This window comes from Aphelocoma coerulescens, chromosome 29, assembly GCF_041296385.1.
Source record: "Aphelocoma coerulescens isolate FSJ_1873_10779 chromosome 29, UR_Acoe_1.0, whole genome shotgun sequence".
NCBI lineage: Eukaryota > Metazoa > Chordata > Aves > Passeriformes > Corvidae > Aphelocoma > Aphelocoma coerulescens.
In genome coordinates, this window is record NC_091042.1 from 1,262,627 (window position 1) to 1,394,060 (window position 131,434).

Consider the following 131,434-nt stretch of genomic DNA (forward strand, 5'->3'; position numbering starts at 1 on the left):
CTCAGAGCTGCTTCGAGACCGCCAGGAATTACTGAGCAAAGAGCAGAGCAACGCTGCCATTAAGCTTCGTCACCAGTCAGCGCTTACAGAGCGTTTAGGTGGCACCCGCGTTCAGGGAGCCCAGGCCACCGGCACTGGGACCCCCGGCAGCCACGGAGGGCTGGAGGACACCCTCGGGACAGCCCCAAAACTCAGTGTCACGGCGTTCGGCTCTGAAGCCGGGACTAAAGGAAGCCAAAGCCTCGTTGCTGCAGGGCAGGAGAAAGTGGAAACGCCACCAGCCCCGGGCCAGCGGTGTCATCGCTCAGCTTCAAAGAGAGGGCAGCAGATGGGGCTCCGATAAGAGGGATCCTTGGAAGCCCCATCTGAAACACCTGCACAGGTGCATCCAAAGCAGCAGCAGCAAATCCTTCCCTGCAGTCCCTGACTGAGGATCAGGAGAGCAAAGTTTGCTGCTTCTGCTCTGTGATATTTCAGGTTTTCCTTATCAATGCCTTGTTGCAAAATCCTGAAGCTGAGCCAGCAAGAAACACCTTTTCTCTTCAAAAACAGAACCAGACTTTCTCCTCTGGTGTAATCCCAGCCAAGGGTTTTGGGTCATCTAATCTCAGCCCATGACTCAAGGTCGTGGGTTGGACTCAAAGATCTCAGAGGCCTTTTCCAGCTCAGTGGATTCTGTGCTTCCGATCCCAGTTCCAGTAGGATTGGTGTCTCCTGCTCGGGACATCCTGTCACTGCTACTGTCCCTGTCCCTGTTACTGGGCCGGTTTTCAGGTCCTTGGCTGAGTACGGAGCCAGGCAGGGAGGAAATCCCAACCCCGCTGGTGCCGGGCTCAGCAGGGTCTGTAACCTGCCTCTGCCAGGCCCCGAGGTGCAGCACGGAGCTGAACTCACCAAAACAGCGAGGAAATGCGAATTAACAACAGCTAATTAACAACAGCCCCGCGCGGGCTCCTGGGCAGAGTGGGGACATCAGGGACCGACAGGGACGGGCACGGGGTGGCCTCAGTGACACACACACCTCCGGCCCCAGGCAAGGATGAGGCAGCGGCTGCCTCCCTCCCACCCCGTCCCCGAGCGGGGACCCTCCGCTGAGGGATTCGGACAGGTTTGGGTTGTGTTGTTTGTCTGCTGATGCCAGCGAGGAGGAGGATGAGGAGGAGCAGGAGGACAAGGACGAGAAGGAGGAGGAAGGAGGAGGAAGGAGGAGGAGGAAGGAGGAGGAGGAAGGAGGAAGGAGGAGGAAGCAGGCAGCCAAACCTGCCCTTGTTGCCAAAAGCCTCCTCGTGCTGTGTCCTGCAGGGCGGGTGAAGCGAGGCGTGTGTGACCCCTCCACGTGGGTGTCCGTCTGTCAGCGCCGCCTGCCCGGGCCCGGCAGCTCCTTGCCCAATTCCATTAAACCTGACACATCAAAGCACTTCGAGTTCAGCCAAGCTCCTCGGAGGGCACGGAGCCAGGGAAAGGACAGGGAGCCTTCCCCACGCCAGGGCTGAGATCAGAGCAGCCAAGCAGGAATGCCCCGGTGAGAAAAGGTTCCCAAACTGCCTCAGGAAAAGAGGCTTCGCGCGGTGTGTTGGGAGAGAAACGCGATATTTCTCTCCTGAAGTTTTCCCTGTCATTCCCAGCCGCATTTGATCACATGCCCTAGTCAGGATTTTGCTTGTTATTATCCACACTTGGGAGGCTGGAAGAGCATTTTTTTGGCTTTTCAGCCAAAGCAAGGAGTGTGCTGGAGGAGCCGACAGCAAAATGCAGCCGCCGCCAAGGGAGATCCAGGATGGGAACACTGAGGAAGGGTTTGGAGGATGGGAACAGGGAGCATTTTATCCAGCTGGAGCCACAGACAGGGCTGAAGGGAAGTGGCAAGTAATTACTGTAGCTGGAATCCGGCCAGGGTGTCTTGAAATACCAGCTTGCAAAACTTTCACCAAAACATGCCAACGGACCAGGTGTTTCGAGGATAACAGATCTGGGCTTTGACTCTGCAATCAGCCCCGGGATCAGCAGATCCAGGAGAAAACCATTATCAGGAATTAAGGCTGTAATAGATCCTCAGTCCCTCGAGGCCCTCCAGGTCTGTTTTGCTCAGGATTTTGGGTATAAAGAGAGAGGAAAGCTCATTTGTTTCCAGTTCTGGACAAGAAGTCCCGTCTCCTTGCTCTGGACAGGAATCCCCCCGGTGTTTGACAGCCTCCTCAGAAGGCAGAAGTGAATCCAGCTTTCTGGATTTAGGGAGGATTTTAGCAATGTCCTGCCTGCAGAGCTGTGCTCCCTCAGTGCTGGAGCGTGGCTGCCCCTCCGGAGGGACCTGGCAGCCAGGGATAAACCCGGCCTGGACATCACTCAAGAAAGGAAACGTGGATCAACCGAGCAAGGAGAGCAGATCTGGCACCCAAACCCATCTAAAAAAAATAATCCTGGCACAAGGCTGCGAGGGCTACGAGAGAACCAAGAATTCTTTGTTAAGTGTCACCTGAGACCTTTTCCGCCCCAAAACCTCAGTCCTCAACAGCTCCGTGTGCACAGCCCTGAGAGCCTCCCCTGCCGCTCCCTGCCAGCCAGGGATCTGCAGATGGATGGGTTTGGGACAGAGGGCAGCGCCCCGGGAACATGAAAGGAGATGTGTAAACACGGCCTGCGTCCATGCAGAGCCTGTGCCTTGGCGCTGGCATTCCCAGGAGCAAAATCACTCCTCGTTGAGCAAGAGCTGGAAAGGCAGAAAGAAAAGGAAAGGGCGCAGGTGTCAGGGGAGGAGACGCCGTCCCCGGCTGGGAGCAGCCCCCAGTTCCAGCACTTGTTCCAGTGCTCTGGAAGGAGCAGCAGAGAGGAAAGGGAGCAGAGGCTCCCAGCCACGCTCTGCACCAGGAGCCTTCTCCATCCCGGTAACGCCATCGCATTTCTCCATCCACGCACCTCAAGGAAGCTCCGGCTCATCTACAGCTCCCCAGAGGGACAAAGCTTCCCCCAAACCCTTCCCTGCTCCCTGGACTACTGCAAACCACTGCTTTCCTGGAGCTGAGCTCTCTTGACAGCCTGGGAGAAGCTCCAGCTGTTGAATTTTCCTTCCCATTTCAAGGTCCCATGGAAGCTGAACGCACCCTGAGCCCAGCCCCAGGAGAACTCCTCCAGCCCAACGAGGGTTTCCAACAGGAGCAGTGCAAGCACAGCGAGGGAGGGATTATTAACTACACCTGTGCTGATGAAACACCCAGGACCTGGCGAGAGGCAGCAAAAGGGAAAAGCAGAGGAGGGAGCTCAGCCTCGTTATGCAACCTCGTTATTTAACGACCACAGAGACACCCTATAGGGGCTCTTTGTTTGCTGAGGGAAAGGAGAGAAATGCCACCAATATCTGAGTCACTGGTTCACCAAGAGGCTGCGAAGACATTTCAGATGGAAACTTTTTCAGGTTCACATGATAATTTGGGAGGACTGGCTAATTCCCTGGCTCCACCCACCACCCTGTAACACAGCTCCTGCTGCTCTTGCATATATAGATAGGTATGGCCCTACACCTGGGTGCACACACCAGAGCCCGGACACAGAGCAACCCTAAACTTTCTTCCTCCCTGGCTGCCCTCCACCTGCTCCCATCATGAAGAAGGAAATACTAACCCTGGCCTTTGCTCGAGCCGTCTTTGTGGAGTTCCTCTCCACGCTCATCTTCGTCTTCATCGGGCTGGGCTCGGCGTTGAAGTGGCCATCGGCCCTGCCCAGCATCCTGCAGATCGCACTGGCCTTCGGGCTGGCCATCGGCACCTTGGTGCAGGCCTTTGGCCACATCAGCGGCGCCCACATCAACCCTGCCGTGACCATCGCCTTCTTCGTGGGCAACCAGATCTCGCTGCTCCGCACGCTGCTCTACATCGTGGCCCAGCTGGTCGGGGCCATCGCCGGCGCCGGGATCCTCTACGGCGTCACCCCCGCCAACACCCGCGGCAACCTGGCCATCAATGTGGTGAGTCCCGGCCAGGGGCGCTCCCCTCTCCCCTGTCCTTCCCTTCAGTGCCGATGTGGGGAGGAGAATCCGTTGGGATGGGTCCTCAGTGCTCTGTCCTGCACGAAGAACGGAGGGCTGGGAATGGGCCGGGAGTGAAGCCGAGCTCTGACATGACGGCTTTATTGTGCCGGTGATGAGTGGGATGTTTTTCCCTCCTTTAATGAGGGCTTCCTCTGTCCTGAGGGCCCCGTGAGTCACCCGCACCACTGAGATGTTCCCGAGTGCAGCCTCTCCACCTGGAGATTAGCGCGGGATAGGAGCCGTGCCAGCAGCAGGGGGGAGGGAGCAGAGCCCAGTCAGACCAGTATGGGCAGGGGGAGCAGAGCCCACTGGAACCAGTGGCTGGGCGAGCTGGGAGCAGAGAGGGATGGGAGAGGTGGTGGGGGAGAGCTGGAGAAGGAGCGAGGAGCAGGATGGAGCCGAGGGGCTGCAAGCAGCAGGGGCTGCTCCCAGGGGAGGAGGGGGCACAGCAGGACCCTCAGAGATAAGCGGGAATGAGGTCCAGCCTGAAACCCTCGGGGCAGTGCTGGGAAAACACCTGGAATGGGAGCGGTGGAGCCGCCGCTCCAACCACAGCCAGGTCTGGACCCCTGGGAGCAGCACAGACGTTGCGGAGAGTTCAGTCACGGGGACGAGGAGCTCCAAAGCCTCTCATTCCACAGGTTCCACAGCCCAAAGGAGCCAGATTTAGCTAAAAAATGAGCTGTGATGGGTTGGGTCACTTTGTCCTTTCCAAGGCCAGTGGGGTCGAGTTCCCCTGGGAGTCCCCAGGGTTTTGTGCAGTCACTGGGACACAACAGCCCCTCCCACCCCCATGGCCTTCATCCCACCCCTCACCCCCCGTCCCATCCCAGCTGCTCCTCGTCCTCCAGGGCAGGTGCTCCACACAGTGCAGGGCAGAAGTCAGGGTGCAACAGCCTGCAAGGATCAGAGGGGAAAGAAATGCGGGAAAAAAGGGAATTGGTGGCAAAGCGCTCGGTGCTGTGGAGACAGGGAAGTGGAGAGAGCTGTGGAGAGCCCAGTGAAGGGACAAGCCCGGGGAAAAGACAGATTTTGGAGACTTGCAAAGAAAGAAAGATCATTTCTTTCCTTTCAGAGAAGGAGCAGGGAGCCTGAGCAGGGGCTGGGCAGGGGCGCCGGGGGGCTTCTCACCCAACTTCACCCTCCCAAATCTACCAGCAAAGCACCCGGAGCCCTCCCGGTGATGCCAAGCCCCAGGGAGGATTAATTATTGTCCCTCTTGTGGTTCCAGCTCAACAACAACATAACCGCAGGCCAGGCCCTCGTGGTGGAGATCATCCTCACCTTCCAGCTGGCCGCCTGCATCTTCGCATCCACGGACAACCGGCGCAACGGCGTCGGCTCCCCCGCGCTGTCCATTGGCCTCTCCGTCACCGTGGGCCACCTGGTGGGGGTGAGTCCGGGCTGAGGGGCCTGTGAGCACAGAGCTCCCCACAACGCCCTCGCGCAGTTGGTCCTGAGGGAGCTGCTCTGGGACAGACAACACGGGAGGTCTTGGGGCTCCTTCGTGGTGGGGGGGCATCTCCAGCCCTCTGGAACAGAGACACCGTCGGGGGCCACTTCAGTCCCAACGAGCAGCTCCGATCTGCTCCTTAACCCAGCGTTCTTCCCACACCTCCAGATTTACTTCACCGGCTGCTCCATGAACCCCGCGCGTTCCTTCGGGCCCGCGGTCATCACCAGGCGGTTCAGCTCTGCGCACTGGGTGAGTGCTGGTGGCACTGGGGACAGGGACAGATGGGAGCCATGTGGGGACAGGGCAGGGACTGCCGTGGGAATGACGGGGTGGGGGTTTCAGAGCCCACCCCAGGCAGGAAGGATTAAAAGGGGCTGGAGAACAAGGGAGGTTTTGCCCCTTGGCGCATCGGGAACAGTTAATCCCCTGGCACAGAGCCAGCGAGGGGACAGAAATGAACCCATCCCAGGGTAGTTTGGGCGGGAACGACCTAAAAGCTCATCCAGTCCCACCCCTTCCACCAGCCCAGGTTACTCCAAGCCCCATCCAACCTGGCCTTGGACACTGCCAGGGATGGAAATCAGCCGTGGTGCCCTCTGAGCACCACTGGTGCCCTCTGAGCCCACAGAGAAGCCCAGCTTGGTCCTTGCTCTCACCCAGCACTTCCTGCAAGCTCAGCCCCAGCCTTGCAGAGCAGGTTGGGCCCTCAGTGAGCACCAGCTGAGGGGGGTCAGCTCAGGAAGCCTCTGGAATGGGTATTCTCCTCTCCACGTGGCAGGAGACGTGGAGCAGGGATGGGTGGTGGTGCTGTGAGCACACCTGGAGCACCAGCCCCAGGAGCTGCTCTCACCGCGTCCCTGTTGCTTTCCAGGTGTTCTGGGTCGGGCCCATCCTCGGGGCGTGCTTGGCCTCCCTGCTCTACTTCTACATCCTGGTCCCCTACTGCATGAACATGTCCGACAGGGTGGCCATCATCAAGGGCACCTACGAGTCCGAGGAGGAGTGGGAGGAGCAGCGGGAGGAGAGGAAGAAGTCCATGGAGCTGACCCCGCCGTAAGAGCAGCTGGAACAGCCGAGCCGAGCGAGGGGAGGAAGCCCCACACAGGGGCTCACGTGTGCCCCAAAGCCTGGCACGACCGCACCCAGCTGCAGCTGCAGCCTCTTGCTCCAGACTTCCCATCCAGGCCCCCGGGGCTGCGGGAAGGCCGGGGGCTCTGTGTGTGTGCGTGTGTAAAGAACCCCTGCATGAGCTCTAGAACCTCGCCAGCTTCCCCGCAGCCACAAAGCCCCTCAGCCAGCCCTGGCACCCTCGGCTCCATCCCTGCCCTGCCGGTGCCGCTCTGCACCACAGCAGGGCCCTGAGCCCCGCCTTGGGGCACCTGCAGGACCGCACCTGGCCCAGGTATGGCAACACCTGGGGGCCCTGGGGGAAGGGGAATGACCGCTTAGGGCAGGGGGGTGCAGCCACCCCCCGGCCCCGGGGCTGCTCGTAGATGCTCTTTCACCTTTCCTGGTGCTGGGAGTCCTTTTCATTCCCAAAGAATGAGACTTTTTGGATTCTGTGTTGAGATCTTTGTATTATACTTTATTATTTATTGCGAATAAAGGAAAGTTAAAAAAAAAAAAATCCTGGGTGCAGATCTGCTCAAGTCTCAGGGTTCAGGAGGGAAAAGGGATTGAGCTGGATGTAAACTCATCCCAAAGGGTCAGGGGAACAGCGAGGGCTCAGACCCTGAATCCTGTGGGAGCTGGTGGGCTGGGAGGGCAAACATCAGTCCTGGGAAGGGTAAGTGGGCGCTCGTGATGGAGTGGGGAAGAGCAGCAGCTCCAGGGCAGCTGGGAGCCCATCCTGGGGCTGGCATGGGCTGGGAGGAGCAGGAGCGATCCTTCCAACCCTTCCAACCCTTCCCACACGGCCGGTTTCACTCCAGCCGTACCAGTTCTCCCAGACGGCTCCACGGGTGCCCTCAAAAAGTGACCCACAACTCCCCAGCCCCTCGCCTGTGCCAAACCCACACCTTCACCTGACCTTCTGCTCCGGCCCTGCTCTTCCAGTTCTACCACAACCCTCTGCCAGAGCAGCTCCCGGCCAAGGCACCGGCACAGGGACACGGGCACGGGGACACCGGGACAGGGGAACCGACACGGGGACACCAACACCGGGCCAGGGACACCGGCCCAGGGACACCGGCCCTGGCCCAGCTCCCTCCCAGCCACTCCTCCCATCCAGCCCCTCCTCCGGCTGCCCAGGGGAGGTTTCCACACGGACCCCCAGGGAGGTGGGAGACTCTTCCCTGGAGCTCCCCGATCCCAGGTTCAGCTCAATCCCAGCCAGGAGGGTCCTGCAGCCTTGGCCAGGGGGGATGGGCAGCGTCACCTGGATTTTGGCACCCCTGGACCTGCAGTCCCGGCTGAGCCGGGGGAGCAGCACCTTCACATCCCCAGGTGTCCCCAGAAGGGGTTGGGGACCAGCAGGAGGGGGAAGGGAGGTAGAAGAGTCCTTTGGAGCTGCAGCAGGGCCAGGAAATTAAACCCTGCAAACCCCCCCCATCCTCAGGGATGGGCTGAGGACCCCTCACGCCTCAGTTTCCCCTTTGGAAGGATATTCAGCCCCTTTCCCATGGGGAGATGGGAAAAACACCAGCCCCAGGGAGATTAAAGCACACCCAGATCCCAGAGACCCCTCTCAGGGGCTGGGGCAGGGCAGCCCCCAAAACCTGCACCCCCCCAGTGTCCTCCCCCTGTGCCCCAGGACCTGAGGGTGCACCCAAGGGTGCATTCAGCCCCCCCAAATTGGGAATCTTGGCCATGCCCCTGATTCTGGAGCTCCAAACCCCATCCATCCCCACACCGGAGCAGGGATGGGGGAGTCCCGGTGGGAACTGGGGACCACCACAGCCTCCCCCAGATGTGCCCAGCCCCCCCAGGTGATGAACGCCAGGGGAAGGAGCCCGGGCTGGGTGTGAGCCCTCCCGGGATGAATCAGAGGCTCTCCAGCTCTGTGTCAGCACAAAAACCACCCAGGGCCCAGCCCCGAGCCCAGCTTGGGTGTCACTGAGGGGATTTGGGGTCAGTGGGACCCTGAAGCAGGGCAGGCCCAGTGGGAACCCTCAGGAACACGGAGCCCACAGCTCCTTCCCCACCCGGCTCCCCTGGCCCTGAGGATTTCATCCAGGCAGGGAGAGGAATTTAATCCAGGCTGGATTTTGGCATCCAGCAAACCCCGTGACCTCACCCGGCCAGGGCAGAGCCCAGGTCAGGGCTGGGAAAGCCTGAGGTCCTCCCACCTGTCCTCACCTGTCCAAGAATGGGAACAGCAGTGCTAAAACCAATGAAGAGTTGGTTTTTGTTATTATTATTACTATTATTATTACTTCTTTACCATTCCAGCTTCTTCAGACCAATTTTTAATGAGCTTGGAAGGCTGGGAGGCAGCAGAGCCCCACTCACTCCTTGAGCAGAAATTGGTTTTTCACAGAAAAATCCACCTTTATTTCAGCAGGAACAGCAAGGCCAGGTGCAAAACCATGGGTTCACTCCTGATTTACCTGCACTGCTGTGCTGGTTTTCCTGCTTCTGCCTCAAAACAGGACTTTCCATTCCAGCAGCAGCATCCCATCCCATCCCAACCCCGCATTCCCCCATCCCATCCCAATCCCACATTCCCCCATCCCATCCCATCCCATCCCATCCCAATCCCATCCCAATCCCATCCCAATCCCACATTCCCCCACCCCATCCCACCCCCCTCCCCAAGCCACACAGCTCCACCACCGTTTGGGGTATAAAAAGGTGAATTACACTTTATTGCCAGGTTTTTTTGCCCTAATTTCAACGTTTCTCACCAGGTGAAGCCACTCCAAAGGTGCCTCATCACCTTTCCTGGGTGGTTTTGCTCTAATTAAGGGTTATTCCCTGAACATGCCACGAGCAGCAGCTCTGCTCTAAGAAGATTTCTCAGACAATTCTCCCTCCCGAGTGCCTTTCCCATCCTCAGCTAATCACTGCTCAGCTTTAAAAATTGGAATTTTTTTTCCTGGAGGGAGGAAAACCCCAAAGATTTTCACAGGTTGCAGCGGTCTGGGGACCTCCTGTTTTTCACACATCAAAGAGCTTTCAGGTCTATTTAAGCCTAGCTAAGACCTCCCCCAGATAATTTAAACTCCCTGAACCCCAAGTTTTCCGCACAGGGCCGGGGCCATGAGAAGAAGCAAAACCCGGTGGAAATGGCCCAGCCGAGGATTTTTCTATGGGATGCAGGAGCCTTTTTGTTTCTGCTCCTCGCAGAGGGTGAGGCCCAGCTCTGTCCAGGGGGAGCAGGGACAGAGCTCCACATCTGGGGCGCATCCCTCCCACCCTGCTTCCAGCTCCAGCTGTTTCACATCCCTGAATGCGTCGCTCGGATCCTCAGGCCCTGGAGAGCCGAGCCCGGTTTCGCCTGGGAGCTCAGCCCAGCTCGCTGGAAAGATGAGGAGAAAACAACCCAGGAAATCCCAGGGAGGGAGAAAAGCGTCACAGATGGGTTTGAATCCCAGCTGGGAAGTCTGAGCAGCCCAGGAAGCACCTCCCCATTGCAGGAGGAATTCCAGGGCTGTTCTGGAGAGCCCCAAGCAGGCAGAGAGCAGCTCCGGAGCACCACGAAGGAGCTCAGCCAGGAGAGAGAACAGAGAACCCAGAACAGAACCCAGAACAGAGAACCCAGAACCGAACAGAGAACCCAGAACAGAGAACCCAGAACCCAGAACCGAACCCAGAACCGAGAACCCAGAACCGAACAGAGAACCCAGAACAGAGAACCGAGAACAGAGAACCCAGAACTGAACCCAGAACCCAGAACTGAACCCAGAACCGAGAACCCAGAACAGAGAACCCAGAACAGAAGAGAGAACAGAGAACCCAGAACCAACCCAGAACAGAGAACCCAGAACAGAGAACCCAGAACCCAGAGCAGAACCCAGAACCCAGAACAGAGCTCGGGCCTCCACACCAGGAAACTTTTCTCCTGCCAATACCGACATTTCCGGAGCGTTTCCAGGGCTGAAATGCCGCCGGAGCTGTGGCCCAGGAGGGAGCCCGGCCTGGGTGTTGGCATTAGTCACGGCATGGGCTGTGCCAGCACCCACCTCCTCCAGAGCCTTCCTCCTCCTACTCAGCCTCTGCCCAGCCTGTTGTGCCATGAAATCCCTCGTTAGGAGCCAGGAAACAGCTCCCAGGCCACCGAGGGCCAACAGCCACCCTTCCTGTTGTCACCCCCCGGCCAGGAACGCGGCCTCCGCCTGAGCAGCAGCGCCTGGAATTTGTGTTTGGCTCCCTGGCTCAGACCGAGGGGATTTGGGGTCAGGTTGGGCACCCCCCGGTGCTGCCCTGCTGCCCAGTGCCACCAGTGCTCTGCCTGGTCCCCACAGCACACCGAGACCCCAGAGTGTGCATGGAAGGGCAGCACCGTAATTCATGGGATTGGTGAGAGTTGCCCAAAAACCATCCAGGACGTTGAGGAGGCGAAGGGCCGGAGATGTCCAGAGAGCAGGGAGGGCAAGAGGAGAGCCAGGGGTGCTTCTGTTCCCGCCTGAACACCTCCTACAGCCTCCAAAATGCCTCTGCAATAACCCCCAAGTCCACTTTAGTAAGTCCCAACTCCTACAGCCCAAAAAATGCCTCTTTAATGAATCCCAACAACTTTAATGAGTCCCAGCTTAGGTTTTAAGAAGTCCCAACTCAACTCTCATAAGTTCCAACTCCTTCAGCCCCAAAAACACCTCTTTCAAGCCAGAACAGTCAGGAATTTTCAGCAGATGTCCCAAGGTGGGGACCAGGAGGGGACAGGCGTCGCCCTGCCCTGGCCCAAGCCATGGGTGCTCTGGAGCAGCCCCCCGGGGAGAGCAGAGGGTGCCCAGGGCATGTCCTGCTGACCTCTGCTGGGATTTTCCATGGGGAAAGGAGGGGCGGCCAGGAAAACCCTCCCCAGAACAGCTCCACCTGAGGGAAAAGCCGCTCTCGCTTCCATCCACCCTTCCCAAAGCTCAGCCTCAGCACTCCATGGACGTGGAGTTCCCTCCCTGCTTCCCTGGCGTGTGGAGACTCCGGCTCAGCGCCGGCGGGATCGGGGCTGTTCCCGCTGCCAAGTTTCCTCTTGCTCAAGGTTTTGCTTCAGCTTTCCAGGATCTGTTTGTTCTTAATCACCTTCCAAACAAAGTCCGACGGCGGCTCCTCTGAGGGCTCCTGGTGGTGGCATCAATAAAAGTCCCGAGTAATAAGGAGGGAAGATAAAGCTGCCCCGCAGGCCTGAGCTCGGCCTGACAAAGGGGCTTTGTTGGGAAAGGTCACCTCTGGAGCCGGGAGGGTTTCCCAGGCTGGAGAAAGCGAGAACTCAGCGGGCAAGGAGGGGATTAAACTCAGCTTTGTTAAACTGCAGCCCTGGGGTGAGGCCGCTGAGCTGCCCCAGCTGGCCCAGCCAGGCTTTGGGCTGGGTTCCTCCTAAACAAGAGCTCCTCAAGCTCGGTGCCTCCATCCAGCCCCAGGACGTGCAGGACAAGACCTCAAGGACCCTCTCCATGCACAGAACCACTCAGGAGAAGTGGGACCTGATCCATGGCAGAAACAACCCCTGAAAAATCGCCACGAACCACCAAACAAACCAAATAAATCCCCTGGCACGAAGCCTCCAGGATCCAGGCCTGGCTCTGCCACTTGACATTAATCCTGCTTGGCAAAGGCCACGGCAGCTCCTGTGCCCACGAGCAAGGTGCAGCTGCAGGTTGGGATAAAGCCCTCTTGTGCAGCCAGGATTAAAAATGGGGATGAAAACAAACTGAAGTGTTCGGCACAATCGGCCTTTTCTAAAAAGTCAGAACGAAAAAAACAAATCAATTCCTCTTCCCCTACCAATCTTTCAGCTTTTACCAGTGGGGATTTTTCCCTCCTTCCCAGGAGCTGGTTTAGCTGGGGACAGGCCAGTTGGTTTCCTGCCAAGCAGCCAAAGAAAGGGAACCATTTCTCCACTCTTTTTTCTAAAAATTCCTTATTTTTTAAGCTACTTATCCCAACAGCCAATTGTTTCCTCACCGGGAGCCCCCCACTCAGAGATCAGAGTCCACAGGAATTCTGAAAGCTGTTATCACCCTCACAGGGAAGGGATATAAAACTCAGCTTGTTTTCTTATCTCTTGGAACAGAAAACCTCCGTGTGTTTCGCAAAGGAGCCCTGTAGGAACAGTTAATCAGTGGATAAAAGCGTGTTGGGTGTGCAAACACGGGCTTATCCCTCCGCTGACATCAGGGCTTGCATCTCCAAGGCTTTGTCCTGGATTTTTGCCACGTTGTGTTTGGATTTTGAGCTCAAATACAGAGCTGGGCTCGGCAGAGCTCGGCTCCCTCTCTGCAGCAGCATCCCCGCAGCAAGCAGAGCTGTGCTGGCGTTTGCTCGTCCTTCCTGCACCATCCAACCCCCAAATCCTCCTTTCTTGCCATGGAAACAGCAGTGCACCTGAGAGCTCCCCTCTGTGCCAGCAGCCACCCCAGCCCCTCAGGCTGTGCAGCACAACCACGTCTCGGTGTCGTGGGTCAGAGCCTTCCCAGGGCAGGGAACGTCCGCCCACCCCGGCCACGACCCCAGGCCAACCACGGATGAGCTGATGCCATCAAGATTTTTGCCTTTTCTTTTATACTCCTGTTATACCTTTTTACAACTTCTGTATTCTCAGTGCTTTTTGCCTCCATTCTTGGACTTGTTTGTCAGGATGAGAGACTCAACATTTTAGAAGCTTCGTAGCCAGAGATCAGTGTGCCCCAGACCCCACGGTCCTCTCCAGAACACATTCTGTAAACCAAGATAGAACCATCCAGGGAAGGTTCCTTGGGGAGGGGGGGCTCACTTGAGCCTCTCATTGGGGAATCTTTGATAGATCTGCTAATTAGTAAAACCTATAATGATATACCCAATGTGGGGGAGGGACACTCTTACACACACACACAGATACTCTCAGCGGGGTGCATCTCGATGCATATGACCTGGACGTGTGCACCTAAGGATCCTTAAAATAAATACCAAGGTAAAACCCCTTTTCCCCTTCTAACCATGTCTGACTTGATTTTAAGACCAGGAAAAGGCATCAGAGCCATCGTGCGGCACCGAGATCATCGGGAGCCAGATCCAGCAGCAGATCCAGCGCTGAGCTTTCAGCTTAGGCCGTTGCTATTTAGGACCAGTTCCAGCCTCAGAACCGGCCCAAAGGGGCCAAATCAGGCACTGCCGGGGATGTCTCAGGTGGAGGCAGCTCCTGCCCCAGCTGGGGGGGCCCAGATCCTCCTGGCCGAGGTCTGAGGGTGGTCAGGATAAATCCTGCTCCCCGTGCTGGGCCGGGGCCGCATCTCAGTTCTGAGCTCAACAAGAGAGACCCCGAGGGGCCGGAGCGAGTCCAGAGCTGGGAACGGAGCTGGGGAAGGGCTGGAGCAGCAGGGAAGGGGCTGGAGAACTCCTGAGAGAGCTGGGAAAGGGCTCAGCCTGGGGAAAAGGAGGCTCAGGGGGGACCTTGTGGCTCTGCACAAGTCCCTGACAGGAGGGGGCAGCCGGGGGGGAGGTCGGGCTGTGCTCCCAGGGAACAGGGACAGGGATAAAGTGCCTGGGGAAGTTTAGGTTGGATATTGGGAAGATTCCTTCATGGAAAAAGCTGTCCAGCCCTGGCACCAGGGCAGTGCTGGAGCTGCCGCCCCTGGAAGTGTCCAAAAGCCACGGGAATGTGGCACGGGGGGACGCGGGTTAATGCTGCCCATGGTGGGGGGCTGATGATCTTGGAGGTTTTTTCCCAGCCTTGATGATCCCAGGATTCTACAGCCTTGGGAAAAGGAGGGCTCAGATAACCCAGGGCGGCCAAAAGGCCGAACTGCCCGGCTCCAGGTGAAGGAGCTGAGGCCAAAGGATCCTCAGGGTGCAGCTGCAGCTCCCGGGGCTCCTCGTTCCCGTCCCAGAGGAAGAGCAAAGCCGCGGCCAAGCCTCGGCGGCTGAGCAAACACGGGCGGCTGCTGTCCAAGCAGGCAAGTGAATCTGGAGGCACAATTTGTCATCTAATTGCAGCCACACCCCCGGGATTAATTGCTGCATTTGAATGCTAAGCAGGGCTGATTTACGGCCCCATCAGGTTTCATCAGCCGTTACAGGTGATGGGTGCCCAGCTGAAAGCCCTGCAAACAGCCAAAAAAGGGCCCGAAGAGGGCTTTTTCCGACTTAGGAGTATTTGGGTTATTTAAACATCCCCAAGCCTGCAAGAGGGGGAAATTAAAACCACATTTGCTCCAGACTCCACTGAAGATTTTTGGCTCGTGCACAAGGGGAAGTTGCCTCGGGAGGGTCTCTAAGATTTCCACAGAATTATGGGCAGGAAAAAGAGTCAGGAAAACAAAAACCTGATGTTTTCCCATATCCAAAGCCAGAGGGATGTTTAGCAGAAATAAACTTTTAATGAGGATAAACCATTAACCACCATCTGCGTCTGTCTCAGATAAAGAGGGGAAATCACCCCCACCCTGCCCTGAAATCAGCACTTGTGAGGCTGCAGGTGCGTAACCACCGAGGTGCTGGGCCAAACCCACCCTGCAGCCTCCCAAACCACCCCACAGCTACCCTAAACCACCCCTCAGCCTCCCAAACCCATCCCTCGGCCACCCTAAACCATCCCTCAGCCTCCCAAAACCACCTCACGGCCTCCCAAACCCACCCCACGGCTTCCCAAACCATCCCACAGCTTCCCAAACCATCCCTTGGCCTCCCAAAACCATCCCACAGCTACCCTAAACCATCCCTCAGCCTCCCAAAACCACCCCACAGCCTCCCAAAACCATCCCACAGCCACCCAAACCCAACCCTCGGCCTCCCAAACCCAACCCTCGGCCTCCCAAACCATCCCTCGGCCTCCCAAAACCATCCCACAGCTGCCCTAAACCATCCCTCGGTCTCCCCAAACCACCCCACAGCCTCCCAAAACCATCCCTCGGCCTCCCAAAACCATCCCTCAGCCTCCCAAAACCATCCCTTGGCCACCCTAAACTACCAAAACCATCCCACAGCTTCCCAAACCATCCCACAGCTACCCTAAACCGTCCCACAGCTACCCAGGTTTACCACCCCTGGGCCTCCCAAACCATCCCTTGGCCTCCCAAAACTATCCCTTAGCCTCCCTAAACCAGTGCTCGCAGCTGGGGATGCCCAGAGCTGCCCCAGTTCAGCTCCTGTGGGTCCCAGTATGAACCAGCAATCACTGGTGCTGGGCCCTGAGGCTGCTCAGAGCACCCAAGGGTTCCCCTAAACCACCTGATAGTGCCCAAAAAAGCCTTTCCTCCAAAAGGAAAGGGAAGCAGGGAACGTGCTGGGAGCACATGGGGAGTGAGGGAGCACCCAGGAGGGGCAGGGAGAAACAGGGATCACCCAGGAGGGCCAGGAGGAACATCAGGCTCCCAGGGCTGGAGCCCATGGAGGGCCTGGAGCCCAGGATTTTTAGGCAGTGGGGGCTCCACTGGGTGTGTCCCATGCCCTGCTCCGCCCAGCGAGGCCAAGGAGTGGGTTCAGCCAGGAGAGGTGAAATGAGTTCACCCAGGTGAGAGGACGGAGCCTCCAGCCTGACCTCCAGGTGACCCCAAAGACCAGCTCCCAGTGACGAGGAGGAGCAGGGACACCTCCGGGGGTGTCACCGCGGCTGGGGACCCAGCGGTGTCCCGATCCCAGGGGTGAGAGCCCCGTGCTCGACCCCAAAGCGTTTCCCCTGCAAATCCCGTTTGCTCACCCATCTCCCAGCCCGGCAATGGGTTCAGACTGGTTTCTGCTCCAACCTCCACCAGTGAAACCATTGCCACTCTCCAGGTGCACGCCCAAGTTTCCCACGGGGAAAGCGCGTCCTGGGCCCCCAATGGCTCCGTGTCCATGTCCCGTGTCCAGGGGTCACGGACATTCAGAGCCCAGAAAAGGTGCTTGGGGACAGAAGAGTGCTGGGAGCCAGGGACAAGAGGGACCTCACCCAGTTTGTCACCAGCCATGTGAGAAGTGTCATCAATCCATCAGAAATGGGGATCCACCACAGGGATCAGCCTGAGCTGGGTTTTGGGAAGGGCCCAGTTTTTGAGTTCTCATGGCTCAACCCAGCAGGTCCCACTCTTGGCACCATCTCAGCTTCCCACCCCTCTCCTCCTCCCTGGCACCGAGCCTGCAGGACATCAACTCCGCGATGTTCCCTGCCTAAAAACCAGGCACAAAGGGGAAAGGAAATAATCCCCAGCCCTTCAGAGCTGCCAAAATACCCGGTGAGAATGCCGAGTTTCGCTCTGCAATGGCCCCTCCCTTGGCTCTTCAACACCTGCAAAGCAAAACAGAAAAACCAGCCCAAAAAATGCTGAGACCAAACCCAGACTCTCGGCGTCACCGGGGAGGTTCCAGGTGGAACCAGTGACCCAAGGAGGATTTTCTTCACCAGTTCTGCCTTGGCCGCTGCGGCACCTCCAGTCGTGATGGGGAGGAGGAGGCCACAAACCCCTTCAGTGCTGATTCCCAGGGCCCCAGGCTTGGCACCACGGCTGGGACACAGACAGGCAGGTTCTCCAGCCCCTGGACCCCGGGCTGGGCTCGGTGGGCAGCAAAGGTCTCTCAGAGGAGCCACGGTGAAGCCAAAGCCTTCATTCCTCCCTGTTTGCCATAAATCCCCTCAAAATGAAGCATCCCCTGGTTTGGCCCCACCCCAGCAGTTTGGGTAGAAATTTAAGAGCAGGTTTAAGCATAAACTTCCCTGCCTGTGGGATGTGGAACTGGATTTAAGGTCCCTTCTAACCCGAACCATCTGGGGTTCCATGACAGACCCATCGTGCTCCCAGCCTGATTTTAGACCATCCCAGCAGCACCATGTCCCACCACCCCCGAGGGAGCAGCCTGGGCTCCTCCTGCCTCTCGCCACTCCTGGAGATCAGTGCGTCCTCGTGAGAGCTCCTGGGGAAAAGTAGGAAAAGGGCTGGATGAGGAACGGATGGGCTCCCCTGGAGGTGATGGACGTGGAGTCTGGACACACTCCAGGAGTTTTCCCTCCTCGGCTTCTTTGGGCCCTGTTCCATCAGCACAGGATGCTCCGGTAGCCTCAAAGCTGCTTCTCCAGGGATGCTCCCAGAGCCAGAGTTTGACCCCAAACCACCCCAATTCGGCTGTGATGTCACTGTGATGTCACCGTGATGTCACCGACAGCACCCCCGGCCCGGGGCCTCCCACCCCCACAGAGGAGGAATCGCCGCGGTCCTTGGAGGGGCAGGACGGGAGTTCGGGGAGCCTCGGAGAAGGGAGGAGGAGGGGGCGAGGGTGATAAAGGGCAGGGGAGGAAAGGTGGGAAGAGGAAGGATGGGCAGGGAAGGACAGACAGACAAACGCTGCCACCTGCTGTCCACAGAACCTCCCAAAGTCCTGAACTGGGATGAATTCAGCTCGGCGGGATCCCGGAGCTCAGGATCCTGCCCGCTGTGCTCCTCCGGCCTGGGAGAGCCACCGGCAACTCCATCCAGCCGGAAAAGGGAGCACGACTGGGAATGCTCGGAGTGGGGAAAGCTCCTCGTCCCACGGGGCTGCAGAAAATCGCCCGGGGACAGTGGAGAAAGGGTCCCATGAGACATTTCCTGAGCCCACCCCAGCAGCGGGAGCCACGATGAGGAAACCGAGGAGCCACAAGAGAAGCACGGGCTGAGCCGAATGTCCCCTCCCTGAGCTGCCACCCCCGCACGCAGCGCCGTGGCCTCCCGGGCCAGGGGGACATTGCAAACAGCGACATGGTGAGCTAATTTGGCGGCATTAATAACAAACATCCCACCCGAGTGATGGGCAGGAGAGCTGGCCCTCTCCTCCCGAGATTCAGCTAATTAACAGCCCCCTCCCTCCGCTGATGTCAGGCTTCCTCGAAAGGCCGTCTGTGGCCCTCATTAGAGGCTCCTCAGGATGAGCGTCCTCTGAACACCGACCTTATTTTGACAGTGGCAGTAATTACAGAACTCTCGGCGGTGCAATGACAATAATTACCCAGCCACGAGCAGAAAGGGCCCGGGGGGAGAGCACAGAAAGCGGCGGAGAAATCCAGACTGGAGCCCTCGTCCCTCCTGGTGGGAGAGACAAGGCCCAGCTCCCCAGGACTGGCTCTTGTCTCCCACTGCCTGTGAGAAAAGGCACATTCAGAGCCCCAAACACTGAATCCTGGGCATTCCTTGGCTGGAAAGTCCCCAGGGATCTCAAAACTGCCCTGGAAACACCTCCTGCCATCCACACTCCGAACGTGGAGCCCTCAGGAGCCCTCCTGACCCCTTCAGGGGGCTGAGGGCTCTGTCCTGGGCCCACCTGGGAGCCCCCACCCTCCCCCGGGCCCAGAGCCGGCTCTTTAGGGCTACCCTCAGTTTTCCTCTTCTCCTTTTTCCTTCGCTGGATTCAAGGATTTGAAACAAGCAAGCCCAGTTCCTATGGGACACCCCTGGAAAACTGTGGGCAGCCCTAAAGATGAGGCCTGATGAATTCCAGGTGTTCCCAGGGCTCCTGGGCTGAGCCGGGATGTCCCACGAGGACCCAGAACTGCAGCCCCTCCTGGGGCCTCGTTTCACCCCCAAATCCCATAAATCACAGGGAACATCCCCAGTTTCAGGTCTGGACTTGGGGAACCACACCAGGCTTGGATCTGTGGGATCCAAGTGGGATCTGCCTGGCTGAGGAGCTGCACCAGGAATTCCACTCGGCAGGAAGCAGCAGGAAGTGTTTGGAGACACAAATCCTCATTTTACGCCTTTGCTCTTTTTCCTTCATGTTTCTTAGCACCAGTGCAGGTGCTGGAAAGGGCAGCCCGTGGGCAGAGGGATCCATGCAGGACACGCTGTGCCAGCAAGAGGCCACCTCACCTGAGAGGAGGAAACCCACAGGTCACTGCTTTGGTCCAAAAAGTGGGGGGGAAAAACGAGATATAAGAGAAACAGCAACAACAATTAAAAAAAAAAAAACCTCATTGAAGGCGTCATTTGGAAAATCCGCCAGTAAGGATATTTTGTGCAGCAGCCCCGCTCCCGAAAAGCTGTAATGATTCACAGTGACCCATCCAGGAAAAGCAGGATACCCGTGACCCACCTGTCAGCTCTGGGCATCCTCCGGACGTGTTTAAAAGCACCAGGAAGGAGAAGAGTTCAGCCAGAAGTGGCTCAAAGGAGGAAAATCAGAACTGGCGTGGAGAGAGCGGCTCTTTGCCCAAGGTAGGTGCCTCTTCCTCCCTTCCTTCTCCCAGTCTCCCAAGGAATTAAACCAGGTAAGGAAAGCATTTGGTGATGGGCAACAGAAGTCTGATTTTTGGCAAATAAAGGGTTTGGGGAGTGGCGTTTTATTCCTGCAGAATCTCTAAGGAATCCAGCGAAAATAAGGAATGTAAGATACGAATAAAGCTGCTCACCTGGAAGGAGCTTTTCCAAGCAGTGGGAAAGTTCTCCAGCACAGTGATGATAATTCCGGGATAGAAATGGCACCCCCAGATAGAAAACAGGAGGTCAGGGATAAAGTTCATTGCAAATAATTTTCTCTTTCGGTACCGCTGTGTGTGCCCACGCCAAAGCACAGGGAATGCATCGACAGGGAACAGGGAATGCACTGAGAGGGAGCAGGGAATGCATCGACCGGGAACAGGGAATGCACTGATCGGGAATAGGGAATGCACTGAGAGGGAACAGGGAATGCACGGGCAGGGAATAGGGAATGCACTGAGTGAGAATAGGGAATGCACTGGTCAGGAATAGGGAATGCATCGACAGGGAACAGGGAATGCACTGAGGGAATAGGGAATGCCCTGAGAGGGAATAGGGAATGCACGGGCAGGGAATAGGGAATGCACTGACAGGGAATAGGGAATGCACTGATTGGGAACAGGGAATGCACCGACAGGGAACAGGGAATGCACTGATCGGGAATAGGGAATGCCCTGACAGGGAATAGGGAATGCACGGGCAGGGAATAGGGAATGCACTGACAGGGAACTGGGAATGCACCGACAGGGAATAGGGAATGCACTGATCGGGAACAGGGAATGCACCGACAGGGAATAGGGAATGCACTGAGGGAACAGGGAATGCACTGATCGGGAACAGGGAATGCACTGATCGGGAACAGGGAATGCACTGAGAGGGAATAGGGAATGCACTGAGGGAACAGGGAATGCACCGACAGGGAACAGGGAATGCACCGACAGGGAATAGGGAATGCACTGAGAGGGAATAGGGAATGCACTGAGGGAACAGGGAATGCACTGATCGGGAATAGGGAATGCGCTGAGAGGGAATAGGGAATGCACCGACAGGGAACAGCGAGGATGGGATTTTTCACCCATCCCAGTCCTGTCCACACCCCTGGGCCGGGGTTGTCCCGGTGGATCCGTCCCGGGCGGTGCTGCCGGGGCTTCCCGCAGGGAGCGGGGGCTCATTGGGAATTGCAGCCAGGAATTTCCCCTGGATTTCTGCCTCCCCAGGAGCACAGATGGTGCGGTGGCTGTACCTGTCCGGGCTGGTGTTCGCCGTGCTCATCCCGCCGGGATGGCAGGTGGCTCCCAAGGACCTGGAGGAGCTGTCCAGGTACGGGGCTGGGTGGAGCCGGGGCTGTGGGAGCAGCTGATCCCTCTCCATTCCCGTCGCTGTCCCAGCTCTCCCTATTCCCGTGCTCCTGTTTATTTCGTACTGATCCAAACCAACTCCCTCCGGCCCTCCCCCCAGCCCAGGCAGGGACATTCCCGTGTGGGGAATCCCGGGATTTCCCGGCTCGGTCAGAGCAGGGACACCCTGCCCGGGGCGGGGCAGGCCAGGCTGGGCCGGTGTTCCCATGGCTCAAATTCCTTTGGGAACCCTCTGTGGGGAATCCCAGCATCGCCGCGGAGCTGCGGAAGGATGATCCGAACCTCGGAGCAGCCCCACGTTCCTGCTCTGATGTGGGAAGCAGGGACCAAGGGTGGAGCTTGGGACCCTCCGGCAGGACAGAGGGGAATCATTTGGGACAGGACACCGGAGGTATGGGATGCCAGGAAAACCCAGGCCAGGCTTGGCAAATCTCCGGAAATGGAAACAGGAATTGTGTGTTTGATTTGTGGGAATTCTACTCAATATTCCAGAGTTCTTCCTGTGCACTGTTCCATCTTTCCTGGCGGATGCTCCCACAGGGACAGGGTTTGGAGGGCACAGCCCTGTCCTGGGCATCTCCCGTGGGAGGATCCTGCTGGGGTGTCCTTAAACCCCGTTGTCCTCCCTTCCCCTCCCACCCCGAGCAGGTGGAAGTTGTTCGGATCCCAGAACTCCCAGAGCTTCCCACCCCACGTCAAGCGGCACTCGGAGGGGACCTTCACGAGCGACTTCACGCGGTACCTGGACAGGATGAAGGCCAAGGACTTCGTGCATTGGCTCATCAACACCAAGAGGTGCCGGGAGCAGGGAGAGGGGCGGGACCGTCCTGGGACACAACCTCCCCCCACTCCAATCCCGATCCAGAACGGAGCCCACAGGAGAGCTGGAGAGGGACCTGGAACAGTGCCAGGACAGAGGGAATGGCTTCCCGCTGCCAGAGGGCAGGGTTTGATGGGACATGGGGAAGGAATTCCTCCCTGTCAGTGTGGGGAGGGCCTGGAAGGGATTTCCCAGAGCAGCTGTGGCTGCCCCTGGATCCCTGGCAGTGCCCAAGGCCAGGCTGGAGCAGCCTGGGACAGTGGGAGGTGTCCTCCCATGGCAGGGGTGGAAGGAGATGGGCGTTGAGGTCCCTCCCAACCCGAACCATTCCGTGATTCCATGAAACCGCTGGGTCTGGTGCCAAGGCAGGGTGGGAATCCCTTTTCCTGATGCCAGATGGCTCCTGGGGATTCTCTGGTGTCTCGTAACAGGGTCAGGAAAGTGCAGGTGTTTGGGATGGGATTGGAACTCTGGGATGGGAAGGGGCTGCTCCATCCTCTCCGGGATTTGTCCTCACATTTCCCTCCTCATTCCAGCATTGCCTTGCTGGGATCGTTGGCATTTCTGGGGGTTTTTCCTGGTTCAGCCATTCCAAAGGGGCAGCTCCCTCTGAGCAAGGGAATCCTCACTGCCCTTTCCCAGCTCCTGATTTTAGCTGGAGTTCCCATCCCCTGAAGCTCTTTGGGGTTTGTTTTCAAGGTACAATTAACGGCGAATCCGGGCAGCAGCTTTCCAGCCCGCTCCACTTGGGAATGTCGGACCAGTCCCTCGCCAGCCAGGAGCGGGAGCTCCGCAGGGAGGATTTGTCCCTCGCACTCAGCTCCCTGCCCCATCCCGTGTTCCCCAGGCAGCTCCTCCTGAAATCCCCCCACGGACCAGCCTTCCCTCAAACCTGCCTTCCTCTGGCTTCCTTTTCCCCGCAGTTTTCCCCAAATTCCAATAAAACTTTTGCTCAATCCCGCCGCTGGTTCCCAACGTCTCCAACCTTCCCGAGCATCCCAGTGGGATCCCACGCGGTCCCAGGGGGTTTCAAGCCTCTGACTCCCCACTTGGTGCCTCATTTTTCCCTCAATTCCTCAAGTTTCAGATAAAAGGAAAACCAGGATGCGCCCACCTGACCCCACAGACCAGGGCCAAAAGAAATTGGAGAGAAGTTTCAGGAAAACCCTGCAGGAACTCCCTTTTTGGTGTTAAATTATTCCAATACAACCTGGAAGCAAAGAACCTCTTTGGAGTTCATTTAGTTCTAATTAATTACAGGGCAAATGGGCCCAAAGAAAGCCCAGAAAGGCAGCAGAGGGAGCAGCCCTGGGTGGGGAATTTCACCTCTCCAGGGCATTCCTGGAATCCCAGCACAGCTGGGCTGGCACAGGGGACACGTGTGACACAGCTGCCCCCACTGAGAACTAAATGAAATGAAATGAAATTCAAATTTAAAATATATAATTTAAAAATATTTTTTTTTAAATAGAATAATTTTAAGGTAAAGCAATTCAGAAAAAAAATAGAATAATTAGAAAATACTTTTTAAATGGAGTAGTTTAAAAACGAAATAAATTGAAAATAAAATAATGTAGAAGTTTAATAATTAGAAAATAAATTAAAAATAGGTTAATTTAGAAATAATATAATTCTAAAAATAAAATAATTTAAGTTAAAATATTTTTTTAAAATTAAAAGTTTCCCCCCTTGATTTTATTTCCCAGAGCATTCCCAGACTCCCTTGGGATAAAATAAATGAAATTATTTCAGCCTCTCAGAAAGCGAAACAACGCCAGAATTTTCACAGAGAGCACAAAAACAACACAAAGGAAGTGTCAGCACCTCGTTTATTCCCTGCTCGAGTTATTCCCTGGTTACAGCCTTTGTCGTCCCCATTCCCATGGATTTCCTTTTGGGAATACTCTGGAAGGGGCCCAGGGGGGAAGTGGGAGGGGATTGATGCCAAATTTCACTTTCTGGGTCATTCTGAAGATATTTTGGGTTTATCCCTAAAGCAGCTCCAGGAACCATTTGTGGAAGGTTTTTGCTCTGCACGAGGAAATATCAAATCTTCCCAGAACAAGGAGCTGTCCATGGCTGCCTTCCGAATTCATTCCTTCCTTCCTTCCTTCCTTCCTTCCTGAATTCCTGAATTCCTGAATTCCTTCCTGAATTCCTGAATTCCTGAATTCCTGAATTCCTGAATTCCTTCCTGAATTCCTTCCTGAATTCCTTCCTTCCTTCCGAATTCATTCCTTCCTTCCTTCCTTCGTTCCTTCCTTCCTTCCTTCCTTCCTTCCTTCCTTCCTTCCTTCCTTCCTTCCTTCCTTCCTTCCTTCCGAATTCCTTCCTTCCGAATTCCTTCCTTCCTTCCTTCCTCCCTCCCTCTCTCCCTCCCTCCCTCCCTTCCTCCTATCCATCCATCCATCCATCCATCCATCCATCCATCCATCCCTTCCCTCCCTCCCTCCCCCAGCCCCTGCCCCTGGAAGTTGACTCCAGCCCTGCCTCTCCTCTTCCAGAGAGGAAAAGAAAACAGGAAAACCAAAGTTGTCCGAAAGTAGGATCCCGCTGATCCCAACTTTCCCTTCCTCCAAAACTTCTTCCATTTCTCAGTCTCCTCTCCTTCCTGAGTGCCCTTGGCAGCTTTTCCCGCTCCACCACTCCCCATCCCAGGCTGGCAGGATTCCAACTCCACTTCCCAAATCCCCATCCATAGAATCCGATGGAGTTTTGTCCTGCCTGGGGAGGTGTCGCTGCCATCCTTACAGAGCAATTCCAGTTCTTTTCCCCAGCCATTGTCCTTTTGGGGTGGTGCCACGCAGGGAAAGGCTCCTGGACGGGCGGGATGAGCTGATGGGGGGAGCGGCCGTGCCCCTGTCCCAGCTGCAGATTCCAAGAGCCTGGAGCCTGTTCCGAACCTCCCGAGGGCTGTGGGAGCCTTTTCCTCTGGAATGTCCTCCCTTCCCAGCTCCACAGCCCCCAGACTCAGCCACACGTTCCAGGGGGGCACCAGAGCCCCCCGAGCCCCCCAAAGGTGGGGAGAGCTTCAGGACCTTCGCTGCTTCCCAGCCCCTCCCTGCGAAGGGACAAGGAGGAGGAGGAGAAGGCGCTTCCCAGCTCCCACCCTGCGAGGAGAGGCCGGGCACGGACGGGGGAAGGGAAAACCGAGCCCGGGGATGTGACCCGAGGGGGCTCTGGGGGTGTGGAACTCCACAGCTCACCCGGCTGCCCCCACCACCAAAATCCAGGGATTTTCATTTTAAGCTTCCCTTGTGGTCATTTTAGACCTGGCTAAAAAGGGACATTTCTGGATTTTACCACTTTCAGGCTGGTGGCCGAGCTCAGAAAAAACCCTCAAAAAAGATGGGAAAATGGAGCATAGGGAGAAAATGCTTTTCCTTTGCCTTATCCCGAGTGCTCAGGGACGGCTCATCCCAATCCATGAGAGGCTCCCAACGCTGTCCCACCACGGAGAGCATCCCTCTTGCACCACTAAGAGACAGAAGCCATCCAAAGGAGGATCCCAAACCAGACCAAACCCCGGCTGTGAGGAAGGAGAAGGCGCCAGATCGAGCAGGGAATGGGGGTTTTTTTGTACATTCAGAGTTTATATTTGGAAAAAAAAAAAAAAAAGACGAAGGAGAGGAGGAATTTGAGATTAAAAAAATAGCACTGATGGGAAGCGGTAGCGGAGCCTCCACCACTGCACAACACACGCACGGACACACGAGGCTGGACAACACGGATCCCCCGGGATGCATCCCAGGGGAACGGGAAACTCTGCATGGCTTTATGGGACCCCTCGGATGGGAAACGAGCCGCTCCTCCGTGTCTGCCTTGGCACATCCCTGAGTCACGTTCCTGCTCCCCGACAGCGGCATCGAGGCGCCTAAACGTGGGAATGGGGGGAAAGAGGGAAAGAGGGAAAGAGGGAAAGAGGGAAAAAGGGAAAGAGGGAAAGAGGGAAAGAGGGAAAGAGCATCATCAGTGGACGACCCAGAATCAGAGATCCATGGAATTGTTCAGGTTGCAAAAGGTGTTTAACATCCTCGGGTCCAACCATTGACCGCCGTGTTCACCGCTGCCCATGTCCCCAAGTGCCACATCCATGGTTTGGGAGCTCTTCCAGGGATGGTGACTCCACCACTGCCCTGGGCAGCTGTGCCAGGGCTTGGACAACCATTCCAGGAAGGAATTTTCCCCAGCATCCAACCTGACCCTGCTCTGGCCCAGCCTGAGGCCGTTCCCTCTCCTCCTGTCCCTGTTCCCTGGGAGCAGAGCCCGACCCCCCCGGCTGCCCCCTCCTGTCAGGGACTTGTGCAGAGCCACAAGGTCCCCCCTGAGCCTCCTTTGCTCCAGGCTGAGCCCCTTTCCCAGCTCCCTCAGGAGTTCTCCAGCCCCTTCCCTGCTGCTCCAGCCCTTCCCCAGCTCTGGAGCTGCCCCCAGCCCCTCAGGGCCTCTCTGGGTGTGGGGCCCAAGGCTGATCCCAGCATTGCAGGTGCAGCTCCCACGCTTCCCTGCAGAGAGGAGCCGCTGTCCGTGCTCCTCCTGCCTCTTCCCTGGGGGCCCGAGGGCCGTGGGGATGCGCTGTCCCCACAAGGTCACGCCACAGCCGAGCCTTTACCTCTTTCCTCCCGGATTCAGAGCGTTTCTGTGTTCATGGTCAGAGCCTTCCACACCGTGGTCTTGGACATCTCATCCGAAATGTTGATGTCAGAAGGATCAGCCCTACAAGGAAAATTCCACCTTCCTTGGATGCGCCCACCTGACCCCACAGACCAGGGCCAAAAGAAATTGGAGAGAAGTTTCAGGAAAACCCTGCAGGAACTCCCTTTTTGGTGTTAAATTATTCCAATACAACCTGGAAGCAAAGAACCTCTTTGGAGTTCATTTAGTTCTAATTAATTACAGGGCAAATGGGCCCAAAGAAAGCCCAGAAAGGCAGCAGAGGGAGCAGCTCTGGGTGGGGAATTTCACCTCTCCAGACCCATGAGGATGGGTCTGACCCCACCAAGAGCATCGGCCAGAGGAACAGGAGGGCCTGGAACAGCAGAGCTCAGCCGGTGAGGGTGGTTTGGGTGGATAAGGAATTTTGGGAATCAAGCCCCGGAGCTGCAGACCCACAGCTGGTGTTTCCCCCTGTGACCTCTCAGGTGGGAGCAGGAGGGTCTCCAGATCCCAGAAAGCCACTGGTGATGTCGTTTTGGGATAAAACAGGACTCATGCAGCCCCTGCATGGGGTCAGAGCTCTGCCATCACCTCCGGTAAATTGGGATTTTCCCACGAAGATGACTGGGAACAACAAATCTGCAAGAGGAGAAACCTGAGCCCCACACTTCCCATGACCCTGCTGGGGGTGCTGGCCTGAGGGGGCTTTACCTGTCACTGCTGGGCTTTGGGGTGTCCACCCTGCTGGTCTTGCCCAGCTTCAGCTGGACGGAATTGGCAGCAGCCGCTTCCATCATTTTCTGGGACTCCTGAAAAGGGACGAGTCAAGTTCTCCCTCCTTGATCCAAGAGGGATAAATGAAATTCCTTTAAATGAAATTCCACTAAAAACCTGGCACGCTGCCCTCTCCTCTGACCCGCGGCACCGTTAGCAGCAGGTCAAGACCTTCCCCTGCAAGTGTTTGGGGTTACTGACACTGCTGGGAGCAAACCCTCGCAGAAAAAGAATTATTTTTATTATAAGGCTCGTTAAAAAATGATAACGATGCCTCTGTTTAAGCATGAAACTCTGAGAATTATGGGGAAAAGAAGGTGGGATCCAGGCTATTGGATCTGTTGGGTTCAGTTCTGAGGTTCCCCCAACAGCTGTTACCCAGAGAAGCTGAGGATTCCCCATCCCTTCCCCCATCCCTGGCAGTGCCCAAGGCCAGGCTGGACGGGGCTGGGAGCAGCCTGGGACAGTGGGAGAGGCTCTGCCAGGGCAGGGGTGGCACTGGGTGGGCTTTGAGGTCCTGTCCCACCCAACCCATTCCATGATCTCATGATTTAAGGACAGGAATAGGGAACCTCAGAGGAATAGGGAACAGCAGGAATAGGGAACCTCAGAGCCCAGAGGCTCCCAGCTCCTGGCATTACCTCCTCTTCTTTGGCTTCATTTTTGGCATCGTCCAACTTCTTCTTCTTGCTTTCTGGCATGAGGTCATCCAGGAAGCTGAGCTCCCGCTTGGAGAAGCAGAAATCCATCACTTTCCGGACAAAAACGAGAGCCAAAACCTGCGGGAGGAAAAGGGAAGATGGGTGAGGCCAGAGATGGTGTTGCCCATCCCTCCAGGGCTGCGAGCACTGGGAGCACTGGGGACACCAGGAACACTGGGAACATGAGGGACACCAGGAACACTGGGAGCACTGGGGACACTGGGAATACCGGGAATACCGTCTCTCACCATCATGGGGAAGATGATGGCGGCGCGGGAAGCTTTGATGGCCCAGAGCAGGACGAGGCAGAGCAGCTGGATGAGCGTGAAGAGGTGCACCTTGCGCAGGGGCACGTGGCGCAGGTAGATGAAGTCCGGCTGGTGCTTGGCCGGCATCCAGAACAGCTTCAGGCGGTCAAAGAACTGCAGGGAAAAGGGAGACGGCGTCACCTGGGCGCTGCCAAAGCCCCTGGAGCTGCTGGGGTGTGGAGGTTTCGGGGCCAAGGAGAAATCCAGGATCCCGTCCTGCTCCTCCGGGGAGCAGCGCCTGTTTTCCCTCCACTCCATCCAGAAAGCAGCTGGCTTTGCCCGCCAAATTCCGGTTCTTCCAGGTTTTTCTCTGGTTGGCATCTCTGGGCCCAGGGAATGCCCCAGTGAGGATTCGCACGTGTGGAATTTCCTTCCCTTCCCACTGAATTCCCCCAGTTTCCCATCACCAAACACTAACGTGCCCTAAAGCCTCAAACAGAGAGCGCTGAACTGGGAGAGCCCAGTGCTGAACTGGGAGAGCCCAGTGCTGAACTGGTTTCTCCCAGTGCTGAACTGGGCTCTCCCAGTGCTGAACTGGTTCCTCCCAGTGCTGTACTGGCCCTCCCAGTGCTGAACGGGCCCTCCCAGTGCTGAACTGGTTCCTCCCAGTGCTGAACTGGGCTCTCCCAGTGCTGAACCGGTTCCTCCCAGTGCTGAACTGGTTCCTCCCAGCGCTGAACTGGGAGAGCCCAGTGCTGAACTGGCCCTCCCAGTGCTGAACTGGTTCCTCCCAGTGCTGAACTGGTTCCTCCCAGTGCTGTACTGGCCCTACCAGTGCTGAACGGGCCCTCCCAGTGCTGAACTGGTTCCTCCCAGTGCTAAACTGGTTCCTCCCAGTGCTGAACTGGTTCCTCCCAGTGCTGAACTGGGCTCTCCCAGTGCTGAACCGGTTCCTCCCAGTGCTAAACCGGTTCCTCCCAGTGCTGAACGGGCCCTCCCAGTGCTGAACTGGTTCCTCCCAGTGCTGAACTGGCTCCTCCCAGTGCTGAACTGGGCTCTCCCAGTGCTGAACTGGCTCCTCCCAGTGCTGAACTGGGCTCTCCCAGTGCTGAACTGGCCCTCCCAGTGCTGAACTGGTTCCTCCCAGTGCTGAACTGGTTCCTCCCAGTGCTGTACTGGCCCTCCCAGTGCTGAACGGGCCCTCCCAGTGCTGAACTGGTTTCTCCCAGTGCTGAACTGGTTCCTCCCAGTGCTGAACCGGTTCCTCCCAGTGCTGAACCGGTTCCTCCCAGTGCTGAACTGGTTCCTCCCAGTGCTGAACTGGGCTCTCCCAGTGCTAAACCGGTTCTTCCCAGCATTGAACTGGTTCCTCCCAGCACTGAACTGGTTCCTCCCAGCCCTACAAACCTCCTGAGCCCCCACCCATGGCTCCGTGACACAAAACATTTGCATCTCCAGCTTTCAGAGACATTTTGCCCACCCCGAGGCCTTCAGGAAGAGGAAATCCCCGGGAGCAGCCGTACCTGGATTCCTCGGAGCGACGAGACCCCCATGTACAGGAAGACCCCGTAAAGCACCGGCATCGGGATAAACTGCGGGAAAAGCAATAAATTCATGGCTTCCCCCTTCACCTGCAGCATTGCCACTCTCTGTCAGCACTCCTGCCTCAGGCACTGCCTGAAGATTCCCGGCTTTCCCACGCTGGATTTTATCCAGGACAGATTTTGGGCTCGGTGTGAGGCTGATCTTTGGAGTAACATTCCACCAGAATAATCCTCTTTTCCAGAGAGCTTGGAGACAACGAGAGGATTTCACCCATGAGGAGCACCTTGCATCTATCAACCACCTGAGACCTCCTGTGGGGGGAACAAATGATCCCAACAAACTCTTGTGGGAAGGCAAGGAAGTGACATCTCCTTGGAGCCTGGGGTTGGGATTGTGGCTCCTTGGAGCCTGGAGCTGGGATTGTGGTTCCTTGGAGCCTGGAGCTGGGATTGTGGCTCCTTGGAGCCTGGAGTTGGGACTGTGGCTCCTTGGAGCGTGGAGTTGGGACTGTGGCTCCTTGGAGCCTGGAGCTGGGATTGTGGCTCCTTGGAGCCTGGAGTTGATTGTGGCTCCCCTTAGCCTGGAGTTGGGATTGTGGCTCCTTGGAGCCTGGAGCTGGGATTGTGGCTCCTTGGAGCCTGGAGTTGATTGTGACTCCCCTTAGCCTGGAGTTGGGATTGTGACTCCTTGGAGCCTGGAGCTGGGATTGTGGCTCCCCTTAGCCTGGAGTTGGGATTGTGGCTCCTTGGAGCCTGGAGTTGATTGTGGCTCCCCTTAGCCTGGAGTTGGGATTGTTTGGTGGGAAGAACAGGCAGGGAAGCCCATGGGGGGAACTCTGAGGGTTCAGCTCCTGGGAATGGCTCTGACGAGGCTCTCGGGGGAGTGAATTGCAGACAATAAAGTCCTGCCTGTCTGAAAATGCTGAATTCTAACCCAAAACAGGGGTGGGTGTGCTGGGTTTGCGTGGCCATGTCTGGGGAGCAGGGGCTCACAGGGGCGGCCTCCGTGAGAAGCTGCTGGGAGTTTCTTCCACGTCTGGTACAGCCAATTCCGGCTGGCTCCAGGATGGAGCCGCTGCTGAGCAGGGCTGGAGCAGCCCCTTCCTGAAGGACTGAGCCCTGGAAGAGTGACCCATGCTGGAGCAGTTTGTGGAGAGCTGGGAGGGACCGACGGTGCAGCAGGAGAGGGAGGGAGGGAGGAAGGAAGGAATTCAGAAGGAAGAAATTCGGAAGGAATTCGGAAGGAAGGAAGGAAGGAATTCAGAAGGAAGGAAGGAATTCGGAAGGAAGGAAGGAATTCGGAAGGAAGGAAGGAATTCGGAAGGAAGGAAGGAAGGAAGGAAGGAAGGAAGGAAGGAAGGAAGGAAGGAAGGAAGGAAGGAAGGAAGGAATTTTTAAGGTCTGGTTTTACTTCTCATTTTCCTGCTGTGATTTTCTCAGTAATAAATTCAATTAATTTCCCTAATTCCAGCCTGTTTTCCCAGGATCATGATTGGTGAGGGATCTGTCCCTGCCCTTGTCTCAAGCCATGAACCTTTGTTCTATTTTCTCTCCAATCCAGCTGGGAAGGGCAGGGATGGACCAGCTTTGGTGGGATCCAGCCAGGATCCCCCCCACCACAGAGGGTCTGGGGGATACCTGGGAATTCAAGGATTTGTCTTGTTTGCTTGGCTTGAGCACCCCAAACTGGGTTTGAAGGGCTGGGAAGTCACCACAGCTGGTTCCCATCCTGACATTGGGATCGCCTCCCTGGGGGGAGAAGCCTAATCCTGCATCCCCTCCCAAACTCCGGCAGCCACCAGGTGCTTTCCATCCTGCGCTTACCTTGAGCACGGAGGTGAAGAAGACGGAGCAGCCCATGAGCACGAAGATCATCAGGCCGGTGACTCTCTGCTCCCGGATCCCCAAGAACTTGGGCTGCTCCCCCGGCGCGGAGCAGTCGGACTCCACTTTGAGGCTGTTCACGTGGGTGATGGACAGCACGGTGGCGGCCACGAACCAGGGCAGCCCCATCACCGAGCACACCCCGAGCATCACGGCCACCATGAACAGGTCCAGGTGGTACCCACAGCCTTTCTGGGGAGCAAAAGGGGAGCGGGAGCATCCCTCAGGGAGCAGGACAACACCACGGGACTCAGACCCTGCTCAAGCACAAGTCAACTTCTGGAAAACTTAAATAAGGTTTGAAATAAGAACTGAAATCAAACGTGGATTTCACGTCTTGCATGAAAATCTGGCGGGATCAGACAAAGTGGGTCTGGAGGGTTTGTACCATTTCTGCTTCTCAGAAATCATCTTAAAACTGAGTATTTTTTCATTCATAAAGAAATTCCCAGCACTTGCAGGTAGGAGGTGGCTCCGAGTGATCCCTGGAGCTCATTGAGATCCCTTCCCCAGCTGCCACTGATGTTTGAAAACAAAACCATTTTCTCCATCACTCCAAGATTCATCTGCTGCTCCCAAAAGCTGTCATCCCATCCCCGTGTCCAGGAGAGCTCCTGCCACACAGCCTGGTGTTATCCCAAACCTTCCCAAAGCAGGTGGGGATGGGCTGAACCCCTGCAGCCCCTCACCTTGAGCCTGTGCTCCTTCCTGTTGACGATGACGGCCGTGATCTGCTGGTCCATGAAGATGAGGATGGTGCAGAGCAGGGCCGGGATGAGCGCGGCCAACACCGTCCACCACGGGTTGGGCCCGATGGGGTTGATGAGCCACCCACGGTCGTCCCTGGTGGGCTGCAACACACGGCGGGATCAGCCCCCAGCCCAAACCCTTCCCTGGCCTCCATTCCCCTCCAGCCCTGTGTCCAGGCATTTCCTAGCCCTGGCTTCGTGTCATCCTCTCCCAGGGGCCTCCACTGTGCCAGAGTCCTCTCTCCCAGAGTCCTCTCTCTCCTGGTTTTGGGGATGTCTTCCCAAAGGCAGGAAGGAATCGATGCACTTGGATGTGGCAGAGGAGACGCTCACACCACCAGCACCTCCTCCAGCCCAGCCTGTCCTGCTGGAGATGGTTCTCCTGGTCAGTGTCTGGTTTTGGGGCTGTCTCCTGATTTCCAGGGGGGGTCGATGCCCTTGGATGTCTAAGAGGAGATGGTTCCACCAGCAGCACCTGCTCCAGCCCAGCCTTGACCTGCCCTGACATCACCTGGCAGCACCTGAGGTGCCAAAAGCCTTCTCCACCAACCCCCCCGATACCTTGAACATGTGGGGGACGTGGAGCTTGGGGGACGGGATCCCGATCCCGAGGTCGATGAGCACCATGATGACGATGGTGAGGAACACAGCAAAGTCACTCACTGTGGATCGGACCTGGGGCGAGAAACTGGGGCTGAGAGGGGGCAGGACACGAGATGGGAAACCTGGGGACACCCCCAATGTTTGGACTGGTTAATCCCTAAAATCCCACCACTCCGAGGACACACAGCCAACTCCCTTGGGCGGATATTGCTGCGTGCTGGAGATCTGGGGATCTGCTGGGGGACAGTAGAAGGAGTTTAATTAGGGGGAAAATTCAAATTTTAATTCAAACAGTAACAAAAGTACTAAAAATGAGGAAAGGCACCACACTGCTGGGTAAAAGGAAATAAGGCACTGAGGCACCACTCGTTCCTGTTTTTCCATGGCAACTCCTCATTTGAATGCCACTCCAGCAAATGATGCTCAGAAGGTGAAAAGAAAAGAAATAACTTTGGAAGAGCTGATTTCCCACTGCCTGAGCCAACAACCATCGCTCTGGAACAGGTTGTGAGGCAGGTGGGGAATGCTGCAACCTCTCTGCACTCATGGAAACGAGGGAGGGACATCCAAGGTCAGGACTTCCCAGCCTGGCCGAGTGCTGGCGAATCCTTCAGCGCTCCAGGGATGGCATTTTGGGAAAGGAGCGTGGAGCCTGTCACGGCCACCACCTTCCACCTACTCTGGTTGGGAAGTAACGGCTGGTTTTAAACTTCTTCAACAAACTCGACAGGGCAAAGGTGGAGAAGAAGAGGATGCAGCACCAGAAGAGGACGTTGGGCGCGTAGGGGCCATTGCGTCCACAGGCAGGTCCTTGGAACTCCCCATGCAAAGAGCGACATTCCTGGAGAAACAGAGCATCAGGACACAGAGGAAAACCGGGATAACGGGGGGGGTTTGAGGGTCTTGGTGCAAGATCTGTGATCCTGCAGCTGCCACAGAAGTTATGAATGTAAATATATTATCAATATACCGATGTATTGTAAATATATCAGTATATTATAAATGGGTAAATATCTTTAATGGGCAGCAGCGGCTGAACAAGTGACACATGGAGCTGGAATTACACGGAGAGGAGCAGAGGTGGGATGTGGTGGGACATCCTCTGCTCCACCGTGGCTGAGGAAAACACCGGGGGGGAGGAAAAGCTGGAAATTGGTGGATAAAGACAGAGCAGGAAAGGAGGGCTGGGACAACCATGGGAGGAAAAAAGAGACAAATCCTCCCTTTGCAGTCGGGGATCACAGGATGAGGCCAAAAGGGGCTGGAGAGCTCCCAAGAGCTCCTGTCCCTCACCTGGGCTCTGCTTCCAGGGACAGTCCTGTGGAGCTGCTCAGACATGCAAATTTATGCGAGACCCCACAGACAGCAGGGCCTGGAGTCATTAGGAACCAATTAAGGGAGCCAATCACGGCCTTCAGGCAGCAACTGCAGTCCTCCAAACCTCCAAGAACCAAAGCACTGCCTTAACCTTGATCCCGGTCCCACAGCCCGGCTTGGGGACAAAGTGAGGTGGGCAAGGTGGGCTGGGCAAGGTGAGCTGGGCAAGGTGAGATGGGCAAGGTGAGGTGGGCAAGGTGAGCTGGGCAAGGTGAGATGGACCAGGTGAGGTGGGCAAGGTGGGCTGGGCAAGGTGAGGTGGGCAAGGTGGGCTGGGCAAGGTGAGCTGGGCAAGGTGGGCTGGGCAAGGTGAGATGGGCAAGGTGAGATGGGCAAGGTAGGCTGGGTCAGGTGAGCTGGGCAAGGTGGGCTGGGCAACGTGGGCTCTCCTTCGCAGGACCAAGCAGGTTAAAAGTACTCATGAGATTTCAGCAGGGACTTCTCAGAGCACTTTGAAGCCCAAAGTCACCTGAAGATGGTGCCTTTGGCACCTGTGAACGGCCCTGGCCTCCTCTGGCCTCCAAGAGGAACCGGTGGCCCGGGGCACTTACGGTTACTGTGAGGTTTCCCCAGGTGATTCCTGACACGTTGATCCCGTTTTTCCGCCAGAAGCGCAGGGTTTCGTTGCTGGGATGAGCCGGGGGCTCACACTTACAGCTGGAGGAGGGAAGGCGGGACAGGGCTGAGGGAACAGCACGGGGACAGCCCCTGAGGCACCTGCAGAGGGCTGAGGAGGAGAACACCCACTAATAGATGGTGAGGAGGTCGAGCTTGCTGTGCATATGCACGGGGAAGGTCTCCCGCAGGTGGCTCAGCTTCTCCAGGGCCTCGTAGATGAAGATGATGCAGATGAGGGAGGCGAAGGCCTCCTCGGTGAAGCGGGTGATGTAGCACACCAGGCAGCTGGCGTCCGTGGCCACCAGCACCACGCAGAAGAATGCAGTCCAGAGCCCGATGCAGGTCCGCAGGGACAGATAGGAGAGCGTGTATTCCCTGGAAAAGCACAAAACTCCTGGGGGAAAGGCCAGCACAGGCCTCGGAGCCAAGCTGTTCTCCAGGGAAAATCAGGAGCAATTTGGGAGCGTGTGGCGGCTGCAGGTGGTAACTGAGGTTTCCACATCCTTGAGGTTGCAGGGTGTGGGTGGAGAATCCAAGCATTTAATTAGCATTAATTAAGGTTGTCCTAATGCCTTGAAGGCTGATTGAGGTTGTGGAAGGTTCTCCCACACTCCCAGAGCCCCGACACCAAAACCAGCTGGGTTTGCCCCGGTCACCCACTGGCAACTTGGGGCTTAACGAGAAGTTTAATTGTGGTGTCACACCAATGTCACCAAGATGGAAGGACGGTCATGGAAAAGAGCCGTTTCCCAGGAGAAGCTGCTACTTGTTCAAAAAAATCCCCAAAACTCAAACTATTCCAATTGAAAACTACTTGGATATTTGGGCGAAATCTATTCCCTCCTCCAGCAAAAATCAGGTTTAAAAGTTTTGTACTCAGTGGAAAACAAACCCTCCCTCATTCTCAAACCAGAGTGATTTGTCTCACCTTCCCTGGGCATGCATCCAGAGCCTCTGGTTCCTCCTCCTCCCACTGCTTCATTTTAACCCTAAAACCCAAAATGACCCCAAGCCAAAACCCCAAACGACCCCCAAGCCCAAGAGCTCTCACCCCTCCTGTGCCACAGCAGCAGCATGAGACCTTTGTGACCCAGCAAACAACTTAAATCTGACAACTGCCACCGAGAAAATGAGAAAAAAACATTTTCTCCCCGGCCCAAAAAGAAGAGAAACATCTTTTCCCCAAAAAAATAGGAGACAAACTTCTCACTTGCAGAATTTGTAGAGAATCTTCTCAAAGACCAGGACGGGCCCGGTGCTGCCGAGGATGGTGAGGGGTTGGCCAGCAAAGAGGGAATAAACCACGCCCGTCATGGATGCTCCCAGCAGGGACTCCATGGCACTCTGACAGGGAAGAGAGGGAGCAGGGAGTAAAGAAATCATTAGGGATAAAAACCCCCCCAAAAAACCCAAAGGAAATTCACAGCAGCAAAGAGATTTCAAAGATGACGGAGTGGGTTGGGTTGGAAGGGACCAGCGGGTTGGGTTGGCAGGGAATGGTTTGGGCTCCGAACACCCGCCATGGGCAGGGACACTCCCCAGCAGCCCAGGGGGGTCCGTTTGGGGCGTTTCCCCCTCCCGGGGCTCCTGGCAGAGGGAGGAGCTCACGATGTGGCCGTGGGTCGCCTCCCCCAGCAGTCCCCCGAAGGTGATGACGGGGGACATGCAGGCACAGTAGAGGAACAGGAAGGACGCCAGGCACTGCAGGCTCAGACCGTCCCGGAAGTCACTCCAGAACCACGGGGCCTTGCGCTTCACATCCAGGACCAGCCCTCCAAAGAGCCTGGAGGGAGGAAAAACCAGGCTGAGAGAGCACGTTTGGTGTCCTTTGTGCAGAAACCTGCAGGGGTTTCCAGACCTGCCGCCACCCCAAAGCCAGAAAACCTGAGGGTGCCGATGCTGGGGCTGGGCCCCCCTGCCCAGGTGTCCTCCCTGCCCAGGTGTCCCCCCTGCCCTGATCCCCACCTCTCCAGACCTCCTGACTTCCCAAATCTCCCTCCTGCCCAGGTGTCCCCCTGCCCAGCCCAGGGGACCAATGTGGAGCCGTTTCACTGAACCAGGTGACCCCAAAAGCTGCTGGAAGGGGAGGTGCCTGCTCAGATTTTGGAGGCAAAACAGAAGGCGGCCCCAAACCAGGAGAGCTCCCACCTCCCAGTCCGCTCCAGTTCAGGACCGCTGTGTTTCTCCGGCTTGCTGTGGGAAGAACTCTCATCCAGAGCTCCAGGCATCTTCCTCTTCTCCTGTGAACACAGAATTCAGCTCAAAACAGGTCTTTTTCTGGTATATTATCAACCACCGGCTTGTTTTGCTCCTGGCCTGGGTGTGGCTGTGCCAAAGCGGGAATTCCAAGTTTACCAGAATTTGGGTTGTTGTGCTGCCCGTCCCCCTTGCAGCACCCACCTGGGAGGGGACGTTTTTGGGGGGCTCAATTCGGATGGATGGGTCCCACTCTCCCGGCGGCAACACCGTGACCTGATCCAGGAACTCGTCGATGCCGGCCACGAGGTCAGCCCGGTCCTTGGCTTTGTAGGCAACGTCGTGGAAAACCTGCCCAGAGGAGACCTCCAGGTGGTGAGAGCAGAGCCCAGAGTGGGTGAGAGCAGAGCCCAGACCGGGCGAGAGCACAGCCCAGCCCTGGTGAGAGCAGAGCCCAGAGTGGGTGAGAGCAGAGCCCACCCTGGGTGAGAGCACAGCCCAGCCCAGGTGAGAGCAGAGCCCACCCTGGGTGAGAGCACAGCCCAGCCCTGGTGAGGGCAGAGCCCAGCCTGGGTAAGAGCAGAGCCCACCCCGGGTGAGAGCACAGCCCAGCCCTGGTGAGGGCAGAGCCCAGCCTGGGTAAGAGCAGAGCCCAGCCTGGGTGAGAGCACAGCCCAGCCCTGGTGAGAGCAGAGCCCAGCCTGGGTAAGAGCAGAGCCCAGCCCGGCTGAGAGCAGAGCCCAGCCTGGGTGAGAGCACAGCCCAGAGTGGGTGAGGGCACAGCCCACCCTGGGTGAGAGCAGAGCCCAGCCCAGGTGAGGGCACAGCCCAGCCCAGGTGAGAGCAGAGCCCACCCCGGGTGCCCTCACCAGGGCAGCTCCCCTCTGGCTACGGCAGGATCGTCTGCCCCAAATCTCCTGGCAGCCGGAAATATTCCCCCAACAGGAAAAATCTGGGCTTTGTGGTGCTTGTAATCATCTCCTCCATGAGGCCACCGTCCCTCATGGCCTTGAGGAGAAGTTCTACCACCCTGGCAGTGCCACCACTGGGATGGTGCCAGCCCTGGATGTGGGAAGGATGAGGTGCAGGATGAACCCCGGGTGGGATTTCAGCCCTGCCCCTCGTGGCCACTCTGGAGGCTTTGGCTTAAAGGGGAGGAGTTCTTCTGGCCCAGGCAATGCCACCACTGGGGACAATGTCCTGGGTACCCCGTAGGGAAGGATGGGGTGTAGGATGCACCCAGAGGGGGTTTCAGTCCCCAGGATTTGGGTTGATGTAAATCTGCCTGGTTTGGGGTGCGAATGAAGGGCTGGGACAGCAAATCCTCTTCCTCACTGCTCCAGGGACAGGGAATGGTGAAGAACCCTAAAAGTGACCCCGAGATCCCTCTTATCTCATCACACCTCGTCTGTCATGGTGGTGGCCATGGACCTGCCGATCTCGTGGTACTGATGGGCTTTTCCTCCTGGCCCCAGCAGAACAAACAGGAACCTGGGCAAGGAAAACCAAACTGAGAGGGCAACGTGGCTTCACTCCAAGAGCACCCAGGGAAATCCCTGGGACCTCAAGGGGGAACACGTTGGTTCCCCACCTCCTCTGTGGGCTGAATTGTTCACCAAAACCAATCACAAATCTCATTTTGGGGCCAATTTCACTAAAATTGGTCTCTAAGTTTCAAAGATCCAGCAGGGAAAGGAGGAAGGTGAGGAGCGGCATGGGAGAAACGTGCAGCTCCCGCTTGTTCCCTTGGGCCCTGAATCGTGGGGCAATTTGAGGCGGGTTTGGGGTTTTTCAAATAAAAACTTTGTGCTTGTCCTTCAGACCTTGTTGGGATGGGAACTTCCGTCATTCCCGACAGGAGCACAGCCGGGGTCAGGCGGACAAAGGCCACGAGGGGCTGCTGGAGGAAATCCAGCTCTCCCACCAGCACGTTGGACGCTTCGGCTCCGCTGGGAATTTTCTTCATGAAGTGCAGCTCCGCCTGGGCAGGACCAGAGATTCTCAGGGAATTCCCCAAAAATGAAGCCCTCAGGGACCCCTGGAGGTGTGGGAGAGGGGCAGGGGTCTCACCTTGCTCAGGTCCATGGCGCTGGTCTCAGGGGTCACCCCGTTTTTAGCTTCTGCAGTGGTGGGAGAAGGGTGAGGGGTGAGGGTTTGGGCTGGGAGGGAAGAGAAAGACACTGAGAAAGGGAGGAAAGGAGCAGCTGGGGTGTTTCTCTTTTGCCAGAACAAGTTTAACGGGGACAAAGTCACCCAGAAACCCCTGCCTGGTGCCAAAGCCTGGAGAAACCCTCACCTGGTGTCAGATCCTGGGAGAAACCTTCACCTCATTACAAAGACAGGCAGAAGACCTCACCTGGTGCTAAAGCCCTGGGAGAAAACTTCACCCGATGCAAATTCCTGGAGAAAACTTTACCTGGTGCCAAATCTGACAGAAACTTTCACCTGGTGACAATCTCCTCCAAATACCCTCACCGGGTGCTAAATTTGGCAGGAGCCCTCACCTGGTGCCAAATCCCAGGAGAAACCTTCACCTCATGGTAAAATATGGCAGAAATATCACCTGGTCCCAAACCCCACAGGACCTCACCTGGTCCCAAACCCCACAGGACCTCACCTGGTACCAAACCCTGGCAGGACCTCACCTGGCCCCAAAACACGCAGGACCTCACCTGCTCCCAAACCCCACAGGACCTCACCTGCTCCCAAACCCCACAGGACCTCACCTGGCTCCAAACCCTGGCAGGACCTCACCTGGTCCCAAACCCTGGCAGGACCTCACCTGGCTCCAAACCCTGGCAGGACCTCACCTGGCTCCAAACCCCACAGGGCCTCACCTGGTCTGAAACCCCACAGGACCTCACCTGGTCCTAAACCCCACAGGACCTCACCTGGTGCCAAACCCTGGCAGGACCTCACCTGGCCCCAAACCCCGCAGGACCTCACCTGGCTCCAAACCCTGGCAGGACCTCACCTGGTGCCAAACCCTGGCAGGACCTCACCTGGCCCCAAACCCCGCAGGACCTCACCTGGCTCCAAACCCTGGCAGGACCTCACCTGGTGCCAAACCCCGCAGGACCTCACCTGGTGCCAAACCCCACAGGACCTCACCTGGTCCCAAACCCCGCAGGACCTCACCTGGCCCCAAACCCCACAGGACCTCACCTGCTCCCAAACCCCACAGGACCTCACCTGGCTTCTCGAGCAGGTGCAGGTCCTGTTTCTTGCTGACGTCGGCGAAGGAGCGCACGATGGGCAGGAGGTTGTTCCTTTTCCTCTCGTTCTGGTGGTGGTGCTTCTTCAGCAGCACCTCCCGAACCTTGGCCCGCGTGCGCTCATCGAACTCCGGGGACGGCTCCTGCTGGGCCAGGATCAGGTCTGGGTGGGACAGGGACACGAGGTCAGAGCTCGAACGTGCCCTGCCAGAGCCACTCTGCCTTTAAAGCCCTGAACTCCGGGGTGTGGAGGGCAAATGAAATCAGTGTAATGGGGGGAAATGGCTTGGAATGAATCATTATTGAACGAAGGTCAGCTCTTAGGGAGAGATGAAGAGCCAGGCCCAGAAACACCCAAAAATGTGCAGAACATTCCCCTTTTACTGCAGAACATTCCCCTTTTACTGCAGGATGTCCTCTTTCTGCTGCAGAACTTTCTCCAGTCGCTCTCTAACCCCAAAAATCGCTTTCCAATGGACCCCACGTTGCCAGCAAGAGCTGCACACCCAAACCCCACTCGAATCCCAGAAACCCCATGGGGACAGCTGGAAACGCCCATCCCTGGGCAGGATTTCCCCCGTACCTGCGATGTCCTCGATGCTGGTGGCGTGCACGTCCAGCAGCACCGTCCCATTGATGATGCAGCTGCGCAGCTCAAAGAGGCTGTGCAGGGACAGCGTGGCCACGTAGGGTTTGCTCCAGCGCTCGCCCCCATCCTCCACATCCTCCTCAAACTTCAGCCACCTGCGGATTTGGGGTGGGATCAGCCGGAGAAAAATGGCTCCAGGCCCTCGGATAAAACCAAGGGGCGGCAGGAGGAAGTTCCTGCAGCTGGGAAGGTTCCACATCCCAGAGAACAGGGACTCCTCTGGCACCACAGCCGGCAGCAGGGGCCATGCAATCATGGAACAGCCTCAGCTGGAAGGGACCCACAAGGATCAGAGTGCAACTGCTGGCCCTGTGCAGGACACCCCAACAATCCCACTGAGAGCGTTGTCCCTGACCTCTGGAATCATGGAATATCCAGAGATGAAAGGGACCTACGAGGATCACGGAATCATGGAAACTCTGGAATTGGAAGGGACACACAAGGACCATCAAGTCCAACTTCTGGCCCAGGATAACCCCCAAAATCCCAACTAATCCCCAAATCCCAATGTCCAAGCATTCCCTGACCTCTAGAACCTTGGAACCTCCTGAGTGGGAAGGGACCCACAAGGATCATCGAGTCCAATCCCTGGCCCTGCCCAGACACCCCAAAATCCCACCTTGCCCCAGAGAGCTTTGTCCAAACACCTCTGGAGCTCCGGCAGCCTTGGGGCCGTGACCATTCCCTGGGGGAACCTTCCCCCATTCCAGTGGGGGAAGAACCTTTTCCCAGTATCCAGCCTACCCCACTCCTGACACCGCTTCCTGCCCTTCCCAGATCCCAGGGATTTACCTGGCCGTCTCCTTCCACTCGGCATCTTCTCCCTCCTTCACGCAGATCTCATCCAGCTCCGTGAACAAGTCATGGGGGACGTGCTGCTCGTCCTCCTCCGTGCCCAGGATGAACTGGACCCGCTGGGATGGGGTGTCTGGGGACAGGAGGAGATTCCCCATCCCATTACTGAGCCTGGATCCATCCCGCCACGCCCACATTCCGGTGGCATCACACTGGGACCAGTCCAGCCATAAATGCAGGGCTGGCCCCTGTCCCACAGCTCTCTGTGGGCTCTCACAGAGCCTCCGTCCCACCCTCCATGAGGATGAGCTGCTTTCCTTCCCCACACCTCCAGTTTCAAACCACAATCCCTAAATCCAGTATGGATTTAACTCCAAAACTGGAGAAAACTTTGGGAAAAGGGGGGTCTTGCTAAAAATAAAAATGTTTTCTTTGGTAAAACAGCCACGCAAAGCATCCACAGGGACTGGGCTGGAAAGGCCAGTGGTGGCCACCCCGGCAGGACTCACAGTGGTATCCCTGCTCCGTGGGGACCGCGTCCTTCTCCCGCTCCCGTTTCCGGTGTTTCTGGCTGTGGGCGCGGTGGTGCCGGTGGCTCTGGCGCACCAGCGGCATCCGCACGCCCACGTACAGGGTCCGGTGGCCTGGGGAAACAGGGAGGGCGGGAATGAGCGGTGGCTCAGTCCCATCCCAGGAGGAAACCACGGAATCGTGGAAGCTCCTCAGTGGGAAGGGACCCACAAGGGTCATCGAGGCCCTGCACAGGACACCCCAAAAATCCCACACCAGCTTCCCTTAATGTCAATTCCAGTGGATCCCTGACTTTCCCAGACTTGTCCTTTTTTTTCCAAGCCTGTTTTACTCAAGCTTCACACCAAGGGACGGTTTGGGGTCACCTAAATGTGCCCTGAAAGCACCAAAACCCTTCTCAAATTCCAGCTTGGGCTGGACAACACCACCACCACCACCCCTCAGATTTGCTCATTAAGCGGGAGATAATGCAATAATTATAGTTTTGAAATCTTTATGGCCCAAGGTGACAAGGAAAGATCAAAGGAGTTCCGTGATGATAACTCCAGGAGGAAAACAGGGAATGTGCACCACACCAAAGGATTCTCCTGCCCTGTCCAAGCCAGGAGCAGCTGCTGTGGGAAAAGCAGATGGGAATTTCCCAACCCCATGGCCACGACTCACACCGGGGCCTCCACGAGGGCTTTAAACGCCACCACATTAAAAAAATAGATCAATAATTTGTTGTTTAATCCAGAACCACGACAGGTTTTGCTGCTCCTGATGTGACACCGAGCAAAGGACATTGCAGGGACTTTTTGCCAGCGCCTGGTGGCCCCTCCAGCAGGATCCCAGCAGGATCTCACCTTCCAGCTCCTCCTTCTCATAGTGGATGTTGACCACGTTGCTCGTCCTGCCCTGGTCAATCACGGCCTCCTCATCGTGTCTCTAATGAGAAGAAGAAGGGAAAATTTGGCCATGGGTGTGCAGAGCTCCCTCCACCCTCCCTGTCCATCCACCATTCCCTGAGGAACGCGGCTTCTCCTCCAGGCACCGCCCAAAAAACAAGCACTTGTGGGAGGTTCTTTTCCCATTCCCAAATAAACCCGTCCGTGTTTACACAGTGGGAGTTCGGAAGGGTTACGACAGGGGGAGAGGGATTTCAGACCCAAATTTGGGCATTTCAGACCTAAAAATACCCAACCGCCTGCTTTGGTTTTGTGGTTCCTTTCTTGAAAAAGAAAAGCTACACCAGGATTTCCAAGCTGGGGGAAAAGAGCCACTTTTGGTCTCAGGGTGGTTCCTGCAGGACTCCCTGGGTGGCTCTTGGCCACAGGATGTGGCCACCAATGACCTCCAGAAGCCCTCAAGATCCTGCAGAGGTGACTCTTCGGCCCAGCGAGGCTCGGGCTCCCCTCAGTGCGAGTTTTCCATGGAAAACAGCATTTTCCGTCTTTTAATTGAGATTTCTGAGCCACCTGGGCCCGTGGGAAGTATCCCTGTCCATGGCAGAGGGGTGGAGCGGAGTGCTCCGATGGTTTCCCAACCCAAACCATCCCATGATTCTTTTATGCCTCAAATACTAAAGGAAAGACGCCACCACTGCTCACCTTGCCCTTCCTTGTGCCCCTGGACAATCCAAGAAAACCAAAATCCCATTATCCGGGCAAAGAAAAACCCCTGCAATGCCCAGCCACCCCTATTTTCTGCCAGCTTCCCAACCATTCCTCATCCGAAGGCTCAGAGGGAAGGTTTGGGATGATGGAGTGGATGAGGTTCATCCTCACATCGATGCCGTCGCGGCGACCGAAAATGATTCGAACAACAAAAATCACACCCAGATTTCGATTCCTGAAACCGAAGGGGGAAATGGAGCAAAATCCTGAGGGAACTGGGGGAGCTGGTGGGGCCGCTGGATGGAATTCCAGGAGCAGGAGCTCCCCCGTGCCCCGGGAACCAGCTCAGAGCAACCACAGCTGGGATTTGTAAGGAAAATTTCCAACGCCGCCGTTGTATTGATCATGATGCCCCAACCACGAGGTTATTGGAAAATGGAGAATAAAGAATGGATTACAATTTCCACTGGGAAAACTAACAGGGAGTCTGCTCTTAATCCCCCAAATTCCTGCTTCAAGCAACGGGTGGAAAACCTTCGGCTCCCAGTCACGGGTGAGTTTGGTGAGGAAGAGGAACAAACATTCCCATCGGGAATGACCAGCTGGTCCCTGAGGACCGATTCCAGAGTTGACTGTTGCTCCCTCCCCGCCCGCTCCCGGACTTGCCCGCGTTGCCCAGGAGCCAGATTTTCCTGCACCAGTGGCTTTTCCGTCCTCGCTCCGATGACATCCATCACCGCCCTCCTGCCCTTCCTGGCACCCTCCTCCCTCCGGAGCTGCCAAAAGGGACTAAAGTCCGACCTTGGAGAAGGCACGGGGTGAAAGGGCTCAATGAATCGCAATGAAAAAGGGGAATTTTGGTAAAATGGTGAATTTGAGCCACACCCATGGCAGTGGGAGTAAAGGGAGGGATTTGGGAGTGGCACATTCAAACCTCCCGGGATTTGGGAATGGCACATTCAAACCTCCCGTGGCTGACACAGGCAGTCTCCTTCTCTCCCAAAAAACATTTTGCCAACCCTCCCCTCCCGCACTCCAGGGAAACTCCAGCAGGATTTGGGGGAGTTTTCCCTCCGTCGGGGGGATGCGCAGCCCCTGGCAGAGCCCCGGCCGTGCTCGCTGGGATTCTCCCAGAAAGGGTCACTTTGTCACTGCCGTGACCTCGCGGGTCCCTTCCTGCTCAGGACATTCCATTCCCGTCCATCCTCACATCAGTCCCAAGTTTTGGGTGAGTCTCCAGATGGATCAGGGGGTTGGATTCCCCCAGGAGAAGGTGGCACCTGGTGCCCTTCAGCTCCAGAGATAAAAAGGGACGGAATCGGAATCCGTGGTGCCAAGGCAGGGATTATTTACAGCCACGCTCCCCAAAACTCTGCCCACCTGGAGAACACAGCGGACGGGAAGAACCCAGCTCTGTTTTATGGAAAACTCTGCGGAATGGGGTGTAAACACCACATCCTGCCAGGGGAAGGACAATCAGCCTCTGGGTAGATTTTAAACCCAAATTCCCGAAGAACAAGTGAGGTACAAACTGTCAGGAAAAGAGACATGGGCAGGGCTGATTTCCATCCAAACTTCCTGCAGAAAGTCAGGGAATTCCAGGAAGGTCTCTCTTTGGCACAAGCCCCATCCCCTGGGGGATCCTGGTCAGCCGGAGCCAGTCCTGCCACAGGACAGAGACTCCGGACAAGCCCCATTTTTCCTCTCCTCGCTCTCCAGCTCTGCCTGGCTCCCTGAGCTGAGCTAATCCGGCATCTCCATCCTCCAGACTCGTTTGCTTTAATGAGCTCCCTCCCCGGCGCCGCCGGACTCAAAGGTCACCTGCCCGGAAAGGTGACCCGGGTGTAAAATGACCCGGCCGGGGAAGGCAACACCGAGGGCTGAGCAGGGAAAATCCCTCCAGGATCCAAGCTCGGAGCCCCACTGCTGGGTTGTTAATCAGGATTGGAGCTCCAGGAGCTTTAGGATGGGCAGGTGGGCACCTGTGGGTCCATGGGTGCTCCGACATCCTATCACCCTTCCCTGGATGCAGCAGCGTCCCCAAAACCACACAGAGGTGCCACCAAAAGAAACTCCAAAGCCCCCAAGCCTCAGTCAGGCCACTCCGATGGCCTGGGAGGAGTTGTTCCCCTGAGGAAATTCGGGGGGACTTCAGGACTTTATGGCCGTGGGCCCGTGGGTTGGGGATGGGATGGAGCGGGAAGGAGGGATGGCTCCAAACCAGGAGTTATCCCAGGATACCTGGATGGGTACCAGCCCTCCCTCTCCATCCTCCTCACTGCCAACCGCCTGGGAACCACCAGATCAGCCAAACTGGGCTGGAAAGGGGATGCCGAGCTTGGCATCGCTCACTCTGGAGTTTCAGAGCAGCCAGAGTTGTTTCAATTTGCTGTTTTCTAAGAAAAAACTCAATTTGGCCGCCTGGAAGTTGTTTTTTGGGGAGACAGAAAGGAATTGTTGCTACTAGGAGTGAAATCAGGAGTGGCTGGAGCAGAGCAGGAAAGCCCATTTCAATCCCCCTCCACGTCACGAGCTCAGTGCGTCCCGTCCCCCTCTTCAAATCCATATTTTGTTGGGATTCTGTGTCCCCCAGAGGGATTTTTGGGGGTTCTGCCTCAGTTTCCCTGACTCCCTGCAACTCCTCAGGTTAGGAAAGAAAAACTCCTGCTCTGAGGAGGTTTGGGGTAATTGAGGAGGAGGAAAAGCTCCAAGCAGAGGCTCAGGACCAGCTTTGAGCCCTCTTGGTCCCCAGGCCAGGACACACCAGGAGTGGCCACCAGCAGCGCGGGGAGGATTGATGTCACTCATCTCACCCGAGGTGTAATTAATAATTAATTAATAACTGACCCACCGTTCTTACAGGATGAGGGCAACAGGGGGTACCTGGGGGCTGCTGAGGTGGCAGAGCAGGGACACCCCCCCTCACCCCCTCCATCCCGATCCTGCTGGACACAGCCACCATCCCTGGGGTCCCTTGCACCGTTTCACCCCCAGGGACCCCCCGGCTCCCGGGCCAGGAGCTGAGCTGGGATCGGGACTGGACACAGCTGGAAATGGGGGAGGGGACAGGTCTCGGGACCCCCAAAATAGGGCTGGGGAGGGCCACGCTGGTCTCAGCCGAGCATCACCAGGACACGACGGTCACCGGTGCTGAGGGGACAGAAACTCCTTTCCTGCTGTAATTTCCGGGCAGATGAATTCATTCCCAACCTCTCATTAATTCGCCGCCTGTCGTGGTCACCCAGAGCGGCTCCTCCGGCCGGTCCCGTGGGTGCGGGGGGGGGGAAAGGGACAAGGAGACGCCAAAAGGGGGGGGGAACAACCCAGCGGCCCCCTGCCCCCACCCCGGCACCGGGCACGGACTGGGGGCACAACACCGGAGCCCCCCGGAGCTCGGGGCTGCGGCTGGGTGACACCGACTGGGTGACACCGACTGGGTGACACCGACTGGGTGGCGCGGGGCTCTGCGGGGACAGTGGCCTTTGTCCCCTCTCCAAAGGGCCGATGGGGGGGGGGGGGGGGGGGGGAGGCAGGAGGGAGGGGAGGCACATCCAGATGCGGAGAAGGAGCCGGGCGGGGGCCCAGTGGGGACCCCCCCCACAGACACCACGCAGGTGCCCTTCCCCCCTCTTCCCCTCCCTCCTGCGCCCACCTTGAGCCCCTCTCGCCCCCTCTCTGCACCCCCCGCCTTGCCCCCCCTTCCAGAGGCCGGACTCCCCCTTCCACACCCCCGGCACCCCAATTCACGAACCCCTCTCCCCTCCCCCCTCGCCGATGCCCTTCACCCCCCTCCGCACGCCCCTCGGGGCCCCCCCCTTGCAGATTCCTCCCCTCCCCGCCCCCCCCCGCTCCCCTTTACCCGCCCCGGTCGGAAATGCCGCAGTGAAGCAGCCACGGAGCATCCTCCGGCCGCACCGGGGGGACCGGGCATCCCCCCCGCCGCCCCCCACCTGGTAACTGAGGATCCCATCGGGCTCGTTGCTGCCGGCGGGCATGGCTGGGCCGGGGCCCGGGCACCCCCCCGGGGTGGGGGCCAGGGGGGGCCGCCGCCGGCTGCAGCCCCGGTGCCGCTCACACCGGCTCCAGCATCGCCCGGCGCCGGGGCCAAACCCCGCCCAGGGCCGGCGGGAGGAGGAGGAGGAGGGCGGGGGGAGGAGGCAGGGCCGGGGGGATGGGGGGCGATGCCCGGCGGGTTTCCTGCGGGTTTCGCTTCGGCAGCGCCCCCGGCCCCGAGTCCCTCCAGCATCGCACTGATCCCCCCCCCCCCCCCCACCCCGCCTTCGAAATCGCCCCCGGGCTCACCCCGCTAGCCCCCAGCCCCGCCCTCTCCTTCCCTGCAGCACCTGCCCTCAGCTGACCCCCAGCATCCCCCTGCCCCCCATCCCCACCCGGATTCTCCCCAGCTTCACCCCCATCCCCTCCAGCATTTCAGAGCCCCCCCCCACCTCAGAATTACCCCCTCCCAGGCGCGCTGCAGCAACACCCGCAGCGTCCTCCTGACCCCCCCAGGATCACCCCAATTCCCCTCTCACCCCAACCCCCGCCGGCATCCCTCCCATCCCCTCCAGCATTTCAGAGCCCCCTCTCCAGAACCATCGCCCACCCTCGGTCCCCCCCAGCCTCCTCCTGCTCCCCCCCAGCATCGCCCCGACTCTGCTTCAGCACCGGCCCTTGACCCCCTCGAGCCTCCCCCTCGGATCCCCTCCAGTGTCAGCCCCAAATCCCCTCAGACCCCCCCAGCCCCCTCCCAGCTTCCTTCAGCAGCGCCCCCGATTCCCCTCCACCATCCCTCCCCAGCGTCACCTCCGACATCATCCTGACCCCCCCAGACCCATCCTGACCCCCCCAGGTCACTCTCATCCCCTCAAGAATCCCCATCCCAAACCCCACAACCTCCCCCTCACCCCCCATGTCCCCTCCTGGCCTCCTCCACCATCCCCCACCCCCCTTTTCCCCCCAGCTGAGGCCAAACCCGGCCCTTTGCTCCCCAAAAAGCCCCTTGTCCCAGCAGGAAAGGCTCAGAAATTTGGGAGGGTTGAGCTGTCACCTAAAACTTCCAAAAACAACACTTGGAAGCCACTGAATTGCTCGGAAATGCACATTTTTTTATTCCATTTTCCAGTCTCTGCCTCCTCGAGCTCGTGTCCAAACACAACGGGATCACGGAACATTTCCCTTCCCTTAATGAGGGATGAAAATCGAGGGTCAGTTATTAATTAACAGAGTCATGAATGACTTCCCATCCTCGCTGGTGGCACAGATGGGCTCCTGCTGCAGATGGGGGGAGAGATGATCCCCCCCCCCCCATTTCCGATGGCAGTTCCCAGGAGATTTGGGACAGTCACAGCAGAGAGTTTTTCCTTAAGAGAAGTGCTGTTCCTGGGCAGGAAATTTCCCTTTTTCCTCACTCTCCCATTAGAGGGATGAAATCCCACCCTGCCCCACCCTCATTTCTTTTGTCTCCTCTGAAAATGTGGCCCCAGAGGAGCTGGGTGCTGGAATCTGGGGGTGTTTTGGGATTAGTGCCCAGAGCTCGGTGTCAGGACACGCCCAGCACCTGGGCAGCCCCTTCCCCCTCCCACGGCCCAGACCCCGAATTTAGAAACCCTCAAAAATGAACATTTTCCACCCAAAAAGCCGTTTCCAGCTGCGTTTTTGCTGCCGTGGTTTCCCCAGGACCGGCTCCATCCCCGCTTGGAGCGGGACACCCTCATCCCTGAGTTCTCCTGGCCCAGCTTTCACCCAACCCTGATTTTCCAGCTTCTCCTTACGGGAATCTGCCCTCACCCAGCTCCTGCCTTTCCCAAAACGACTCCCACCCACCTGGAGCCCAACCTGGCCCCAACAACCACACCCCACCCACGGCCCCACCAGCACCCTGCAATTAAAGTTATTTCGGAGGCAGAGCCACATTCCTGCCCTGGCGAGGGCTGCAGCCAAAAAGGAAGCTCTGTGTCCCTGGGGACCAGCTGGGAGGGGGGGATTAATCACCCCCACAGCTAAAAACATCCTCGAGAGAGGCCAGGTGTGTGGAGCTTCCATCATTGTCCCTCCTGGCTCACTAGGGATGGAAGATCAGCCCAAAATTCCCTTGTGGCTCACTCCAAACGCTCCCAGTGGGATTTTCCACAGGATTTTGGGCACTGCGGAGCCGTATCAGCCCCGTGCCGGCGGCTTTGACTCCTGAGGAAAACCATCCACGCTCCTGCTTTGGGAATTCAACTTCCCAGCCACGCTCTCCGGGCGAGGGGAGCCCGGCTGGATTCTCCTTCCGGCCATTCCGGGCGGCTGCGGCGATTTGGTACCAATCCATGGGAATGAATTGATGGGTTCTCTGCTCCGGCTTTGGGATCTGCGGCGTCCAGGGACTCACCTGGGAAACGAGGGTTTGTCCCCTAAGAAGAGCATAAAACCCCGTCAAATAATCCTGGTTAATCTGAGGAGCCACAGGAGGAAACTTGGAGCAGGAGGTGGTGGTGGGAAAGTTCATCGGGATGTGGAGAAAACCTTGAGAAAAGCCCAAGAAAACCCAGCGAAAATCCATTTTCAGGGAAATAAAGGCCTCGGTTCTACCCAGGGCTGGAAGCAGCTCCAGTATCCCCATGGATGGAGAATCCAAGGTCAAAGCTGCAGATGCAGAGAAAGGAGTTGTGGGATTTGTCTTGGAAAGTGGCTCCAGGGACCCTGGGGACACGCAGAGCTCTGTCACGAGTAAATCCATTAAATCCATTTTGGGGAAGAAACTTCACTCCTGACTGCTCTGTGCTGCCAAAGAGGAGATGTTGGAGCTGGAGATCCCAATTATTCCCGATCCCTGGAATTAGAGGAGAACCTGGCTCTCCGTTTCAACACAAGTTTCCTCAAACAGGAGATGCCAAATCCACTTTGGGAGAAACGTGCGAAATAGAAAGGCCGGAGATGGGATTTTTCCCAGAGAAAAGAGGGATTTGGAGCTGGTCCATGCTTTGTGCCTCAATTCCCCCACTTCTGCAGTGAATTCCTTTGGGAAACACATGGATACCGCTGATGGAAGTGCCATAAAACACCCAAATTACTGTTAATTAATTAAAATAATTCTTAGTGACCCCAAAAACCTTGAGATTCTCCCACTCAACCCTCCAAACTCCCAGAAAAAGCCAATGTGCCCTTCCAGACATCCCTAACTATTTATGGAAGACTCCTTTCCGCTCAGTCAAAGGCAAACTTCGAGGAATTCCCTTTTCCCGGGAGCTGCAGCTCCCCCTCACACCTCCAGAGCCCGGGATGGGATCCTCTTCAATATCCACAGAGATCAGTAACCCAAAACACACCCGAGGTGACCCAAATTCTGCATGGAGGACGAGGAACGTGGAAACTGCTCCCAGCCCAAACCAGCAGCAGGATCCCAGGATCCTCATCAGCCACAGAACCCCAGGGCTGGAAGAGCCCTCCGAGGCCATCGAGCCCAACTCGGGAATGTCCAGAGCCCGTCCCGTGGGTCAAGGTGCAAATCCATGGATTTCCCATAGGGAAGACAAGTCCTACTCCAGGGGGGCCAAAATGTGGTTCAAATACTCCGCGTGTCCCGCTGCATCCGAGGGGAAGATCTCCTGGCACAGGTCACAGGCAGGAGCGGCCTCGCAGGCAGGGCCAGGCCCGAGCGTTCCCTCCTCCAGCACCCAGCCCGGAGTCCAGGACGTCTGCGAGGAAAAGAGGGATTTGGGACACAGAGACCCCCAGGAGCGGCCTGGGGCAGCCCCCAGAACCGGAACTTTTTGTGCCCCAACAGGGCTGGGCTGGAGCCTGGGGGAGCTCGAGCCACCCCTCGCTCCACCCTCCATCAATTCCACGGGATAATCCCATGCCCAGGTGGCTCCCAGCGCTTCCAACGAGCCAAACCAGGGGGAAAATTGGCTTTGAGCAGCAAACTGGAGCCCATTTGTCACTTGTCCCTGTGCCGTTGTCCTTTGGGTGCTGATAGAGCCCCTTGGGGCCTCCCCAGACAGACACGGCCCCCCTTCCCCCTTCTCCTTAAAAAACTCCCTCCCGAATACGGCCCAAAATCAGGAGTCAACCCCGGGAATACCCATCCCCTGAAGCCACAGAAGAATTGTTAAGGGCTCCATTTAGGAAAAGGAATAAAAGAAAATGGGTTTGGCATCCCAGGGACCCGGGACTGCGGTGAAGGTTCACCGGGAGGACTGAGGGGCCGGAGCTCAGGAGGTTTTTAAAAGTCCTTTCAGAATGATGGGAATCACTTGGAATGGTTTGGAAATGTGTTTTGGGGTGTAGAGATCCGGGAGAAGGAAGGAAATACTTTTAACTGGAAGATCCAAAGGAGGCTGAGAGAACTTTTCCCCCAGCTGACTCCTCCAGGGGATCCTCAAAGCCTCCACGAGGATCACGGGAGGGACGTCCTGGCTGGGACCCCGGGGGATTTCTGCACCCAATTCCCCTGGGAACCAGAAAATTGGGGGCCCAGAGACTTTTTAAGGCAATAACCCCACTCTGCCTCACTTCCCGTGGGTCTGGGACTGATGGAGAGGAGGATGAAGAGTCCCTGCTGCCGCAGCTCCCTCCAGCCTCCCGAATTACCTTCACAGGCCCTCGGATCTCCACCGGAGCCTCCACAGGGAGAGCCCCGTCCCTGGGAGCATCTTCCCTCTCAAGCACTTCTGGGGCTTCGTAGAGGTCCAGAAGATTTAGGAAGGAGCCCTCAGCCCCTGGATTTAGTGTCTCCAACCCCCGTGGGCTGCAGGGAGCTCTCCCTCCTTCCCGGGGGACAGGGAGGATCCAGGTCCTCATCCAGGTGGGCACATCCCCCTTCTCCCCCTCGGTGCTGCCAAAAGCTGCGGCGCCTCCGGTTCCAACGCCGTTCCCAGGGCTCAGGGGGAGCCCGCTGGCGGCCTGGGGCAGTTCCATGGGATGAGCAGAGCCCTCCAGGTTGGATGCAGAGGATGTCGCAGCCCCTGGGTGGTTTTGGTGGCTCTCAGGTGACCTCTGCCCTTCCCCCGTCGCCGCGTCCTCCGTGCACTGGATGGGCAGTGACACCGGGATGTCTTCGGGACAGAGCGAGGCAGAGGGGTCACTCCTGGCAATCTGAAGGGTTTGTTTTCCCTTTCCACTGCCCCATTTTCCTGCTGGGCTTGGGGAACCCCCTGGGATGGCAGAGCTCCCCTGTCTCCTCTGGAGCCTGGGCCAGCAGAGAAAGGACACTGAGGACAACCAGGGAGGGCTGGAGGAGCATCAGCTCCCTCAGGAGACTGGGACATCCCTGTGCCCCCAAACTCCAGGCTCATCCCAGGAAAAGCTTTGGTTTAGGTCCTGGAAGGACACAGGTGGAAAGGAGGGAGCCCCGGGGCAGGGAGGCTGCATTTTCCCAGCACAGCTTTGTCCAAACCGAACCCTCCTGGCCACAAAATTCCCATTTTAGGGTTGGGAAAACGGTGCCAGACCCCATGGGAGTGATGTGAGCGTTTGGGGGGGACAGGAGAGCATGGGAAGGAGGAATCCTTGGAAAACCAGGGGGTTCTGGGTGTTTTCTGGGCTGTGGACCCTCCCTCACCCTCAGCTCCCACCCCCTCCCAGTGATGGTCCCAGGACCAGGAGTGTCCTTGAGCAGCGAGAGCCAAAAGCCACGATGGGCTCAGGGCTCCTTCCTGCTCAAAGCCCCTTCACCTCACCGCCCTTCCCGCGGGAGCTTCCTGCGGGCACCGGGACAGAGGTGGGAACGGCCCTGCCAGGGTAAAGGTGGGAATGGCCCTGCCAGGGTAAAGGTGGGAACGGCCCAAATGTGCGCCCTGGGGACACTGCAGGCCCCACTCACCCAGGACCGGCCCCTTCCTGGCCCTCAGCCTCTGGAGGAGCCTCCCCTGCTCCGAGCACAGCTCCTGCAGCCTGGCCACCTCCTCCCAGAGCTGCAGGAACAGCTCCTCCATCTCCCTCACACCTGGGCAGGAGAGAGGAGAGGGAACGACCACCTGTTAATGGTAATAATAATTAATAATCATAATAATCATCTTCCGCTGATCACTGGCGTTATCCACAGGCAGTGAGGAGCTGCCAGGGCCAGCCCGAGGATCTGGTGCTGCCGGTACCTCGAGATCCCGGGTGCTGTGGGTGTGTGGGATTGCACAGAAAGGAGCATTCCCGGTTCTCTCACAATTTGTACAGAAAAAGAAAAAGAAAGGGAAGTGGATCTTCCTAAGAAGAGCCAAGCTGGGCTTTTCCACCTCTCCCCCACAGCTTCTGCCAGCTCCAAACAACCCAAAAATCCCATTCAGTAAAAAAACCTACCTGGAAAAAGCTGTATTTCCAACTCAGTACCAAAGGATCGAATTTTTCAGGCACGAGAGAAAAAAACCTCCCAACTACAAATCCATCCAAGGGTGGGGACACAATTCCCTTTTTTTGAGCTGCTCAGCCCCTTCTCCTCCCAAAAATACCCTGGGAAGCACCACCCAGCTCAGGCCCACCCAGTACCAATTAACCAAATATTGTCATTACGGAGGAAAATTGTGCTCCCCACGCTTGTTCCCGCTTTAACAGCTGTATTACAGATTAAATTTCCCAGCTTCCCCATCTTGCACCAATTATTACTGGGCGAAAAGATAAATAAACCCAAAGCTGGGCACAAATCTGCAAACCATCTGCAAAGGGGATCTGAAAGGTTCGTGCGATCTTAATTAGCATAAATATGCAAATCAGCCTGGCTTCCTGTCAGCTCCTCCAGGTTTGCTGCCGCTCAGCGCTGAAAGTTTCAGCTCGGCGTTCAATTTAAGCTCTGGCTCAAATTAGGGGTTTGGCTGGAGGGTTGGATGGAGCCGCCTCCGACGCTGTGGATTCCCCGGGAGGGGTGAAGGGCAGAAATCCCGAGGGAAATGCACCTGGAGCAAGGAAAACCTCAGAGGCAATGGTAAGGTTTGCTCCCAGCGCAGGGAATTTCGGTGTTCGCCCCACACCGAGGGGAAACTTCGCCCCAGTTCTGGCTCTTTGGGGTTCCTCTGCTCCTTAAAACCTTAAAAGCGAACATATTTTTCACCCCCCAAGGCAGCCAACTCCACCTCTAATTCGAGTTTTATTTTGCCTGAGAGTTGTATAGAAAGACGCCAATTAATTATTAATTGGAGCGTGACCCGGAGCCGTCACTCCCTAACAAGCCTGGGAAGATTTTGTTATGGATTTCACTCCATCCCTGCTGGGGCTTTTCGGGACTCAGCTCCTCCTCATTTCCCCGGATTGGTGCCACCAGGACGAAGCTGCAGCAGGAGATTTTTCATGTCCCGAAAAAGCCTCTCCCAAACTGCAATTAAAAGCAGCAATTTGGGAGCACAAAACTCCCCATTTGCGGGGTTGGTGGAGCGGCTGCGAGGGGCGGAACCCGGCGGGGGGGAACGGGGCGGGTTCGGGGCACCCAAAATCCCATCCCCACGGCCCAACCCGGCGTGGACCCCAAAACCCTTCTAATTTCCCCCAAAAGTGACTTACGGTGGTGGGGACCGTCCTGGCCCTGCCCGGTGGCCGCGGTGACATCGAGCTGACAGTGGCGGCCGCCCGAAAGTCGAGCAGCAGCAAATTTGGGGGAGGGAATTTCCCCTTCGGGTTTTGAGCGAAGAGCGAAACCTCCGAAGCAGGAAACGAAATGGGCGAGAGCGACGGCTCCGAAGAGAACTCGGAAAAGCCCCGGGGAGGGCGATGGAGGCCCTGGGGGGCTTGTGGGGACCGAGGGTTGGCTCCAGGCGGTGCCTCAGTTTCCCCTCACGCCTTATTCCAGCTCATTAGCGCTTTAATTTGCGGCTGAGGGGTGTTTGTGCCCCGGAGACCTCATCCCCTGTAAACCAGTTAATATTCCAGCGAATATCCCAATAATCCCGATTAATCCTCGCTCTGCTCCAGCTCAAATCTCCCAAATCCTCCGCGCAGCGCCGGAGCCAAAGGAAAATCCTCGGCTGGGTGATGGGGCCCGCCCGGGCCCGGGGGTTTTCCCGTGCTGCTCCCAGCACCGGGCGCTTACTGGTCCCAGCACTCCTGGGGTCATAACCTTGGGACCTCCATAAATCCCTGCGGCTCCCAGCACGCCCAGTGCCAGTCCCTTACTGGTCCCAGCGCACCTGGGCTCACAGCCTGTGACCTCTATAGGTCCCTGAGGCTCCCAGTGTCCCCAGTGCCAGGCATTTACTGGTCCCCAGCACGGCACCCCCATTTCAGGCACGGGGCCGGCGGGTGGCACCAGCACCCGGCGCTGTTCCCTGACCGGCACCTCTAGGACCCGGCGTTTTTCCCGGGACAGGCGGCTTTAGGACCGCGGCGGCCCCGGTCCGTGCACCTGTCCCGGGGGGCGGGGAACAGGTAGCGCAGGTGGCTCCGCCCCGCCCGGACGCACCTGCGGCCCCGCAGCCGCCGTGGAGCCGGTGAGAGGGGAGGAGAGGGGACGGGACCGGACGGGGGTCCCGCTGCTGAGCCCCCCTCAGCTGTAAGCGGGTCTGCGGGTCCCAGTGCCGAGCCCTTGCCGGGGGAAGGGGGTCCCGGGGTCCCGGTGCGCAGCCCTCGCCCCAGGGAAAGGGGGTCCGGTGGTCCCGGGGGTCTCGGTGCGGCGCCTCCCTCTGCGGTAAGGGGGCCCGGGGGTCCCGGTGTGAAGTCCTTGCGCTGGGCGAAGGGGTGCCGGTGGTCCCGGTGCAGAGACCCCACCACGGTGAGGGGGTCTGGAGGTCCTGCTGTGGCCCACCCCCTCCAGGACAAGGAGACAGGAGGCTCCCGGTGAGGAGGGCTCGCCCCGGGGGAATGGGACAGGGTGGTCCTGGCGAGGGCCCCTCCTGGGGGTTCGGTGCTCGGGGATCCCGGTGCAGAGGCCCCTCCGTGGAAGGGGGTTTAGGTGGTTCTGGGATGGAGTTCCCAGGGGTGCGGGGGTCCGGATGGAGCCCCCCGAGCAGCCCGGCGGCTCCAGGGCCTGTGGCAGCTCCGGGCAGGGCAGAGGGAGGACCCGGCCCCCGTCAGGCCCACGGGGTACCCCAGAACCCCCGGCGGGGCAGAGATCCTCGCACACCCCCATCCCCCGGGGCTCCCATCCCACACCACCGGGAGTGGGTCCAGGACCCCTGGGGCTCATCCCAAGGGATGAGGGCAGCACCTGGACGGGGGGAGCCCGACAGGAATCTGCTTCCTGTGAGCTCGTGCCCCTCGCACTCCCCAGCGCATCCAGTTCCTCACACTGGAACTGAATCCCACCGGGAACAACCCCGGATTTCCCTTGCTGCACCCCACTTCCCGCTCCTGGCTTTTCCCCGTCCCTGCCACTCCCGATGTCACCGTGGCTCGCTGCCACGTGGAGCCCGTGGCCACCTCGCCTGCGGCAGTGTCGGTGTCATTCACTTGTTCTTCTTTTTCCTTTTTTTCCTCCACGAGGATCTCTCGATTTCCACCTCTTCCCACCATCTCTCCCTCCCATACCACGGGGGATGCTCCTCGAATTCCCACCAAACGCCTTTTCCCCCTTTTCTGACCCCAGCAGGCTCCACTGGGTCATTCTCATGTTGTTTTTCGAGGGTGCAGGGCCAGCAGACGGGATTCTCGGGATGGGCTGGACGGGATGGAGCAGAATCCAGCTGGGAGTTTGCGGGGCCTGGAGCGGAGGGCGCAGGTGCACCAGGAGCTGGGGCTCTGTGCTAAATCCACCCCGGTCTTTTGGGGGGGATTTTTTAACTTGTATTTGGTTTTTTTGCCCTTTTGGGGGGAGGGGGTTTTAATTTGTATTTGGTTTTTTTGCCCTCAGGGGAGGGGGTTTTAATTTGTATTTGGGTTTTTGCCCTTTTGGGGAGGGGGGTTTAATTTGTATTTGGGTTTTTTTGCCCTTTTGGGGAGGGGGTCGGGGCCCCCCGGGAGCAGCCGCTCTTGTTGTGCACAACCGGCGCCCCCCTGCACACCTGAGTGTCCCTCTGGGGTTAATTAGCACCGACACCTAACGAGCTTCGTTAGCAACGTGGCAGGAAGGAAACTCCGAGAGATGCGCGGTTAATGGAAACGGGGGATTTTCCCCCAAAATCCGTTGCTTTCCCCTCTCCCGCCTTGCACGGCAGCGCCGTGCGATGAAAACCTCGGTGCTCAGGGGCACGGGTGGGGTGGGGGCACCTTCGCTCAGCTGCGGGCAGGAATTCCGAGGAAATGGCAGAAAATACGAGGGGATTGATGTTTTTTTCCCTGGTTCTGCTTTTCCGTGGAGCCGCTGGATGGGGCCGCGCGCCCTTGGCAGTGGAGCGTGCTCCGGCTTTGATCCCGCGGCGCTCAAAGCGGGGACCCCGGGGACCCTCCTCCTCCTCCCCAACCCAAACTTCCTCGCCCTTGAAGTTGTGGCAGGTGCCCTTCCCCGCCCCATTTCCAAGAGAATGAAAAGAAAAGGGAAAAAAGGAATCAAGAGAAGGGGGGGGACCCCAAAGTGGAGGAGGAGGAGGAGATGGCGGTGAATGGATCCCGCCGGGCTCGTCCATGCTCCGGCGGCCGCGGCTCACAAAGAGGAGCCGCGGGAAGTTTGGGGGTGGTGGGAAGCTCAGAGCCTCCGACGGATCCCGGGGGAAATTTGGGAGCTGGCGCCGAACTCCCGGTGGCCGCAGCACCGCACACGGCATCGGACACCGAACCTGCTGCTCCAACCCGGCCGAACCCGGAGCTCTGCAGGGTCTGCTCGAGTTTTCCTTCGCAGGCAGGAAAATGCCCAGGAAAAGGCTTTTTCCCAGCGGCCAAAAATATTTTGGCAAATTTCTGGCTCTGTTTTAACTTTGGCGAGCGAGGAGTGGTGGCGGGGGGAGGCTGCAGCCTCCGGATCAGACCCAGGAGAAACTTTTGGGGGGAGGGGGGGTGTCCCGGGTGCGGTGGTGGGGTCCTGCCCATCCTCCGGCATTTATTAACCCGCACTTTTCTTGGTGCTTTAATTTTGGGATGGGTTTAGGGGCTGGAAGGGCTGGGGAGGGAATGAATTTTACAGGTGTCGCTTGTGCCCGACAATATAAACATATTGCTAATATTGTATTGCTGTATTAATATGTTACTAATATTGTATTGCGATATTGATGCGTTAATATGTTACTGATATTGCATTACTATGTCGATATATCAATATATTACATTGCTATCTTATTAATTTATTATTGTTTGTTATTAATAATTTGGGGTTTTGTCTAGTGGGAAGTCCCTGCTCGTGGCAGGGGGTTGGACTGGATGGTCTTTAAGGTCCTTTCCAACCCAAACTGTTCCATGCCTAGATTTATAGATTTATAGATTTATAGATGTATAGATTTATAGATATATTCTGCTTTAGGTACAATAGAATCTATTCTAAGTGCAATACATTATGTCTTAAGTACAATATATTCTGCTTTGACATCAGTGGGATGCACCCGAGGCGCATCCAGCCCGGGAATTAACTGCAGGTGTTTCTCCTTCCCCCAGGTCGCTGGATCAGAGCAGGACATCGTGATGCTCCCCGAGCCCCCACATCCCTGAACCTCCATCCCAGCCCGGAGAACCCTCCAAACCCCCCCAAAAAACCCCAAAATGAGGCTGTTCCGCCGCCGCTACAGCCCCTTGAAGGTGGCCTTGGCGGGCGCCGTCTTCGTCCTGTTCCTCTTCATCCTGCAGAAGGACGTGGGGCGCAAGGACCCGGGCGAGGAGCCGTGGCTGAGGAACATCGTGCAGGGCAAGGACCAGGTGCTGGACCTGATGCTGGGCGCCGTGCGGGACCTGCGGGACTCGATGCCGCGGCTGCAGATCGGGGCCCCGGAGCCGCCGCCGGAGCCGCTGCCCAGCGCCCGCTCCTGCCTGCCCGGCGTCTACACCGCGGCCGAGCTGCGGCCGCTCATGGAGAGGCCGCCCCAGGACCCCGCCAGCCCCGGGGCCGACGGAAAAGCCTTCAAGAAGGATCGCTGGACGCCCGAGGAGACGAAGGAGAAGGAGCGGGGCTATGAGAAGCATTGCTTCAACGCCTTCGCCAGCGACCGCATCTCCCTGCAGCGCGCGCTGGGCCCCGACAGCCGCCCCCCCGAGTGAGAGCCGGGGCCACTTAAAAATGGGCACTTACTTAAATCTGGCCGCTTACTCCCTTTAAATTTAGGAGGAAATTAAAGCAGATTTGGGCCAGGACGTCAGCCAGCACTGGCAGGGGGTTGAATGAAGGCAGAGATGAAAAAAATGCATTTATTTATTCTTATTTTTCCCTATTTTTGGCCCCTTGGGGGTGGGTTTAGTGGCAACAGGCTCTTTGTGTCTCCCTGTACCTGCTTGGTGGCTCCGGCACCTCCCCGCCTTTCCCTCCTCTCCCTCCTTTTTTCCAGCGGCTCCAGTGGTCAGACTTTTTCTTTTCTCATCCGAGTGGAACAGCCTCGGACCCCGCTGGGGCAGAGGGGGGAAGGGAAATGGGGAAACTCCAGAGATTTCCCCGCCTGCCCTCGGCCAGGGGCTGCCGGATTAAAGCGGGGCCCCCCCAGCCCTGCCCGCGCTGGGGGGGGGGGTGGGATGGGGGAGACACGGGGGGAATTCGGGATGGAAAAAGCCTTGAAAGGGATGGAGGAATCCAGCCCCCCGTGCCGGCAGGCGATTATCCGTGCTTAGCAGGTGTAGCGGTGACAAAGAGGGGACACGGGGGCCGGGAGCGGGACTCACTCAACCAAAATCAATGGGAATCAAAGCAGGGATGAGTCCGGAGGGGCCAGAGCTGCTCCCCCGCTGTGGGGCTGGGGGAGGATATCGGGGGGGGGGGGTCACTCCGGTCGTTCCTCCCCCTTCACCCCCCCCCATTCTGTCCCCCAGGTGCATCGACCAGAAGTTCAAGCGCTGCCCCCCCCTCCCCACCACCAGCGTGGTCATCGTGTTCCACAACGAGGCCTGGTCCACCCTGCTCCGGACAGTCTACAGCGTCCTGCACTCGTCCCCGGCTCGGCTGCTCCGAGAGGTCATCCTGGTGGATGATGCCAGCACGGATGGTGGGTGGGGGCCACGGGGACACAGGGCCCAGAGGGATGCAGGAGCCGCGGTGGGATGTGGGGCCAGAGGGGTGCAGGAGCCCCAGGGAGCTGTGAGGGAGCGGTGGGGGGATTCGGGGACCAGAGGGGAGGCAGGATCCCTGGCAGGATGTGAGATCAGAGGGGTGCGGGAGCCCGGGCAGGATGCAGGGGATGCCAAGCCCCTTTCCGTGCCTGGAAGTAGCAGCTCTGAGCCACTCGGAGAAGCGGCTCAGGCTCCCGACATCCCGGGATCTCCCAGCAGCCGCTCCCCGTTCCACTTCCACCCCGGAGCACCTCCGGGATTTTCCCTTCCCCAGCACCGCTGTCAACCCAGCCCTGGGGACAAACCGGCTGCCCCACAAACCTCCACCCCCAGCCAGCTGCAACCCTCGTTAATTAGCACCCCGAGCTAATTAACGCGGGGTTCAGTGTCGGGGCGCTGGGAGGAGCGGACTCTGCCCTTGTCCCAGATAAATTCTCCCTTTCCGCCCGCGGGTTCCCGAGGAGCAGCAACCTCGTGGTGCCGCGGGGATTCATTGCCCGGGAACTTGGCTCCCACCGTGGCTGGACGTGGGTTGGACTCGGGTCCCCTTCCCAGGACGGTTTTCCAGCGGTCCCGGCTCTCACTTGGCCATTCCCAACTCCTGGCTTGGTTGCATCTGCCAGGGAATCCCGGGCTCCTCTGGTCACCCATGTCCACTGTCCCTTCCCTCAGAAACAACTTGGTCCTGGTGACAATTCAAGCACAGGGATGTGACCTCCTCACTCTGTCATTCCCCGTCCCTCTCCAGAGAGGGATTAGACGGGAGGGGGGCGTTTCCCTCATAAAACACATTTTCTTTGGCCAAAAATACACTTGGGTTTGGGGCAAAGGTTCAGGTATCCCTGAACCCAAACCCGGCTGCAGGGTCTGAGCAGCAGGGGATGGGATGAGACGGGATGAGACGGGATGGGATGGGATGGGATGGGATGGGATGGGATGGGATGGGATGGGAGCAGCAGGATGGGCTGGTGGGATGCAGGGACCGGCACCTGCCTCTCCGATGGCTCCGGATGCTCTTCCCGCCCGCAGAGTACCTGAAGGAGGAGCTGGATCGCTACGTGGAGCAGCTGCAGATCGTGCGCGTGGTGCGGCAGCGGGAGCGCAAGGGGCTCATCACGGCGCGGCTGCTGGGGGCCAGCGTGGCCAGCGGGGAGGTGCTGACCTTCCTGGACGCCCACTGTGAGTGCCCACCCTGTGACTCCTGTGTCTGCTCCCGGGTGCTGTGAGCGGGGCTGTCCCCGCTCCAACCCTGCCCCGTGTCCCAGGCGAGTGTTTCCATGGGTGGCTGGAGCCGCTCCTGTCCCGCATCGCCGAGGAGCCCACGGCCGTTGTGAGCCCCGACATCGCCACCATCGACCTCAACACCTTCGAGTTCTCCAAGCCCGCCCAGAACGGGAAGCAGCACAGCCGGGGCAACTTCGACTGGAGCCTGACTTTCGGCTGGGAGGTCGTTCCCCCCCGGGAGAGGCAGCGCAGGAAGGATGAGACCTTCCCCATCAAGTAAGCCCAGCCACGGGGGGATTCCTTATCCAGCTGGGTTTGCTCTTTTTTTTCCAAGGAATTGGTGTTTTCCTTGGTTTTGGTGCCTCTGGGTGGGCGGTGCTGCCCCTTCCCAGCGGGGTTTTCCCCGGGGATTCTTGGCGTGAGGGATCTCAGGGGGTTTGTGCCCGGGCATGGTCGGAGCTGTGGGGGTGTGGGGGACAAACCTCACCTGGGGCTTGGGGAACGGACCTTGCAATTGCCTCCGGCAGAGTCTCTCATTAAGGATTTAATTGCTGTCTGTACCTTCTCACCCTCGCATGCCCAGGTGCCCCCGCACCGGCACAGCAGCACGAGTCACCTGTGGATCAGACTTGTACCAAAATCCCTCTTTTTATCCCTCTATTTTACATGCAGAGAAAGCCTGGGTGGTTTTCCCACCTCTCCGCTGCTGCCCCGGGACAAGCCGGGTGCTCCCGCGGGGAGACACCGGACACCCCGGCTGGCCCCGTCCCCACCGCGGCCGCGGGGCTGGCTTTGTGCACAGGTCACCTGGGAGACGCTCCTGTCCCTATAAAGGCCCCTTTTACCTCCAGCCGGGCGCTTGGCTCCCGGCGCTGCCTCGTCTCCAGCAGCTCAGCGAATCCTCGGGGTTTATTATTTCTCCTGAATAAAGGCGAGGTTCTGTTCCAGCCTCAGATGGAAAAGATTAGGGAAGCGGGAGGAGGGATTGGGGCACCGAGCTCTGACCTCCCCCTCTTTTTGGCGACAGGTTTTTGGTAACAATATCCCCTTTTCACTTTGAATCCAGCCCCTCCGTGTCACGCTGTCACCTCTGTCCCCTCCCAGCAGCCGGGCCCAGCCTGTCCACCAAAGCCACCACAGCTGGATGGGGAGGACTCTGATTTTGGGCTGTGATGTCCCAAAACTCAGATTTCTGCCCTTTTATTTGTGTTTTACCCCTTCTTTGGCCCCCCCAGGTCCCCGACCTTCGCAGGTGGCCTCTTTGCCATCTCCAGGTCCTACTTCGAGCACATCGGCTCCTACGACGACCAGATGGAGATTTGGGGGGGTGAGAACGTGGAAATGTCCTTCAGGGTAAGGACGGGGGGGTCACCTTCAAAGGCACCTCCAGGGAGCTCCCTGTTGGGGGGCCCGGGGGCTGGACCCCCCCCGCCTCAGGTGTGGCTTCCCCGCAGGTGTGGCAGTGCGGGGGACAGGTCGAGATCATCCCCTGCTCCGTCGTGGGCCACGTGTTCCGCTCCAAGAGCCCCCACACCTTCCCCAAGGGCACCCAGGTGATCTCCCGGAACCAGGTACGCCTGGCCGAGGTCTGGATGGACGACTACAAGGAGATCTTCTACCGCCGGAACCAGCAAGCCTCCCAGATGGCCAGAGAGGTACTGGACACCCTGGGGGGCTGCTGCTTCTACTGGGGGGGGCTGGTCCTGCTGGGAGCTGCACCTGAGCAGGGGGAGGGGGGAGATGGGTGGGAAACCAGACACCGGTGGACAGAAGTAGCCAAAAGCCTATTTTTTTTTCATTCTTTGGCCAGAATGTTTCCTAGTAGGAAAAGATCGATTTGTATGACTTTTTTTTTTTTTTTCACAACACCAAAACTTTGTGCCAAAATATCTCCGAGCTCTTGGTGGAGCCCGTGGGTACCTGCCAGGTGACCCCCCCCACACTTGTCTCGGTGCTGCTCACACCGTGAGGGATGATGGCAAAGCTGGGGTGACGCCCAGCTCTGAACCCCAGCTCAGAAAGGAGTTTTTTGGGATTTTCCCTGCTGTTTCCGGAGGTGAGTTTAATTTTCTCCCGTGCCTCCGTTGATAGAAGACGTTTGGTGACATCACAGAGCGGCGCAGGCTGCGGGAGCGGCTGCACTGCAGGAACTTCACCTGGTACCTGCAGAACGTCTACCCCGAGATGTTCGTGCCCGACCTGACCCCGACGTTCTACGGAGCCGTAAGTGCCGGGATGGCTAAAGCATCCACAGGCCTCGGCCCTGGGTGGGACCAGCCGAGTGGGGAAGTGCCCAAAGGCTGGGTTTGGGGGATTTGCATTAAACCAGCGCAGGGGACGGGGGTTGGTGCTGCCACGTTTGTCACCGGCCGCTGTGTCTGTCACTGCTCACTGTGTCTGTCTGTCACCACCTCTGTCACCGGCTGGCCGGGCCGGTCTGGGCTCCGGCTGAGCTGGAATCTGGCGGAGCTGGTTTGGGGTGAGCTCCAGGGTGGGGAACCCACAGGAACGTGGATTTGGGTTAAACTCGGGGGAAGAGCTGAAAACTTCGCTGAGCCCCGAACACCGCCCTGGCACAGGGAGGGCTGGCACAGGGAGGGCCACCACCTGAGCTGAGGACGGGATGCGGAGCTCCAGCTCCATCCCGAAGGATTCTGGGAACAGGCGGGACGCAGGACCCCATCCCCATCCACCCATCCCCAGGGAAGTGGAGACAGGCAGGATGTGGAGGGCTGGCTCCATCCCTGAGGGAGCTGGGGACAGGCAGGACACGGAGCTCTGGCTGCGTCCCCAAGGAACTGAGCACAGGCAGGATGAGGGGCTCCAGCTCCATCCCTGAGCAGTCGGGACAGGCGGGGTGTGGAGCTCCGGCTCCATCCTCAGGGATGGAGCCGCCAGAAAAGCCCTTTTCCCCAAACTGGGTCTGCCCCTCCTCAGCCAGGGCGATGTGACCGCAGCCGGCACGACCGGGTGACGGCCTGGTGACAGCGCGGTGACAGCCGGGCCGGGTGCTGGGTGCTGGCTCCCGTCCAGCTTTTAATTCACCTTTATTTCCTGAAACCTCAACCCGGGCAGCTTTCCCTTTGCTCCGTGTGCCGGAGGCGTTGGCTTGGGCGTTCCTCGTGTCCTGGAAAGGACACGGGACCCGGACCCGGTGCTGAGTGCCGGAATCGTGTTTGCACAGCGATAACCCAGAGCCCCGCACAGCCAAACCTGAGGCGGGTCCTACCCCGGCTCCTCTGAGCCCTTCTTTCCTCCACCCTCCCCCCCGCCACCTTTGCCTCACTCCTGCCCCTTTTCCCCTCTGCCCCGTCTTTTTCCCCCTCTTTTTCCACCCTCCCCCCTCTTTTCCCCTGCCCCTCCCCCATTACCGTCGTCTTTTTCTCTCTTTCCCCCCCTCTTTCCCTCTCCTTTCTCCCCTTCCGTTTCCCCCCACCACCACCTCTCTTCCCCCCACCCCACAGATAAAAAACGAGGGCACCAAGAGCTGCCTGGACGTCGGGGAGAACAACCACGGTGGGAAACCTCTCATCATGTACCCCTGCCACGGGCTGGGGGGCAACCAGGTGCGCCCCCCAAGCCACCCCCATCATTTCCCCGTCTGCCCCTCCCGGTTTTCCTTCCCGGGGCGCGGCAGTGACGGCCCCGGTTGGCTCTTCCCGCAGTACTTTGAGTACACGAGCCAGCGGGAGCTGCGCCACAACATCGGCAAGGAGCTGTGCCTGCGTGCGGGCGCGGGCGCGGCCGAGCTGGGCGAGTGCCAGTTCCGAGGGAAGCCCGGCCGGGTGCCCGCCAGCGAGGAGTGGGACCTGGCGCAGGTGAGGAGATCCCTCCGTGCCGGGCATCGCCCCTGGGCACGGCGGCATCGTGCCCGCCTCGGCGCTGCTTCCCCGGTGCCGCTTCCCCTCGGTCACGTCCCTCGTTCACCCCGCCATCGCTCGCTGACTGCTTGGGTTGTTGCTCGGCAGAACCGGCTCATCAAGAACTTGGCCTCGGGGATGTGTCTGACGGCCCGGGGGAAGCACCCGGCGCTGGTTCCCTGCGACCTCACGGACCCGCACCAGCTCTGGTCCTTCACCTAAAAGGGAGCGGAGCCCCCGGCCGGCCCCGGCCACGCTCAGGAAACCAGGATCCGAAAACCTTCCTTGTTCGCTTTAATTTAAGAAGTGAAAGCCTTAAATATGCTGCATTTCGTGGCTGCCTTGAACTGAATCCCGTGCCTTTGGGAGCCGGGCTCTGCCGGGGGCACCCCACGGACCCCGAATCGCAGCGGTCGTGGTGGGGACGCTCCTGCAGATGCTCCTCGGAAGCCGCTGCTCGTCCTCCCCATCCCGGCTCCAGCCAGAGACTCTTCAGTTCACATCGGGCATTAAAAACGTGGATGCGCCTCCCCAGATGTGGAATCGGGGTGGGAAAATCCGGCGAGGAGGAGGATGGTGACCGTGGGGCTCCTCCCGTCAGGGGGGGATCGTGGCTTGCGGTGGCCCCTGGGGGGCAATGGGAGAAGTTGGGATCTGTGCCTTAGGAATCACGTTGGATTTGGGGGGGAGGGAAGTTCGATTTGGGGGGGTTGTTATTATTAAATGATGATGATTCCTGGGTGCGATTCTGCTTGTGCTGAGCAGGAGGAGTTTCCCTGGATGGCACCACAGAATCCTTCCAAAGAGGATCCCGGGTGCTGCATCTCCTCTGTTCCTGAATTTTTGTCTAGCCCAACTCCTGTAGCTGCCACTTTTGTTGCCATTTCATTTATAGTGGGCGGAAAATCCTCCAGGACATGGCAGGAGGCGAGAGAAGAACCTGTCCTAGACACACAACCTCAAATAAAGAGATGATTTATTTTACACAAATGCTGTCTCCGGCCTTTCCAAACTCCCCACAATCCTCTCACATTATAACCCTCCCTCTTCCTGCCCTAGAAACTCCCTATTTAGCCCTAAAATGAGTCTACAGCATTTTGTGCCACAACTGGGGGCGCAGCTTTGGATTGGGGTGTCCCTGCGTGGGGCGGAGCCGTTGCCGCTGTCCCTCGCCGCGTGCCCTTGGTGCTGATAGAACCAACACGGGATCGTTTGGAGATTGTGTCCCTGAGAAATCTTGTGTTTTCCTTGGAGATAAGGGCAGAAGGGCAGCAGGTGCTTTTTACTCCCTTCATTTTTCTTTGCCTGGGTGAGCCCATGAACCCCGTGATCCCAAATGCTGCTTGCCAGCGCCTGCGCCTCGAGGGCCAAGGTTCCCCCCCCCAAAACAGCCTCAATTTGGAGTTGAAGGGCTAAAAAAGGACACCGTTTTGGCCAGAACTCCGGGCTTTATTTCAAACCGTAGCGCTGCTTCATTTAGCCCCAAAGTCAGGCCCCGGGGAGGCCGAGCCCCGGCCCCGCTCCAGCGCTGGCTGTGCCGGGGGGTTGGCGAGGGGCTGGAGGTCGTGCCCCGTTTGTGCCTCGATTTCCCCACGCCAGCGCCCATGCGGCTCCATTCGGGTGTTGGATCAGACTCTGGGACCGTCCCACAAATCAAGGCCACGGAGAGCCGCAGCCGAGGCCCCCTGGGGCCGAGCCCGGGACAACCTCGGGACACGGCTCCGGGACACGGGAGCAGGAAGATGCCGGCGCGGGGCGGCGTCTGCGCGGGATCCGGAGCCGAGGGGCTCTCGGGGTGCCCGTGGGGTGCCTCGGCCTCGGCGCCGTGTGTGCTTTGGCAGAGGGGCCAAGGCCGCTCGCTGGGGCCGCGGCACCTGCTTCCCTTCCCGCGCCTCCTCCCGCGGCCCCGTTAAAGCGGCCGCGGGGCAGCGCCTCGGCCCCGCCGTGGACACCGCGCTCCAGGATGATGCTGCAGCTCGTGCTCCTCGCCGCCCTCGCCCTCTGCGGTGAGTCCCGCCCGGAGCCTTCGGCCTCGGCACCTCCTGACACCCTCCCTGACCCCCCCCCGCTGGGGACTCACGCCGTCCCTCTGTCCCCAGGGCGCTGCTCCGAGCTCGATGGGATGCAGCGGGTGGTCGGTGGGACCGAGGCGCGCCTGCACGCCTGGCCCTACCAGGTGAGTCCTGCCGGGGTCCCACGGGCGATCCCGGGACTCTCCTCGCCCCGGGACCCTGCGCTGAGCCCCCCCTGCCCGTGTCTCGCCCCCTCCCCAGATCTCCCTCCAGTATTACTCCGGGGGCAGCTGGCACCACACCTGCGGAGGCTCCCTCATCCAGACGAACTGGGTGATGACCGCCGCCCACTGCGTGAGCAAGTGAGCAGGGCGGGCCCCCTCCTTCCTCTCGGGAAAGCTCCTTTCCCCCCCCCCAAAACCCTTTCCAAGGAGAAAGTCCGGCTGCCCCAAGCCGCAGAGCGGCCGCCCTTGGAGGGCTTTTGGGCTCCTCCGGCAGGGGCTCCACGGGGCTGCTCCGGGAGCATCGTCTCCCTGCTCTGCCCCTTCCGCATCAGCTCACGCTTGGAATGACCGTACTTTGGGGCTGAAGGAGTGTTTTTGCACCTTCCCGGCAGTAACCTGAGCTACCGTGTGGTGGCCGGCGACCACAACCTCAACACGAACGAGGGCAGCGAGCAGATCTTCAGCGTCAGCAAGATCATCGTCCACCCCTACTGGAACAGCAACAACGTGGCCGCGGGGTAACGCCCGCGGGAGGGGACCTGGGGGGAGCCCGGCCGGGATCCGGCCCGGGGGTCCTTGTAACATCCTCTCCCTCCCCGCCGCAGCTACGACATCGCCCTGTTCCGCCTGAGCACCTCCGCCACCCTGAACAGCGCCGTGCAGCTGGCGGTGCTGCCCCAGGAGGGCACCATCCTGCCCAACAACTACCCCTGCTACATCACCGGCTGGGGGCTCACCCGCAGTGAGTGACGGGCTGCCCCCGCCCCAAATTCCCCCGAGGCCGGGCAACGCCGGCAGCCCAGGGAGCTCTCGGAGCCCTTGGCGGCCCCAGGAGGCTTCGCTCGGGGCTTCGCTCGGGGCACGCAGGTGCCCAGCGCCGGCTGGGGCCGCGCCGACCTTTGGGGGGACGGACGGGGCCAGGGGGGCTGGGCGGGGGCCGCGGCTCTGCTCTGGCCGGGCCCTTGCGGGCTCCGGCGGCTGCGAGCCGGCGCTGACCGGCGCCGGGTCCGTGCAGGCAACGGGCAGCTGTCCAGCGTCCTGCTCCAGGCCTACCTGCCCGTCGTGGACTACCAGACCTGCTCCAGCGCGTCCTACTGGGGCTCCACCGTCAAGAACACCATGGTGTGCGCCGGCGGCGACGGCGTGCGCTCCGGCTGCCAGGTCCGGCCCCGCGCCCCGCGCTGCCCCCCGGCACCCCCGGCGCCCCCCGCAGCCCCGGCTCACGCCGCTCCTCGCTCCGCAGGGCGATTCCGGCGGTCCCCTGCACTGCGCCGTCAACGGCCAGTACCAGGTGCACGGCGTCACCAGCTTCGTGTCCAGCCAGGGCTGCAACGTCGTCCGCAAACCCACCGTGTTCACCCGCGTCTCCGCCTACGTCTCCTGGATCAACAGCGTAAGGCGGCCGCGCCGGGCCGAGCCGGGCCGGGCCGGGCCGGGGCTCAGCCCCAGCGCTCTCGGGGCACCTCTGCGCTGGCCCCGGCCCCGCGCGGCTCAGCCCGGCCCCTTCTCCCTTCCAGGTCATCGCCCAGAACTGAGCAGAGCGGGACAAGCGCCCGCTCGCCCTCGCCCACGGACATCCCCTGACTCCCCCGCGCCGCGCTCCGGGCTTCTCGCCCCCGAGCCGGGGCCAATAAAATCTCTCTTCCCGTCTCTGTGCCTCGGTGCTGCCTTGTCCCGCGCCCGCCGATCCTTCCTCCTCCGGCCCGGCATCCTCCTCCCCTCCCATGCCCCGCACCATCCCTTGCCCGCCTCCTCCTCCTCGCCCCTCAGGGAAGAGCCCTGGGCAGCAGGAGCCGGCTCCGAGCTGTCGGGGCAGCCCGAGCGTCTGTGAGATGCTGGCAGAGGGGGGGGAATGCTGCAAATCCCCTTCCTGGGCAGCAAGGCGGATCCTTGGGAATGCGGGGGGCACCCAGAGGATACGGGGCCATCCCATCGCGATTTTCCCTGACACTCGCTCCGTTTCTCGTCCCAAACGGACCTCCTTGGCCATGAGAGATGCCGGGGTCGGGGACTGTCACCTCCTCGTCCCTCAGCTGCATCCTGCGGCTGTGCCACAACCCCCCAGCCCGGGGGCAAACCGCCAGCACCACCGTGCCCCAAACACCCACTTTACGCCCAAAACAGACGCCGCTGCGTGGATCCAGTGGCCCGGGGGGGTTCCTCTCACCCCTTTGTCGTGACCTGCTGAACAAAACACCCAAGAACAGCAAGATGGCCCTCCCAGCACTGGGGTGGCTTCAGGAGCAGCGGCTGCACCTGGCACTGCTGAAGCCCCTCGAGGGCTGTGTCCACTTCTGCCCCTCCCAACAAGAAAAACACTTGAGGAGGAGCTGGACCATGTCTGGAGAAGGGAACAGAGCTGGGGAAGGGGCTGCAGCAGCTGAGGGAGCTGGGGAGGCTCAGCCTGGAGCAAAGGAGGCTCAGGGGGGACCTTGTGGCTCTGCACAACTCCCTGACGGAGGGGGCAGCCAGGGGGGTCGGGCTCTGCTGCCAGGGAACAGGGACAGGAGGAGAGGGAAGAGGGGAAGTTCAGGCTGGACATCAGGAGAGTGGGACAATCCCCTTCCTTGACCAGCTGCAGTGCTGGGCCTGCTGCCCTCATTAAGGAAACTTCCCAGTCTGAGCATTCCCAAGATTCTCCGGCTGTTGCACTCTCACCTCAAGAGACTTTCACTGTGGGGGTCGGAGCCCCTTCACATCAGTGTCTCCAGTGATCCGACGGGCCCCCCTGCACCCCCCACATCCCCCAGTCCCAAGGTCTGGCGCTGTTTCCTCAGCGGTTCCAGCCCTGGTTTCCCACGGCAGTCTCAGTGTCCTCTTCCACGAAGCCGTCGATCCCGGGGCAGTGACGCAGGCACAGCCTGAGCTGCTGCCTCTGAGGAGGAGCCCCAACAAGGGAACCCCTCAGGTTTATCCCCTCACAGTCCAAGAGTGCAAGTTTGGCTCTTCCTCCCAAATCTTCGGCCCCTCCCATCTCGCCCAGTGTCCACGCACCCGGCTGTGCCGCTGCTCTCCAAAGGGTCGGCAAAGGCTCAGCAGTTCCCAGTCTCTGGTACCACCCAGAGCTCAGCCTTCATCTCAGCCGCAAGCTGAGCTACTGCACCAGCTGCGTTCCTGACACACCAAGCATGGAATCCCAGAATCCCTGAGGTGGGAAAAGCCCTCCCAGCCCATCGAGGCCAAGCTGTGCCCGCTGCCCACCTTGTCACCAGCCCAGAGCACTGAGTGCCACCTCCAGTCCTTCCCTGAAGACCTCCAGGGATGGGGACTCCAAACTCCCTGGGCAGCCCCTGCCAAGGCCTGAGCACCCTTTCCGTGGGGAAATTCCTGCTGCTGTCCACCCTGAGCCTCCCCTGACCCAGCCTGAGGCCGTTCCCTCTCCTCCTGTCCCTGTTCCCTGGGAGCAGAGCCCGACCCCCCCGGCTGATCCCCTCCTGTCAGGGAGTTGTGCAGAGCCACAAGGTCCCCCCTGAGCCTCCTTTGCTCCAGGCTGAGCCTCCCCAGCTCCCTCAGCTGCTGCAGCCCCTTCCCCAGCTCTGTTCCCTTCTCCAGACATGGTCCAGCTCCTCCTCAAGTGTTTTTCTTGTTGGGAGGGGCAGAAGTGGACATAGCCCTCGAGGGGCTTCAGCAGTGCCAGGTGCAGCCGCTGCTCCTGAAGCCACCCCAGTGCTGGGAGGGCCATCTTGCTGTCCTTGGGTGTTTTGTTCAGCAGGACACGACAAAGGGGTGAGAGGAACCCCCCCGGGCCACTGGATCCACGCAGCGGCGTCTGTTTTGGGCGTAAAGTGGGTGTTTGGGGCACGGTGGTGCTGGCGGTTTGCCCCCGGGCTGGGGGGTTGTGGCACAGCCGCAGGATGCAGCTGAGGGACGAGGAGGTGACAGTCCCGAACCCGCCATCTCTCATGGCCAAGGAGGTCCGTTTGGGACGAGAAACGGAGCGAGTGTCAGGGAAAATCGCGATGGGATGGCCCCGTATCCTCTGGGTGCCCCCCGCATTCCCAAGGATCCGCCTTGCTGCCCAGGAAGGGGATTTGCAGCATTCCCCCCCCTCTGCCAGCATCTCACAGACGCTCGGGCTGCCCCGACAGCTCGGAGCCGGCTCCTGCTGCCCAGGGCTCTTCCCTGAGGGGCGAGGAGGAGGAGGCGGGCAAGGGATGGTGCGGGGCATGGGAGGGGAGGAGGATGCCGGGCCGGAGGAGGAAGGATCGGCGGGCGCGGGACAAGGCAGCACCGAGGCACAGAGACGGGAAGAGAGATTTTATTGGCCCCGGCTCGGGGGCGAGAAGCCCGGAGCGCGGCGCGGGGGAGTCAGGGGATGTCCGTGGGCGAGGGCGAGCGGGCGCTTGTCCCGCTCTGCTCAGTTCTGGGCGATGACCTGGAAGGGAGAAGGGGCCGGGCTGAGCCGCGCGGGGCCGGGGCCGGCGCAGAGGTGCCCCGAGAGCGCTGGGGCTGAGCCCCGGTCCGGCCCGGCCCGGCTCGGCCCGGCGCGGCCGCCTTACGCTGTTGATCCAGGAGACGTAGGCGGAGACGCGGGTGAACACGGTGGGTTTGCGGACGACGTTGCAGCCCTGGCTGGACACGAAGCTGGTGACGCCGTGCACCTGGTACTGGCCGTTGACGGCGCAGTGCAGGGGACCGCCGGAATCGCCCTGCGGAGCGAGGAGCGGCGTGAGCCGGGGCTGCGGGGGGCGCCGGGGGTGCCGGGGGGCAGCGCGGGGCGCGGGGCCGGACCTGGCAGCCGGAGCGCACGCCGTCGCCGCCGGCGCACACCATGGTGTTCTTGACGGTGGAGCCCCAGTAGGACGCGCTGGAGCAGGTCTGGTAGTCCACGACGGGCAGGTAGGCCTGGAGCAGGACGCTGGACAGCTGCCCGTTGCCTGCACGGACCCGGCGCCGGTCAGCGCCGGCTCGCAGCCGCCGGAGCCCGCAAGGGCCCGGCCAGAGCAGAGCCGCGGCCCCCGCCCAGCACCCCTGGCCCCGTCCGTCCCCCCAAAGGTCGGCGCGGCCCCAGCCGGCGCTGGGCACCTGCGTGCCCCGAGCGAAGCCCCGAGCGAAGCCTCCTGGGGCCGCCAAGGGCTCCGAGAGCTCCCTGGGCTGCCGGCGTTGCCCGGCCTCGGGGGAATTTGGGGCGGGGGCAGCCCGTCACTCACTGCGGGTGAGCCCCCAGCCGGTGATGTAGCAGGGGTAGTTGTTGGGCAGGATGGTGCCCTCCTGGGGCAGCACCGCCAGCTGCACGGCGCTGTTCAGGGTGGCGGAGGTGCTCAGGCGGAACAGGGCGATGTCGTAGCTGCGGCGGGGAGGGAGAGGATGTTACAAGGACCCCCGGGCCGGATCCCGGCCGGGCTCCCCCCAGGTCCCCTCCCGCGGGCGTTACCCCGCGGCCACGTTGTTGCTGTTCCAGTAGGGGTGGACGATGATCTTGCTGACGCTGAAGATCTGCTCGCTGCCCTCGTTCGTGTTGAGGTTGTGGTCGCCGGCCACCACACGGTAGCTCAGGTTACTGCCGGGAAGGTGCAAAAACACTCCTTCAGCCCCAAAGTACGGTCATTCCAAGCGTGAGCTGATGCGGAAGGGGCAGAGCAGGGAGACGATGCTCCCGGAGCAGCCCCGTGGAGCCCCTGCCGGAGGAGCCCAAAAGCCCTCCAAGGGCGGCCGCTCTGCGGCTTGGGGCAGCCGGACTTTCTCCTTGGAAAGGGTTTTGGGGGGGGGGAAAGGAGCTTTCCCGAGAGGAAGGAGGGGGCCCGCCCTGCTCACTTGCTCACGCAGTGGGCGGCGGTCATCACCCAGTTCGTCTGGATGAGGGAGCCTCCGCAGGTGTGGTGCCAGCTGCCCCCGGAGTAATACTGGAGGGAGATCTGGGGAGGGGGCGAGACACGGGCAGGGGGGGCTCAGCGCAGGGTCCCGGGGCGAGGAGAGTCCCGGGATCGCCCGTGGGACCCCGGCAGGACTCACCTGGTAGGGCCAGGCGTGCAGGCGCGCCTCGGTCCCACCGACCACCCGCTGCATCCCATCGAGCTCGGAGCAGCGCCCTGGGGACAGAGGGACGGCGTGAGTCCCCAGCGGGGGGGTCAGGGAGGGTGTCAGGAGGTGCCGAGGCCGAAGGCTCCGGGCGGGACTCACCGCAGAGGGCGAGGGCGGCGAGGAGCACGAGCTGCAGCATCATCCTGGAGCGCGGTGTCCACGGCGGGGCCGAGGCGCTGCCCCGCGGCCGCTTTAACGGGGCCGCGGGAGGAGGCGCGGGAAGGGAAGCAGGTGCCGCGGCCCCAGCGAGCGGCCTTGGCCCCTCTGCCAAAGCACACACGGCGCCGAGGCCGAGGCACCCCACGGGCACCCCGAGCGCCCCTCGGCTCCGGATCCCGCGCAGACGCCGCCCCGCGCCGGCACCTTCCTGCTCCCGTGTCCCGGAGCCGTGTCCCGAGGTTGTCCCGGGCTCGGCCCCAGGGGGCCTCGGCTGCGGCTCTCCGTGGCCTTGATTTGTGGGACGGTCCCAGAGTCTGATCCAACACCCGAATGGAGCCGCATGGGCGCTGGCGTGGGGAAATCGAGGCACAAACGGGGCACGACCTCCAGCCCCTCGCCAACCCCCCGGCACAGCCAGCGCTGGAGCGGGGCCGGGGCTCGGCCTCCCCGGGGCCTGACTTTGGGGCTAAATGAAGCGGCGCTACGGTTTGAAGTAAAGCCCGGAGTTCTGGCCAAAACGGTGTCCTTTTTTAGCCCTTCAACTCCAAATTGAGGCTGTTTTGGGGGGGAACCTTGGCCCTCGAGGCGCAGGCGCTGGCAAGCAGCATTTGGGATCACGGGGTTCATGGGCTCACCCAGGCAAAGAAAAATGAAGGGAGTAAAAAGCACCTGCTGCCCTTCTGCCCTTATCTCCAAGGAAAACACAAGATTTCTCAGGGACACAATCTCCAAACGATCCCGTGTTGGTTCTATCAGCACCAAGGGCACACGGCGAGGGACAGCGGCAACGGCTCTGCCCCACGCAGGGACACCCCAATCCAAAGCTGCGCCCCCAGTTGTGGCACAAAGGGCTGTAGACTCATTTTAGGGCTAAAATTTGGGATTTGTGGATTAATGAGATTTTTGGGATTGTCCTGTGCAGGGCCAAGATTCGGACACACAACTTGTGTCCTATGCAACTCCAGATGTTCCACGTTTCTTTGTTCCCAGTGGGCCCTTCCAAGTCAGGATATCCATGGTTCCATGATTCCGGACATCAGGGAGCACTTGGACACCGCTCTTGGACATTGGGATTTTGGGCATCTTTGGGGTTGTCTTTTGCAGAACTGAGTGGTGACCTTGATCATCCTCGTGGGTCCCTTCCAACTCTGGTTATTCCCTGATCCGAGAGGTCAGGGACCTTTCTGACAACAGTCTTGAGCACCAGGATTTTGTTGTCTGTGGACTTTTGGGGTTGTCCCGTGCAGGGCCAAGAGCCGCCTCGATGATCCTTGTGGCTCCCTCCCACTGCCGGCTCCTCCATGGCCCCCAGCCCTGTGCCCCAGCCCTGTGCCGGGTGCCGGGGGAGCCTTTCCGGGGGTTCCGGGGTGCGCAGCGGATGCTGCCTGGCCTTGCCTCCAACTTCCTCCATCAAAACCCTCCAACGGCAGCTCCGGGGCCGCGGGAGGGGCCGGGCCGGGGCCATGGCCGAGGGCAGGAGCGGCAGCGCCGGGCTCTTCGCCAGGCAGGTCCAGAAGCGCTTCAGCCGCGCCCAGGAGAAGGTATGGAGGTGCCAGCCACCCCCAGATCCCAGCTTTTACTGGATTTGTCCTTCTTTCCCACCACAGAGCTCTCGAGGGGGCCCAAACGGCACCGCTCGGCACCTTTGGGTGGTCAGAGGGTGGGAATTTGGGGGTTTCGGGGTCAACATCATCGTTGCTCCAAGGCTTTGGACGATGGCATCTCCCAGAGCTCCCCAAGATACTTTGGCTTCTCTAGTCGTGGGGGGTTTTCCACCCAAAACGCCTTGTAGAGGTTATGGGGGGGCTGTGGGGTGATGGCACAGGGTCCCTGTGGGCTGGCTGGGGGTGACAGTCCCCAGCAGGACCCGGCGTGGCCGGTGGTCCCAGGAATGCCGGTGAGATCGGCACCGGCCCCACAGGAAATGGGGGGGAAGGGCTGCGGAAGCGGCACGAGCAGGGCAATTCTCAGCTGCTGGGGGGCACCTCGGGGGGGGGGGAGGGGGCTCTTTCCTTTTCTCTGCCCAAAAAAGCAGCCGTGACTCCCATTTTAGGCTGACACAAAGACCCCCCCCCCCCTCAAACCCTCCCTTCCCGGGTTTCCTGGCCAGGGCTCGGTGCTAAATTGGGCTCTCCAGGGCTCAATCATCCCGGGCCAGGCTCCGGCTGCTTCCCGCACACGGCAAATCTCCCTCCCAGCCGGCCCCGACCTCTTCCTGGACACTCCAAAGCTCCCTGCTCCCAGCCCTGGCCTCTTCCTGTGGGGATCAAGCTCTTTGTGGACACCCCAAAAGTCCCTCCTGCCTGGCCCCAGCAGGAGGGGGACGGGGGGGGGGGCGGGTCAGCCTCTCCTGGACATCTTGAATTTCCCCCCATCTGGCTTCAGTCATTTTCCGGAGGGTCACCCTCTTCCTGGGCACCCCACAACTCCCTCATGCCTGGCCCCAGTCTCTTCCCAGGGGAGCTTCCTGGACACCCCAAAACTGCCCCAGTCCAGACTCAGCCTCTTCCCAGGAGGCTCAGTCTGGACACCCCAAATCTCTCCCCTCTCCTTCAGCCTCAGACCCTCCTCATCCTCCTCATGGTGTCCCCTGTGCCCCACCGTCGGAGCTCAGGGTGTTTTGGGGTGCACAGGACTGCAGCCATAGGGTTTGGGAGGGCGGGAGGGGACGGGTTGGCACCCAAAAATTCACTGTTTTCCTGAAAAGAACAAAAGCACTGGGGATCCACCGAAATTTTGCATTTCCACATAAATCCTGTCCTGCCGGATCCTCGGCAGCCCTTCAGGGGGTTTTGGGGGGCACAGCCCCGTGACCCCGGCGTGTGGTGGGCGCTCCTCCCCTCTGTCTCCATCACAGGTTTTGCAAAAATTGGGCAAAACGGTGGAAACCAAAGACGAGCAGTTCGAGCAGAGCGCCTACAACTTCCACCTGCAGCAGGTGACAGGGGGACAGTGGGGACACGGGGGACACCCCGAGCCTGCCCGGGGGTCTCTGTGCCCCCCCAGCCCCGGGGGCAGCCCTGACCCCCCCTCGCCGCCGTGTTTTGCAGAACGAGGGGCACAAACTCTACAAGGACCTCAAGGGGTTCGTGGGAGCCGTGAGAGGTGCGGGACCGACCCCAAACGTCCCAGGAAAACCCGGGAGCAGGGAAGGGCTCGGGGGGAGCCTCGCCGGGTCTGTGAGCCGGGATAGTAAATAAGGAATATCAGAGGAGAGAAATCGTGCTCATAATAAATCGATTATTAATAAAGAATCATTATTAAATCAGCAGAAGTAATAAATCGAAAGAAATATTGAGAATAAATAGATGGTAAGCTACAAATAGATAATAAAGAGAAAATAGATAATAAAAATACTCTAGGTGGGATAATAGATAATAAATATATTATATATGAGATATATATTATATATCTTACATATACGAGATATACAACATGCATTTATATGATATATATATAGATATATCATTATATATGAAAAACATGGGATAATAAAGAGATAAAAGTAACAGAGATAATAAAAAGATAAATAATAGATATTAAAGAGATATTAAAGATACAATAATAATAAAAATACTGTATGTGGGATAATAAGTAATAAATAGATATATATGGGATATATATTATATATGGGATATATATCATATATGGGATATAAAATAGAAAATAAGCAGATAATACATATATCATCTATCGGATATATGTGTTATATCTGGGATAATAAAGAGACAATAAATAATTTAGAACAACATACCCGGGCTAATAAATGACATCAGACAACAACGAATTAATTAATAGCGATAACGAATAATCGATGAGGGGTAATGGCCGCTATCTGTGCCCCCAGTGATGCACGAGAGCTCCCGCAAGGTGGCCGAGACGCTGCAGGAGATTTACAGCCCTGAGTGGGACGGGCACGAGGAGCTCCGAGCCATCGCCGACGTGAGCCCTGCGTGTCCCCAAGGGTCCCCTTGAAGCCTGGGGAGGTTGGAGGGTCCCGGGTGTCACCTCTGTCCCTGTCCGAGGGCTTGGAGGGTCCCGGCTGTCACCTCTGTCCCTGTCCGAGGGGGTTGGAGGGTCCCGGGTGTCACCTCTGTCCCTGTCCGAGGGCTTGGAGGGTCCCGGCTGTCACCTCTGTCCTTGTCCGGGGGCTTGGAGGGTCCCGGCTGTCACCTCTGTCCCTGTCCGGGGGGGGTTGGAGGGTCCCAGGTGTCACTTCTGTCCCTGTCCGGGGGCTTGGAGGGTCCCAGGTGTCACCCCTGTCCCTGTCCGGGGGGGTTGGAGGGTCCCGGGTGTCACCTCTGTCCTTGTCCGGGGGCTTGGAGGGTCCCGGGTGTCACCTCTGTCCCTGTCCGGGGGGGTTGGAGGGTCCCGGGTGTCACCTCTGTCCCTGTCCGGGGGGGTTGGAGGGTCCCGGGTGTCACCTCTGTCCCTGTCCGAGGGGGTTGGAGGGTCCCGGGTGTCACCTCTGTCCCTGTCCGAGGGGTTTGGAGGGTCCCGGGTGTCACCTCTGTCCCTGTCCGAGGGGGTTGGAGGGTCCCGGGTGTCACCTCTGTCCCTGTCCGAGGGGGTTGGAGGGTCCCGGGTGTCACCTCTGTCCTTGTCCAGGGGGGTTGGAGGGTCCCGGGTGTCACCTCTGTCCCTGTCCGAGGGGGTTGGAGGGTCCCGGGTGTCACCTCTGTCCCTGTCCCCCCAGAGCAATGACCTCCTGTGGGATGACTACGAGGCGAAGTTGGCCGACCAAGCGCTGCGGCTCATGGAGAATTACCTGGCTCAGTTCGGGGACTTCAAGGTGCCCCCCTGCGCGGCCGGGCGGGGTTGGGGGCAGGGGGACCACGGGGGGGTCCTGGCTCACCTGTCGCCCCCCAGGAGCGCATCGCCAAGCGGGGCCGAAAGCTTGTGGACTACGACAGTGCCCGGCATCACCTGGAGGCTCTGCAGAGCGCCAAGAAAAAGGATGAGGCCAAAATCGCCAAGGTTGGGACCCCCTGGGACCCCCCGGCACAGGCCCCATGGGGGCACAGTCCCCCGGCCGTGCGGACAAAGCCACGGCCCCCCCGTGTCCCTCCCCGCAGGCTGAGGAGGAGTTCAACAAAGCCCAGGCGGTGTTTGAGGACCTGAACAGGGACCTGCGGGAGGAGCTGCCGGTCCTGTACGGCAGGTATGGGGCTCTCACAGGGGCTGGGGGCATCGCGGGGGCTCGGGGACATTCGGGGGCTGGGGGGACGCTGCAGGGATTTGGGACATCGTGGGGCTGGAGGTCACGGGGGGGGTTGCCGGGCTGGGGATATCACGGGGCTGGGAGACATCGCAAGGGTTTGGGGACATCGTGGATCAGGGGGTGGGGACATCGTGGGGCTGGGGGGCTCTGCAGGGGCAGGGGGACATCGTGGGGCTGGGGGACACGGGCTGGGCACAGGTGCCATCGGGAGGGTGAGTTCCCCCCACGGCAGGGAAGAATTGGCCTGGGTCTCTCCTCAGAATCCACCCTGGGGACACGTCGGGGATCCTGGGGGACACTGGCCACGGGGGCCTGTGACAGTGGGAGGTGGCAACTCCACAGCATCCATGGGGTGGCCCTGAGGGGGCCATCCCCCTTCTCTGTGGGGTCCACGGAGTTGGATGCGGGTGGGACGTGGGTGAGCACCCCCAGACCCCTCCGGTGTCCCCTCCGTGGGACATCGTGGGCACCCCCAGACCCCTCTGGTGTCCCCCCGCAGCCGCATCGCCTGCTACGTCACCGTTTTCCAGAACATCTCCAACCTCCGTGACGTCTTCTACAAGGAGATGAGCAAGGTGGGGAGGGCACCTCAAAACACCTCCCCCACCCCCTGGCAGCACCAGGCTTCCCCAGGTGTCCCCAGGCCTCCTCAGGCCCCCCCAGGTGTCCCCAGGCTTCCCCAGGTGTCCCCAGGCCTCCCCAGGTGTCCCCAGGTGGCTACCCCGCTGCTTCCCCCCACACCCCCAGAGTCCTCACTCTTCATTTAATTCATTCAGAGCAGCCCGAGAGTGTTCGGGGTGTCCCCAGGTGTTGGGGGCCCTGCTGAGCCCCCGGGTGATGGGGGGCACCTGGGGGCCCCCTGAAGTGTTCCCGTGTCCTCCCTCCCCAGCTCAACCGAGACCTGTACGAGGTGATGAGCAAACTGGAGAAGCAGCACTCGAGCAAGGTCTTCATCATCAAAGGTGTCCCCAGGTAATACCTGGGGGAGCTGAGGGGACAGCGGGGGATAAGGGGACAAATCGCCCCCAACCCCCACAAATGTGATGGAGTCCGGTCCCAAAGCCCTGGGGCGGGTGGGCATCCGCCAAATGGGGGGCTGAGCGTGCTTTTGGTGGTCCTGGGGAGTTAATCCGGGTCCCGCTGGGTGGGGCAACGTCACCTGCAAGCTGGGCCAGTGACACCCCAGGGACTCTTGGAGACACCCGAAGCTGAACCCCTCTGTGTCCCCCCCCAGCAACCGCCGCTCGCTGGTCATCTCCTCGCCCGTGAGCCCCCCGGCCATGTTCCCCTGCCCGGACAAGGCGCCCGTGGTGGACGCGGAGGCGACACTGGGGTCCCCCGGCGGGGACAGCGCTGCCACCGATGCCACCTCCAACGGGGACCTGGGGACTGTTTCCCCCGGGCCCCCCCCGGCTTCGCCCGCCAGCGGGGGGTCTCTGGACACGGCGTCGGTGTCCAGCGAGGAGACGGAGGAGCCCGGCCCCGGCCACGACAAGGGGTCCCCGGAGCAGGAGACATCGGTGACGGTGTCGGTGTCCAGCGAGGAGATTCCGGAGCCCACCTCCGACCCCCACTCTCTGTCCCCTGGTCGGGAGGCATCGGCGACAGCCGCGGAGCCGGGGGCCGACCCCTCCAGCGGGGGTCCGGAGCCGGGGGGCGACAGCGGGGAGCGGGGGGGCCCCGAGGGCATCGCCACCTCCCTGGCGTCACTGATTTTATCCGAGGCCATTGCCCAGGCCACCGGCACCGCGTCCCCAGAGCCGGGAAAAGCCACGGGCACGGCAGGGGACAGCACGGCCACCAGCGCCGAGGGTCAGGCACGTCCCCCGGTGCCACCGTCCCCCACCGCAGCTGTCCCCGGCGATGTCCTCGGGCCCGCGGCGGCGGCACCGGCGCGTCCCCGGGAGCCGTGCCAGCTCGGCGGTGACAGGGCACAGCGCGGTGACACCGGGGACAGCGCGGAGGTGACGGATATCGAGCCAAAGGTGGGCAAAACTCAGGTGGGAAAGTTCTGGGAGACGCCAGGGGTGGGAGCGGGGAGCACGCACAGGGGGATTCCTGGCTGGGGGGACCCCCGGGCGGGACGTGGGGACACGGGGCTGGCCCGGGGGACAAACCCGGCCCGGGGGACACTCTGTGCTGCAGGTGGGGCTGGACCTGCCCCTCCCCGCGGTGTCGGGCCCCGGGAACGGCCGATCCCCCTCTGGATCTCCAACCCAGGCGGCTGCAATGGGGCGTGGGGGGGTCACTTTCGGGTGGGGTTTAACGGAATCACGAGGTGCCCGTGTCACCCTCGTGTCTCTCCCAGGGCTGTTCCGGGACACCGGAGCAGGACACGAGCCAGGACGCGAGCCGGGATTCCCCAGGTGCTGCAGACCTCCCCCAGGACCCCCCCGAGCTCCTCAGCGCCCTGTGATCCCACGGGAAATGCGGCGTCTTCCCCAAATTCGTTCCCCAGGATGCGTTTCCCAGCCCCCATCCCGTCCAAAATAAAGGTGGAAAAGGTGGAAAAATCCCAAATCTCTATCTGGGATTGCGGAGGGGTCCGGGGGGATCCCCACCGGCGGGTTTGGGGTGGCTGAGTGCGGGGGGGTTGGGGGTTGTCACTCTCTCCCCCCCTCCACCACCCGTGACTCAGGGAGAAGGCGCCGAGCCTGTTCCACCAGCTCCCGGAAAATGCGCCGTCATGCCAAAAAACCCCAAAACACCCCAATTTTCCCCTCCCATGATCCGGAATTTCCCCATTCCCACACAAAGCCCCATTCCCGGTCGCCGGGGTGAGGGTTTGGCTCCGCAGCCAGCGAGGGGTTAACGGAGGAGGAATCCCGGGGGCTGATCCTCATTCCAGCCGAACTGGAAAGGTGAGGTAGGGAAAGGGCAACGCCTCCACCTGGGCAACGCCTGCACCTGGAGCCGCACGTGGTGCCGGCAGGTAAGAGCTGCAGGAGCGGGACCCGGGTGCCGGGATGCCCCCCCGGAATTCCCGTTCCCTGGGGGGGCTCGGAGGGGGTGGGTGCGCCAGGCACGGGGTTTTGGACACGGAGGCACCGGAGCCCCGCAGTGAGGGCCGGGGTGTGCAGCTGGTTTGGGGTGAAGCCGGAATGTTGGGGCTCGGCCGGGCATTTTCCAGCTGGATTTGGGGTGGGAGGGGAGGGAAAAGGCCGGATCCTGCCACAGGGAGAGGCTGAAAACAGGAAATCCGGCAGGAAAGCTGAGGGGGAAACGGGGAGCAAAGTGCTGATCCCAGGGGATCATGGCAAGGTGACGGAGAAGAAATGAGGGTGAGCAGCAAATCCCGTCCTCCGTCCGCTGGGGAGGGGAAGGGGGGGCTGGGAAGGTGCTGCTGAGCACCCCCAAAAGAAGCCTGTGGAGACGTTTGCTGATCCCATCCTCCCTCCGCCGGGAATGGGAATGGAAGTGGGATGGGAACGGGGGGGCTGTGAAGGCACTGCTAAGCACCCCATAAAAAATCCCTGTGGGGGTGGTTTGCTCATCCTGTCCTCCGGACACCAGGAATGCGCATGGGAATGGGGACGGGAATGGGGGGCGGGAATGGGGGGCTGCAGCCCCAGCGCTCCTCGAAGGAGTTTTGGGGATCAGAGCAGCGGAGCGGGGTTGGGTTCCCTCGGGAGCGGCTCTCGAGCCGCTCGGCCGGAGCGCAGGAATGAGGAAGATGAGGGCTTTAAAAACACATGGAAATCCATCGGGCTGCGGCGTGCTGGGGATGATTCAGTCCCGCTGCCAGCCCCCTCTTCCGGGCCGCATCCCGGCCTGGCACCGCCAAACTCCCCGTGGATTTCCGCGCTGGGAAGCACCGGATCCTTCCCGCTGGGTTTTGGGAACCATTCCCACCATCCCAAGGCGGGAGCAGCGAGGGCCATCCACAGGGAGCATCCCTGCCCCCGGACAGAGCACGAGGAGCTCCACCTCCATGACCACGGGTGGTTGGATGGAAATCAAACCTTTCCTCAGATAAAACTGGGTTTAGACCTTTGCTGAGTCCCAGGATTCCGGTTTTTTGGGTGCTGTGGGTCCCAGCATTCCGTTTGTCGGGAGCTGGGCGCAGAACCGGTTTGTGTTTCCCACCGGCAATGCCAGACTCTTCCCAAGAATCCCTCCCTGAGGCTCGGACCAGCTCCCGTCCCGTCCAGCGGCGCCTTTTCCTCTTTTTCTCTTAAATCCCGGTCTCTTTTGGGGAAGTTAGACCCAGTTTCCGCTCTGAAGCCACCCGGGAGCAGCAGCTGCTCCTTGGGAAGGTCGTGGTTGGCTTTGGGGAAGGCCCGTGGCTTCCTGGCCAGCGCTGCTGGGGGAGCTTCACAGCAAAGCTGGGTTTAATGAACAGCTGGGTTAAAGCAAAACCGGGTTTAAAGCGAAACTGGATTTAAAGCAAAACTGTTTAAAGCAAAACTTGGTTTAATTCAAAGCTGGGTTTAAAGCGAAACTGAGTTTAAAACAAAGCTGGGATTAAAGCAAAACTGGATTTAATGCAAAACAGTTTAAGGCAAAATTATGTCTAAAGCAAACTGGGTTTAAAGGAAAGCTGGGTTTAAAGCAAAATCAGGTCTAATTCAAAGCTGGGTTTAAAGCAAAATCAGGTCTAATTCAAAGCTGGGTTTAATGAGAAGCTGGACTTAAAGTTGGGTTTAAAGCAAAATCAAGTTTAAAGAAAAGCTGCGTTTAACATAAAACTGGGACTAAAGTAAAAACAGGTTTAAAGCAAAATTGAGCTGCAAAGAAAATCGGGTTCAATGAAAAGCTGAGTTTAAAGCAAAGCTGAGTTTAAGGCAAAATCGGGTTTAAAACAAAGTTGGGATTAATGCAGAGTTTGGTTTCAAGCAAAGCTGGGTTTCAAGCAAAACAAAATTTAAAGTAAAACATGATTAAAACAAAGCAAGGTTTAACGCAGGGCTGGTTTTAAAGCAGAACTGGTATTACAGCAAAACCAGGTTTAAAGCAAAGCTGGGTTTAAATTAAAACTGAGTTTAAATAGAAGTTCGGCTTAAAGCAGAGCTGGTTTTAAGTAAAACGGAGTTTAATGAGCGGGTGGCTTGTGCCAGCCCGAGGCGGGCATTGCCTGCTCGGGGTCCCGCCCCTCCCGAACGTTCATTTTTCCCCAATTCCCGGCGCCCCCCGGCCCCAATTCCCGGCCCCCCCCGGCCGTGGCCCCGCCCCGCTCCCGACCCGCGGCCGCGCTCCCGCCGCTCGATTTCCTCTTTTTTTAAAAACCCCAAACAAATGGGATTTGATTCGCTCCCGACCGCGCTGAGTCACGGAATCCCCGAGCCCCGGAGCCGCCCGGCCCCGAGCGCCGGAGCCACCGCCGGGACATTTTGGGGGGTCCCGGGGGCCCCCACCGGGCACAGCCGAGGTGGGTCCAGCAATTCCACGTCCCGGCTGCGGCATCGACCTCCGGCCGCGGATTTAGGGCATTTTCAAGGACTTTCAAGCAATCTGAAGCTCTCAAAATTTGGGAGGAATCCAGTCAGGGGCTGGTCCTTCCCTGTCCCGGCTCCGACCCCAGTCCCAGTAATACCAGTGCGTTACTGGTGCCGCGCCCCCCTCCCCCCTCGCGCCCGGCCTTTCGGGGAGATTCATGAGAATTCACTGCTTTTATCCCTATTTTTGGCAGTTCCGAAGGAACCCGGAGCCTCACCTGGAAGGAGCCACTGGAAGGAGGGATCTCAGCCCCACCTGAGCACAGGTGATGGGGCAGTGAGTGGGGAATTTACCGCTTTTATCGCTATTTTTGGCAGCTCTGAAGGACTCCAAACCTTCACCTGGAAGGAGCCGATGCGATGGAGGGAGATCGACCCCACCTGAGCGCAGGTGAGCACCTGGAGCCGCTTTTCCGGGCTCTTCCCACCTTCTCCGCCTGGCTCAGGCCCTCCCTCTCTCCTCTGTCCCGAGGAAGACCTGACGACCCCGTACCTGAGGAAGGCTCCCACCCCTCCTGGCCATGAGGGCGCCGACACCGCCGTCATCGCAGGTGAGGCCGCTCCTCCGGCTCCGCCCCGGGGCAGTGCCGCCGTCCCGGGGCTGACCGCCCGCTCCCCTCTGCTTCCCCCGCAGTGGTGATCACCCTGGTGTTCCTCACCTTGCTGACGGTGCTGGTGGTGATCGGGATTTACCTGTACCGGAACCAGGGCTCCTACCGCACCTACGAGCAGCCGGAGCCGGACGTGGCCCCGCGGGCCGAGGAGGCTCCGGCCAAGGAGAAGGAGGAATATTTTATCTAAGGATGCACCTGGGATCCACACAGGTCCCGAAATTCCCTGGAGCTGGGGGATCTGCGTAAATTTTCAGAAGTTAGGATGCTACCTGAATTCCCCGGCATCGGGGATTTGGGATCTGCCCAAATTTCCTGGAGTTGGGGGTCTACCTAAATATCCTGGAGCTGAGGATCTGATGAAATTTCTTGGAGGTGGGGGATTTTCCTAAGATGGGAATCTGCCTAAATTCCCTGGAGTTCGGATCTAAATTCTGGAGCTGGGGCTCTGCCTAAATTCCTTGGATTTGGGGATCCACCTAAATTGGAAACCTGCCTAAATCCCCTGGGGTTGAGGTTCTGCCTGAACCTCCGGGAGCTGGGATCTGCCTGAATCTCCTGGAGCTTGTGATCTACCTAAATTCCCTGGAGCTGGGGTTCTGCCTAAAGTTGAGGCTGATTTTAGTTTTTTGTTTTGTTTTTCCCTTAATTTATGAAGCCAACCATGGAAGGAATATGTGGGTGCCCGAGGGCAGGAAAAACCCCAGACAGCCCCCCTGAAATAACAGCCCCAAGAAAGGAAGTTCCCAGCCCAGCAGGAAAAAGGAAAGAAGTGAGGAAACCCCCGGCTGGCAGCAGCCAAAAGGGTTCTCAGAGGCCCGATAGAAATTTGTCACTTCATTTACATTTTCAAAATAATCTTTATTTTATTTTTGGTTTTTAGTATAAAAACTCCACAAGTTCAGTGCAGCACAGAGAGTCCGAGAGCCGAGCTCGGGAACAGTCAGGGATGGTCACACACACACAGGACACGGATTCAGATTAAAGTGAAATACTAAGATAAAACAGAGTCAAATCTGAGCTCCTTTTTCATCAAATAACAACCAAAAAGAAAAAAAACACCCGATTGAGGATCCCTGAAATGTTCCTCCTCAGCTTGTGGAGGTTTGGTTATCAATGCACCCATGAGTCACTGATAAACCCATTGATAAACTCATTCACATCCCATTTACAGACACCCCATTCATAAAAAATCCGTCTACAAACGTTCCATTCATAAAACTCATTCATAAACCCGCTGAGAAGCAACTCATTGATAACCCCATTGATAACCCTCCTCCCAAACCGCCCCATTCCCCAACAGACCCCGATCCAAGCGGGTCTGTGCTCACTGACAGCTCCCACACGCCCCCGGACAGATGGAAACCAGCCTCTCGGATTTAAGGAATCTGGGTGCGAAAACACCAGGCTTGAGTTAAAACCAAGCGTTTGCTAATTAAGCATCGGTTAAACCTGGTTCTAGCTGGAATGGGATGATCCCACGGGAGCTGCAGCACGGCCCTGGCACCGGTCATGGCTTTGATTAGAGCTGAAGTGCAAACGATCCAAGGTTACTTGGAGCGGGTTAAAAAATCCCAGAATAAACGTTTCCGGAGGAGAAAGATGGGAGAGAGTGAGGGGGGACCTCAGGAGTGAGGCCAGGAAGGGCTCAGGTGGCCTTCCCACTGCTGGGAAGGGGATTTTTGCCTCTGGAGAGGGAATTTCGCTTCTGGGGGAGGAGATTTTGCCTGTTTTCTACCCAAAATCCACCTTTCCCAAAAGGAAGGGAAACCCGGATGGGTCCAGCAGGGGGAAGAGGGCAGTGGAAGGGGAAACAACTCCCCAGGGTGTGATTAGGCCGTTAATTAATTAGAGCTGCATGTAAATGAGAAAAGGGCAGGGCTGAACTCACCCCAATTTGTGAATGAACCCCCCCGGGACCCCCCCCCCCCCCCCATTGCCCAAACCCCTCCCCCATCACCCACTCGTGTCACCTGCGGGGGGGGGCCCTCTCCGGCCTTTGGGGCTCCCCAGGTACTGGGGGGAAGGTGCTGACGGGCAGGGGGGCTCCCCAAACCCGGCCCCCCCCTCACCAGAGGCTGAAGCCACCCCCGGCCCCCCCCAGGCCGAAGCCCCCCTTGCGTGGGGGCAGCAGGACGGCGGCTCCGGGCGGGACGGGCACCGGGGGGGCACCCGGGGGGCACCCGGCGGGCGGCGGCTGCAAGACACAAACGGAGGGACGGGTCACTGTCACGACAAGGGGACAGCCGAGGTCACTGTCGCGACAGGATGGGTCAGGCAACGTCAGTGTCGTGACAGGAGCGGGGCACAAGGTTATGCCACAGGAGAGAGCTGATGTCACTGTCACAGCAGGGGACAGCCGCGGTCAGTGTCATGCGAGGAGGAGGGAGACGAGGTCACTGTCACAAAACGGGACAGCTCAGGTTGGTGTCACACCCAGGGTGGGCACGAACCCCTGTGGGGACACAACAATGTCCCCAAACCCTGCTGAGGGACAGCGGCCGGGAGTGGGACACTCAGCCCTGACCCACCTCTGACACCTGCAGCACCTGGGCCTGGGAGCTGGGGGACACCTGGGGGACACCTGGGGGACACCTGGGGGATACCTGGGGGACACCTGGGGGACACCTGGGGGATACCTGGGGGACACCTGGGGGACACCTGTCTCCTGTGCTGTCACCTGGGGGACACGCTCTCCACCTGTCCACGAGCCACAGGTGGGAATTCCAGGGGAGCAGGAACCTCTCAGGTTCCAGGGAAGGGGAGCCAAGGGAGTCCGGGGAAGCAGGGACCAAGCGAGCAGGACCCTCCCCAGCTCACACGCCCAGGTGTGAGGACAGGTGAGGTCAGGTGGCCAAGGGTTTGGGCAGCACTGGCCACGCCCGGCCCAGCTGTGAGCCAGAGCCACCTGCGATCCTCAATCCCACCTGGAAGTGCTCAAGGCCAGCTGGGATGGGGCTGGGACTCCCCTGGGCCAGGGCCAGGAGATCTTCTGCTCCCTCCCCACCCAACTCCCCCCATTCTGTGCACCCACCTGCACTGCCGGCGATGCTGCCAGTGCCACCTGTCCCAGACCTTCCCCCCCAAGCCCAAATCCCGCAGATCCGCCTGCACTCACCGGGATGCCGCCGCTGCCCCCTGTCCCCAGCCTGGCTCCGGTGTCAAATGCCCCTTCCAGCAGCACCGCGGATCCCGGCGGATACACCTGTCCCAGCGGGAAATAGGCCACGGGCGAGCCCAGGGCCCCCACGGGCACCGGCGGGGCCAGGGGCAGGTACAGGGACGCACCCGGGTACGCCGGGGACACGGGGGGGACGCTGGCAGCGCCCAGGGGGACGAAGCTGAGACGGTAGAGCTGGAAAAACGCCGAGTCAGCAAGGTCAGGCAGGTGTTATCCCACAGCCAGGTGTGCATCCAGCACCCGGGGGGCTCTCACCTGCCTGCGGGAACAGGGAATCACCTGGGATTCACCGCTGGGCTCTAATGGGGCTTTTGGGGTCACTTGGGCTATGGAGGGTGTCGCTGTCCAGGGGAACCAGGTGAGTTTTGGGGCTCTCCCGGGGCTATGGGGTCCCAGGGGTAAGGGGCCCCTCTGGACAGGTGTCCCACCTACCTCGGGGTACGCAGGTGCAGGGTCAAGGTAGGGGGGCGGCTGCGGCAGGGGCAGAGCCTGGGGGTACCCGGGGGGGGCCAGGCCGGGGAACGAGGGCTGCTGGCCCGCGAACGGCCCTGGGGGGGAGAAACGGGTCAGGAGAGCCGGGATGGAGGATTGGAGGGTTTGGGATGGAGCAGAAAACTGCCCTGCCTGGAAAAGGCATCGCCCCCGCGCCCTGCGCCCCCCTCCCCCCCATGGCATTGGCGTCCCTGTTCCCCTCCCCCTGTGGCATCAGTGCCCCCCCCCCCACGGCATCAGTGCCCCCCTCCCCGCTATCAGTGCCCCCCCCACTATCAGTGCCCCCCTCCCCGCTATCAGTGCCCCCCCCACTATCAGTGCCCCCCTCCCCGCTATCAGTGCCCCCCCCACTATCAGTGCCCCCCTCCCCGCTATCAGTGCCCCCCCCACTATCAGTGCCCCCCTCCCCGCTATCAGTGCCCCCCTCTCTCCGCTATCACTGCCCCCCCACGGTATCTCCCCCCACTGCCCCCGCTATCAGTGCCCCCCTCCCCCCGCTATCAGTGCCCCCCCCCCACAGCATCAGTGCCCCCCTCCCCGCTATCAGTGCCCCCCCCACTATCAGTGCCCCCCTCCCCACTATCAGAGCCCCCCTCCCCGCTATCAGTGCCCCCCCGCTATCAGTGCCCACCCCCGCTATCAGTGCCCCCCCACTATTTGTGCCCCCCCCACTATCAGTGCCCTCCCCCACTATCTGTGCCCCCCCCACTATCAGTGCCCTCCCCCACTATCAGTGCCCCCCCCGCTATCAGTGCCCCCCCGCTATCTGTGCCCCCCCCACTATCAGTGCCCCCCCCGCTATCAGTGCCCCCCCCGCTATCAGTGCCCCCCCCGCTATCTGTGCCCCCTCCGCTATCAGTGCCCCCCCCGCTATCAGTGCCCACCCCCCGCTATCTGTGCCCCCCCTCCGCTATCAGTGCCCCCTCCGCTATCAGTGCCCCCCCCCGGTATCTCCCCCCACTGCCCCACAAGGCATCAGCCCCCCCCCCCGCCCCTCCCATGGTATCTCCCCCACCCCGCTCCCAGCCCCGCCCCCCGGGCCAAAGCGAGGCTGAGCACGCGTCTCCATGGCAACCCTCGCCCCGCCCCCCAGCCCCGCGCGGCCCCGCCCATCCCGCGCCGTCACGAGCCCTTAAAGGCGCCGCGCGCCCGGGACGGCGCTCCCGGAGGGGGGCGGGGGGGCTCCGGTGGAAGGGGAGCGGGGGGCGGCGGCCCGGCCTTGCCTTTGCCGTTCATGGCGGCGGCTCCCGGAGTCACGGCGGGGCAGGAGGAGGAGGAGGAGGAGGCGGGGGCGGCCCGCTGGGGGGGTGAGGGACAGGGCAGGAAGCGGGGCAGGAAGCGAGCGCCGTGACGTCATCGCGGGCGGGGCGGGACCGCGCGTTCTTAAAGGGGCCGCGGGAAATGGAGGGAGAGTGAGGGGGGGTGTCCTGTGGGGGGATGGGGTCACAACGGAGGGGCTGGAGGAGAGGGGGCTGTCCCTAAACAGGGTCTGGGGGGGCCTTGGGGTCCCCAGGCAGGGGTTGGGAGGGCTCAGAGGGAGGGGGATCCCTAAGCGGGGTCTGGGGGCGCTGGTGGGGGGTCCCCTGAACCTCTCCTTTTTGGGGCGACCTCCGAATGGCCCCCTTGGCCCCAGGGGGCCCCCCCACCCCTGGGCAGGTGGGCAGCGGGTCCCCCCGAGGTGCCCGAGCCCCCCAAAACTGCCCAGAGGCTCCGGGGGGGGACACGGAGCAGCCTCTGCCCCCTCCCCCCCCCGTTCCCTCATCCCGCACCTGCCCAGGGGAACTCAGGGAAAGGAGGGAATAAAAACCCCCCTGGGGAATAAAACCCCCCTGGGGAATAAAAACCCCCTGGGGAATAAAAACCCCCCTGGGAATAAAAACCCCCCTGGGGAATAAAACCCCCTTTTCTCGCGTGTTTTGTGGCACTTGGGGGGCTGAAGGAGGGGCGGAGGTGTCACAATATTCCGTGGATTTGGGGTGGAGTTGGCCAAAATCCTGAAATCCTGGCCCAGGTGTGGCTGTGAGGGGCTCACCTGGTGCAGGTGCGGGGGGAGCGGGGCTGGGCACGGAGCGGGGGTGGGAAATGCCGATTGAAAATGGAATAGATGGCAAATACAGCGAATAATAGCAAATACCGATAATAAAATAACAGCGTTCTGGATTTGGGCATAAATACGTGAGAATTTAACATCAAATACAGTTAAAATAAGTATTTTTAAAATATGTGTAAAACCTTTCTATACTATAATAAGATAGAAAAATAGCAAATAATAAATATTAATAGAATATTAATGTAGTATATAATGTAAAATATATAATAAATATTAATCGTATAAGTATTAATAAAACATTGTATTAATTAATAGAATAATATATTAATATTAATAGCGTATAATTATGCATCAATCTATAAATATAAAATATAATATATAGTATAATATGAATATATGCCAAGAAATATTTATATAGACAATATATAGTATAATTGTAAAAACATACAGCAAATACTGATAAAATAACAGAATATATAGTGCATAAAATATAAATATAACCTGCATCACATATATAAAGCTATATATAAATAATCCATATATCTCTACATCCTTAAAGAGCCCCCTTGGGGTGTAAAATTCCCCCCTAAAAGTTAAAAATTCCGCCCCCTTTTGGGGTGATTTTCCTGCTCCCTCTCCTTTCATTCCGCCCCCACTTTCAGGACTCAAATCTCTCCTTTTCCACCTCATTTTCACCCAGCCCCATCCCCAAATCCGAGCGACCCGCTCATGAATAATGTAGCAGCTACCTCATGAATATGCAAGCGAACCTGCCTGTTGGGGGTTGCTCATGAATAATTAATGAGGGGGAAATGTTCCTCACCTTCAAAATGCAGAGGAATGGAATAAAAAATAATATTTATCTTCAAAGTGGGACCAGACCCCGCTCAGGGACCCCCAGACCTGGCTTGGGGACCCCCCAGACCTTCCCGTGGGGACCCCCTTGCCCTCCAGCCCTGCCCCGACCCCGCTAAGATAGCCCAGGACCACTTAGGGACCCCCTCTTCCCTCCGGACCCCGCTTAGGGACCCTCTATCCCCCCAGACCCCGGCTAGGGACCCCCAGACCCGCTTAAGGACTTTCCTCTTCCCCCCAGACCCTGCTTAGGGACCCCTCTCCCCCTCCAAACCCCCAGACCCATTTAGGGACCCCCCTCTCGTCCAGCCCCCCATTAGTGCCCCTCCGGGCCCCCAAGGCCCCCCTCTCAGCTGAGTCTTTGTTAATTAAAATCCACCCCCCCACCCGAGCTGTTTTCCTTTCCCCGTATGCAATCTATTAGCGCTATGCAAATGTATGCAAATGAGCCCGGGATTTAACTAGCTGTAGGTATTTAACGATTCGTATTAAATATTCATAATCATGGCAGCGCATATGCAAATGTACCGGGCAGAATTGGGCCGCGGCCGCCAATAACAGGTGCACCTGGGCTAATTAGAATGTTAATGAATATTAATGATTATTAATGAGGAGGGGTCGGTCTGGCTGTGGGGTCGTTAATATTTGGCCCTTGTCCCCCCCTTCCCCTGCCCCCATCCCTTGTGCCCTTTGTCCCCTCCTGTTCGGGGGGATCCTGGCACTTCGGGGGCTGGGGGGCTTCAGGATTGGGGGTCCAGGGTTTTGGGGGGGGGTCTGGAATTGGCGGTCTGGGGTTTTGGGGGGTCCAGGATTGGGGAGCCGGGGTTTGGGGGGTCCTGGCACTTCGGGGGCTGGGGCTTTGGGGGCTCTCTGGGCTGGGAACTTCTGATTTGGGGGTCTTGTGGCTGGCGGGGGCTCTGGTTCAGGTGCTGGGGAGGGTCTCTGGTTTTGGGGTCCCAGGGCTGAGGAGGGCTCTGCAGCTGGGGGGTCTCTGGTTTTGGGGAGTTTCTGGTTCTGGGGGGTCTCTGGTGTCTCGGACTCCGGGAGGCTCTGGGGTGTCCCTCTGTTCTGGTAGGGGGTCTCTGCCTCGGGGGGGCTCTTTTGGCCCTGGGGCATCTCGGGAGTCTCTGGCTCTTAGGGGGCTTCTGGAGGGGGCTCTGGCTCTGGGGTCTCTCTGACCCCGGGGGGTTTCTGGGAGGTCTCTGGAACCGGGGGGTGTCTGGCTCGGGGGTTTCTAGGGGGTGTCCCGGGGGGTTCCTGGGGGTCTGTGTCCCGGAGGGGTCTCGGGGGTCTCTCTCCTGGGAATCTCGGAGGTCTCTGTCCCGGGGGTCCCGGGGGTCTCTGAGGTCTCTGTCCCGGAGGTCTCTGGAGTCTCTGTCCCGGGGGTCTCTGTCCCGGGGGTCTCTGGGCTCTCTGTCCCGGGGGTCTCTGTCCTGGGGGTCTCTGAGGTCTCTGTCCCGGAGGTCTCTGTCCCGGGGGTCTCTGTCCCGGGGGTCTCTGGGGTCTCTGTCCCGGGGGTCCGTGTCCCGGGGGTCTCTGTCCCGGGGGTCCCGGGGGTCTCTGTCCCGGGGGTCTCTGGGGTCTCTGTCCCCGGGGTCTCTGGGGTCTCTGTCCCGGGGGTCTCTGTCCCGGGGGTCTCTGGGGTCTCTGTCCCGGGGGTCTCTGGGGTCTCTGTCCCCGGGGTCTCTGGGGTCTCTGTCCCGGGGGTCTCTGTCCCGGGGGTCTCTGTCCCGGGGGTCTCTGTCCCGGGGGTCTCTGGGGTCTCTGTCCCGGGGGTCCCTGTCCCGGGGGTCTCTGTCCCGGGGGTCTCTGTCCCGGGGGTCCCGGGGGTCTCTGTCCCGGGGGTCCCGGGGGTCTCTGTCCCGGGGGTCTCTGAGGTCTCTGTCCCGGGGGTCTCTGTCCCGGGGGTCTCTGGGGTCTCTGTCCCGGGGGTCTCTGTCCCGGGGGTCTCTGTCCCGGGGGTCTCTGCGGCGGCGCTCGCAGCGCCCCCAGCGGCCGCGGGCGGGAGCGCCCCTGCGGCAGCGGCCTGCGCATAAATTATGTTCATGACGCAGCAGCCCCAAAACCCCGGGAAGAGGCAAAAATCCCCTTCCGGGACCCCCGCGGGACCGAGCCCCCCATAACCATCCCCCGCCGCTCCCCCCGCCCCCACCCCCCGGGCCCGGGCCGGGGTCCCGGGGCCGCCCCCCCGCCGCCCCCCGCCCCTTTGTGCCGCCGCCGCCGTCGCGACCGCAGCGATCGCGGGAGCGGCGAGAGCGGCGGGGACCCCCCGGGCCCCCCCGGCCCCCCCGGGGCGCCCCCGGACCCCCGACCCCCGGCTCGGTGAGTGCGGGGCCGGGGCGGGCGGGGGGCGGCGGGCCCGGCGCGGTGAATATGCAATGGCGTAATTAGCATAATTTATATATTTATGATAAAGAGCGGTGGGGGGGGCGGGGAGGGGAGAAACGGCGGAAAACGGGGGACAGCGGGGGGGGCACCGGGATTTGGGGGGGGGGAAAGGGAGGTCAGGGGAGATTTGGGGGGGCAGAGGGGCTTGGAAGGAGGCGGTGGGGCCGGGGGGAGAACTGGGGAGAACTGGGAGGAACTGGGGAGAAACGCGCAGGCACTGGGGGGGGGGGAGGGGGGGCAGAGGGGAGCGTGGGGACTGGGGGGGATTAGGGGGTGCCAGGGGGGACATCGGCTTAGGGGGGATCCCTGAGGGAACCCCGGAACTGGGGGGGGGGGGGGCAGGGAAGGGGGAAGAGGGGCTGGAGAGCCCCGGGGCAGGGAAAGGGGGGGGCTGTCCGGGGGGGTGCACGGGGGGGGGGCTGTCAGGAGAAATTGGGGTGCGGGCGGTGGGGTTTGGGGTGCAGGAGAGGGGGCAGGGGGTGAGGACAGTTTTGGGGTCCTGCCCGGGGACGGCAAAGAGACTCCCGGGATGAGAGGCGAGGGGGGCACCGGGATTTGGGGGGCAAAGACAGTTCGGGGGGGGGGCAGAGGGGCTTGGGGGGGGGCGCTGGGTCTGGGGGGGAATTTGGGGAGAACTGGGGGGACACGCACGCGCTGAGGGGGGGCAGATGGGGGCAGGGGGCACCAGAACGGGAGCTGAGGGTGCCGGGGGGGGCCTCGGCTAAGGGGGGGTCCCTGGGGGCACCCTGGAATTGGGGGGGGGGGGTGTCCAGGAAGGGGGGGCTGGAGAGCTCCGGGGCAGGGAAAGGGGGTGACTGCCGGGGGGGGGGAGGGGGCAGGAGGGATTTTGGGGTGCAGGAGACGAGAAATAGTGCTGAGGGGGGGCAGGATGTTGTTGGGGTCCTGCCGAGACCACCGGGGGGGAGTCGAAGGGGGGAAGGGGGATTTGAGGATTTGGGGGGGAAAGACAGATTGGGGGGGGGTTGTGGGGAAGAGGGGCTTGGAGGGGGGCCCTGGGTTCACGGGGGAAACTGGGAGGACGCCACGTGTTGGGGGGCACAGGAATGGGGGCTGAGGGGTGCCAGGGGGACCTCGGCTAAGTGGGGGTCCCCGGGGACACCCCTCAGTTGTGGGGTGCAGGGAAAGGGGAGGAGCGGCTGGAGAGGAAAAGGGGGGGGTGCACGGGGAGTGCAGGAGGGATTGGGGTGCGGGAGGTGGGGTTTGGGGTGCAGGAGAGGAGACACGGGGCGGGGGGTGAGGACAGTTTTGGGGTCCTGCCCGGGGAGGGCAAAGAGACCCCGGGGGGCGGGGGGGGGGCACCGGGATTTGGGGGACAAAGGTGGTTGGGGGGAGGCGGGGGAGTGAGAGAGGCTTGGAGGGTCTGGGGGGGGACATTGGGGAGAACGGGGGGACACGAACGCAGTGAGTGGGCGTGGTGAGGATTAGGGGGTGCCAGGGGGGACTTCGGCGAAGTGAGGGTCCCTGGGGGCACCCCGGAATTGGGGGGGTCAGGGAAATGGGAAGAGGCGGCTGGAGAGCCCCCGGGACAGGGAACGGGGGCACTGCCTGGGGTGGGGGGGCAGGAGGAATTCGGGGATGAGTTTTGGGGTGCAGGAGATGAGAAACAGGCAGAGGGGGGCAGGGCATTATTGGGGTCCTGTTGGGACCCCAGAGGGGCAGCAGTGGGATTTGGGGGGAAAGGCAGGTCAGGGGAATTTCAGGGTGGGGGTAGCAGGGTTTGAGGGGCAAAGGCAGGTCGGGGGGGGGGGGGTTAAGAGGCATTTTGGGGTGCTCCAGAACAGCGGGGAAGGGGGAGGCTGTGAGGGTTTGGGGGGGCTGAGCACCCCCTTAGAGGGGGACACTGTCCCAGGCTGCCCCCACAGCCCCCCTGAGCCCCTCATTTGGTGGTTTTGGGGTGGGGGGACCTTCCCTGGGTGTTTCAGAGCCCCAGCAGTGCAGGGATGGGGGGCACGGAGGGTCCCCACCTTTGAGGGGGGCAGAGGAAGGGGCTGGGGCTGTGTTGTCCCATGTCCCCCCCAACCTGTCCCCAGCACCTCCATCCGTGGCCATCTCAGCGTGACTCCTGTTCTTCAACCCTGCACCCCACCTGAACCCCCCAAAGGGGTAATGGGGCACAGCACTGCCCCCCATCCCAATCCATCCCACCCCATCCCATCCCACTGATCCCACTGATCCCATCCATCCCATCCCATTGATCCCACTGATCCCATCCTATCCCATCCCATCTCATCCCATTGATCCCATTGATCCCATGATCCCATTGATCCCATCCCATCGATCCCACTGATCCCACCCCATCCCATCCCATCGATCCCACTGATCCCATCCCATCCCATCCCATCCCATCTCATCCCATCCCATTGATCCCATTGATCCCATCCCATCGACCCCACTGATCCCACCCCATCCCATCCCACTGATCCCACTGATCCCATCCCATCCCATTGATCCCACTGATCCCATCCCATCCCATCTCACCCATCCCAATTGATCCCATTGATCCCATCCCATCGACCCCACTGATCCCACCCCATCCCATCCCATTGATCCCACTGATCCCATCCCATCCCATTGATCCCACTGATCCCATCCCATCTGTTATGATCCAATTATTATTCTTAGAAATGCCCAAATTAAGGTGCAGACGAGACCATTTGCCAGTGACAATAGTAAGGGTTTTATTTGATGCTAAAGAGAGAGAGAGAGAGAGAGAGAGAGAGAGAAAGAAAGAAAGAGAGAAAGAGAAGAAAGAAAGAAGAAAGAAAGAAAGAAAGAAAGAAAGAAAGAAAGAAGAAAGAAAGAAAGAAAGAAAGAAAGAAAGAAAGAAAGAAAGAAAGAAAGAAAGAAAGAAAGAAAGAAAGAAAGAAAGAAAGAAAGAAAGAAAGAAAGAAAGAAAGAAAGAAAGAGGAAAGAAAGAAAGAAAGAAAGAAAGAAAGAAGAAAGAAAGAAAGAAAAGAAAGAAAGAAAGAAAGAAAGAAAGAAAGAAAGAAAGAAAGAAAGAAAGAAAGAAAGAAAGAAAGAAAGAAAGAGAAAGAAAGAAAGAAGTAGAAAATAGGTGAGGGGGACAGAAAGAGTGACAGGGACAGAATAAGGAAAATGTCACCACTCCGTGGGTGCCAAGGATGTCCCGTTGGAGCTCTCCAGCTGGTCTTGGTGGTGAAAGGTCCCCCCAGAAGGAGTAGGATCCCAGGGGTTGTGGCTACACCCCCGAGCCGGGGTGGCGATGGCCAGGCAGGTCCCCCTGGGGAGGGGGCAGCCCTCACAGCAGGCTCTGGGGCTGGAGCATCACGGGCAGTCCTGTGGGGCCTCTGGGGAGCCCTTTGGGGGGTCTCTGATGGATTGTGACTCCCCCTGGGCTGTGTCTCACGTGAAAGTCCCCTGGATGTGCCCTGTGGGGTTGGGGGTGCCACAGCCGGGCCGGTTTGGGTTTGTGTAACGGAGGACCCGAAACCTCCTCGCCCCCCTCGGCTGGGGGAGTCTGTGTAAACCTGTGAGCTGTGCTCTCCCCCACCCCAATCTCAGCTGGTGGCTTTGGCCTTTGGTGGATGCACACCTTTCCCTCAGCCCGAGGTGATTGAACAATGGGTTTCCCTTTATCTAATCAGCAGTTTGACTTTCGGTTCAAGCCCCACTCTTCAGGGAAGGCTCCTTCGGTGTCAGCTTCTTTGTCATGAACAAAACTTTCAGTGTTTGAGGCATGAACTGTTTGCAGTCTCTGACACCCATCCCATCCCACTGATCCCATCCCATCCCATCCCATCCCATCCCATCCCATCCCATCCCATCCCACTGATCCCATCAATCCCATTGATCCCATCCCATCCCATCCCATCCCATCCCATCCCATCAATCCCATTGATCCCATCCCATCCCATCCCGTCCCATTGATCCTATCCCATTGATCCCATCCCATCAATCCATTGATCCCATTGATCCCATTGATCCCATTGATCCCATCGATCCCATCCCATCCCATCCCATCCCAATCCATCCCATTGATCCCATCCCATTCAATCCATTGATCCCATTGATCCCATCCCATCCCATCCTATCCCATCCCATCCCATCCTATCCATCCCATCCCATCCCATCCCATCCCATCCCATCCCATCCCATCCCATCCCATCCCATCCATCCCATCCATCCCATCCCATCCCATCCCACCATCCCATCCCATCAATCCCATTGACCCCATCCCATTGATTCCATCCCGTTGCTCCCATCCCATCGATCCCATCCCATCGATCCCACTGATCCCATCTCACTGATCCCATCCCATGGGATGTAGGCTCGGGGTGGGTCCCGTGCCCCCCAGACCCCCCGTGCTGCCCCTCCAGGGTGTCCTGTGCCCTCAGGGGCACTTCAGGACACGGGATCGATGCTCCAGGTTCTATTTTGGGGGGGGGCAAACTCCGCTTCTGGCCTTGGCAGGAGATTTTAATCCGGGAATAAAAATTCCTGGGAAGTCACTGCAAAGTGATCCCACTGCTCCCAGTGCTGGGGGGGCACATTCCCCACAGGCAGCAGAGCGAGGGGGACCCCAACACCGCTGATTTGGGATCTGGATTTTGCCCCCAAAACACCCATGGAAGTGGAAGGAAATCAGGGATTGAGGAATTCCACCAAGGCCGTGTGGGCCAGATGCTCCCGGCATCTTCCAGTTTGGGAAAAACGTGGCAAAAAACGGGGAAAATCGTTCCTTTGTCGTGGTGCAAAAAGGATTTTCGGAGCGTTGCAGTTGAGCTGCTGAGCTGGCAGGAAACCTTTGGCCGACTGGTTTGGGGTTTTCCTCGGTTTCCAGCAGTTTTTGGGCCCCTCTGCAGGGTATTTCCTCTCTGATAATTTAAGGATATTATTATTATTATTATTATTATTATTATTATTATTATTATTATTATTATTATTGTTATTCCCTGGATTTGGGGGTCAGGGCTCTGGCACCCCACAGCCACACACCCGGCTTAACAACAGCCCCTCCTTTTGCTTAAGCAAATCCCCCCCAAACTCCCCTTTTTCTGGGCTGCCCCTTTTCCCCATATTTGGAAGATTTGGGGGCGGTAAATGAGTTTTCCCAGATTTTCCTTTGGAATTTGGCTGCCCCAGGGGGTTTCCAGGTGTGAATCTGGATGGATTTGGGGTATTTTGGGGGCAACTTCTCATCCCCCACCTCGGTTTCTCCATCTGTAAATGCCACAAAACCATAAAAGAGATCAAATTTAGAGGGAAGAAAGGATTTGGGGGGAATTATTCCCTCCAGGAATGAATCCGAGATAACAGCAGCAAGGAGTTTGTGAGTCCAAAGTCTCCCCTGCTCAGGTTTAACTCATCCCTGGGGTTTCTCACCTGGGCAAACTCCATTTTCCACCGTCTTTGGATCCATCTCTGCCTCACCAACGCTTAATTAACATGGAAATTAGATCCACGGGGAGACTGGGAGCATCCTAAACATCCTTCTCTTCCCTTTTCCCCCCCCTTTCTTTATTTTTTAGTATTTTTATTATTATTTTGTGCATTTCCTTGCCTTCCCTCCATCTGTTGCTCCGTGGCCGCTCCTCCCTGCCTGCCCTCACCACCATCTGGATAAATTATCTGTCGCATTAAATGCCAAAAAATACCCCAGAAGAAGTGTGAGAAACGGGATCCGTGGTAGGGAAAGGGTCCCGCTCCCAAATCCGGAGCTGGATGCCCACCTGCATCCAGCCTGGAATTACAAATGTCTGATTAATTGTCTCATTAATTAGTCTCTCCCCCCCCTCCCCCGGGTTATTTGAGTCTCCTCCCACCAGCAGCAGGGAGAGGAATCCAAGGATTTTGGGCATCTCGTGCCCTCCTCAGCCTTTTGCTGCTCCAGTTCAGCCGGAATAAATCCAGTTTGGCTGCTTAGCTTGGACTGGGGTGGGTGGGGATGGATAACGGGGAGGTTCTGTGCTCCTGTGTCCCCAGAGTCCCAGAAAATCCCACACATCCATTACCTTTCCCCTTTCTCCTGACCAAGTCGCCTTTTCCCAAAACTCCTCCATCCTTTGGGAGCGGGAAGGGAGGATGGGGGGGATCCTGGGGCTCCTCGTGTTTTTGGGGAGCGCAGGAGCAGCCAGAGCTCAGCACAGGAACAGCTCCGGGTTTTGTGTCCCTGCAGGCCAAACCCAGGCACCCCAAAACTCGGAGGAGCCCAGGGAACTGGAGCCCCAAAACCAGGAGAGGCAGAACCCCGGAGAACCCAGACACCCTGAAACCCGGAGAGCCGGAGCACAGAATTGCAGAGACCCAGGACACCAGAGCCCCGGAGCCCTGACACCTGGGAGCCCTGAAACCCGGAGAGCCGGGGCCCAGAGTCCCGGGAGCCCCCAGCCCCAGAGAGCCGGGGCCCATCAGCCCATCCCGGGGGGCAGCACCCACATCCAGCCCCGTGTCCGGCCGGGAGGGTCCCTCACCCCGGAGCAAACAGTGGGTGAGTAGCCAGCACCCCAGAATCCCGTGGGATTCCCTTCCCTTTCCCCTTCCCACTCCCCCTTTCCCCTTCTCGTTTGGGGTCCCAGCGTGGCCTCAGCCATCCCCTCCAGCGCAGCCCCCCTGTCTCACAGGTGCAGGGGTGGAGATCCCACCTGGAAGAGGCAGGAGCAGCAGCTTTCCCACCTTTTCCAGCCTCAGGTGTAGGAAAAAAGCTGCCCCAGGACTTTGGGATGTCCCTCGGGAGGCTCCTCCCGGCTCCCTGGGGCTCCCTGGGGTGGGTGTGTCCCACCTGGGGGTGACTCCAGCAGGACACAGGGCTCCCCCCCAGCGACTCCTGTCACCTGCTCCAGGAAGCGTCCCCAACAATCTGGACCCCCTCGGGAAGCACCAGGGACTTGTGGGGGCAGCCAGGGGTCACCCATACCTGGTTTTTTAGAGTTTCAAAGGGGTTTCAGAGGGGTGAGAGGAACCCCAAATCCCCCTGGGCACCCCCAGGCTCTCGCCCAGGTGGTGACAGCTCCTCCTTGTCCCCTCTTGCAGCATGTGGCAGGTGTGACCCTCCCCACCTGTGCCAGGTCACCATGGAGCCGTGCCCGGGGCAGCCCCAGGAGGCCCTGCTGACCGTCAACGAGCAGGTACGGCCACCCTGCCCCCCAAAACCGGGCCGGGGGGTGGGACCCCAGTTTGTGCCCTGGGAGGGGCTGAAACTCCTGTAGGGAATTTGGGGGGCTCACCTGGCCCTGGGCCACACCTGTGGGGCTGGAGGGGCACTCCGGCCCTGCAGGTGTGGGGTGCCGGCCCTGCTTTGGGGTGCTGCAGGTTTGGGGTGCTGTGGATGTGGGGATGATGCAGGTGGGGGGTACCTGCTCTGTTTTGGGGTGCTGCAGGTGGGGGGGTAGCGGCTCGATGGGTTCATATAGGCTCAGGTGGAACAGCCAGGTTTAATTAATCATTAATTAACAGCGGGGTCACCCCCAGCCCTCGGGGGGAGGGCCTAGAAATGAGTCTGGGGGCACTGCTCCCTCTGGGGGGCTGAGCCAGCCCTGCCCCAGCAGGAGCAGGAACATCCCTCGGGAATGGGAACATCCCAGCAGCTCCGGGGGTGGGTCTGGGGGTGGGTCCGGGGGTGGGTCCGGGGGTGGGTCTGGGGGTGCGCTGCGGTTGGGAAGGGCAGGACCTGCCTGATAAAAAGCCTGTCCGGGACGATAAGAATCCCGGTAGGATAAACAAACCAATTCCAGCGGGATAAAAGCCCCAGTCCCAGCAGGATAAAAAACCCAATCCCTGCGGGATAAGAAGCCCGATCCCGCCCCCACAGGGGCTGCTCCTCGCGGCCTCCTCTCCCTTATCGGGCTCAAAGCCCAGCACGAAGCCCTCCCCTCCTCCCTGGGCCGGGCAGGGGGTGCAAACCATTAACCCTGAGCATTCCACACCCTCCCACCGGCCCCTGGCTCCGAGCAGCCAAATCTGCCTCGATGGGGGTGATTTTCACCGGAGGGGGAGAAGGAGGAAGGAGGGAGGAGGTGGATGGGAGATGATGGCCCAGAGCCACAGCAGTCCTTAAAAACACAAGTCCGGGAAGCAATGGCGTTCCCATTCCCACCCAGCAGAGAGGCCCAGAGGAAGGGAAACCCAGGCCTTGGGGTCCATCTGTTGATCCTTGGAAGGTTCTCTGGCCTGGTCAGGGATCTCCTGCACCTTCTGTGGGGTGGTGGCCTTCCCCTGGGGCCACAGTCCCATCTCACACCCCGCACGCTCCAGGCTCTTCCAACAACGGATCGAGATCCCGGTTTTGTAGAGCCAGGTTTGGGAGCTGCTGGAGCTGGGGCTTCAATTGCCACAAGGCACAGCCAGCCCAGTGCTTTGAGAAGGTACGGACTGGGTGGTGTCTCTGAGGATAAAAGTGTTCCCTGGCACTGGAGACGCTCCCATGTCCCACCTGGAAACCCCAACACCAGCGCTGCACCTCACTGAGCACTGCCCCACATCCAGGGGAGACTGGCATTGCCTGGCCAGCTCCATGGGTTTGGGGAAGAGCTGGATTTGCTCTGGGTTTAGGGGAGAGCTGGATTTGCTGTGGGTTTGGGAAGAGCTGGATTTGCTCTGGGTTTGGGGGAGAGCTGGATTTGCTCTGGGTTTAGGGGAGAGCTGGATTTGCTCTGGGTTTGGGAAGAGCTGGATTTGCTGTGGGTTTGGGAAGAGCTGGATTTGCTCTGGGTTTGGGAAGAGCTGGATTTGCTCTGGGTTTAGGGGAAAGTTGGATTTGCTCTGGGTTTGCAGGAGAGTTGGATTTCCTCTGGGTTTAGGGGAAGAGCTGGATTTGCTCTGGGTTAGGGAAGAGCTGGATTTGCTCTGGGTTTAGGGGAAAGTTGGATTTGCTCTGGGTTTGGGGAAGAGCTGGATTTGCTCTGGGTTAGGGGAAAGTTGGATTTGCTCTGGGTTTGGGGGAGAGCTGGATTTGCTGTGGGTTTGGGAAGAGCTGGATTTGCTCTGGGTTTAGGGAGAGTTGGATTTGCTCTGGGTTAGGGAAGAGCTGGATTTGCTCGGGGTTTAGGGGAAGAGCTGGATTTGCTCTGGGTTTGCAGGAGAGTTGGATTTGCTCTGGGTTAGGGAAGAGCTGGATTTGCTCTGGGTTTAGGGGAGAGTTGGATTCCATGCCCAGCCCACTGATACGTGGAAAAGACTCCACTACTGGGACAAGCAGTGCAGGGGGTGTGTTTATTCCAGCGCTGGGGCACATGGATGTGGATTGCCCCACTAAATGCCCCCCTCGGCTCGGTCTGTATCGGGTTACGAGCTGCATATTCATTAAATTCCCCAATGAGGCTATGCATATTCATTACCCAGCCCCGCCCAGCCCCGCTTCCTCTCATCATGAGCCCAAAGTCATTTCCATCCGCGTTGGGCTCGTGCAGGGGTCTCTGGGGTGAAGTAAGGAGTCCTCAGATGAAGTAGGGAGTCTTCCTCAGGTTCAACTTTTCACCTTGTGCTTGCTCCCGGAGTCCCTGGCCCAAGTTCAAACCCCAGGGCTGGGTTGAGCTGGTTTCTGGGTCCAAAGGGGGATCTTTCAGTCACGGCTGCTTCCCCTTATCAATAATCTTGTGTCCTCCCTTTTTCTGATCGGCAGATGTGACAAATCCAAGCTGTGTGCATCGCTGTAGCAAGCAGCCCCTTCAGTGATTCACTTAACCCTCGTTTCCCCCACTGACCACTGGGATCCATCCCTTTCCCTGCGCCTCCTGTTCCCCACTGAGGTCAAACAAAGTCACAAACCCTCCCAGGACACCTGGTGGGATCCCCAGCACTCCCTTGGGTCCAGCCCTACCAGATGTGGGCAGCTGGGAAGGCATTTTCCCACCCAGACCTGCCCAAACTGTTCCTTGTGGAATATTTGGCTGGTCAGGGATCCAGGTCACCTCAGGGAGCTTCCTGTGCCTTTTCCCTGGAATTCCAGGCCCTGGGTGATGGGAATGGCCCAGGACAGCCCCGTCCCCGTGACCCATCGGGTGTAGCCTCAGTACCCCTGGTTGGGATAACCCAGCATGTCCTGGGTAACAGCTCCCAGCTGCCAAGGTACTCCAGGTTTCTATGGGCTCACCTGCTCCTGCTGCCAAAAAACACGGGATAAACCAAACTCTAGCACTATTTTTAGTCCTAGGAAACGGCACTGCTTCAGTCACTCCCCAAACTCTCCCCCCCTCCACCGCTTCCAAAACTTTTCACTATTTCTACATTTTAGCAAACGAAGAACTCCGTGCCCATGGGCTATAAATTACAGAACTGGCATTAATTAGCGTTCTATCCCCTATTGGTTATTGATTTCTCTCTCCTCATGCTGATTTAGTCTCCACTCTCAGTCTCTTTGTTGCATTTTTCCCAGATAGGGAGAGTTTCAGTTCAGCTGTGGACTGCCTGTGTCTCTTCTTTATCTCTGGCTCCTGCAGAATGTCCTTGTGCTCTGTAAATCCTGCATTCCTCACGTCCAATTCCAGCAAAAACATCTCCCTCTTCCCAGGCTTTGTTTATTGAGAGAAGGATCAAGGTTGGTTCAGCAAAACTCAAAAGTTTCAGCGATTTTCCCAAACCGGGTTCCCAAAATAGCAGCCGGTGACAAACCTTGCTAAGTGCCGGCTGCGGTGGAACGTGGCACTGCTTGTGGTTAATTAAAGCCATTAATTAGAGAAGTTAATTAAAACAATTAATTAGGGAAGTTAAATCATTTCCAGCGCAGAGGCACAGTCTGTAAATGGTTCAGGAGGGCTTGGGTGGGAGCTGGGAAGAGAATTCCCTGTGTTTCATCCCTGTTCCCTTCCAAGTCCTGTCCCTCCCCCTGCCCTGGGACAGCCCCAGGGGACATTTTCTCGTGTTTTGTCAAGGTTATTTCGTTCCCCTGTTCATAGCCCTGAAAAATTCAAACAAATCATCACAAATCTGAAGCCCTCCGAGGCAGAACTGATACAAATCCCTTCATTTGGATGATTCCAAATGTTCATTAATGTTCGTACCAACTCCCAGCCTTCATTCGGTTCAATTCCCTGATTTTCACTTCGTTGAGACAAATTTGTACATCAGATAAATGTACATTTAAGGGAAGAATAAAAGCTTTTCCCACACCAGTCTTCTTTTCCAGTAAAAAAAAAAAAAAGACAAAATCAACTCAGCAAAAAAATCAAACTGGCAGCACACGAAATAAATCTGGTTTGGATAATCCCAGTCATATTTAGTTGCCCAACAAGTTGCTCACAAGACAAACAAATCAGCAGTTAATATTAAATTGATAATACAGGAGGTTCTTTTGGGGACAGTTTAAAGTGGTTTTGGTCCCCCACAGCTCGATCAGATCCCATAAAAAGGGAAAATTCAGCCCAGGACAGAGCAGTTATTAAAGAACAGGAGGAGTCCATCAATTCCCAGCTCCTTGTCTGCTCTGGTGGCTCCAGGGTGGAACGCTGGCATCGGTGACTCCTGTGAGAGTGGAAGGGCAGAGTGATGAATGCAAACCCCAAATCCTGGGATGATCTGGGAGCCTTCCCTGTAAACCCAGTGCCCTCCCCACTCGGGACTGGCCAAACTGGTCAGCCCCAGCTCCCGGGGGCTCTGGCACTGGGGAGGGTTGGGAGTGTGAGACCATCCCCAGTGCCCAAGGACCTTGTGGAAATCTCATCTTTTCACTCCTGGAATTCTGATTTTCCCTCTTTTCCCGCTGCTCTGTGGGCAGCACCCAACCCCCCACGGCACCGCCTGCCCTCTGCCAGGTTTCTGCTCTTCTGCAGGAATTGCAATTCCACCCTGGCAGGGTCAGGAATTGTCAGAGCCCAGCTCAGAGCAGGAGGAGAAAAATGACCACTGGTCACCAGGGACAGTGACCACTGAGTGACCCTCAGCAGTACCACCCTCAGTGACCCACTGAGGGTCAGTGTCCTGCTCCCCACGCACCCTCCCTGAAGGTCAGCTGGGCTTTGGCCCAAAGGAGACCTCACAGCAGGTCTGGGTCACACCAGAAACCCCAACACCAGCACTGGACCTCACTGAGCACTGCCCCACATCCAGGGGATCCCAGCATTGCCTGGGCAGCTCAGGGAATTTAGGGAAGAGCTGGATTTGTTCTGGGTTTGGGGGAAGAGCTGGATTTGCTCTGGGTTTGGGGAGAGCTGGATTTGCTCTGGGAATTTAGGGAAGAGTTGGATTTGCTCTGGGAATTTAGGGAAGAGCTGGATTTGCTCTGGGTTTGGGGGAAGAGCTGGATTTACTCTGGGTTTGGGAAGAGCTGGATTTGCTCTGGGTTTAGGGGAGAGCTGGATTTGCTGTGGGTTAGGGAAGAGCTGGATTTGCTCTGGGTTTGGGGGAGAGTTGGATTTGCTCTGGGTTTGGGAAGAGGTGGATTTGCTCTGGGTTTGGGAAGAGCTGGATTTGCTGTGGGTTAGGGAAGAGCTGGATTTGCTCTGGGTTTGGGGGAGAGTTGGATTTGCTCTGGGTTTGGGAAGAGCTGGATTTGCTCTGGGTTAGGGAAGAGCTGGATTTGCTCTGGGAATTTAGGGAAGAGCTGGATTTGTTCTGGATTTAGGGGAAAGTTGGATTTGCTCTGGGTTTGGGAAGAGCTGGATTTGCTCTGGGCCTTGCAGAGGAACAGCCACGATTCTCAGGAGGGTCAGGACCAGGCAGTGATTGACCCTCTGAGGGTCAGCATTGTTCTCCCCATTAACCCTCCCTGAGGGTCAGCTGGGCTTTCTCAGGGAGAAAACCTCCCGAAGGTCTGGGTCACCCCAGGAAACCTCAGGGGGTCTGACCTGCCCAGGTCAGACCGAGAGGAGAATTGGAGTGGTGGGGAGCAGTGAAGATCAGGCACCTCTCCAGCTGCCAGGACCTGCTGCCAGAGGTTTCTGTCACTTTTCTGTCTCTTGTCCCTTGTCCAACCCTCCAGCTGCCGTTTTCCTGTAGGGAAACCTCTGGATTCTCCGAGTGATCCTGGCCCTGGCACCGATAAAACATTCCAACCCCCCCAAATCAAGGGTAACCCGGGGTGTTGTTGATGGAACCCCTTGGGGTGAATTAGAGTGACACGGCATGACCTGTGTTTATAAACATATAAATATATAAAGATATATCAACGTAAACATATGGGTATGTAGGATTTGGTTTAGAACAATTTAGTTGCAACGGAGAGCAGGGTTGGAGCTACTTTGGGTTGGCCTCATCTGTGGAAAGGACAAAAATAACACAAGAAAATGTACAGGGAAAAGAGAAAGGGGAGGGAGGGAAGGAGGGAAGGGAGGAGGGAAGGGAGGAGGGAAGGAGGGAAGGAGGGAAGGAGGGAAGGGAGGAGGGAAGGGAGGAAGGGAGGAAGGGAGGAAGGGAGGAAGGGAGGAAGGGAGGAAGGGAGGAAGGGAGGAAGGGAGGAAGGGAGGAAGGGAGGGAGGGAGGGAGGGAGGGAGGGAGGGAGGGAGGGAGGAAGGAAGGAAGGAAGGAAGGAAGGAAGGAAGGAAGGAAGGAAGGAAGGAAGGAAGGAAGGAAGGAAGGAAGGAAGGAAGGAAGGAAGGAAGGAAGGAAGGAAGGAAGGAAGGAAGGAAGGAAGGAAGGAAGGAAGGAAGGAAGGAAGGAAGGAAGGAAGGAAGGAAGGAAGGAAGGAAGGAAGGAAGGAAGGAAGGAAGGAAGGAAGGAAGGAAGGAAGGAAGGAAGGAAGGAAGGAAGGAAGGAAGGAAGGAAGGAAGGAGGGAAGGAGGGAAGGAGGGAAGGAGGGAAGGAGGGAAGGAGGGAGGGAAGGAGGGAAGGAGGGAAGGAGGGAAGGAGGGAAGGAGGGAAGGAGGGAAGGAGGGAAGGAAGGAAGGAAGGAAGGAAGGAAGGAAGGAAGGAAGGAAGGAAGGAAGGAAGGAAGGAAGGAAGGAAGGAAGGAAGGAAGGAAGGAAGGAAGGAAGGAAGGAAGGAAGGAAGGAAGGAAGGAAGGAAGGAAGGAAGGAAGGAAGGAAGGAAGGAAGGGAGTTGTAACTTGGATGTGCCTTTGTCAAAGGGGAAACACAAAGTTCAGGGGCTCGATGCACCTTTGGGGTCGGGTGAACACCCAGGAACCTCCTGGGGGGAGTTTTACCCTCTCTGATGTAACACCGGGGTCACCCCCAGCCCTCGGGGGGAGGGCCCAGAAATGAGTCTGGGGGCACTGCTCCCTCTGGGGGGCTGAGCCAGCCCTGCCCCAGCAGGAGCAGGAACATCCCTCGGGAATGGGAACATCCCAGCAGCTCCGGGGGTGGGTCTGGGGGTGCGCTGCGGTTGGGAAAGGCAGGACCTGCCTGATAAAAAGCCTGTCCGGGACGATAAGAAGCCCAGTCCCGACGGGATAAGAAGCCCGATCCCGCCCCCGCAGGGGCTGCTCCTCGCGGCCTTGTCCCTTATCTGGCTCAAAGCCCAGCACGAGCCCGTCCCCTCCTCCCCGGGCTGGGCGCGGGGGACGGAGCAGCGCCGGCCGCGACAATGGCAGCGGGCTTCGGGTCATTCACCATTAACGTCCCGGTCCCTGCCAGGCTCCTGCAGGTACGGGGGCACCGGCTCTGGGGTGCTGCAGGTGTGCGGAGTTCTGTAGGTTTGGGGGTGCTGTAGGTTTGGGGGTGCTGGTTCTATCTAGGGGGTGCTGTAGCTGTGGAGGTTTTGCTGTAGGTTTGGGGATGCTTTAGGTTTGGGGGTGCTGCAGGTGTGGGGGTTCACCTGCCCAAGGTCTCACCCGGGGGTGCCCCTGGAGTTGGGGTGCTGACAGCGAAGCGCTCAGGTCTTGGGGGGCTGCCACCCCCACATCCGTCCCTCCCTCCTCCAGGGCCCAGGTGGGCTCTGCACCCCAAAACAGGCCCCCGTGGGGCGGGGGGAGCCCCTGGGGGACACGGCCGCGGGGTGACATCCCCGGAACTGACTTTGGGGTCCGTTTGCAGGTCATTGTCATGTCCAGCCATGAAACCATCCGAGTGCTGGAGGTGGGGGTGGATGGGGACCCCAAAACGGCCGGGGAGGGAGCGGGGGGGTCCCCGGGACAGGGGGGCCCCCCAGGTGTGGAAGACGCTCCCTCCAGCACCCCGAGCTCGTCCGGCGGGGAGGCGGCAGGTGAGAGACCCCCCCTCCTTCCCGGGATCGTTCCCGGCCGTGCCCCGGGTCCGTCCTCCCCGGGATCGTTCCCGGCCGTGCCCCGGGTCCGTCCTTCCCGGGATGGTTCCCTTCAGTGTCCCGGGTCCGTCCTTCCCGGGATCGTTCCTTTGAGTGCCCCGGGTCCGTCCTTCCCGGGATCGTTCCCTTCAGTGTCCCGGGTCCGTCCTTCCCGGGATCGTTCCCGGCCGTGCCCCGGGTCCGTCCTTCCCGGGATCGTTCCCTTCAGTGTCCCGGGTCCGTCCTTCCCGGGATCGTTCCTTTGAGTGCCCCGGGTCCGTCCTTCCCGGGATGGTTCCTTTCAGTGTCCCGGGTCCGTCCTTCCCGGGATGGTTCCGTTCAGTGTCCCGGGTCCGTCCTTCCCGGGATCGTTCCCTTCAGTGTCCCGGGTCCGTCCTTCCCGGGATGGTTCCTTTCAGTGTCCCGGGTCCGTCCTTCCCGGGATCGTTCCCTTCAGTGTCCCGGGTCCGTCCTTCCCGGGATCGTTCCCAGCTCCATGCCCGGCAGCGGAGGGGGTGTCTGGGTTGTGTCACCTGGGCTGCTCCGGGGTCCGGCTGCAGCTCCACCCCCACCCGCTCCCCGGGAACGCACTTTTTGGGGAGATCCCACTTTTTCCCTCGCTGGTTTCTGGCCAGCGCCCCAAATCCACCCGCACGTGTCCCCTGTCCCGCCCTCTCTCCTGCCGGGGGGAGGAGGAGGCCCCACCCGGGGGGATGGGGGATGGTCGCCGCCCCGGTCCCACCACGGCTGACCCAAGTCACTGCCGCTCCCCGGGCGCTGGCCGCACCTGAGGACACCTGTGGGAGGGTGTTCGCTCCCTGGCTGTGCAGAGTTTGGGTGCCCCCCTCCTCACCCCCACCTGTTTCTCCCCCAGGTAAAGCCAAAGCAGCGTCGTCGCCCGTCCCCGTCCCCTCGAGCCACGCCCCGAGCCAGCCCGGCGTGACCCACCTGGCCGTGCAGGCCGCCCCACAGGTAACTGCCCCCCGGGGCCGGGGGGCGAGGGGGGGCCCCGGGGGAGGTGTCCGCGAACAGGGGGTGGCCAGGTAAAGGGGACCCGCTTTTGTCCCCCCACACAGAGGGGTCTCCACAGACCTGGGGTGGGAGGGGGGGGGGGGAAGGGAGGCCCCCAGGTGCCCCTCGTCTCCCTATGGAGAAGGGGTTCCGTGTAAGGGGGGACCCCGAGGCAAAGGGGATCCCCTCAGTGCCCCACATCCCCCACAGAGCGGGGGTCAGCAGATAAGGGGGACCCCCCTTTATACCCTCCAGAGAGGCATCTCCACAGCCCCCCCCAGTGCCCCCCACTCAACAGAGCTCCCCCCCATCTCCCCTCGGAGTGGGGTTCACGGGTGAGGGGGGCTCCCCCTTTGCCTTCCCCCCCCCCCCCAGATGTTCACCAGGGAGTCCCCCCTGGGCCCCCCTTCCCCCAGGGGTTCACCAGCTCGGGGGGCTCCCCCTTTGCCCCCCCCAAGAGGGATTCACCGGGGAGCTCCCCCTTTTACCCCCTCCCCACCCCAGAGGGGTGTCCCAGGCCGGGGTGGGGGGGCCCTGTGGGGGTTTCCCTGATGCTGAGCAGGGCGTTGATTTGTGTTTCTCTTTCAAATCTCATTTATCTCCGCAGGTGTTGGCTCAGGAAAGCTTAGCCACAGGTGTGACAGGAGTAATGGTTCCGGCAGGGACAGTTACTCAACCTCTTCTTATCCCCATCAGTATTGCAGGTCAGGTGACAGGCCAGCAGGCGCTGGCCCTGGTGACAATTCCCACAGCAACGCTCGCCGCGCTCCCGGGACTGACGCCGGCGGCACCTGCGGGGGCGATTTTCAAACCGCCCGTAGCCAATCTCACAGGTAACCGCAGGTAACCGCGCCCGCCCGCACACCTGGGAGCGGAAACGGGCTCCGGCCGGGGAGTTTGAGTGAAAAAGGTGCAGATTTGGGGCTCCAGGAAGGGTCTGAAATGGGCTTGAGTTTGGGGGATTTGAGAATAAAAGGTGGCGATTTGGGGTTCCAGGTGTGGTACCCGGTGTAGATTTGGGACTCCAAGTGTGGTACCCGGTGTAGATTTGGCGTTCCAGGTGTAGTACCTGGTGTAGATTTGGGGTTCCAGGTGTGGTACTTGGTGTAGATTTGGGACTCCAGGTGTAGTACCTGGTGTAGATTTGGGGTTCCAGGTGTAGTACTTGGTGTAGATTTGGGACTCCAGGTGTGGTACCTGGTGTAGATTGGGGGTTCCAGCTGTGGCACGTGCTTGCGACAGGTGAAGTCCAGGTAGATTTGGGGCTCCAGGTGTGGCTGCAGGAGGGGTCTGAAATGGGCTTGAATTTGGGGGATTTGAGAATAAAAGGCGTAGATTTGAGGTTCCAGCTGTGGTACCAGGTGCAGATTTGAGGTTCCAGCTGTGGTACCCGGTGCAGATTTGAGGTTCCAGGTGTGGCACCAGGTGCAGATTTGGGGCTCCAGGTGTGGCACCAGGTGCAGATTTGGGGCTCCAGGTGTGGGACCCGGTGCAGTTTTGGGGCTCCAGGTGTGGCACCAGGTGCAGATTTGGGGCTCCAGATGTGGCACCAGGTGCAGATTTGGGGATGCTGGAGCTCCCTTTGCCCCCTCCCCAGCTCATCCTCAGCCCAAACCCAGCCCGTGGGCTTCACTGGGAGGGGTTTCAGTATCAAAATTACAGATTTAGGACTCCAGGTGCGGCACCTGCTGCAGGAGGGTTCTGAAATGGGCTTGAATTTGGGAGATTTGAGACTAAAAGGTGCAGATTTGGAGGCCCAGGTGTGGTACCTGGCTGAAACAGGTGACCTTGGGACTCCCTTTGTCCCCTCCTTAATTCATCCTCCCCCAGCTCAGCCCCAGTCCAGGTGGTCTTCACCTGCAGGGGTCTGAATTGGCCTTGAATTTGGGGAATCGGAGTATGAAAGGTGAAGATTTGGGGCTCCAGGTGTGGCACCCCCTGTGGCAGCAGGTGGGGGGGGATCGACCCCAACATGTGGGGCTCTTACGGACCCTGGAGCTGTCCCAGGTGTGTCCGGGCAGATTTTGGGTTCCCCCGGGTGCCCCCCACTCTGTGCTGCAGCAGCACCGGGGTCAGGTGAGGCCCCGGCCCGGTGACAGGAGGGGACAGGCGGGGCAGGGCGGGGCGGGGCGGGGCGGGGCGGGGCGGGGGGACACGGGCGCGGTGCCCCCGGTGCCACCCCACTGACGGTGTCTCCGTCTCTCCGCAGCCGCCGCCGTGCTCAGCCCCGCCATCCCGGCCATCCCGGCGGTCCCGGCGCCGCGGCCGCCCCCGCTGCCCCCGGGGCAGCCCCCGCTGCTGCCCCAGCCCCCCCCGGCGCCCACCCCCCCAAAGGACCCCCCGATGTCCGTGCAGCCCCCGATGTCCGTGCAACCCCAGATCACCGGACTGGCCTTTAACCCCGGCATAGTAAGGACCGAGCCCACCCCATCCCGGGATCCAGCGGTCGTGGGGCCACGGGGAGCCCCGGGAATTCCAGGGCCACGTCCTGGCCTCAGTTTCCCCAGGCAGGATCCCACTCTCAGTTCCACACGTGAGATTCTGACCTCAGTGTCCCTGGACAGGATCCCTGCCTCAGTTTTTTCCCAGGACAAGACCCCAGCCTGTTTCCCTGGTGGGATCCCTGCCTCAGTTTCCCTATGCAGGATCCCAGCCTCGGTTTCCCCAGTGCAGGATCCCAGTTTCAGTTTTCCCGGGCAGGATTCCAGCCTCAGTTTCCCTGGGCACAATCCCAGCCTCAGTTTCCCCATCCCGATGAGCTGCAGCTCTGCTTTGGGCAGCTCCCAGGGGATGGATTTATAGATTTAGGGACCCCCCAGGGACTCCGGTGGCCATGGGGAGGGGGGGACGATCCAGGGGGGTCCCGGTGGCCCCCATTGCCCCAGCTCTGACCCCGTTTCCATCCCACAGCTCACGGCGGCTCTGGGGGCGCAGCCGCAGCTCCTGGGGTCCCTCAGTGCCCCCCCCGTGATCGCCAACCCCCTCCCCAGCGTCCAGGGGATCCCAGGGCAGCTCCTGACCAACGCCCAGGGCCAGGTACCGCGGGGGGTCCCCTGTCCCCCCCACGGGGTTGTGTCACCTGGGGAGGGGGTCCTGGATGCTCCCGGTGTCGTGTCCCCATTCCCTCCCTCCCTCCCCCCCACCACTGGGTGAGCGTTTTCGGGTCCCCCAGCACCGTGTCCCCCCCCCAGGTGATCGGGACCCTGCCGTGGGTCGTGGCCCCCCCCGGGGTGGCCGCGGCCGCCCCGACGCCGGCCCCCCCCAGCCTGCAGGTGACACCGGTGACACCGCAGCTGCTGCTCAACGCGCAGGGCCAGGTCATCGCCACGCTGGCCACGGGGGCCACGCTGACCACGGGGGCCACGCTGGCCACAGCTCCCCCTGCACCGGCCCCCGGCAAGAAAAATGGGCCCGCTGAGCCCCCCGTCAAGAGCGAGGTGAGCCCCCACCCCTGAGACCCCCTGAGCCCCCCCAGGCCACCCCCCCACCCCAGCGAGGTGGGTCACAGCTGGGAGGCCAGGGCAGTGTGACCGAAGGGCGGCAGCGTCCCCAAAGGGGCTTTGGGAGCAGGGGAGCAGCTTTGGGACCCCCCTGCAGCTTTGGGACCCCCCTGCGGCTTTGGGACCCTCCTGCAGCTTTGGGACCCCCCTGCGGCTTTGGGACCCCCCTGCAGCTTTAGGACCCCCCTGCAGCTTTGGGACCCTCCGAGTGCTTTCGGGACCCGGCCACGCGGCCTTGGGGGAGACAGAAGCACCTTTGGGATGTGGCCAGGTGGCCTTGGGATACCACGACCATTCCTGGGACACGGCCCCATTGTTCTGGGGAGACGTGAGCCCCTCTGGGACCTGGCCACGTTGTTCTGGGGGGACACGAGCACTGCTGGGACGTGGCTGTGGGACCCCCTGAGCACCTTTGTGCTGCGGCCACATGGCTCTGGGACCCAGACAGGTGGATTTAGGAGCCCGTGAGCCCCTTGGGGACCCAGCTGTGTGGCTGTGGGGGCACACGAGCCCCTTTGGGTCCTGGCCATGGGGCTTTGGGATGCCAGGAGCACCCCCAGGCTGTGCCCCCTCCTGTCCCGTGGCCACGCCGTGGCCCTCCTCGTGCCACCAGCTGTCCCAGTGGGCCGTGCCCCATGGGGAGCGGAGCTGCCAGTTCCCCCCAGGTCACCCCCGGGTCCCCCCCCAGGTCCAGCCCATCCAGCCGGCCCCGGCCGGGGTGGGGACGAGCCCCGTGCCCGTGGCCAAGGTGTCGCCGTCCCCGGTGCCCATCACCTGCTCCGAGACCCCCACCGTGAGCCAGCTGGTGTCCAGTGAGTCACTGGGAGCACTGGGAGAGGGATAATGGGCTGTGGGGTCCGTGGGAATAGCAGGGACTGGGGTCCTGTGGGAAGAGGGATAATGGGGGTCTGGGATCCCTGGGCAGAGGGAAAATGGGAACTGGGAGAGGGATAAGAGGGTCTGAGGTCTTCTGGGATTAACAGTGTCGGGGAACCACGGGGAAGAGGGAACACGGTGCCTGGGGTCCTTGGGAGAAGGGATAACGGGGACTGGGCTCCCCTGGGAAAAGGGATAACAGGGACTGGGATCACTGGGAGAGGGATATCAGGGACTGGGGTCCCTGGGCAGAGGGATGAAGGGGTTCACAGCCCCCCGTGCCCCCCCCCAGAACCCCCCGCCCCACCCAGCGCCGAGGAGGACGGGATCAACCTGGAGGAAATCCGGGAATTCGCCAAGAACTTCAAACTGCGGCGCCTCTCGCTGGGGCTGACCCAGACCCAGGTGGGGCAGGCCCTGACGGCCACCGAGGGCCCCGCCTACAGCCAGTCGGCCATCTGCAGGTAATGCCACCTGGGGGACAGGTGTGGGGCCATCTGCAGGTAATGCCACCTGGGGAACAGGTGTGGGGCCATCTGCAGGTAATGCCACCTGGGGAACAGGTGTGGGGCCATCTGCAGGTAATGCCACCTGGGGGACAGGTGTGGGGCTGTCTGCAGGTGATGTCACCTGGGGGACAGGTATGGGGCCATCTGCAGGTAATGCCACCTGGGGGACAGGTGTGGGGCTGTCTGCAGGTGATGTCACCTGGGGGACAAGTGTGGGGCCATCTGCAGGTAATGCCACCTGGGGGACAGGTGTGGGGCCATCTGCAGGTAATGCCACCTGGGGGACAGGTGTGGGGCCGTCTGCAGGTAATGCCACCTGGGGGACAGGTGTGGGGCCATCTGCAGGTAATGTCACCTGGGGGACAGGTGTGGGGCCGTCTGCAGGTGATGTCACCTGGGGGACAGGTGTGGGGCCATCTGCAGGTAATGTCACCTGGGGGACAGGTGTGGGGCCGTCTGCAGGTAATGCCACCTGGGGGACAGGTGTGGGGCCGTCTGCAGGTAATGCCACCTGGGGGACAGGTGTGGGGCCGTCTGCAGGTGATGTCACCTGGGGGACAGGTGTGGGGCCATCTGCAGGTAATGCCACCTGGGGGACAGGTGTGGGGCCGTCTGCAGGTAATGCCACCTGGGGGACAGGTGTGGGGCCATCTGCAGGTAATGCCACCTGGGGGACAGGTGTGGGGCTGCCTGCAGGTGATGCCACCTGGGGGACAGGTGTGGGGCTGTCTGCAGGTAATGCCACCTGGGGGACAGGTGTGGGGCTGTCTGCAGGTAAGGGGACACAGGCAGGTACGAGCAGTGACGGGGCCAGGGTGGGCACGGGGGGAGGAAAGGGGAAGGAAAATTGGGGGAAAGGAGTATTGGAGAAAGGGAGCAAAACAGGAGGAAAGGAAAATTGGAGAGAAGGAGGGAAATTGTGGGGAAGGAGGAAAAGCAGAGAATGGGAGGAAAACAGGGAAAAGGAAAGTTGGGAAAGGGGGGAGAGGTGGAGGAAGAGGGAACTGGAGAAAAGGAGAAAAATGGGGGAGAAAAGGAGAAAAATTGGGCAAAGGAGGGTGCTGGGCATTGCTCCCCCCTCACTGTGACACCCCCAATCCCATCCTGCTGTCCCCCTGTCCCCCATCCCTGAGGGTCTCCCATGTCCCCTGTGTCCCCTCAGGTTTAAGAAGCTGAACATCACCCCCAAGACATCCCCCCGAGTGTCCCTCATGTCCCCCTGAGTGTCCCCTGTCCCTGCAGGTTCGAGAAGCTGGACATCCCCCTGAGTGTCCCCCGAGTGTCCCCCCAAGTGTCCCCCCGAGTGTCCCCCCAAGTGTCCCCCTGAGTGTCCCCCTGAATGTCCCCTGTCCCCACAGGTTCAAGAAGCTGGACATCCCCCCGAGTGTCCCCCCGAGTGTCCCCCCGAGTGTCCCCCTGAGTGTCCCCCTGAGTGTCCCCCTGAGTGTCCTCACAGGTTCAAGAAGCTGGACATCCCCCCGAGTGTCCCCCCGAGTGTCCCCCTGAGTGTCCCCCTGAGTGTCCCCTGTCCCTGCAGGTTTGAGAAGCTGGACATCCCCCTGAGTGTCCCCCATGTCCCCCCTGAGTGTCCCCCTGAGTGTCCCCCATGTCCCCCCTCAGTGTCCCCCTGAGTGTCCCGTGTCCCCACAGGTTCGAGAAGCTGGACATCCCCCTGAGTGTCCCCATGAGTGTCCCCCATGTCCCCCCTGAGTGTCCCCCTGAGTGTCCCCTGTCCCTGCAGGTTTGAGAAACTGGACATCCCCCCTGAGTGTCCCCCTGAGTATCCCCCTGAGTGTCCCCCTGAGTGTCCCCTGTCCCCGCAGGTTCGAGAAGCTGGACATCCCCCTGAGTGTCCCCCTGAGTGTCCCCCTGAGTGTCCCCCATGTCCCCCTGAGTGTCCCCCATGTCCCCCTGAGTGTCCCCTGTCCCCGCAGGTTCGAGAAGCTGGACATCCCCCTGAGTATCCCCCTGAGTGTCCCCCTGAGTGTCCCCTGTCCCCGCAGGTTCGAGAAGCTGGACATCACGCCCAAGAGCGCGCAGAAGCTGAAGCCGGTGCTGGAGAAGTGGCTGCGCGAGGCGGAGCAGCGGCAGCGCGAGGGGCAGCAGCACCTGCTGGAGTTCGTGGGGGGCGAGCCGGGCAAGAAGCGGAAGCGCCGCACGTCCTTCACGCCGCAGGCGCTCGAGGCCCTGAACGCGCACTTCGAGCGCAACGCGCTGCCCACGGGCGCCGAGATCACGCGCATCGCGCAGGAGCTGCGCTACGAGCGCGAGGTCGTGCGCGTCTGGTTCTGCAACCGCCGCCAGACCCTCAAGAACACCAGCAAGCTCAACGTCTTCCACGTGCCCTGAGCTGGGGGTGCTGGCAACGCCCCAGGTGGCCCCCGGCCCGCTGCCGTCAGCGCTTTGGCCGCTGGTTCTGTCCCTCACCGCCACCCGCGCCCGTAGCTGTGTCCACCCGTCAGCATCTCCCCCCGTGCCCCGAGCTGGGAGCACTGGGAGCTCCCCTGTGTCCCCCCGGCCTCCTGCCATCAGCACTTTGGCCACTGGTTCTGTCCCTCTGCCACCGCCCCCGTACCTGTGTCCACCACCCCTGTAGCCGTGTCCAACATTCAATGTCTTCCACACGCTCTGCGCTGGGAGAACTGGGAACATCCCAGTTCCCAGTCCCAGTCCCCCCGACCACCTGCCATCAGCACTTTGGCCACTGATTTTGTCCCTTTGGCCACCAATCTTGTCCCTCCACACCCATGCCCATACCTCTGTCCAGGCCTTTCCCTGTGCCCACCCCCCCGTGCCCTTCAGCGTCTTCCCAGTGCTCTGAACTGGGAGCACTGGGAATCCCCTCTGTCCCACCGGTCACAGCCCCCTTGACCTCCAGCCATCGGCACTTTGGCCACTGGTTTTGTCCCTTTGGCCATGGATTTTGTCCCCCTGCCCCCGTGCCTGTGCCCACCGGTGCCTGTGTGTGTCCCCCCGTGCCCTCCTTGTCACACCTCCCCCGCCTGTGACACACGTGGTGACAGACCCCCCCCGCCCTGTCCTGCCCCCCGAGTGTCACACACCCACCCAAAATCAGTGATTTCCATTTTTCTGGGTTTTGCCCTTTTTCCTGTGTTCCTGAGGCAATGTCACGGCTCACCAGGGGTGACCCCCAATTTATGTCACCCCCCCGACACTGATTTGGGGGGTTCCTCACCTCGTGAGGGGCTTCTGGGGGTGATCCCCCACCTTGGGGATGTCCCGTGGGTGGATTTTGGGGACATCACTGGACTCCCCGGGTTGGGGGGGCGTGAACCCCAAAACAGAGGCAGCGCCCCTTCCCCACCTCCCCCTGCCCTGAGCCTGGGGGGCTCCAGCCCCCCCCGGGGGAGCGATGGGAGGGGGAGGTTTGGGGGCGACGGGGGACACCGGGGTGCCCGCTGGGGCCGCGGCAGACTGATGCACTTGATGTAGTGGTGTGAAATAAACAGTATTTTTCTTTTTTCTTTTCCTTTCCCCTTTTTGTCCGGATTTGGGGGGGTGGAGGAGCGGGGGCGGGGGGTCCTTCCTCCTCCTCGGCTCCCCCGCCCGCGGCCCGCGCAGCTCCGCGCTCGCCTCAGGCAGCAGCGGGACTCGAACCCGCGGCCCCGAGGGGGGCGCCGCGCGGAGCCGAGCGCGGCACGCCGCCGCCGCCACGCCCCCCAGCCAATCCCCGCGCGGCCTGCTGCGCGCGGCGCTCTCTATTGGCTGCTGCTTCCGTCTGTCACGCGGAAATACCCCGTCCCATTGGCTGAGCGCGGCGGAGGGGCGGGGCCGCCCTCCCAGCGGCGGGGGCGGGGTCGCCGCCTCCATCTTGGCGGAGCGGCGGGTTTGGGGGTCCCGGCCCGGAGCGGGGGGGGCCGGGCCAGGACTGGGGCGTCCCGGCTCGGATCAGGGGGTCCCAGCCCGGCCCGTGGGGTCCCAGCCCGGACTGGGGGGTTCCAGCCAGGATTGGGGGGTCGCAGCCCGGATTGGGGGGTCCCTGCGAGGGGCAGCGCCTAGGGCGGTGTAGGATTTGGGGGGTCCCTGCGGGTGCAGCCCTTGGGGGGAGTGCGGGGTTTTGGGGGGGTCCTTGTGTGTGCAGCCTTTAGAGGGGAGTGCGGGATTTTGGGGGGGTCCCTGCGGGTGCAGCCCTTGGGGGAGTGCGGGATTTTGGGGGGTCCCTGCGGGTGCAGCCCTTGGGGGGTGGTCCGTAGAACTCGGGTTTGGGGGTCCCCCCAAGGCGTTCCCTTTGCAGGGCTCCAAGGGCGGGGGCGCAGCCTCGGGGGTGTCGCTGGGTTTTGGGGTTCATTTCTTTGTGGTAGCGGGTTTTTGGGTGTCCCCAAATTAGGCACGGCAGGAGAGGGTCCCCAAGAGGGCTGGGGGGCTTTGGTACCCCCAGAGAACAGGGGGAGGCTTTGGGGTGCCCCCGAGGAGCCCCTGGGTTGGGGGTGACTCTGAGGAGCCCCGTTTTTGGGGTGACACTGAAGACCCTGGTTTCGGGGTGACCCCGAGGCCCCCTCACACTTGAGGTGCCCCCAAAGCCCCCTGGTTTTAGGGGGACCTCTACAAGCCCCTTTTTGGAGGCACCCCCGTGTTTGGGGGTGACCCCACCCCCCGCTTTTGGCGTGTCCCCAGGACACCCCCATCTTTAAGTAGCCCCTGACCCCCCCATTTTTGGGGTGTCCCCAAGGCCCCCTGGTTTTGGAGTGACCACAACAACCGCGTTTTCTTGGGGGTGACCCTGCCCACTCCCCGTTTTTGGGGGTGACCCGGCCGCCGTTTTTGGGGTGCCCTCGGGGCCATGGCGTGGGCGCTGAAGCTGCCGCTGGCGGACGAGGTGATCGAGTCGGGGCTGGTGCAGGATTTCGACGCCAGCCTGTCGGGGATCGGGCAGGAGCTTGGCGCCGGCGCCTACAGCATGAGGTACCGGGGACCCCAAAACATCCCGGGCACCCCAAAACATCCCGGGCACCCCAAAATATCTCAGAGAACCCCGGGGCTTGGCAGGGGCTGCGGGGGGAGTGGGGAACCCTGAAGCGAGCTGGAGGTTGAAGGCGTTGGGCGCGACCTCAGCACCGGTACCTGCAGCAGGAGGGGACCCCAGAATCTCCAGGGGAAACCCCACAATCTCCGGGGGTCCCCAGGATATTCATGGGGGAGCTCAGATCCCCAGGGAGGAACCCAAAATCTCCTGTGGTCCCCAGAATCTCTGGGGGGGGATCCCAAAATCCGTGGGGGACCCCAGAATGGCCGGGGATGCCAGGGGTGTGGGGAACCCCGAAATGTGCCAAAGTTGGGGCGCGGAGCGGGGCACGGGGGCGGATTGGGAGGGAAACGGGGGCGTTGGGGTGGAGTTGGGGTTGGAGCAAGGAGGAGCAGGCTTGGAGTTGGAGTTGGGATGGAGTAGGGGGAGAGTTAAAGTGGAATTATGGCTGAAGTAGTGCATGGAGCTGGGATGGACTTGGAATGGACTTGGAATGGATTCGGGATGCAGTTGGGATGGATTTGGGATGCGATTGGGGTGGATTCGGGATGGATTCAGGATGCGATTGGGATGCAGTTGGGATGGATTCAGGATGGATTTGGGATGGATTCGGGATGGATTTGGGATGTGATTGGGATGGATTCGGGATGCAGTTGGGATGGATTCGGAATGGATTTGGGATGGATTCGGGATGCAGTTGGGATGGATTTGGGATGCGATTGGGATGGATTCGGGATGGATTCAGGATGCCGTTGGGATGAATTCGGGATGGATTTGGGATGGATTCAGGATGGATTTGGGATGGATTCGGGATGCTGTTGGGATGGATTTGGGATGGATTCGGGATGCTGTTGGGATGGATTCAGGATGGATTCGGGATGGATTTGGGATGGATTCGGGATATGATTGGGATGGATTCGGGATGGATTCGGGATGGATTTGGGATGGATTCGGGATATGATTGGGATGGATTCGGGATGGATTCGGGATGCCGTTGGGATGGAGCTGTGGATGGAGCTATGGATGGAGTAGGGAAGGAGCAGGAGTGGTTGTGGTTGGAATTGGGGTCATTGTAGTGGTCGGAGTCGGGGTTAGGAGTTGGGACAGAGCTGTGTGCAGGATGCTCACAGGTGGGTTCAGGTGGGTTCAGGTGTACCCCAGGTGCTTACAAGTGTATTCAGATGGCCACAGGTGTATCTCAGGTGAGCAGGTGGCACCTGGGGACAGGTGTGCAGGGTGCAGGGGAGTGGTGGCATCTGGGGACAGGTGTGCAGGGTGCAGGTGACACCTGGGGACAGGTGTGCAGGGTGCAGGGGAGTGGTGACACCTGGGGACAGGTGTGCAGGGTGCAGGTGAGCAGGTGAGCAGGTGGCACCTGGGGACAGGTGTGCAGGGCACCCCTGGAGTCCTGGGCTCAGTCTGGGGCAGGGTCCAGAGGCAGAGCCAGGTGGGGGCGGGGCTTTCCCCCCAGGTAACAAGGCCCAGGCTGGACTGAAGGAGTCCCTGACCCCGCGGCCCGGCCCCCACCTCACCTGTCTCAGGTGACTCTGTCCCCGTGTCCGCAGCGACGTCCTGGCTCTGCCCATCTTCAAGCAGGAGGAGTCCAGTTTGCCGCCGGAGAACCAGGACAAGCTGCTGCCCTTCCAGTACGTGCTGTGCGCCGCCACCTCCCCCGCGGTCAAGCTGCACGACGAGACCCTCACCTACCTCAACCAAGGTGAGGCCACACCTGTCCTGCACAGGTACCCCCGGGAACCGCCCCGAGCAGGAAGGTTCCGCCTGTGGAAGTTTCCGGGGGGAAATTCCCGATTTCTGCGTTGTTCCTGGTGGGAAGTGGGAAGTGAAGCGGCGCTGCCTTCACCTGGCTGTGCTCTGGCCAGGTGGAGCTCGAGTCACCTGGGGGATTTCACTGGGTTAAAGTGTGGGCTCAAGTGACAGGTGTGTGTGAGGTGTATCCATACAGGTGTGTGTGAGGTGTATCTGTACAGGTGTGTGTGAGGTGTATCCATACAGGTGTGTGTGAGGTGTATCCGTACAGGTGTGTGTGAGGTGTATCCATACAGGTGTGTGTGAGGTGTATCCATACAGGTGTGTGTGAGCTGTATCCATACAGGTGTGTGTGAGGTGTATCCATACAGGTGTGTGTGAGGTGTATCTGTACAGGTGTGTGTGAGGTGTATCCATACAGGTGTGTGTGAGGTGTATCCGTACAGGTGTGTGTAAGGTGGTTACAGGTGTGTGTGAGGTGTATTCATACAGGTGTGTGTGAGGTGTATCCATACAGGTGTGTGTGAGGTGGTTACAGGTGTGTGCAGGGGGTTACAGGTGTGTTCAAGGTGTATCTGTACAGGTGTGTGAGGTGTATCCATACAGGTGTGTGTAAGGTGGTTACAGGTGTGTGTAAGGTGGTTACAGGTGTGTTCAAGGTGTACCTGTACAGGTGTGTGCACGGGGTTACAGGTGTGTTCATGGTGGTTACAAGTATGTGTAAGGTGTATCTGTACAGGTGTGTGTAAGGTGGTTACAGGTGTGTTCAAGGTGTGTCCTTACAGGTGTCTGTAAGGTGGTTACAGGTGTGTAAGGTGGTTACAGTTGTGTTCAAGGTGTACCTGTACAGGTGTGTGTAAGGTGTATCTGTACAGGTGTATGTAAGGTGGTTACAGGTGTGTGTAAGGTGGTTACAGTTGTGTTCAAGGTGTACCTGTACAGGTGTGTGTAAGGTGTATCTGTACAGGTGTATTCAAGGTGTACCTGTACAGGTGTGTCAGTGCAGGACAGGGGTTACAGGTTCAGGCTGTACCTGCTGCTTTCAGGTAGAACGGGAATCTCGGGGTTGGTGGGACCCAAGATGAACGAGGAGTTCAGGTGACAGGTACAGGTGACAGAAAACCCTCAGGTGCCCTCCTACCCCCAGGTCAATCCTACGAGATCCGGATGTTGGACAACAGGAAGCTCGGGGAGCTGCCCGAGATCAACGGGAAGCTGGTCAAGGTGGGCAGAGAGCACAGGTACCCCTGGCCAGGTGTGCCCGTCCCAGCCAGGCACTCTCCAGGCCCTGCAGCAGGGTGGGGGTGGGAGATGTACCTGGTTTGGGGGGGAGGGGGGTTCCCTTTGCCCCTTTTTGGCACAGGGAAGGGCCGCACACCTGGCCAGGTGTGCCAGGGCAGCTCCAGGTGATGTTTCCCCCTTCCCCAGAGCATCTTCCGGGTGGTTTTCCATGACCGGCGGTTGCAGTACACGGAGCACCAGCAGCTGGAGGGCTGGAGGTGGAACAGACCTGGGGACAGGATCCTGGACATAGGTGAGTCTCACCTGGCTGGGGCGGGTGGGGGGTCCCAGGTGGGCCTCACCTGTTCCCCCCACAGATATCCCGATGTCCGTGGGGATCATCGACCCCCGTGCGAACCCGACGCAGCTCAACACCGTGGAATTTCTGTGGGATCCAGCCAAGAGGACGTCGGTCTTCATCCAGGTGAGGGATGGGGCGGTGTCCCACATCCAGGTGAGGGCCAGGTGGGCACTGCCTCACATCCAGGTGAGGGATGGGTGGGCTCTGTCCCACATCCAGGTGAGGGCCAGGTGGGCACTGCCTCACATCCAGGTGAGGGATGGGTGGGCTCTGTCCCACATCCAGGTGAGGGCCAGGTGGGCACTGCCTCACATCCAGGTGAGGGATGGGTGGGCTCTGTCCCACATCCAGGTAAGGGCCAGGTGGGCACTGCCTCACATCCAGGTGAGGGATAGGTGGGCACTGCCTCACATCCAGGTGAGGGCCAGGTGGGCACTGCCTCACATCCAGGTGAGGGATGGGTGGGCTCTGTCCCACATCCAGGTGAGGGCCAGGTGGGCAGTGCCTCACATCCAGGTGAGGGATGGGTGGGCTCTGTCCCACATCCAGGTGAGGGATGGGTGGGCTCTGTCCCACATCCAGGTGAGGGATAGGTGGGCACTGCCTCACATCCAGGTAAGGGATAGGTGGGCACTGCCTCACATCCAGGTGAGGGCCAGGCGGGCACAGCCTCACATCCAGGTGAGGGCCAGGTGGGCTCTGTCCCACATCCAGGTGAGGGATAGGTGGGCAGTGCCTCACATCCAGGTGAGGGCCAGGTGGGCACTGCCTCACATCCAGGGGAGGGATGGGTGGGCTTTGTCCCACAGCCAGGTGATGGCCAGGTGGGCACTGCCTCACATCCAGGGGAGGGATGGGTGGGCTCTGTCCCACAGCCAGGTGAGGGCCAGGTGGGCACTGCCTCACATCCAGGGGAGGGATGGGTGGGCTCTGTCCCACATCCAGGTGAGGGACAGGCGGGCAGTGCCTCACACCCCGGTAAAGGACAAGTGGGCACTGCCTCACATCCAGGTGAGGGATGGGTGGGCTCTGTCCCACAGCCAGGTGAGGGCCAGGTGGGCACTGCCTCACATCCAGGTGAGGGATGGGTGGGCTCTGTCCCACATCCAGGTAAGGGCCAGGTGGGCACTGCCTCACATCCAGGTAAGGGATAGGTGGGCAGTGCCTCACATCCAGGTGAGGGATGGGTGGGCTCTGTCCCACAGCCAGGTGAGGGCCAGGTGGGCACTGCCTCACATCCAGTTGAGGGCCAGGCGGGCTCTGTCCCACATCCAGGTGAGGGCCAGGTGATCCCGGCTGCTGCCCCGTGGATGCCAGGCGCTGCCCCAGCTGGCAGCAGCGTTCCCAGGGCAGCACACCTGTCCCCAGGTGCACTGCATCAGCACGGAGTTCACGCTGCGCAAGCACGGCGGCGAGAAGGGGGTTCCCTTCCGCGTGCAGATCGACACCTTCAGGGAGAACGAGAGCGGCGAGTACACGGAGCACCTGCACTCTGCCAGCTGCCAGATCAAGGTGTTCAAGGTACCCCTCCCACCTGGGCTCACCTGGGAGGCTGTCCCAGTTTGCCCTGGGGGCTGCTGGTGCCTCTGGAACCTCCCACCTTTAGGACTGGCCCCAACCTGGTGCTGGGAGGGGCAGGGGTCGTTCCCACTCTGGTCACACCTCGGGGTGCCTGTGGCTCCATCCCACCTGTGACACCTCCAAAAATCTCACCTTGGCTCCTCTTCTCTCACCTGTTCACCCACCTGTCTACCTCGAGGGGTCAGGGGGGTTTGGGGTCCTGCCCTGCCCTCCCCATGTCCACCTGGGCCAAACTCCTTCACCTGTGCGTGCGGGTGCAGCCAAATTTTAAGAGAATTTCTTCAGGGATCTGCCAAGGGGAACGCCTGGATACCTGTGGAGGTTCCACACCTGCGCTTCCCGTGGGATTTGAGTGAAATCCCCCCAGTTTTGGGTAGAGGAGAGGCCCAGGTGTTCCAAGGTGTGGCAAAGTCAAGGCCACCCCTGAGAGCTCGTGTCCAGGTGCACTTTGTCCCCCCAAAATCCCACCTCCTACCTGGGTGATGCAGGTACAGAAGACAGAGCTCAGGTGTATTGGGGGTTACAGGTGTACTCAGGGAGTTACAGGTGTACTCGGGGTTACAGGTGTATTCAGGGGGTTACAGGTGTGTGCAGAGTTGTTACAGGTGTACTTGGGGTTACAGGTGTACTCTGCGGGTTACAGGTGTACTCAGGGGGTTACAGGTGTACTCTGGGGGTTACAGGTGTATTCAGGTGGTTACAGGTGTGTGCAGAGTGGTTACAGGTGTGTGCAGAGTGGTTACAGGTGTACTCAGGGGGTTACAGGTGTATTCAGGTGGTTACAGGTGTACTCAGGGGGTTACAGGTGTGTGCAGAGTGGTTACAGGTGTACTCAGGGGGTTACAGGTGTACTCTGGGGGTTACAGGTGTACCCTGGTGGTCACACCCCTGTCCCTGCAGAGGCCCTCAGGACAAGCTTCTCCCAGAACGACTCCTTTTCCTTCTGTAAAGCACCAAGAAGGCCAAGTCACCTGTGTCACCTGTGTCACCTGTGTGTTTCCCACACACCTGTCCTGGCCTGTCCCTTTTCCAGCCCAAAGGAGCCGACCGGAAGCAGAAGACGGATCGGGAGAAGATGGAGAAGCGAACGCCCCACGAGAAGGAGAAGTACCAGCCCTCCTACGAGACCACCATCCTCACTGAGGTGAGCTCACCTGGCTCACCTGGCCGGCAGGGAGCAGGGCTGTGCTGCCAGGAAGGCTTTGCCCAAGGTGTTCCTACCTGCCAGGCAAAAGTGGGGGCAGTGAAGGTGCTTTTGTACCTGAGAAAGGGCTCTGGGGACATCACTGACCTGAGCTGGGCAGGTGTGTGTGTGCAGGTGTGTGTGCAGGTGTGTGTGTGCAGGTGTGTACAGGTGTGTGTGTGCAGTGCAGGTGTGTGCAGGTGTGTGTGTGCAGGTGTGTGTGCAGGTGTGTACAGGTGTGTGTGTGCAGTGCAGGTGTGTGCAGGTGTGTGTGTGCAGGTGTGTGTGCAAGTGTGTGTGTGCAGGTGTGTGCAGGTGTGTGTGCAAGTGTGTGTGTGCAGGTGTGTGCAGGTGTGTGCAGGTGTGTGCAGTGCAGGTGTGTGCAGGTGTGTGCAGGTGTGTGTGTGCAGGTGTGTGTGTGCAGGTGTGTGCAGGTGTGTGCAGGTGTGTGTGTGTGTGCAGTGCAGGTGTGTGCAGGTGTGTGTGTGCAAGTGTGTGTGTGCAGGTGTGTGCAGGTGTGTGCAGGTGTGTGTGTGTGCAGTGCAGGTGTGTGTGTGCAGTGCAGGTGTGTGCAGGTGTGTGAGGTGCAGGTGTGTGTGTGCAGGTGTGTGTGTGCAGGTGTGTGTGCAAGTGTGTGTGTGCAGGTGTGTGCAGGTGTGTGCAGGTGTGTGTGTGTGTGTGTGCGTGTGTGTGTGTGTGTGCAGGTGTGTGTGCAAGTGTGTGTGTGCAGGTGTGTGCAGGTGTGTGTGTACAGGTATGTACAGGTGTGTGTGGTGCAGGTGTGTGTGTGCAGGTGTGTGCAGGTGTGTGTGTGTGTGCAGGTGTGTGCAGGTGCAGTCCCAGGTGTGTGCAGTGCAGGTGTGTGTGTGCAGGTGTGTGTGTGCAGGTGTGTGTGTGCAGGTGTGTGCAGTGCAGGTGTGTGCAGGTGTGTGTGTGCAGGTGTGTGTGTGCAGGCGTGTGCAGGTGTGTGCAGTGCAGGTGTGTGCAGGTGTGTGTGTGCAGGTGTGTACAGGTGTGTGCAGGTGTGTGTGTGCAGGTGTGTGTGTGTGTGCAGTGCAGGTGTGTGCAGGTGTGTGTGTGCAGTGCAGGTGTGTGCAGGTGTGTGCAGTGCAGGTGTGTGCAGGTGTGTGCGGTGCAGATGTGTGCAGGTGTGTGCGGTGCAGTTGTGTGTGTGCAAGTGTGTGTGTGCAGGTGTGTGCAGGTGTGTGTGTGTGCAAGTGTGTGTGTGTGCAGGTGTGTGCAGGTGTGTGCAGTGCAGGTGTGTGCAGGTGTGTGCAGTGCAGGTGTGTGCAGGTGTGTGTGTGCAGGTGTGTGTGTGCAGGTGCGTGTGTGCAGTGCAGGTGTGTGCAGGTGCGTGTGTGCAGTGCAGGTGTATGCAGTGCAGGTGTGTGCAGGTGTGTGTGTGCAAGTGTGTGCAGTCCCAGGTGTGTGCAGGTGCAGTGCAGGTGTGTGCAGTCCCAGGTATGTGTGTGCAATGCAGGTGTGTGCAGGTGCAATCCCAGGTGTGTGCAGTCCCAGGTGTGTGTGCAGTGCAGGTGTGTGTAGGTGTGTGTGTGCAGGTGTGTGCATGCAGGTGTGTGCAGGTGTGTGCAGGTGTGTGCAGTGCAGGTGTGTGCAGTGCAGGTGTGTGTATGCAGGTGTGTGCAGTGCAGGTGCTGGCCTGGCACACCTGTGCTCACCTGGCCTGTCCGCAGTGCTCGCCCTGGCCCGAGGTCACCTACGTCCCCAGTGCACCATCCCCCGGCTTCAACAGCTCCCACAGCAGCTTCTCCATCGGGGACGGGTGAGTGGGGACGGGATACTGGGAGTGCTGGGACGGGGGGCAGACCCCAGTGCCATCCCAGTGTCATTCCAGTACCATCCCAGTGCCATCCCAATGACCCCAGTACCATCCCAGTGCCATCCCAATGACCCCAGTGCCATCCCAGTGTCATTCCAGTACCATCCCAGTGCCATCCCAATGACCCCAGTGCCATCCCAGTGTCATTCCAGTACCATCCCAGTGCCATCCCAGTGTCCCCAGTGCCATCCCAGTGACACTAGTATCATCCCAGTGCCATCCCAGTGATGCCAGTGTCACCCCAGTGTCACCCCAGTGTCATCCCAGTGACCCTCAGTGCCATCCCAGTGACACCAGTGTCATCCCAGTGCCATCCCAGTGCCATCCCAGTACCATCCCAGTGACCGCAGTGCCATCCCAGTGACCGCAGTGCCATCCCAGTGCCATCCCAATGACCTCTGTGCCATTCCAGTGCCATCCCAGTGATGCCAGTGCTGTCCCAGTGTCATGCCAGTGCCATCCCAGTGCTGTCCCAGTGACCCCAGTGCCATGCCAGTGACCCCTGCATCCCCCCAGTGCTATGCAGTGACACCGGGACAGTGACCCCAGTATCCCAGTGACAGTATCACCAGTATCATCCCAGTGACCACAGCATCCCAGTGATCCCAGTGCCCACTGGGACAGTTATCCCGGTATCCCAATGATCCCCATCAAAGTAATCCCAATGTCCAGCGATCCCAGTGTCCAGTTACAATGTCCCCATGTCCCAGTGCTCCCAGTGTCCCCAGTACCGCAGTGACCGTGTCCCTCTGTCCCCAGCAGTGGGTCCCCGAGCCACCAGCCCGACCCCCCCGCGCCCCTGGCTGACGTAAGTACCTGCCCTGGTACCTGCCCAGGCACACCTGGGGGGGGGGGAGGTTCCACAGGGGGACACTTGGGGTCACCTGGAAACACCTGGGAGGCCACGGCCCCTCTGTCCCCACCTGGGGGGGAACCCCCACCTGCGCTGGCCCCCCCTGAGCTCACCTGAGCTCACCTCACAGGAGACTCCTCCAGGTCACCTCTGAGGCCATCACCTCATCCCAGCTGCTCAGGGCTTCAATCCACACCTGTGCTGGCCCACCCTGAGCTCACCTGTGCCCCTGCCCGAGTGCCAACCCCTGGTGTGCCTCACCTGGTCACCCAGGTCACCTGGCAGCACCTGTGTGTGTCCCCCCCCCCCCGCCCCGTGTCCCCCCAGACGCTGCTGCCCACCTGGACCCCGCAGGAGGCGCAGCAGTGGCTGCACCGGAACCGCTTCTCCACCTTCTCACGGCTCTTCAGGAACTTCTCAGGTGAGTTCTGCTCCCTCACCTGGGCCAGGTCACCTGCACCCCTCACCTGGGCCAGGTCACCTCCTCCTCTCACCTGGGCCAGGTCACCTCCTCTCACCTGGGCCAGGTCACCTCTTCCCCTCACTTGGGCCAGGTCACCTGCACCCACCCCTCACCTGGGCAGGGTCACCTCCTCCCCTCACCTGGGCCAGGTCACCTCCTCCCCTAAACTGGGCCACGTCACCTCGTCTCACCTGGGCCAGGTCACCTCTTCCCCTCACTTGGGCCAGGTCACCTGCACCCCTCACCTGGGCAGGGTCACCTGCACCCCTCACCTGATCCAGGTCGCCTCCTCTCACCTGGACCAGGTCACCTCCTCACCTCACCTGGGCCAGGTCACCTGCACCCCTCACCTGGGCCAGGTCACCTCCTCTCACCTGGGCCAGGTCACCTGCACCCACCCCTCACCTGGGCAGGGTCACCTGCACCCCTCACCTGATCCAGGTCACCTCCCCTCACCTGGGCAGGGTCACCTCCTCCTCTCACCTGGGCCAGGTCACCTCCTCCCCTAAACTGGGCCACGTCACCTCGTCTCACCTGGGCCAGGTCACCTCTTCCCCTCACCTGGGCAGGGTCACCTGCACCCCTCACCTGGGCAGGGTCACCTCCTCCTCTCACCTGGACCAGGTCACCTCCTCCTCTCACCTGGGCCAGGTGACCTCCTCTCACCTGGGCAGGGTCACCTGCACCCCTCACCTGGGCCAGGTCACCTCCCCTCACCTGGGCCAGGTCACCTCCTCTCACCTGATCCAGGTGAGATTTCCCAAATCCCTGTTTTTATAACCCAATCTAACGGCTCCCCTGGCACCGCCTCCCCCGGCTCACCTGGCACAGGTAACACGAGAAGGGCTGATTTGGGGTAAAATGGAGCTGAAAAATGGCAGGTTTGGGAAAACAAGGTGGAAATGGATGATGGGGGGACAACGAAGCTGAAAAATGGGGATTTGGGGCGAGGAGAAAGCTGAAAAAAAGCTGATTTGGGAGGGGAAAAATAGCTGAAAATGGCAATTTTGGGGAAAACAAATTGAAAGTGCCAATTTTGTTGGGGGAGGCAGAGGTAGAAAATTTTGAACTCGGGCAAAAATGGGTTGAAAAGTGCTGATTTTAAGGAAAATGAAGCTGAAAAATGGCAATTTTGGGGGGGGAGCAAAAGGTGAAAAATGCTGATTTTGGGGAAAACCAAGATGGAAAATGGCAGTTATGGGCAAAATGAAGGTGAAAAGCTGATTTTGTGGAAAACGGAGGTGAAAAATGCTGATTTTGGATAAAGCAAACTTGGAAAATGGCAATTTGGGGGAAGACTGAGCTGAAAAATACCAAGTTGGGGGGAAATAAGCGAAAAATTGCTGATCTGGAGGAAAACAAAGCTGGAACGTGCAAGGTTTGGGATAA

At 59.7% G+C, this 131,434-nt stretch overlaps 12 protein-coding genes across 26 annotated transcripts in view; 8 read left to right on the plus strand and 4 right to left on the minus strand.

The window, feature by feature from the left end:
• The first annotated feature begins 2,848 nt into the window (after positions 1–2,848).
• On the plus strand, positions 2,849–7,040 carry AQP5 (aquaporin 5). The gene is made up of 4 exons (XM_068997522.1): positions 2,849–3,958; positions 5,253–5,414; positions 5,643–5,726; positions 6,349–7,040. The coding sequence occupies exons 1-4, from the start codon at positions 3,596–3,598 to the stop codon at positions 6,532–6,534; spliced, it is 795 nt and encodes a 264-aa protein (XP_068853623.1). The 5' UTR covers positions 2,849–3,595; the 3' UTR covers positions 6,535–7,040.
• A 13,938-nt stretch (positions 7,041–20,978) lies between these two features.
• LOC138099898 (exendin-3-like) lies at positions 20,979–22,064 on the plus strand. Its single transcript, XM_068997497.1, has 3 exons — positions 20,979–21,073; positions 21,760–21,906; positions 21,977–22,064. The coding sequence occupies exons 1-3, from the start codon at positions 20,979–20,981 to the stop codon at positions 22,062–22,064; spliced, it is 330 nt and encodes a 109-aa protein (XP_068853598.1).
• A 3,457-nt stretch (positions 22,065–25,521) lies between these two features.
• On the minus strand, positions 25,522–48,058 carry SLC4A8 (solute carrier family 4 member 8). The gene is made up of 25 exons (XM_068997577.1): positions 48,014–48,058; positions 43,314–43,395; positions 42,432–42,581; positions 41,935–42,070; positions 41,077–41,237; positions 40,471–40,656; positions 39,349–39,437; positions 39,102–39,259; positions 38,682–38,769; positions 37,483–37,629; positions 37,231–37,322; positions 36,691–36,865; positions 36,293–36,426; positions 35,212–35,457; positions 35,016–35,121; positions 33,767–33,928; positions 33,046–33,159; positions 32,425–32,586; positions 31,676–31,927; positions 29,831–29,899; positions 28,308–28,481; positions 28,000–28,137; positions 27,296–27,393; positions 26,541–26,644; positions 25,522–25,805 (listed from the first exon to the last, which is right to left on the minus strand). Exons 1-24 carry the CDS (start codon positions 48,056–48,058, stop codon positions 26,557–26,559), a joined length of 3,252 nt encoding a protein of 1,083 aa, XP_068853678.1. The 3' UTR covers positions 25,522–25,805; positions 26,541–26,556.
• Positions 48,059–49,947: 1,889 nt separating this feature from the next.
• LOC138099956 (uncharacterized) lies at positions 49,948–56,259 on the minus strand. 3 transcript variants are annotated; one of them, XM_068997581.1, is made up of 4 exons: positions 55,530–56,259; positions 53,869–53,991; positions 52,638–53,101; positions 49,948–51,742 (listed from the first exon to the last, which is right to left on the minus strand). In XM_068997581.1, the coding sequence occupies exons 2-4, from the start codon at positions 53,978–53,980 to the stop codon at positions 51,584–51,586; spliced, it is 735 nt and encodes a 244-aa protein (XP_068853682.1). In that variant the 5' UTR covers positions 53,981–53,991; positions 55,530–56,259; the 3' UTR covers positions 49,948–51,583. The 3 variants fall into 3 exon arrangements, with proteins under 3 accessions (XP_068853682.1, XP_068853683.1, XP_068853684.1); XM_068997582.1 differs by lacking the exon at positions 55,530–56,259 and adding an exon at positions 54,339–54,519; XM_068997583.1 differs by lacking the exon at positions 55,530–56,259 and having other exon boundaries at positions 53,869–54,007.
• On the plus strand, positions 54,830–66,858 carry GALNT6 (polypeptide N-acetylgalactosaminyltransferase 6). Of its 3 annotated transcripts, none has more exons than XM_068997578.1 (11): positions 54,830–54,957; positions 59,481–60,073; positions 60,837–61,009; positions 62,103–62,252; positions 62,339–62,573; positions 63,533–63,650; positions 63,752–63,952; positions 64,389–64,520; positions 65,762–65,863; positions 65,963–66,115; positions 66,266–66,858. In XM_068997578.1, the coding sequence occupies exons 2-11, from the start codon at positions 59,586–59,588 to the stop codon at positions 66,377–66,379; spliced, it is 1,866 nt and encodes a 621-aa protein (XP_068853679.1). In that variant the 5' UTR covers positions 54,830–54,957; positions 59,481–59,585; the 3' UTR covers positions 66,380–66,858. The 3 variants fall into 3 exon arrangements, with proteins under 3 accessions (XP_068853679.1, XP_068853680.1, XP_068853681.1); XM_068997579.1 differs by lacking the exon at positions 54,830–54,957 and adding an exon at positions 56,395–56,452; XM_068997580.1 differs by lacking the exon at positions 54,830–54,957 and adding an exon at positions 56,449–56,514.
• Positions 66,859–68,114: 1,256 nt separating this feature from the next.
• On the plus strand, positions 68,115–69,998 carry CELA1 (chymotrypsin like elastase 1). The gene is made up of 8 exons (XM_068997642.1): positions 68,115–68,163; positions 68,257–68,333; positions 68,431–68,531; positions 68,786–68,911; positions 68,999–69,135; positions 69,409–69,554; positions 69,637–69,786; positions 69,911–69,998. Exons 1-8 carry the CDS (start codon positions 68,121–68,123, stop codon positions 69,926–69,928), a joined length of 798 nt encoding a protein of 265 aa, XP_068853743.1. The 5' UTR covers positions 68,115–68,120; the 3' UTR covers positions 69,929–69,998.
• Positions 69,999–72,680: 2,682 nt separating this feature from the next.
• LOC138100012 (chymotrypsin-like elastase family member 1) lies at positions 72,681–74,562 on the minus strand. The gene is made up of 8 exons (XM_068997677.1): positions 74,514–74,562; positions 74,346–74,422; positions 74,148–74,248; positions 73,768–73,893; positions 73,544–73,680; positions 73,125–73,270; positions 72,893–73,042; positions 72,681–72,768 (listed from the first exon to the last, which is right to left on the minus strand). Exons 1-8 carry the CDS (start codon positions 74,554–74,556, stop codon positions 72,751–72,753), a joined length of 798 nt encoding a protein of 265 aa, XP_068853778.1. The 5' UTR covers positions 74,557–74,562; the 3' UTR covers positions 72,681–72,750.
• Positions 74,563–76,036: 1,474 nt separating this feature from the next.
• On the plus strand, positions 76,037–82,297 carry BIN2 (bridging integrator 2). Of its 2 annotated transcripts, XM_068997596.1 has the most exons (11): positions 76,037–76,114; positions 77,431–77,511; positions 77,624–77,678; positions 78,421–78,515; positions 79,270–79,365; positions 79,443–79,550; positions 79,649–79,734; positions 80,294–80,369; positions 80,684–80,766; positions 81,029–81,779; positions 82,103–82,297. In XM_068997596.1, exons 1-11 carry the CDS (start codon positions 76,037–76,039, stop codon positions 82,208–82,210), a joined length of 1,617 nt encoding a protein of 538 aa, XP_068853697.1. In that variant the 3' UTR covers positions 82,211–82,297. The 2 variants fall into 2 exon arrangements, with proteins under 2 accessions (XP_068853697.1, XP_068853698.1); XM_068997597.1 differs by lacking the exons at positions 76,037–76,114; positions 77,431–77,511 and adding an exon at positions 77,846–77,884 and having other exon boundaries at positions 77,633–77,678.
• Positions 82,298–82,658: 361 nt separating this feature from the next.
• Positions 82,659–86,845, plus strand: SMAGP (small cell adhesion glycoprotein). Of its 4 annotated transcripts, XM_068997609.1 has the most exons (5): positions 82,659–82,726; positions 85,548–85,620; positions 85,706–85,780; positions 85,864–86,053; positions 86,724–86,845. In XM_068997609.1, the coding sequence occupies exons 2-4, from the start codon at positions 85,590–85,592 to the stop codon at positions 86,028–86,030; spliced, it is 273 nt and encodes a 90-aa protein (XP_068853710.1). In that variant the 5' UTR covers positions 82,659–82,726; positions 85,548–85,589; the 3' UTR covers positions 86,031–86,053; positions 86,724–86,845. The 4 variants fall into 4 exon arrangements, with proteins under 4 accessions (XP_068853710.1, XP_068853706.1, XP_068853708.1 ...); XM_068997605.1 differs by having other exon boundaries at positions 82,660–82,726; positions 85,864–86,845; XM_068997607.1 differs by lacking the exon at positions 82,659–82,726 and adding an exon at positions 83,002–83,075 and having other exon boundaries at positions 85,864–86,845.
• A 926-nt stretch (positions 86,846–87,771) lies between these two features.
• Positions 87,772–90,820, minus strand: DAZAP2 (DAZ associated protein 2). Of its 2 annotated transcripts, none has more exons than XM_068997603.1 (4): positions 90,737–90,820; positions 89,454–89,569; positions 88,959–89,195; positions 87,772–88,037 (listed from the first exon to the last, which is right to left on the minus strand). In XM_068997603.1, exons 1-4 carry the CDS (start codon positions 90,747–90,749, stop codon positions 87,909–87,911), a joined length of 495 nt encoding a protein of 164 aa, XP_068853704.1. In that variant the 5' UTR covers positions 90,750–90,820; the 3' UTR covers positions 87,772–87,908. The 2 variants fall into 2 exon arrangements, with proteins under 2 accessions (XP_068853704.1, XP_068853705.1); XM_068997604.1 differs by lacking the exon at positions 87,772–88,037 and adding an exon at positions 88,044–88,295.
• Positions 90,821–94,722: 3,902 nt separating this feature from the next.
• POU6F1 (POU class 6 homeobox 1) lies at positions 94,723–119,244 on the plus strand. Of its 3 annotated transcripts, XM_068997595.1 has the most exons (12): positions 94,723–94,740; positions 100,964–101,275; positions 101,818–101,912; positions 109,689–109,857; positions 110,771–110,868; positions 111,515–111,740; positions 113,117–113,316; positions 113,818–113,943; positions 114,099–114,344; positions 115,096–115,219; positions 115,576–115,747; positions 117,796–119,244. In XM_068997595.1, exons 3-12 carry the CDS (start codon positions 101,859–101,861, stop codon positions 118,139–118,141), a joined length of 1,761 nt encoding a protein of 586 aa, XP_068853696.1. In that variant the 5' UTR covers positions 94,723–94,740; positions 100,964–101,275; positions 101,818–101,858; the 3' UTR covers positions 118,142–119,244. The 3 variants fall into 3 exon arrangements, with proteins under 3 accessions (XP_068853696.1, XP_068853694.1, XP_068853695.1); XM_068997593.1 differs by lacking the exon at positions 94,723–94,740 and having other exon boundaries at positions 100,773–101,275; XM_068997594.1 differs by lacking the exons at positions 94,723–94,740; positions 100,964–101,275; positions 101,818–101,912 and adding an exon at positions 109,098–109,299.
• Positions 119,245–119,943: 699 nt separating this feature from the next.
• TFCP2 (transcription factor CP2) overlaps positions 119,944–131,434 on the plus strand; it is a 19,249-nt gene continuing 7,758 nt past the window's right edge. For 2 of the 4 annotated variants that reach the window (XR_011146781.1, XM_068997599.1), the window contains exons 1-10: positions 119,945–120,715; positions 122,342–122,493; positions 123,691–123,767; positions 123,972–124,077; positions 124,142–124,248; positions 125,494–125,646; positions 126,740–126,850; positions 128,584–128,672; positions 129,489–129,537; positions 129,910–130,003. Coding sequence is in view for 3 of the 4 variants with exons in the window: in XM_068997599.1 (XP_068853700.1) it covers positions 120,594–120,715; positions 122,342–122,493; positions 123,691–123,767; positions 123,972–124,077; positions 124,142–124,248; positions 125,494–125,646; positions 126,740–126,850; positions 128,584–128,672; positions 129,489–129,537; positions 129,910–130,003 (1,060 nt within the window). In the remaining variant the exon portion in view is untranslated. Of the gene's footprint in view, positions 120,716–122,341; positions 122,494–123,690; positions 123,768–123,971; positions 124,078–124,141; positions 124,249–125,493; positions 125,647–126,739; positions 126,851–128,583; positions 128,673–129,488; positions 129,538–129,909; positions 130,004–131,434 lie in introns of all 4 variants that reach the window. The other 2 variants (XM_068997600.1, XM_068997601.1) reach the window with 2 other exon arrangements.

Coding starts and splice junctions, on each gene's coding strand:
- AQP5 (XM_068997522.1), top strand. CDS start 3,596: ATGAAGAAGGAAATACTAACCCTGGCCTTTGCTCGAGCCGTCTTTGTG. Junction 3,959..5,252: donor GCAACCTGGCCATCAATGTG/GTGAGTCCCGGC, acceptor TTGTGGTTCCAG/CTCAACAACAACATAACCGC. Junction 5,415..5,642: donor CCGTGGGCCACCTGGTGGGG/GTGAGTCCGGGC, acceptor CCACACCTCCAG/ATTTACTTCACCGGCTGCTC.
- LOC138099898 (XM_068997497.1), top strand. CDS start 20,979: ATGGTGCGGTGGCTGTACCTGTCCGGGCTGGTGTTCGCCGTGCTCATC. Junction 21,074..21,759: donor GACCTGGAGGAGCTGTCCAG/GTACGGGGCTGG, acceptor CACCCCGAGCAG/GTGGAAGTTGTTCGGATCCC. Junction 21,907..21,976: donor TGGCTCATCAACACCAAGAG/GTGCCGGGAGCA, acceptor ATCCCGATCCAG/AACGGAGCCCACAGGAGAGC.
- SLC4A8 (XM_068997577.1), bottom strand. CDS start 48,058: ATGCCCGCCGGCAGCAACGAGCCCGATGGGATCCTCAGTTACCAG. Junction 36,866..37,230: donor GAACTGGAGCGGACTGGGAG/GTGGGAGCTCTC, acceptor TCCTCCCTCCAG/GCTCTTTGGAGGGCTGGTCC. Junction 29,900..31,675: donor TCTTCACCTCCGTGCTCAAG/GTAAGCGCAGGA, acceptor CTTTTCCCGCAG/TTTATCCCGATGCCGGTGCT.
- LOC138099956 (XM_068997581.1), bottom strand. CDS start 53,980: ATGGAGGAGCTGTTCCTGCAGCTCTGGGAGGAGGTGGCCAGGCTGCAG. Junction 53,102..53,868: donor CAGGAAGGGGCCGGTCCTGG/GTGAGTGGGGCC, acceptor TCTGTCCCGAAG/ACATCCCGGTGTCACTGCCC. Junction 51,743..52,637: donor AGATCCGAGGGCCTGTGAAG/GTAATTCGGGAG, acceptor TTTTCCTCGCAG/ACGTCCTGGACTCCGGGCTG.
- GALNT6 (XM_068997578.1), top strand. CDS start 59,586: ATGAGGCTGTTCCGCCGCCGCTACAGCCCCTTGAAGGTGGCCTTGGCG. Junction 62,253..62,338: donor GACCTTCCTGGACGCCCACT/GTGAGTGCCCAC, acceptor CCCGTGTCCCAG/GCGAGTGTTTCCATGGGTGG. Junction 63,953..64,388: donor CCTCCCAGATGGCCAGAGAG/GTACTGGACACC, acceptor CTCCGTTGATAG/AAGACGTTTGGTGACATCAC.
- CELA1 (XM_068997642.1), top strand. CDS start 68,121: ATGATGCTGCAGCTCGTGCTCCTCGCCGCCCTCGCCCTCTGCG. Junction 68,532..68,785: donor GCCGCCCACTGCGTGAGCAA/GTGAGCAGGGCG, acceptor CCTTCCCGGCAG/TAACCTGAGCTACCGTGTGG. Junction 69,136..69,408: donor CGGCTGGGGGCTCACCCGCA/GTGAGTGACGGG, acceptor GGGTCCGTGCAG/GCAACGGGCAGCTGTCCAGC.
- LOC138100012 (XM_068997677.1), bottom strand. CDS start 74,556: ATGATGCTGCAGCTCGTGCTCCTCGCCGCCCTCGCCCTCTGCG. Junction 73,271..73,543: donor CGGCTGGGGGCTCACCCGCA/GTGAGTGACGGG, acceptor GGGTCCGTGCAG/GCAACGGGCAGCTGTCCAGC. Junction 73,043..73,124: donor GCGTGCGCTCCGGCTGCCAG/GTCCGGCCCCGC, acceptor CTCGCTCCGCAG/GGCGATTCCGGCGGTCCCCT.
- BIN2 (XM_068997596.1), top strand. CDS start 76,037: ATGGCCGAGGGCAGGAGCGGCAGCGCCGGGCTCTTCGCCAGGCAGGTC. Junction 78,516..79,269: donor AGCTCCGAGCCATCGCCGAC/GTGAGCCCTGCG, acceptor CTGTCCCCCCAG/AGCAATGACCTCCTGTGGGA. Junction 81,780..82,102: donor TGACGGATATCGAGCCAAAG/GTGGGCAAAACT, acceptor TGTCTCTCCCAG/GGCTGTTCCGGGACACCGGA.
- SMAGP (XM_068997609.1), top strand. CDS start 85,590: ATGGAGGGAGATCGACCCCACCTGAGCGCAG. Junction 85,621..85,705: donor TCGACCCCACCTGAGCGCAG/GTGAGCACCTGG, acceptor GTCCCGAGGAAG/ACCTGACGACCCCGTACCTG. Junction 85,781..85,863: donor CGACACCGCCGTCATCGCAG/GTGAGGCCGCTC, acceptor CTTCCCCCGCAG/TGGTGATCACCCTGGTGTTC.
- DAZAP2 (XM_068997603.1), bottom strand. Junction 89,196..89,453: donor CTGCACCTGCGTACCCCGAG/GTAGGTGGGACA, acceptor GCGTTTTTCCAG/CTCTACCGTCTCAGCTTCGT. Junction 88,038..88,958: donor GGGGCAGCGGCGGCATCCCG/GTGAGTGCAGGC, acceptor TGTGTCTTGCAG/CCGCCGCCCGCCGGGTGCCC.
- POU6F1 (XM_068997593.1), top strand. CDS start 100,870: ATGGGGGGGATCCTGGGGCTCCTCGTGTTTTTGGGGAGCGCAGGAGCA. Junction 115,220..115,575: donor CGTGAGCCAGCTGGTGTCCA/GTGAGTCACTGG, acceptor GCCCCCCCCCAG/AACCCCCCGCCCCACCCAGC. Junction 115,748..117,795: donor AGCCAGTCGGCCATCTGCAG/GTAATGCCACCT, acceptor CTGTCCCCGCAG/GTTCGAGAAGCTGGACATCA.